This window comes from Aricia agestis, chromosome 14, assembly GCF_905147365.1.
Source record: "Aricia agestis chromosome 14, ilAriAges1.1, whole genome shotgun sequence".
NCBI classification, from domain to species: Eukaryota; Metazoa; Arthropoda; class Insecta; order Lepidoptera; family Lycaenidae; genus Aricia; species Aricia agestis.
In genome coordinates this window covers 9,689,828-9,834,006 of record NC_056419.1, presented here as the reverse complement: position 1 = coordinate 9,834,006, position 144,179 = coordinate 9,689,828, and the positions used below count along the sequence as shown (strand labels likewise).

At 35.6% G+C, this 144,179-nt stretch overlaps 1 protein-coding gene and 1 long non-coding RNA gene across 3 annotated transcripts; one reads left to right on the top strand and one right to left on the bottom strand.

Annotated features, from left to right (window-relative positions):
• Positions 1-58,187: 58,187 nt before the first annotated feature.
• Positions 58,188-82,402, bottom strand: LOC121733630. Of its 2 annotated transcripts, none has more exons than XM_042123945.1 (6): positions 82,253-82,402; positions 66,964-67,121; positions 66,102-66,197; positions 60,213-60,371; positions 58,994-59,167; positions 58,188-58,525 (listed from the first exon to the last, which is right to left on the bottom strand). In XM_042123945.1, exons 1-6 carry the CDS (start codon positions 82,287-82,289, stop codon positions 58,352-58,354), a joined length of 798 nt encoding a protein of 265 aa, XP_041979879.1. In that variant the 5' UTR covers positions 82,290-82,402; the 3' UTR covers positions 58,188-58,351. The 2 variants fall into 2 exon arrangements, with proteins under 2 accessions (XP_041979879.1, XP_041979878.1); XM_042123944.1 differs by lacking the exon at positions 82,253-82,402 and adding an exon at positions 72,422-72,726.
• On the top strand, positions 78,497-99,018 carry LOC121733632. Its single transcript, XR_006036586.1, has 3 exons — positions 78,497-78,508; positions 84,220-84,221; positions 98,967-99,018. It is a non-coding gene; the product is annotated as an uncharacterized LOC121733632 (long non-coding RNA).
• The last annotated feature ends 45,161 nt before the right edge of the window (positions 99,019-144,179 follow it).

Genomic DNA, 144,179 nt, shown 5'->3' with positions numbered 1-144,179 from the left:
CATTTTAGCCCCGCTGTTCACAGAGCGATGTAACGACTCACGAGGCGTTGTGGTGAAATTTTTAAATGAGGCATTTAAACTTGGAATAAGCAGTAACAGTAAATGAAGTTGAGTTTTTAATAGTTATTTAAAACTCATCTCATCTAATCGCAGCCTCTCGATGCAATGTAGCTGACCCTTAATATGTAGCCTCTCCACGTTTTGTCCTTAATGACTTGACATAACCCGACAAAGTAACGTAGGTTCTTCATCAGCCTAAGAATCGATTTCTTACTACATTGTTTGGCTACCACCCTGTATGTGAGTCTTACTTTATTGTTCATAAATGTCAATATTGAGTATCATAATGAGGTACACGGCGTATAATTAATAATATTAACATAATAATTACCAAGTCACTGTGTCAATCTAATAAAATTATTATTAACAAGCAATTATCATTTAAGTGTCCTACATTAAAATTAATGCTAATTAGTACTGAAATTAATATGGAATACATTATTTATTTAGTAGTATATTAAGTATGGTCAAAATTGATGTTTTATGTTATTTCTTGTCGTATAATTAAGAATAAGATCATTTATTTGCAAATATATCTGTCTATTCTGTTATGGTCGTTCCAATAAGATGGTACATTGTGGAATAACTCTCATGTTTAGCTACATTATATTTTCACAGGTGTTTGACAAGTCAATGTACCATCGAGGAAATTGATTCCTAGGCAGTCGACATACCAATGTTATTTGGTCGGATCATGTCAATTCAATGTAAATTGTGATCTGTCGGCTGGGTTTGACGTAACGCGACCAAACTACGAAGGTCCCCCATCGGCCTAGGAATCAACTTCTCTAATAGTGCAAAGCCGTGATATACTGCCGGCTACGCGGCTAAGCTTGAACCGACTAAATAATGCAGACCAGCCATCTTGCCTATTGATTAATTTCTTCGATAATACCTACTACCTACGTCACGTCAGGCCACAGAGAGGAGAAAAAAACGTCAAGCTTTTTAACCGACTTCCAAAAAGGAGGAGGTTATATGTTCGGCTGTGGATATTTTTTATTTTTATTTTTATTTGTGTATGTTCAACGATTACTCCGCCGTTTGTGAACCGATTTTCGAAATTTTTGTGTTGTTGTATTAGGTTTTACTCTAATTTGGTACCATGTTCACAAAAGTGGTGACCTGATGATGGGATCCATGAGTAATCGAGGGAACTCTTCGAAATTTATATGAAAACATATGGTGATTTTGGTTTTATAAGAAGAATCTCAAGCATATGCTACTAAAACGTAAGATTTTGCACCGAGGTATACTATGGTTCCGAAGATACTAAGAGAACTCCGGATTCCTTATAAATACAAGTTTGGGGGCTTAGGCGCTGTTTTAAGAACTGAAAGCATAAGCTAATTATACAAATTACATTCATCATCATCATCATTATTACCACGTCAGGGTCACCAATGTCACCAAAATTGAACATAACAAATTCAACCTTAACTCCAGAGCGTAAGGCACACATTTGACTTTACTTCTGAGAAGTAAGCTGCTTCGATAATACAAGTAACATTAAGAGGAGTCCACACCGCCCTTTTTTCTATACAAACGTTGTCCCCTGTTTCCTCCCTGGATAATGCTAGCAGAGTTATATTTTTTTTTCCTGAATATCTACGGCTACTAATACAATGTCCCTATATTTTCTTTTTTTTCATAATTTAATTATTAAATAAGATATGAACGTTCAAAAACTCAAAAAAATGGCCAGATTTTCCGCTGTGTTCAAACGTCCAGAAAACAGATTTGGCTAGATTATACAAAATAAAGCAAAACATAGGAACACAGCTCAAGCCCTTTTTTAATCTTTAATGAAAAAAGTACTTAAATCGGTTAAGTTTTAGAGAAGAAATCAGGGGACAACGAATCGTTGATTTTCTGGATTTTCTGCAGTTGTCTCTATCGCGTTCTGCGGTATAGGCTTGAGGTAAGGGAGACAGCTATAGATATTACACGTTCTTTTTTTTCATTTCTCTAGCCCCTGGTGTATCCTCTTAATTAAATAATGAGATGAGATTTCTTACTGACAAATTCCGATTCGTTGCTGCCCACAGCACGTAACCGCTCATTCATTAATTTTTACCGCTCATTTAATTATTTTACTGTTCAATAATGTTTTCAATGATCCATTTCATTATTTTTTACAACTCATATTTGTTTACTTTACTGCTTAGTTTTAACTGATAAACTAGTTATTACACGTGCCATTCATAATTTTTAACTTACCAAAACTGCAATTTACAACTGCCCCTTTAAATAAGTGCCTTATAATATTAATATTTAATACAATAAATAAGTACATCTTCTTACCTTCATAAATTAATTAAAATTCTCGTGTCACAATGTTAGTTACCTTACTCCTCCGAAACGGTTTTACTGATATACTCCTATTAATCCTTCGATCGTGGATGCTTGGAAATCTATTGTTATTCTATTGTGTCTCGCTCACCGGTGAGCTTGTAATAAAATACGTAGAATAATATACAGGTGTATTAATTATTCTACGTATAGAACGCGATAGTTTACTAGGTAACTAAAAAGAGTGAAATTATTATTTTTAACAAAAAATTAAAACCGACTTCCAAGGTAAAAACAAATATAACATCCTTATAATATGAACTAAAAAGAATTAAATAATTTTTCCTATCTAATAGTGCTTTTTTTCCGTATTCGGCTAAAACTCAACTAGGTATTTCTGTACTCAATCTTCATAATTTTGAAGTCGGTGCCAGTTACAAAAGTTTCAAATATTCTGGCAGACTAAAGATTCAGCTATAACTGGTACCGACTTCAAAATGATGAAGATTGAGTACAGAAATAGTTGAGTTTTAGCCGATTACGGAAAAGGCACTATTAGATATAAAAAAATATTTAATTATTTTTAGTTCATATTATAAGGATGTTATATTTGTTTTTACCTTGGAAGTCGGTTTTAATTTTTTGTTAAAAATAATAATTGGACCTAATTATCGCAAAATTACGACCCTCGCGTCGCTGTATAATTATTTTTTTTCTTAAATAATTAATTCGCTTCATAATTAATTTTTAAGATAATTAATTAGCTTTAATTAATATTTGACTTGTAACTGTTGAGCGAAATCACAGAGAATATAAAAGGTTTGGTAGAAAATTTGGGTAAATTGAGTACAATCGCGTGAGAAAAATTACACGCAAAAAAGTAAAAGTAGTGTCCGTACGAGACGCGGCGCGGGGAACGAAATTGAGACGCGATTATCGCAGAGTTGCTTCGGCAACTACACCAGACGTTGATAGTGTGAAATTATTTATTCGTATACGCGCCGAACACATATAATATTATATTATAATCCTTGGATAACAACATGTAGGTACTTCCCTAGAAACCTTCGGAACAGTACGCTGTTCTTCATAAAGGTTTTGAAATACTTTTACATCAAACAAATTTCATCAAAATTGGTTCAATGGCATAAGAAAAAGATAGGCATCACGTCGTGTCTCTGCCCGTCAACCAATCGTATGCGCGGTCCGTGGATGCAAATAAGAAAAAAATGGCCGCCTGAAGCGTTCCACGTGTGTTCGTCCCTGAAATAATAATTTTAAACTATAAACTTTATTAGATGTGTAGTGACCGAATTGTTCTCAATAGGTGTAATAATAAATAGTGGTAAAAGTTTAAGTGCCAACAAGGTGTACAATTTAAAGTGCCTGATAGACGTACGAACTTATAAAGCACGCGGGTTTTAACTTCTCGAACTTACTCGGCTCGCGTCGGTGATAGACGTACGAACTTTAAGCACGCGGATTTTAAGTTCGCGAACATACTCGGCTTGACGTTGGTGACACACGAGAATGGCTCACACTGGAGTACCATGTCCCCAGGCTCGCGGCTCGCGGCATACGGCTCGCGGCTACAGTCTTGCCAGACGTACGAGCCGAGACGAGCTACGAGTAAAATTCCAAGACGGCGAACTTGCGCGGCAATCTTGAAGTACGCGAACTGTAGCTGTTACACACATACGATTAAGATCGTCGAGCCATAAGTCCGCGTACTTACTCGCACGTCTGTCACCCCTTATGAGTTTTGTTAGCCGGCCGGCGAAGACCCGAAAGCCAAGAAACGTAGCATAAAGTAGATCATAATATTATGCAGTTACATTTCAAAACTTCTCATTTGTATCATTATGAGTAATTTACATTTAATTTCATTTTGTTTATTATTAAAACTGTCACCCAAAAGCAATCTTCAAAAAAAGGATTTGCAAAAGATCAACAACTGTGTCGTTAACATCGGTTATTTCTTTTCGAGAGGCTTGAAATTTAAGATAGCATGTTGAAAATTTTCGATTAGCATTAGTTATGCAACGCTAACGGTACTGAGCAATATGTAAATCAATTTTGTTTGCAATTATGTCAATGTTCATTTATTTTATCCTTATTTTCAACAATTTATTGTGCACATATGACTTATGACATTACAAATGACATGGACACGTGCCTCGGCAATCCCAGCATCCGCTGCATGACCGATGTCATTAAAAAAAACTGACTAATATTAATTATTTTTAGCCAAAAGTACCAGAAGGAGGACTATTTTTTCGAGAGCATTGCATGAACGTGCATACGTATGTATTTATGTTTGCATATTTACTTTAGAGGCGTTTTTACTGTGAAAGTAATACTTAATAATAGTTACATATAGATACAAAACAAAAGATAGATACAGTGTGTTACAATAATAAGGTGCGCAACCCCTACACTAAGTCTTGTGCTGTAGGGGTTGACTAAATTGAATGTACATAATAATTGGATATTATAAAGATGAGAGAGAGAGGGCTTATTGGTATTTACTATATAATTTTAATATTTGTATTTTGTGTGTGTGTGTGTGTGTGTTATATTATTAAAAACATTCTTACTTGTTCCAAAAGTGATGATCACAGTAAAACAATCGACACACGATTGTTATCGGTGCAAATGTCATCTTCCACCCCAATACATCACGGACAATACGGTCGCATGCGTCACGTTCACCGTTGGCTGTAATTAACGGTACCGGTAACGGGCGCAGGGCGACATGATTAAGGACGATGTTTCTCAAATTTTTGACATCGTTTATGACATCATTATTTAGGGACTGCACACATTAATGGTCAAAGCACACATCAACTCGGAAACGAATTTTCAATTGAAAAAAAAAGGAAACTGAAAATCGATTTTCTTGGTTTCATAATATATAAGTCATAGCCGACTGAAAAAGGGTTCATAATATCGATTTATGTATGTCCTACAAATACTATAAAACATGTTTTTGTCTAATCTTTTTCAAGTCAAGAATTTTGAACAATATTAACTTTTCACTTTTTTATGGACGCGGGATTGGGATTTTCTTTTTGAAATAATTCAAAAACTATTCAAGCGAGATACCTAGGTATTCTACTCGGGGATTTGTAATTAAATACTCATTCGAATTAAACAACAAAAAGACGATGTCCGTTTTTTGGATCGAAAAAAAACACTGTGCGTTCTCAACCAGGTGTCAACCTAATGTGCACTTGGCTACGGCTAGGTGACACCGCGCTTAAAATATTATGAGGACCACATTGATGCCTGATTGACGACGAGAATAAGACGTCGATCCGTTTACAAGCTAAGGTGTGTTCGCTGGTTTTGAGACTTCAGCCGTAGGGGCTCCTTTATGCGGAAATCCATCCGGCCGAACTGATCACAGGCCGACCTGGACGAACTCCTTCCTACGTCAGTCCAAATGGCTAATCGATATTTAATTGCGACAAGTAGCAACAGGTGTTTGACAGCAGATAAAGCACAATGTCTACTATCTGTCCGAAATGTTCTATACGAAATTTTTTACTCGATTGCTGTGTTACATCTTGCGCCGACATTAGTTTTGAGCAGGAACTGTAATTTTTTTCGCAACAAAAGCTATCTCAAAGTAATTACTAATTATCTTCATAGCAAATTGGTACGAAGATGTAACATACAGATACACTTTCGCATTTATAATATTAGTAAACTGTATATTATGAATCTACCAAAGGCATTTCCTTCTCAAACTCGAAATATTCTGTTCAAAATAGCATCTTAGCAGCATTTGCACGAGTGTTCAATGTGGATCAAATTAATCATTTTATTACGTTCTAAAATGAATCGAAATTGTCTGTATGGAATTCATATTGTGATATTCGACTGCAGTTGGGAATAAATACTAATATCCACGCAATTGTGTCTGTCTGTCCTTTGCTTTTCTGTCTGAAAAAAATATAAGTAAGGTTTTCCACAGTAAACCAATTTCGGATTATTGAGTTATACAATTCCTAAGTTGAACTTTTTCATTCAAAACACAACAGCTAAGGATTAAAGACTATCATTATTTTATTATTATGAGAATATTATAAACAATTGCTTGGCATCTACCGTGAACATGTAAATTCGTAGAAAGTTATTCTAGTCGTAGAATTACTTTAATAATAGCTATCGTTGCGTATTTTCAATGCATTTATGATTATTACAAGACGTAATTTATTTCAATATTATTTAATAACGACGCTGCACAAATTGAGGGAACTTTCGAATCGTGCGAATTATGAATTCCGAAGCATTTCTTAGCTTCAGTCATAATTTAAAATAATGCGTCCTAATTATTATAAAAATATTATGCATAGATTTCTCTGAGATGAATTCATATTATGGGATCTGTCATCAAACCTTGTATGGTCTGTTTGAATGTATTTCATTCTGAAACATTTTAAATAGTTAGTTGGAAATTGGGCGAATACATACCACTTTTTTCCATGAAATGTACTCTACATTTAAAAAAAAACAAGTCTTATAGGTATTTAAATGTTAAAGAAGGAGACTATACTTCTATGGCCGACCACTTATTTACGAATCGGTGTTTTTGATGCGGTTTTCTTAAATTTCATTTTAAGGAACTAGTTAATACCAGTTTATTTCCGAAGAATCATTTCGATCGAAGCCACCGAGAATCATTCAATATCAATATTTCTGTCTGATCAGGCACTTTTGCACACTTTTACTTTGATTTGTGAGATATCTAGGGTAAAGATGATGAGGTGACAGGTGTGTCGTCATCCGATTAGTCGGCGATCAACTTTCAAATGACATCACTGTTGTTGAACTATTGATATTGTATAGAAAGCGTATGTTGTGACTTATGAGTTATGACATACCTACTAGCTAAAAGCCGAGATTCGTAAGGGCTCGCGCCGTCATACCGATGATAACACATCTACATATAAAAAACCTTGATGGACTGTTGATAACACATCTACTGATATAAATAAAAATTACTATGTTAAAGCACTAATCAAAGGCGTGATAGTTTTTCAGTGAAGTGTACCACAAAACATTCAGGTTGTGGGATATACTAAGGCTCGCTTCGCTCGCCTTGACAAGAATATACTGACTTTTGTAGCATTTATATTTTCACAGGGAGATGGATGTAGAGCAGTTGAAATGACACTGGCAGCGTAAGATTAATTTCGGTCAGAGACTAAATAATACTCTAATGATGAGGTTGACATAGGTGTGAATGAGATGTAGTAGTCTCCCAAGTGGTATTGTATAATAACATGTTACGTTAGATCTAAATTTGATCAAGCCCCAAAACAGCCCTGTGAGTCGGTAGTCTAAATAATTCATAAAATACTTACCTAATAACAGACATAATAGACAAGGCACATTGAGGCAAAGAACAGTGTTTAAATGAATGGCTACTGGTGAGACTATAACATTGGTGGTTATAGGTGATTTGAAAATTTTTGACATTAAGGGAGAACATTTAAGTATATAGTCACTTATAATACCACAAGAGCTTCAAAATTATCGGATATTTCCCGATAGGTTCGTTGCAAACAAATGAAGGAGTCAAGTTTATTTGTTGACGACTTTATTTGTTTGCAGGGAACCTTGAGGGAAATGCCAGATAATTTTGAAGCTCGTGTGGTATTCGGGGGATTATTTTTCCGTCCCAAATGTCGGCCAATAGAATTAGAATTTGTTTTTTATATATAGCAACTACCAGAGAAAATTTTCAAAAAATTATCAGTATAATACCATGTAGGTTGTACCACGTGACGTCGAATGGTGCAATTCTATTGGTCGATATTTGGGTCGGAAAAATAATCACAGTAATTTTTAGGACTATCACGAAAACTTAACTCAGACTTAAGTCTACTAGGGTTAGTTGGTCGTCACCAATTAATGTTACAGGACAAGACATGTTTATCCTTGTCCATTAATTATTTGATCCCAGCCAAGTCTATCACAAAGGCAATATTTCACAAACGCCCAACAATATAAATTTCGTATTGACACACGTGGCTTAGCGATAAATTTTAGTCGTTTTGTTCGCAGCCAACATTTTTATGCCCGAGAATACTTCCCAAATAACTCCGGCGGAGAATAAATAAAGCGGTGTGGTAGTAAACGTCAATAATATGCAAAATGGATGGTTATCTCTGGATTTGTGGTCGGCCATCAAAGGTTTTGGCGGCTTTTTTGAGAGGTTTGGTTATGGATGGATGGGATTCAAGGTTGAGGTTCACGAGAGGTCGCCTTGGGAGTGTGAGTTAGTCCATAACTTATTGTATGTTTTACTGGGTACAATTGCATACAGTCAGGCATAAAAAATATTGTTCTTGTAGATTATTAATGGACCTAATGGAACCTAACCTAACTCTGGAACGAACTGTCACCTGTAGTATTTCCGGACCTATACGACCTGCAAACCTTCAAGAAGAGAGCGTATTCCCTCTTAAAATGTCGGCAACTCACCTGCAGCTCTTCTGATGTTGCAAGAGTCCATGGGCGAAGGTAGTTGCTTTCTATCAGGTGACCCGTTTGCTCATTTGCCCCCTTAGGGGGGTTAGTAAGTGTACCATTTTTTAATAAAATAAGTTTTATAATAAAAAAAATGGTACACTTACTTTCTTACTTTGCTCTTCCGTTCTAAACTATTTGCAAACAATTTCAAATGGCTTATAGTTACAATTCAGATAAGTTAATTTGTATAGCTGTATGTTTTCTGAAGAAACAAAAATAAATACATTAATCATCAGGGTTGTTACATACAAAAGGCCAAAGGCGCCTTAACATTTTGTATGAAAATGTAGCTTTTCAGCTTTGAGTCGATAAATGTTCGTTATGTATCTAGTAATTACTATGTTACTTTTCTTTCTATACGAATGATAGACGATCTGAAAAAAAAAACAACTCAATACAGTAAAAACATGGCCTCATTTACATACATATTCTCGGAAAATATTATGAAAGCTATAGATAATAATAATTATAGAAGGTGTTGTATTGCCTATCAAAATCTGATGATGATGATGACGATGATGATGTATGTTTTAAATATAGAAAACTTTAATGTTTCATATTATTTTATGCAATCTATATTGGAAATGAATTTCTTAATGAAGATATATAAAAAAATACAAAAAAATTGTTTGTTTACATTAAAACAATGTTTTTGAAGATTACAGTTTAGGTAAATGTCAGGGAATATTTTAACTTTTTTTTTAATATTATGTACTTATGTACTTCACAGGATCGTGAACTTTGGAAAGAGAGAGGGGAGGCCTTTGCCCAGCAGTGGGACACTGTAGGCTGATAATAATAATAATAATAATAATGTACTTATGTAGTAGCATCCATTATAATACATTTGTAAAATCAGTAACCATGATGTTATTTGTTAAGTCGTTATTTGATGAAAATATTGCATGTACTGTGGTCTGTCAGAGAAGTTGATTCTTAAGAGCGCTACTCACACACCTGCCGTAGGGGCAATCTAGGGTGCATGGCGGTTGTGGTGATATCGGGAGTATGTCTACACACTTGCCTGCCGTGCAGTGTTTCCGTGAAGCTGAGCTGAGCACACGTTTTGAGAATGGCACCCGTATTATCGACCAATCAAAAGATTGGAGTAGCCTTGGTGCTTTCTGTGGTGCTACCTCAAAAAAAAGGAAAAGGAGATACTGGGTGAAGAAATGGCTACTGAAAAGAAGTGAGTTACGGCACATGAATATTATAAAAGAACGGGAAGTAGATGACTTCAATAACTTTTGATGGATTTTGACTCTTTTGAAGAGCTTCTTGCAATGGTGGCACCATTTATAGAAAGAAAAAAAAAATACATTGATGCGGAATGCCGTAAGCGCTAGAGAACGATTAATTGCTACGCTCCGGTTTTTGGCCAGTGGACAAACCTACGAGGATTTGAAATTTAGTTGTATCATATCACCACAATTGATGTTAGTAATGATTCCTGAGACTTGTTGAAACTGACTGAGAAATTGCCCCAATTGCGCTACACACGCAGCGACGGCAGGGACGACTTAGGGATCAAGGATGGTCTCGCGCCCCTGCCGCCCTGCCGCAGGGCCAATCCTCTAAATTGCCCCTGCATACCTACACACATCACAATTAAGGATGCAATTAAGGGTCATCCCCACTCCTACACCCTAGATTGCCCCTGCGACAGATGTGTGAGTAGGGCGCTTTAAGGACGCTACTCACACACCTGCCGTAGGGGCAATCTAGGGTGCATGGCGGTTGTGGAGTATCTCTACACACTTGCCTGCCGTGCAGTGTTTCCGAGAAGCTGAGCTGAGCACACGTATTGAGAATGGCACCCGTATTATCGACCAATCAAAAGATTGGAGTAGCCTTGGTGCTTTCTGTGGTGCTACCTCAATAAAGAACTGGAAGTAGATGACTTCAATAACTTTTTACGGATGGATTTTGACTCTTTTGAAGAGCTTCTTGCAATGGTGGCACCATTTATAGAAAAAAAAAATACATTGATGCGGAATGCCGTAAGCGCTAGAGAACGATTAATTGCTACGCTTCGGTTTTTGGCCAGTGGACAAACCTACGAGGATTTGAAATTTAGTTGTATCATATCACCACAATTGATGTCAACAATTGTGGTGATATGATACAACTAAATTTCTGAGACTTGTTGAAACTGACTGAGAAATTGCCCCAATCGCGCTACACACGCAGCGACGGCAGGGACGACTTAGGGATCAAGGATGGTCTCGCGCCCCTGCCGTCCTGCCGCAGGGCCAATCCTCCAAATTGCCCCTGCATACCTACACACATCACAATTAAGGATGCCATTAAGGGTCATCCCCACTCCTACACCCTAGATTGCCCCTGCGGCAGATGTGTGAGTAGGGCGCTTTAGGCACATAGATGGCAGACCTACGTTAATTGGTCGCGTTTTGTCAAATCCAGTTAACAAGTCACAAATTACATTCAATTAACAAAAGCCGACCAAATGACGCGCGTTGGTCTGTCAACTGCCGATGAATCAATTCATCGATGGTATACGATTTTGCTCGATAGTTTTACTCCGAATCGAAGGAAATGACATATTTGACATATTTAATTCCATCGAGCCGGCTGTCATTTTTGCGGTCCACACGGTGGTTATTGCTCGATTTGGAGTAAAACTATCGAGCAAAACCGTATGTGAGTACTTAGCAGTATAATATAATAATATGATGGGACGTATACAATATCTACAAATATTCTACAATAGCGTTCTTCTGTCTAATCTTGATTTACCAATCACGAATCGTTTGAAAGTTGATCGACTAATAGCGTGTCTCTATGCGCCGATTACTCAATTACTCATCACACGACACATCATACCAAGGAGACCAAAAATCAAACATTGCGCCATCCTCTTCTATTTTTTTCGAGCAGTCTTTAAGTTTTGCTCGACCAGCAACATTTTTAACCGACTTCCAAAAAACGAGGAGGTTATATATATTCGGGTCTGCTTACGGCAAAGCCTGTTTAAATTTAAAGAAATTACATACCAAAATTGAATCTGATTATAAAGCAATGACAATAAATTGAAGTTATTTATTGAATGCGCATTTTGGCATGATACGAATCTCACATAATTTAAACAATATATTTTTATAATTATTTCCAGAATTTAGATATAATATGAAATTGAAGATACATTGCAATAATAATATAATGAGAAATAGGTTTTTGGCGTAAGTGCAGTTTGTTCACGAATACGTGTAAGTATGTAAAGAAACATAAGGCAGAAAAAGTTGCTATAAACTATTCACTTCACTTATATTACAGTTTAAGTTGGAATCAAAAGTTGTAAGTTGCGAATCAAAAGTATTTTGTTTGGATTTTATTGCGATTTATAACTTCATGTGTAATGAAAAATCCAAAAATATTTTTTTCCGTCCTCGTGGTCTATGAACAAAAAAAAATCTTTTGATATTTTTTCTAATAAAGAAATTGTCATCGTTATGTTTCTTGTATAACGATGACAATGTCTTTATTAGAAAAAATATACAAAACTACGAGAATATATCGCAAAAACCTCTATTCTTCGCTCGTTGACGCCTACGGCCGACCTAATGACATTGTTTATTATTTTCGTTAAGCTCCGTGCGGTGTGTACTCTGTAATTAATCCTACACACTTTCTATCACCTTCGATCACTGTGAACACGGTCACTGGCTCGTCTGCCTACTTTAAAGGACCTAGTCCTTTAGCCAAGACCTTTTATTTATGGCTTCTTTATAGAATCGCCGATCAAAATGTATGGAATGACATAAGCGTCCGATAAAATGAAGTTGACATTCGACAGTGTTATGTCAATTCCATACATTTTGATCGGCGATTCTATAAAGAAATGATAAAGAAAACGTCTAGGACAGGGTCTCTGGGTACTTAGTTATTACACGCGATAGATTTGACGGTGAAGGCAGACATTTTATTTGTGCGCTTTGACATACATCGCTAAGTAATATGGAGCTTGCAGTATTAACATTTTCGCCACAGTTTGTCCGTTCATATCATCCGATTTTATAGTGTTCCCTCACTGGGAGCATTCGCGTGTAATGTAACATTATAGATTCGACTTTGAGCATTACATTACAATAGGTACCCTGACTGACGAGCATTCGCGTGTAATGTAACATTATAGATTCGACTTTGAGCATTACATTACAATACTACCTCCCTGACTGACGAGCATTCGCGTGTAATGTAACATTATGGATTCGACTTTGAGCATTACATAGCAAGTTGACTTCACTGTCACGTAGCATTGTTGTTACAAGTTGTATCAAGATATAACACATTGTATCGTTACGATATGCGCATTACAATGTGTGCTCGGTTCTCCTCCCTCACTGATGTAACGCTCGACTCTGTAACGTTACTCTACAAGCGAATGCGAAATGTGGGGGCCTTTAGAGAAGAAGGTGTCAAATCATCCGGAAAAAAGGTATGATTGTGCCATTCAATACTTTTGTGCCTTCTACTTTTGTGCCTTTTTAATGGTTTTGAATTAAATGCATAATCGAATACGTGACACTGATCACGTTCGCAAAATGTGTGACATAGGTGTAACATACTTATGACATAATATGAACTTACACTAAGAGGGCGCATAAAGCAAAAAAATTAAACATCGTCCTTCTCTATTTACACTTACGCCCTTTTATTTGACGCAGAATCAGCAACAATTTCTTCTTAATAATTCGATAAATATATAATAATATACAACATTTAAAAAATTTATATTAAGAATTTTATATTATTTATTAAAATATTCACTCTGTTGAATGAACCGTTTAAATTTTTTTAAATATTCGTGAAATTTAGCTCTATCGCGGCAGTTCCCGAGTTCCACACGTATTTATCTCAAAAGGCTCTGAAGCCACACGGACACATAACTTCACAACAACTATGGTACCGTTGTTGATGATTACACAAATAATTTTGTACCTATTAGCTGTCTATCATACCACGTCTTGACCTGCAACTTCACGCGTGCAGAAATTACATTAGTAAAAATTACAAGTACCTATAACCTACATGCCCGATATCACGGAATATAATATAATAATATTAGTAGTACCACCGATACTCAAAGTTTGTTCATAATAAATTTTATTCAAATCGGTTTGTTCTTAAAGAGTCAAGACGCAACACCCCCCCCGCCTTTATAAAATTTGTAAATACGGGTAGCGGAAAGGGAAAAATACAAGTCTTCTTTTCATCACTTCCTGCAGATTCACACATGTAGTATGACATAAGAAATGAAATCAAATATTTCATTAATTGGAAAGGTGCAGTCCGCCCACGTGGCGCAGGACGAGCGCAGTGTGTAATCGCCCTAATTGTCAGCCGTGGGTGTGGACTTAGCATTACAATTGCACTCCATTCTTTTGTCCTGTTGTTTTCAATGAAGATGTCCGCACGTTAATGCAATATTAAAAAGTCCTGCTGAATTTGTTTATCTTTATCCACATTATCAATAAGGGAACAAGACAAGATTAAGTAATTAATAATCCTAAAAAATCAAATAGAGCGTAGCAATTTAGTAAACCACTAATTATATAAAAATTAGAGGCCATTCAGTAAAAAGTTTTAATAGTAGCATTTCAGCAACGCGTTCACTACATCGGAATCGTACTTAACCTTAGCATTTCAAAATCCATCACACAGACATAATTCTTGATCTATTTCTGTGATCCATCAGCATTTTGTGAGTACTGACCAAACGACTCGACTCAGGGCCCTGATTCACGATGCGAAATTCGTCTCTGATTTGGAAAATTCATTGCGCGACATCCAATACAGTCGCCGCGATAGGCATCCACCAATGACCGCACGGTAAAGTTTCCGAATCCGAGTCGAACGGAAATCGTGAATCGCCGTGCAGTGGATATGCAATTTAGGCATAATACATCTCATTTATCTTTATTGTAAATTAATGTTGCAGACAGATTAGAGTTTTTATCAGCGCGATCCGTACCGTGATGCATTTTCATTTCGGCAGCGCTCATTAGCGCGGCATGCGAGGCAATACGACACTTTTAGTGAGATATAAAAAATGTTGTTAGGTACAAATTACTTGAGTGGACACACAGACGTAAATGGAGAAATAATTGATTGTGGTGATGAGGCGCGCTAAGTCATTTTAAACTGCTAATACGTCGCGCGGGTTAATGTATGTATGATGTCACAAAAAATGAGAACAAATAATTTGTCATTTCCAACGTATACTCGTAAACATTTTAATGATGAGAGGCCTGCGCATACTGCATTTGCAGAGGATAATATTATAAGAGTGTGTTTCACAATCGCTTAAGGAGTGAGCACACTGAGACGGGCCGTGCCGGGGCTCAGCGTGCCGGGGCTCATCGCAAAAATCCGCCTCCATACAATTTGTATGGAAGCGGATGCGCGTATCGCACACTGTGTCGAGGTGCAGTGGATTTCCGCTTCCATACAAATTGTATGCAGGCGGATTTTTGCGATGAGCCCCGGCACGCTGAGCCCCGGCACGGCCCGTCTCAGTGTGCTCACTCCTTTATTCAGTAACGAACAGCATAATAAGTTTTACCTCTGTTTCTAGATGTAAGTCACAAAACCTCTGAACACTTGTCAAACAGGCGAGGCCTATGTGTAGGAAATTTGAGATTCCGAAGTTTAAGAAGAGTATTTATAGAGAGTTGTCTTTCTTTTCGGGAATCTCAATTATAAATTAACTCATATCTGAAAGTGTCTGTCTTTTACTTTTTCATGCGACAAAGTTGAAAATTAAGTTGCTCGAATTATCAAGTTTAATAAAACATTTGCAATTAAATTTATGATATCTTTCAGTAAATGCAAACAGAATTGATTCGTTGTTCTCAATGAACGCAAAACCGAAAAATTCCAGAGAATTCTCTCATAATTCCCAAAAGGGTTTTGAGTCGCACGAGAATTCCAATTAGTGTTGATTTATATCGGAGCCCATTCACAGCAGATCGTATCTGCGGTCTACCATAATCCGTTCTTACATGTGTTCATTTTGTCTAACAAAATGTTCATAAAAGTTTTGCCGATTTTGTTAGTCATTTGATTTATGATATGTTCGACAGACTAATCTAGCCTTTGCCGACCCCACAACTTGTCTTGCGGTTGCTTTACATGAATTTTAAAGTCGGCGGGATCTGAAGTTTTATGGGTCTATGTTTTCCTTAAGCCTAAAATTGCCTAATTTGTTGTCTTTCTAAAAATTTGCGGTTGAAATATTTTGTCACAAACATGTTAGTTAATATAAATTAATCTTTTATATCTTGTGTTCTTATCTATACTCTTTCATTATTACTTTGTTTTTGTTTTGTAATTAATTGTTTGTGTGTTTCATTTGATTTGTGTAGTTTCAACACTAGACAAATCAAATGAAACGCACAAAGGGCTAAAGCGCGTCACCCATGGTGAAGATACTATAACATTTTATCTTAAGATGCCCAAATATAAAATATTATAGTATCTTAGGCTATCACAAACGGCTAAGATACGATATAATTAAGATAAAATAATATTATAAAGACACGAAACAATATATATTTCCATATATTTGCGTATCGGATTCTTAAGATACTGAAGATGAAATATATATAATATTAACTTCGTCTTGTGTAATGGTTCATAGGATTTGTATGGTGAGCGATATTCTAAAATACGCTCTAAGATAATATAAGTATATTTTATATTATCTTCACCGTGTGTGACGCCCTTTATTCTTTATACCGTATAAATTATATACTCGTAAGTAAGCGATTATTATGTACAAAAGTCCTACAAAAACTACTTTGTTAGTGATTATTAAAACACAATATATAAAGAAAATGTATGTGTATGCAGATTGCGAACTCGTAGACGCGAAGGTGTATAAATTAGAAGCTTCTACGGCGACCGAACCCGCCGCGCCGAATATCGCTCCGATCTACGCGCTTTTACATCCTGCGATATTCTTATCGTGATATGATTTTCAATGTCGTATGGTTAGGTAACCATACGACTTATCCATCAAGGAAAACTAGCTTTAGGTAAAAGTGACTTAGTCACTTCTCACGCTACGTGTAACTTATTGAATACTTATAAAAATATATTATATTACTATACTATTTGATTACTTTCGTAGCTAAATATCTACACATAGTGTACAACAGTAATTATGTCTGTTGAGAAAATACACATCTTGTAAATTACTAAGAAGATTTGCTTGAAATAATCACATTACGTCGGTGCACTTGCCAAAACCTCTACGTGTATTTAGTCATGTTTTCAGGGGTGACAATAAATTATTTTATTGATGGACTTATCAGTAAATAAAAAAGTCTCAGTTCATATATAATATTTTTTGCCACCATACTGCATTTTTAATTCATTGATAAGTCCATCACTTATTAAATAAAATAGTATATTGTCTTCCCCTGAAAACCTGACTAAAATTTAATACACATAGGGATTTGGCAAGCGCAACGACAATTAGAGAAAACACAACAACTTTTAGAAGTTTTCATATGTTTAAAATAAAGGAATTAATTTAATTAGTAATTTGGTACGTAAAATATAGCTTTTTCGTAGCAGTCTATGCTTCGAAAGCTCTCTTTAAAATAAATTAGACATACTACAACATAAATAATCACTAAAAGTGTTCGATATATCGGAATTTGTTACATTCTTTGAATGCTTAAATCGTAGAGTCGTAAGTAAAAATCGTAGAGTCGTCTCATTTAAATCGTGTGATTTAAAAGCGATCGCATTCACAGACGCCGCCGCAGCAGCCGCTAGGCGCCGCTCGGTAACCAAAACTCCTTGTCGTTTTTCAATCTTTTGGGGGTCTAGAGGCGTCGTTTTTTTAGTAAATCGGTGTTAACCTTCGCGTGGAACGAGTAACAGGGTGCCGATGGGAGATAAACACGCATTTGATTTCTTTTTTAAAAAGTTTAAACGGTCGAAATGACAGGATATTGGCGCTCCTCCGCCCGACGATAGCTATCGCTTTTATGTTCTTATTAAGGATGTTTGAATGGGATTTATCCTTGTATCCTTGTATCGTTTGTCCGTTTATTGTGTTTATTAATGTGTGTTTCATTCACATCTTATGATCGTTCTAATGTAACTTTAGTAGACATTTTTGAGTATAAATGATTAGGGGTTTTTATTTTATCTGGAAAGAAAAGTAGTCGCCTGAGTTATTTGTACTAAAAGCGACTTAATTGGTTGATTTTATGCAGAATGGTGATTCTACTTTTTTGAGGTAAGTACATAATTTAATCGGTACTCGGAAGCGCCAAATGAAATTTTGCTAAATGAAGATGATAGAAGATAATTATGATGATCCAGTGAGATGTTTATTATGTACTTTTATTTTCTATTTGCCAATATTAGATTAATTTATATTCTTAATTCTAATTCCAAAAAAATTTCAGCATTTGTGAATTTATTAAAAACTAGAGATCGCCCAATGGTCAAAATTCGACTTTATTTTCAATGACATTAGGAATTTAGGACTACTACCGCTATTTTGTAAAAAAATATTGACTTCATCATATTTTTTTCAACTCTTGTCTCTGGGACTCAGCTTATTCTCAGACTGGCCGTATAAGCATTGTCTTATAGTATCTAAGATTCAATAAAAAAAACTAATCCATTTTCAATTTGTCACCTTGTTGCCAATGTTGTCAACAGACTTCAACCATAAATAAGAGTATAATTCGTATGCATAGGCTTGTCACTCAAAAATCTGTCATTTTTCCTAGTGTGTGTGTTGTAGTGCGTGTAATGTTTTAATTGTTAAAAAAATGAACTTATGATAAAAGCATAATTTCAAAACAATATTAGCTCGATGCACTCCTTCACCATATAAACTATAACTGTGCAAAATTTCATTTACCTACGATTCCCCATTTTTCGTCAAAAGGGATACAAAGTTTTTGGCTCACGTATTAATATTTAAAAAATAGGTGCGCTAAATAAAATAATAATATTACAAAATACTGTAGCTATATGATAAAATATTACTTATTTACTAACCCAAGAGCCAGCGCCAGCCATATTTTCGTCATATTTTAATAAAAGCTGAAAGTTTTCCTATTACGACTCCTATAAAAGTAAGAACGACCAGAAACTATGAACTTTCAGTTGCGACTGCCAGACACCCCTAAAGATTTTATTAGTCTGCGGTGCTCCGGCAATTGGAGCAACTGGAATAAATGTGCAGTCTCGTGGGAGACGAGATTCCTACAGATATTCTTTGAAAATAAGATATAAAATTGAGCTGTATATTTTATCAAAGGTCAGGTAGACCTTCAGAACTGAATACTTACCTCCTAAACTAACCGCAACTGAAACTTCATAGCTTCTGGACTTTCTTACCTCTATAGAGGTTGTATACAGGAAAACTTTCAGCTTTTATAAATCGACAAAAGTCTGGGTGTCTCTGGATCTTAGTTTATAATAAAAGAATCAAGCTGAGACTGATACCACCTAGCGCCATCTTTTGCTTTATACGAAAATCTCACATAAGAAGAATCAAAATAGCCTACTTTATACCACTCTATTGCTGACTACCTAGTTACATATTGTATCAAGAATCACCAGAGTAAGAATCGTTATACAATTTATTGAAATTATCTTATAATTGCTGATTTTTGTTGATAGAGATTGATTTTGGTTACTCGTTTTGCTACTCATCGCTAGATGGCGTTGTAACATAAAATATTATATTTTAATAATGCACCGTACTGTAAAAGTTAACCTGAGTAAAATAATTATGATATTTTATTTTTGCTTTTAAACAGATAAAGTAATACTGTATTGTATATTACCATAATTACCAATTAAGATAATATTTAAAGCAAAGTCATAACACCAATCTCTATATTGTGACTTTTTACCTCTAGTCTATAGATTTGGCTGTCGACAATAAAAAAGCTTTCAAATTACTTTTTAATTTATCTACTAAAATGTATATTTTTTAACTATTTCAACTTGGCATCAAAAACAATCCTAAACATTTATTTTAAGAGTGTTTTTAATTCCAAGTACAGCTGTTGCTGTAGTTTTTTTTACATAACTATAGCTTGAATCCTCTGTAATATTTACTAAGCAGCAGAAAAACATGATAATGTTTGTCTATTATATAAAACATATTGTGATTTAGGACAGCAATATTGCTAGCACTGACATTGCATAGATTGAAGACAATATGAGTAGATGAAGTGGGTAAGTAACAATTTGAAAACTGTCGTTTTTTGCAATGCTTTGGGACTGAGAAAATGAATTGATTAACCTGATGATGATTTTTTCAAAACCGGTCGTGTAAAACATAATTGTTAATTAATAAAAGTGGAAAAAGTGCATGAAAAGTGTATATTATTACTGTGAAAATGAATTGATTAAAAAAATGAACTCTATGCTAGATATATTATATTAGATAGATAAAAGTAGGTAAGTCACTAGGTTTGTACAAATTATAAGGGGAAAAATGAATAATTACTCTTATATGTTGTAAAATGTTATGTACTTACCTATTTAACCCACTCATGTCTTTAGTCATGAGTTATGACCAAAACCCATAGTACAAAATATACTAAAAAAGATCGGTAATAATACAATTTTTCGACACCTAGCTTTTACTTTTAAAAGAAGCTGCTATATAGTCAAACCTACTTTCATCCTGTTTTTACCCTTTGGGTACGGAACCCTAAAATGAACAACCAATAACAAAAGTATACAGTCCGTATTATCCACGCTCATCCCGCGGCGCCTTTCATCCCGGATTATAAACTACTCGTTAGTCGTCAGCGGATTATTAGTGGCGCCACCGGATGTGGGCGGATTTTATACAAATTGCCCGTTCTTATTTCAAATATTTCCCAGTGTTGCCAACTTGGTGATTATTTTGGTAGTTTTTCACCTTTTTATCAAGATGTTGTTTATGTATAAATGTAATTTAGGTGTTTTATTGTATATTATCTACATGAAAAAAAAAAAAATGTATACATATACTACCTGACTAAACTGACAATAAATATACCTTACTGAATTATTTATAGAAGATAATATTTAATTTTTACATTTCAACCGTATATTTGTAACTTTAAGAAGCAATCTAAACCTAAAAAATAGAAAATTTTGCGTATTTTCCTACTAAGTAATTATTTTAACATTACCACAATTACTCAAATTTTAACTCCTTTATCTGCTTTTAATGGTTTTTATATACAGTTGGCAACATTGGTCCTTTCAGTGTTCCAAGAAGGCTTCATTGATACACCATCGTCAATGGACATTGTAATGAAGATATTTTGACACCAGGAGGTACTTTTAGTTTCGGGATTATGGCACAAAGGGCCCTAGATACTGTTTGTGAATTAGCGACGTTAAGAATGTACTGAAACAGTTTTAACTGTATGTCGGTAGTTACGGTATTAAGCTAAATTGAAATGAACCCAATGGTTATGTTTTTTAAGCTTATTAGGAACCTAGCGAAAAACGTTAGATATATTTTAAAAAGAATATTATGCTTATAGCCAAAAATATCTAACAATATTTCTGAGACATAGCTGAACCCCATTTCCGAATTAACTGACATTATTGCGTAAATTTTCTTCGTGAGCTTTCTTGTATTTTTACGAGAACTATGATCGATACACAAATTAAATCAATCATCAGTTATTTAATTATGATTACAAATGCAGAAATTAATTTAATATTTCTATAAGTTCAAATAAGTTAAATTTTTAAAGAAAGACTGATTCGACAATGATGTTTCATTTTTACAACTGCCTTATCTACATAGGTACAAGCAAAAACGAGCTTCTATATAGCATGAGTGATAAGTCCCTTGTATAGACTTCACTGCGAAAGAGATACGCTGAAAGAGTAACTTTTAAACTTGTATGGGAAAATTCCTGACGCTCGGGCCATGCAAATCACAAAAAAAAATTTTACTCTCTCAGCGCTGCTACTTTCACAGCGAATTCTATACAAGGGACCCATAAACACTCTAAAGTATTATCACTTAGTTTTGTTACACCCTGTATAGACGATAAAAATGACTTTATTTTAGCATTTTCGGTTCCAGGTCCCCACAAATTATTGAATGTAAATTCCGCGGTCATTAAACGCTAATGCCCAATACATTTTAATTACCTAAGGCCATATATATCCCAAATCGTCGGATCTTCACGCAAACATGTGTCACTTAATATGCAGGACCCAAACGCCTACAAGATAAGGACCCTTGTTAACAAATAGCTTCTATACATGGTGTAACAAAACTAAGTGATAATACTTTAGGGTATGTATGAGTACCAGAGAGTAGATTTCACTGTAATAATAGCAGCGCTCAAATATTATTCTTTTTTTACTTTGGTATGGGTGAATTCATGAAGCTGGGCCGCGTGCCCATAAAAATCACCGAAAGTTTTGCTCTGTCGACGCTGCTACTTTCACAGTGAAGCTTATATTATAATGGACACCTACACATTTTTTTTACGGGCGTTGGCCCACTATACATTCCCACCACTGTATCTCGTGTGTCGCCAGGATCGACAGCGGTATCCAACCACGAAAACCCTTACATACACATCCTAAACTATACTTTGATTTGTTACATCCTGTATAAGGAACACATACACACCCTAAATAATTATCACTATGTTTTGTTACACCCCGTATAGCGGCCCATCAAACCGCAGATTGCTGATAAACGTTTGCAAAAACATTGTTTCGATAACATCGCGACTGTACCCGAAAGTGTTGAATGTACATGCGATCACAAAAGCGTTAATCTGTTAAAGTAGCCGACGGCTAATCTCGCCCACAATTGCTCGGACGAGCTATTGTGAGCAATATTCGAGCATTGTGAGCAGTTTTCGAGCATTGTGAGCAATATTCAAGCATTGTGAGAAACAAGCAGCATGCTTTGACGCCTCACAATGTACTCCCTGATGCAAATAATGTATTAATATTTGGTGTCCGGTGGTTTAAATAGTCTTTATGTAACGCCAAATAACGGTACATAGTCTAACGTAGCTGACGTAGCGTGGCTACGTGCTTACGTACTAGCACGTAGACAGCACGTAAACATCTTACCTATTGAGTATTAGCATATTCAATAGGAATGTCTACAAGAAATATCTTGATCAATTTGTAACAATGATACAAAAGACTATTATTTATATTTTTAGTTGTTCTAAAATTTAAAACAGGCTTCTGACTCACTTTATGCTTCTTTAATAAATTAGTGGGCATCTTTTATTTTGTCGAAAAGGGTCACCTGACCTACCGCTGGGTAAAAGTTATCATGCAGAATACATAAAGATGTGCAAGCCAACAATAACGCCAGCATTCCGCACGCAAAGTAACACCATATCCTTGGGAATGTATCGCTCTCCCACCGAAATATTTCAAAAGTCGATCACTATCTCGGCGACTACGCGACTTATTGAATAAGACGTGAAAAATGATGAGCGCGGCGCAAAGGATCGCCGACTGTCTTCTATCCCGCTCGCTCCTACAGCATAACTCTAGTGGAAAGAGACGGCGAATTTGGGTTACCGAAGCCGGTGTGATGTGACATAACCAGAGTCGGTGAGGTCCGCCGCAGCGGGGGGCTACTCTCCGATTTTCGTACCCACTGCGCGATCTCACACGGTTTTGTTGTCACATAATTAAATAATTTATTGCGCATGGCCCAGCAGCGGGGGAGGTACAGAAGGCGGTATATTTACGTGGACTGTGGACTGTGGAGGTCCGTTCTCGAAATTGAGACATTAGCGGCTCTTCAGTGGCCTCTTTATTAGTCACTATGTCAATTTATGGTCGTGACAGCCTGCGTCTGCTCCTTCATTTGTAGCAGGTACCGAATGTCCTGGACGACTGTAACAAGAATTATCAAATCAAAATAATTTATTCACATAGGTCACACAGTAGGTACTTAACACTTATGAACGTCATAAGAAAGTAGTAATATTGGAGTAAGTATACATTAAAAGCATTATTAAGTTTTAAGATTTAAGTTATCAAAAGATTGAGTCAAGACGGATGTCGTTTTGTTGAAGCTATAAGAAAACCAAATGTTTGGAAGTTGACACAAGTTATCGCAAAATGCTTTCAAGTCAACCTATCTCCTGATTTTTGACGATCTAAATTTTGAACGTTGACCACTTTTTTCACAAATGAATCAGCTGAAATGTTAATTATTACCAAAAGTTAGATATTCATTAATCTGCATCAGCAGCAGTGCCTTTAATGAATGAAAGCAAGCAACCAACAGTTTCCTTTCCGGCAAAACATTGAACTCCATAACAACTATTTGCATAAAGTAGGTTACGATTCACGAATATTAATTGCACACACTGTACAATATACATACCATGGCAAAAAGGTGGTACAAAGTTTGACCGAATATACCTATGAATGACCAATGAAATGTGAGACTGAATTATTAAAAATATAAAAATAAGATGTTTTGTACAAGAAATTATTCTTTTTGTACTCCCTGATTAAGAAATAAGGTAATTCTAAGGTTAGGGACAATGAAGAAATCTACATTATGAAAAATATTAATTGACTATAATCACTATGACATCGTACATACAACTATATATACGTGATTAATAAAGATCGTGCAATGCATGCAAAAGCTACCGAAGGTCCTCAATAGTAATTTATCAGCAATCTCATCATCTAATAACTAAAATGTTTTCAAACAGTCGTATAATGTTAACTTAATTTAATGTCAATTTAATAGTCGTAAAATTCACAAGCACCAAAAGTCAAAATTGCACAAAATGTTAATTTAATAATCGTAAAAACCACAAGCGCTTAACGGAGATTCGGCAATTCTAGTTTATTGCTTTGTGAAGATGTGTTGCTCGTAAAACGATTATTTATTCGATATAGAGCCTTTTGCCATACTTTGTTATAGTCTTTGACACGCCGGCTATATAAATCAGATGATTTGGTGGTTTCCCTGATTAAGTGGATAATTAATTCATTATTTCGTAAAGCATTCCAATTTAATAGGATGTTTCCCGCTTTGTTGTACCGTAATTTATTTATCACGCGGTACACAATATTTTTTTGATAATAATTAAGTATAAAAGGAAAAGTCTTCACATTTATTCCTTATGGGAGGCCATTTCTAAAGAAGAAGAAGAAGAAAAAGTCTTCACATAGGTAATATTATGTACCCATTCCACCAAAATTGATTAAGCAGCTGAAACATAAAGAGGTGACAAAAAGAAATATTTATTCTAAACAATAATTACTAGCCATTTCCCTGACAATGTTACTGACTATCTTTAAAAACAGTTATATTTTAAATCGTTCATTTAAATAGCTTTATTGTTACTACAAGTGTATATTCAAAAATATTATTCACCAACTTTTTTCTCGTAAATCTTTAGTGAAGTAGCGAATCGAATTACCTAATACAAAATAAATCTTCACTCGAAATACCCGATAAAAACCCCAAGTATCTGCTAATAAAATTATCCACGGTTACCGTAAATATTGACTCGGAATTGACATGCGTGTAATCTCAAATTAACAAAGGCTCAGGAATGTTGTAGCGCGATGACTATCGCCATGATAGATGGACCGTGTCACGGCTTACCCTCTATTGTCTCAATGAATACTTTTTTATTGTCATAACATGGCTTTGACAAGTGGCGTTAGGGCGTTATGGCTTTGTGGCGTGGCGTTGTGGCGTTAGGGAGCTGTGGCTTGGCGTTAGTCGATTCCTTTTGATCGTAAATTGATTTTGATGCCCCTTTTATGTTCGATAGTAATCGAGTGGACCTTTTTATTGGCGAGGTGTTTTCATATGTTAATATTTAGATTGACTCGCTGATGGATAGCGTAATGTGAACTTGATAATGTTATGGAATATTTTCATCATCATCATCCAAATGGGATTGGAAAAATAAGTAGGTACCTACATTTTGTTTGCTTCTGTTTTTATAATAAGTAGTTTACTCCAAGAAAGTAGTGATTTTTACAAGAAAGATTAATATTTTATGCTTCTTTTTATTGTAAATCATGATATTTAGCTCGAATATTTTTTTTTATTTTTTTATTTTATCTATCGACGCTTCACACCACGTCAGTCTGGCCCCGTGGTAAGTACCTGAAGGACTTGTGTTACAGGTACCAGACAACGGATATATATTTAATACTTTTTATACTATACATATATTTAAGATTTTTTTATTATATGATACACATATTTAATACACATCCATGACCCAGGAACTTTGAAAAACTTTTTGTTCCGTCGGCGGGATTCTAACCCGCGACCCCCGGCTTGAGCTACCAACGCGCTCACCACTAAGCCACAGAGGTCGTCAAAATATTGATCTACTGTTTCAACACATGAAAAAAATCTTGCCATAAAATTATACATCTCGACAGAATATTTTATATGGAGATAAATTTTACAACGTCAAAATAGAATCTAATTTACACTTTCCACGTTGTGCCCGCAGAGCATTAAATGTTTGTTATAATTTATTGGAGACGAATCATGTACGTGATGCGGCGGCAGAAGGTCTTTTGTTCGAGACAAAAAACACCTAAACGACATAATGTTTTTGTAAGGGCCCTTACACGCGGTGCGATAAAGGTAGCGCGACGCGATTTTAGCGCTAGGACATTATGTTGTCCAAAAATTCATTTAATATAATGTTATAGTCGTGCCAACTAATTTAAGAATTGTTTGCATGTGTAGAGTAGGGGTCGCCTCCTATACTGTACCGAAACATCAAATTTGAGGTAAAGAATTATTCATTACGGAATACGGATATTATAAGAGCATAATATTATGTTAAGATAAACCTACTACTAGGCAGAAAGAGGAATTTTTATTGTCGTACCTACTCGAACAATATTATATGGGCGAGTTTGTTTTTATGCAGGAGTCACTCATAGATGAGATGAATATTTCACTTTGAATAGGACATTATGACAATAATTTCTTTGCCTAGACGGATTTTTAAAGAAGTAGATCGTTTGCCCAAAATATTCGCTATTATTTCGTAAATTCTTAAATATTTAAAAAATGTATAAATAATATTAACTGTTTACTTCAAACGTGGCGCCATGGTATTATTTAAACTATATTTTTATCGCATTATATCGCGCCGTTTAAAAATGCCCTAACGCGTCGTGGACGGCAGAATACTAATGTCGGCTGATTGCGCTATATATTACCCTCAAATTGGTTTTATGATAGTAAATATTTAGACGTGGATGTTATCATCTGTAATTTGATACTTTGGGACTTTCGAGCGTTTTACGATTGTTACACTATGTGAAAAGACTGCTAAATTCTACATTAATTTACGGGCTTGATTCAAAACATTAATATTATTATAAAGGTAAGAAATTAAAATCACAAAACTTTTTGAAATAAAGCATTTATTTAAACACTCTAAAATTTATTTAGCATTTGAACTATAAAGTTATAACCTCATTAGTCATTATATTATACAATTTGCATGATAATAAAAGCTTGTCGCAATACCTTTCATTTTATATTTCATTACATATTCATTATTGTTGGACTGCATAGAAAATAACTATTCCGCCATCTTGGATGTTCGGCCATATTGGAGTTAGAGTGATGTCACATACTACATCGTGCATTGTCATCCAAACTAGACGTGTACCTATACAAAAATTCAGCTCAATCCGTTAAATATATCTACTTCAAAATTAATACAGAGCAAGCTTTTAAAAATATATAGATATTAAATATACGAAAGTTTGTCTGCCTGTTATTTCTAAACTTGCTAGACCGATTTAAATTTGGTATAGACATACTTCGAACCACGAAAATAGTATATAGGACAGTATAGGGCAGTTGACGACCTCCGTGGCTCAATGGTAAGAGTGTGTGGCAACTCAAGCGGGGGTCGCGGGTTCGAATCCCGCCGACGGAACAAAAAGTTTTTCAATGTTCCTGGGTCTTACTTTTATATTATACATAGGTATATTTAAGATTTTTAATACACATCCATGGATGTGTATTAAAAATCTTAAATATACCTATGTATAATATAAAAGTATTAAATATATTATTTCCGTTGTCTGGTACCTGTAACACAAGTCCTTCAGGTACTTAGCACGGGGCCAGACTGACGTGGTGTGAAGCGTTGATAGATATTATTATTATTATTATTTTAACTCAAAATAAAGCATGATTCCAAACAGTAGCAGGGAATATCAAAACATTAAAATATTAAATTATATTTTAAACAATATTGTTTAAAATTTATCTGTTTAAATAATTATCTGTTTAAAATAATCTAAATCTCTTATTTTAAAATCAATTATATGCAAACATAACTATAAACCATAAAACACAGTCTGCTTATATAGTCGCTAATTAAATAGATCATTCTTGTCATTATTTGTGCTTATGTAATAAAACATTTATTATACTCTAACTGACGTGGAAAATTATTTAAGCGTTAAAATTGTAATAAATCAATTATTAATTCCTACTGTCTGTATCTACTACAATAATAATTATGTGTAGGACCTTGATTCATGATTGTAGGTGATTCTGTAAAAACAAATAAAATATTATGATAAAAGACAGAGACCCAGCTATACTGCAGTTTGTCTCAATCGGACAGTACAACTTATTCATTGAAACCTAGCGTCCATGAAAAGGCCTATTTCATGTCTTAACTAATCAATCAACGCCTCCGTGGTCCAGTGGTTCAGAGCTCGGCTCTTGACTCGGAGGTCGTGGGTTCGATTCCCACGTTGGAAACATGCTATTTCAAAGTTTGGCTAGGACAATGCAGGATGATCACCTGATTGTCTAACAAGTAAGATGATCCATGCGTCGGATGGGCATGTAAAAATCGGCCCTGCGCCTGATCTCTCGCCAGTCTTGTCAGTCGTCCATCCCATTGAGCTATGGGAGTAAAGGAGTAGAGAGTACTCTTGTGTACTGCGCACACACTTGGGCACTTTAAAATTACTCCTGCGTAACTGGCCTGGTTTCATTTAAAATGGCCACCGTCACCAAATCGGTGTGGGAGTTATTATATTATTATACAAGAATAAGATTAAAGACGGACATATTTCTTTCTTATTTGTGATTTAGTATTGATACAAAAATATGGGAATAGGAGTAAACTATGTGCTACCTCTATAAAATTACCATACTTTTATAAATTACTAGCTGTTGCCCGCGACTTCGTCCGCGTGGACTTCAGTTTATAGCGCGCGATGTCAACAAAATTGGTGTCAAAAGTGTTATAAAAAATCCTGGTACCCCTTAAATCAAAACACCCAAAAACAGCTGTGCAGTGTGCACATAACTTATTTTTTTTTAAATTAAACTTTATTTATGCCAAATTTTAAAGTATATTTAGCCCCCCAATTACACAACTTTACCCATAAACTATTTATTATTAAGATTACGTCACTGTATAGATAAAGTACCGTACTGAGTTATTAAATAACGTTAATAAGAAGTAGCAATCGAAAAAATCGGAAATTCGTCGCAAGTTTATACCACCTCTTATAGAAAGATGTTTGAGCAAGTGTCAGCGCGATGTAGGAGAAGGCACGGCGCCATCTATTATGAATTTTTGGAACTAACCTAATTTGAACAAATTTACGCATTTTCACCATCTTACAACCCCTTTTTCTAGTTAAAAAGTAGCCTATGTCCTTTCTCAGGCTTTAGACTATCTGTGTACAAAATTTCATTACAATCGGTTCAGTAGTTTTGGCGTGAAAGCGAGACAGACAGACAGAGATGCTTTCGCATTTATAATATCGCCCATGACTAACAATGTCGGATGTGCAAAATCGTCATTTTTGTTTTATTTCATAAAATATGTCCTTATAACCAAGGCTATCGTGAGCTGAAAATAAATAATCTATATAATGCGTAGTTTCTGAAATAGCCACATTAAAAATGTCGTATATTACTAAGATAGCCCGCTAACAATGTCGGATAGTCACTACCTACGTTATTAACGGAACGCGGAAGCGAGTAAGAGCGCACGATGTGCCACATCCGACTATGTTAACGGAGGGAATGGACGTCGCGCTGTCACTTGATTTTTTGCTACCGTAGTTATATTTTTTTACTTTTCGACGCCATTTAAATATCTACAAGATCAGCACGGCCAATTAAAACTTGGTACTCAACGAAATTAAGAAAAATATAGTAAAAGGCAAAAAATGCTGATGGTAATATTATGTCCAAAGCTAACGCTAGTGCGGAAAATGGTATTTACTATTCTTTATAATCTTTTTAAATCATTTTTAACAGTATAGCTTATGTTTTATTGCTTTAGAATTGATTATGAGATCAATTCTTAACTTCATCAACATTAATTTATCGTAGGTAACTTAAAATTGTAGGATGTACCACATCCAATATTCTTAACCGGTTTTTCAAATGTGTAAAATGTCGGTAGTACTACATACGACATTTTTAATCGGTTTTATAAATGGTTAAATTGTCGGTAGTGCCACTTCTGACATTATTATGTGGATTTATAAATTGGTAAAATGTCGGTAGTACTAAATCATAATAATTTCATTTACTTTTCTTATTGATTAAATGGCGCTTGTAGTTTGTACCATATCTGTCGTTGCATACCGACTTTTAAGAAATTTCAGAAGATTTTAAAATGGGTAATTTTTGTGCGAAAATTAGGTTTTTGTTGGCACATGTTATACATAATAAATTAATATAATTTTTTATTTATTAATCGTATTTTTCATGGTTTTGCGATTTGGTGACTAGTAGCCGCAATAAAGCCAGACTTTCTTGGCATCTTGCTATTAAGCAGGTAGACAACAAATATAAAGATTTACTCAAATTATGTAAAAGTGACATAATTCCCAAAAATAATATCTAAAATGCTATTTAAAATACCACAATGGATCAGAAAAAATTTCGGATGAAGAAGACTGCTTTTGAATAATTAATCTAATAAATACTAATCTCAATTTTTCATGTAAATAAAAGCTGTGGTGGTACGTAAGTGACCTAAAATGTAGAATTTTTTAAGAACTACTTGACTCCGCGAACTTCGTTTCATGGGCCTGCAAAACAGTCAGTCCTTCGTCAGTACTTTCTGTATTCCCTACACATTTAGGCACTATCATCTCTCCAGCATATTTGGAAGATCTAGATAAGATCGATAGCCGGTCGTTCGACGATAATTAATATATTTTTTTATTTTTTATTTTGTTTAGTTAATTTATGTTATGCTATCAAAAAGTCAACAAAATAGTGTTGGTAATAATTTTTAATTTCAATGTTTTAAGTAAGTTTTCATTTCGGATAAACATTTGATTTTCCGAATTATTTCAATCATAAGAAATGTTTTGTATTTTCATACGTACATTGTTTTTACGTTTTATTTGATAGAAGTCCATAAAACTATTTTTTTTCTTTAAATTGTTGTCGATTTTGTTGGTAATTTCTACATGCGACATATTTTTAAATTAACAGTTATCACTTAACAATGACGTAAATGCCACTTCCGACAAGCAATCATCGATTTTCTACAAGCAACAATGTCGGTTTTGGCACTTACGACAAATCAGCATTACTCGTACCCCGTTAAAAAAGGTCAGAAGTGACTTTTCTCATATTTAGGCATAAAATACGAGATACTCATAATAACATATCAAACATACATAACTTTTACAGTATTACCCTGAAATTTCATGATCCTACTTGAAATAAGTAAAAAGTTATGCACAATTTAGACTTTGAATCGCTCTCCTGTAAAGTTGTCGTTTTTCACATCCGACATTGTTAATAGTCATGGGCGATATTAGTATAGATACCATATCTGACTGCTAAAAGCAGGTGGTATGTGCAGTATGACGTGTGCAGTGGCGGCTGCAGCTGCGGCGCGCGCCACCGACAGGTGGGCCGTGAATCTGCCCCTGATATCATCACAGATTTATCTTAAATTTTGGTGATTTTTGTAAGAAATTTTTAGATGCTATTTGTCATAAAGTACCGTCAGAGATTCATAGGCAGATGGTGAATCTATGTAAATAAGTATAAATAGCCTATAAAAGAAATATATTTGTAATATTTTTGTGGCGTCCTATTAATTACATGAGATACAGGAAACAACAAACTTATTTCCTTACAAAGCAAATTAAACCATCAATAATGTAAATTGCCTATAGCATTATTTACTCAGTACAAAAAATATACAGATGAACATATAACCTCCTCCATTATGGAAGTTGGATAAATTAGCTTCTATCAATGACAAAAATTTTGCGTCTCATACTTGTGCAGTTCAACGCGGCGAGCGTTGATGTCTTTTGTTCGCCGTTCTGTCTTTGTATGCGTCATCGTGTAAGTTTATCTACTTTTTTAACCGACTTCCAAAAAGGAGGAGATTAGTTCGGCGTTATATATTATATTTTTATTGCTACATAAATATTGATAGCTCAATGAAGAAATAAGTTATTTCAAACTTTAGAAGGTTTTAACGAAATAATAACAAAAAAAAATGGCATAAAGTCTGTGCGAAAAATGTGTTTTCTTCTTTTGTCAAGTTGCCACATGTTTCTTTCAATGAATCTTATTTTACATTAGTTAACACTCTGTACTCTCTTCTCTCTACCTAATATTATAAACACAATACGTAATAATGATTGTATATTTTTTCAAAAGCAAACTAATGTGGGCCTAATTAAGAAATAACATAAAAGAACATTATGTACGGTTACATATATAACATTATTAGCAAACATCGTGTAAATAAACGATTAAAACATAATCGAAGTGAGACGAGAGCGAGCATGACGGGACAAGTTTTTGCGTGAAACTTTGAGCTACCAAAACAACAATTAGCATCGAGAAACCGTATTAAAATTGTAAATGCTAATGTGATATTAGAGAAGTTGATTCATAAGCAGACCTACGTAATTTGGTGGCGTGATGTCAAACGCGTAGATGCATTTCTAAATATGTATGGATATGACAAACTTAGAAATTCATCTACGTGCCGCGTTGCGGTATAGTATGACCCTAACATTGAATTATTGACATATCCGGACCGAAAGACGCATAAAGTGCTTTCCAAAAAATAGCGAGTGCTTTCTAAAAGTGCTTCAAGATATCCTCTCTACTTTCTCGGCGGAATAGAGTGCTATGGGGCCCAAGTGCCGACGAGGAAGTAAAGGTTAGATTCAGAGCTAAAGAGGTTGCCTCTATTATTAAAAAAAATGCGTCGAGGCAAGTCTCCGGGACACGATAGTCTCAGTGCCGAGCACTTGAGATATGCTGGGGTGCACTTGCCGCGAATACTTGCTATGCTTTTTAATTTGTGTGTGAGTCATCAATATCTGCCGCAGACGTTGATGTCTACAGTTGTTGTGACTTTTATAAAAAATAAGACGGGGGATGCCTCCGACCTGTCCAATTACAGGCCGATATTACTGGCTACTGTAACTGCCCAGGTACTGGACAGTCTGCTTGACAAAAGGCTGGAACTGCATACAGATATAAACGATTCTCAATTTGGGTTTCAGCCGGGCCTGTCCACTGAAAGTGCTATTTATTGTCTTAAGCAGCCTGTGCAGTACTACACATCTAGAAAAACGCCGGTATACGCTTGCTTCCTGGACCTGTCGAAGGCATTCGATTTAATGTCATACGACAAATTGTGGCAAAAACTTAGCGACGAAACCAATCTGCCCAAGGAACTGATTGGACTCTTTCAGTACTGGTACGGTCATCAGAAAAATAGTGTAAAATGGGCTGGAGTGTTTTCGGAGGTGTACGGGTTGGAGTGTGGACGAGACAGGGGGGGTTAAGCTCGCTCCGCCTCTTTACCCTGTACATGAATCGGCTGATAGGTGAGCTCAACAGTACCTACATAGGATGTCACGTTGACGGCATCTGTATTAATAATATAAGTTATGCGGACGATATGGTGCTGTTGAGCCCATCGATCTTCTCCGTGTCTGTGAAGAGTATGCTGTGGAACATGGGCTCAGGTATAACGCTAATAAAAGCGAATTTATGGTTTTTAATGCAGGCGCTGACAGGAGTCGCAGAAGTGTACCTCCTGTGACTCTTGGCGGTGTGCAGCTGAGAAGAGTCGACCGAGTTAAATATCTGGGTCACTGGGTCACCGCCTCTCTATCAGATACGGAGAACATAGAGAGGGAGCGTAGAGCGCTATGTGTGCGCGGTAATATGCTGGCACGTAGGTTTGCACGATGTAGCAGGGACACAAAAATAACGCTCTTTAAAGCGTATTGTCAGTCGTTCTACACGTGCAGCCTATGGGTCAGATATACGCAGCGCTCATAATATAGTACGCTTAAAGTCAACAACATATTCAGGATGCTGTTTGGTCTGCCGTGTTATTGTAGCGCCTCATCTATGTTCGCTGAGGCACATACAGACTGTTTTAAGACAATTATTAGAAAGAGATGTGCCTCGCTCTGGTCGCGTGTGCAAAACAGTCCAAACAGACTCCTGAATGTGTTGGGTAGCAGGTGGGATTCCATGTTGTTGAAGCATTGGGTGCAGCTCCATGCTCCAATAGCCCGGTTCCCATATATTTAATTTTTAACAACATGTAATGTAGTTTCTTTTATATAATAACTAAAACTAGAATAAGGACCTATTGTTAAAACTAACACTATGGATGAAAATCTGAAATAAATGAATGAATTGAATTGAATTGAATAAAGTTAATATACCTAGCGGAATAGAGCAACAATCTCGAGCTGTCAAACGAAACCGAAATTGGTTTCATCTGTGTGTAAAAATATGTGTACGTATACACTTACACAAGCATGATTGAACATGATTTTTGTGAAATTAAATTGTCAACGTGCGGCACGTGCCGACTGGACGTCAAAAAAAGAGTGCTGCTGTCATGTATCACACGTCTCTTTTTACCACGCAGTGTTACTGACAGTGACATCTCTCTTGCTCAGGCCTTTGTTTCTCTTTTCCGCTAGGTATATTAACTTTATGGAATGACGTAGGTCCGTCAATTGCCTATGAATCAATTTCTTCGACGGTACATTTGTTCCTGATTGTTGTCTTATCTGCTTTGTTATCTTGTCTCTTTTAAATCGCTAAATTTGTACAGTGATACTGAGTCCCTGGGAAGTACCATCATTGAGGAAATTGATTCGGCTTATGTCAATTCAATGTTAGCTGTGATCGGTCGGATGAGTTTCACTTAACGCGATCAAATTACTTAGGTCTCTCTTCAACTTCTCTGATAGTATAAAGGATATATTTTCTAAACTAGAAAATAGTAATACTTCTTTTGGTAAACATATTATTCGGCGTAACGAGGGGTCAAAAGGTTTTTGTGTTAAGATATAATATATTATATGTATTAGTCTAAAATAATTCAATTCAATTCATTTCAGATTTTCATCCATAGTGTTGGTAGCAATAGGTCATTACTCTCGTGTTAGTTAAAATATCTAAGTTCAAATTAGAATTATATTGTATTGTCAATGCTTAGCGTTAGAAGGTGGTCGCTGAAAACGGGCTAGTTCTACATTATTCTGTAAAGTAAATAAAATATGAGACCTACGTTTCTAATCCTTATAACAATTATGGTCTTATAACATAACTTTTCTTGTCAGCAAATATTCCAGCGTATATAAGTGTAATCTCGACTGAAACGATCGTCAGAATGTTAAGTGACACTAATCCAAAGAAGTATAGCGGTGATTACATGAAAACACGTCAGTTCACGCATTGCGGCGCGGCCGGCTACATTACGGCGCAAAAAGCCCGCTACATCAGCGGAAATGCCACCGGCGACTGTGCGCGGGCGCATCAAAGCCGCCGCGAATTCCTTCACACAACAGACCCAGCGAAACCCCGTCAAACTCATAAATAAACCCTGAAACGATCGACGCAAAAACTACCTATTTGACATCTAAATTATTGGCAGTTTCAGCAGCAGATGAGCGGTGACAAAGGGAAACGAATAATGCATTGAATTTTCAAAACAAACTCAAAATACTAAGGCGTTTGACGCGCGCATCCGCCGAAAAAAATGGGCGTGATCGAATGTGGACCTTACCGCAGTATCGTGAGGGGCCACGCCGCCCGCGCTCAATAGCGGTGATTAAAGGCGCCTGCGATTTCGGTTCGATGTTTTTTTTTCTCGCCTTCATCGGCTATACAAAACGGGACACTACTGTAAAAGAATATACAATTATTGGGCTTTGAATGGCTTCAGCGGGGGTGAAGTGGTCATAAATTGTTATTTTTTGGGTACACGTCGAAACCTTTTAAGCGTGGTCCGCATTGTGCGACCCGGAGGTGTGTGGGGGTGTCAGGGGGTGTTCTATTTAATAATTACACGGCTCGGGGCTGCTGTATGGGACGAGTCAGCCATGGAAATCGCTGAACGAGTATGACAGGTTGTTGGTGTAACATAATTATATTCAAAAAGGTTTGTATTTCATTCATAGTTTGGTACTTTAAATCTGTGTTCAATAGTTATACGGATATTATTTAATTTCACAGTATAAAGACCGCAAAGTTCTCTTCTTAATTTACACCGTAGTTCGAAAATAAGATTAGACTGTTATGTTCGCTTTCATATTGAAAACAAGTTGCAAAAAATGGGATTTAAAATTATTAAAGAGGTATCATGTCCGCGTAACTTATTAATTATATAATAAATCGAAATTATTTTCATGAAAATGCTAGTCATAAAATGAAATTGATATTCATGGCAAGTACCAGGCTCGATTTTAACGAGGCTTTTCAGGTTTTTATTTTTAGCCTTCCTTTATTAAATTTATTAGCTTATTAGCACATATTATCATTGTAGGTTGTTACTAGTTGAAACGCATGGTCATTGAGCTTGGACGTGTTAATATCGGTGTGACGGTCGTAAATCCCAGCCAAGGACACGGCCTAACAAAAGGACCAAGTGTCGTAGAATTCCCGAGTCGATTTTACAAGAGGCTGTCTGGCCGCGTGTGGCCGTGTTAGATATGTGTGGATATACCTTTGTTAGTGAATAAATTATCGGTAGTTTATCTATTCAAATTCACAGGGCAAAAACTCACTCAGAAAATATAAAACACTCAAAAATCGATACTACTGATGCAATGTCGATGTGACGTCGATACATAATAATTTAATCTAATAATAATAATATGAGTATGAGAACTTTTGCTCCAACTTTGAGTTGTAACCCCACAACATCAGTAAATTTTTTTTATGTAAGACTTACTCTGAATTGTTCACGTAATATATGATTATTTTTTCAGGAAATAATCTAAGTTTACCTAAGTATTAGACGTATATGGAACTTTTATTTGGGCTCAGTTTCTTTTCGTAATAAACTAATTTTTTAAATTAATATTTTCAGTCAAATATCGCAATTTAGAGTAATTAAATAGGTACACCTCAATGGTCGCAGTCACATTTTCATGTACAACATTAATATTTGTATTGTAGATTATCCACACTAATTTATCCTAAATGATTATTTTCAATAGGTCACCACTGTCCTTATGAATGGGTGGTATCGTCGGGTGCTCTTTACAACGCGCGTTTTGTCCGGAATGTTGTAACAAAAAAGCTTTAGATACACACCATAATGGCTATCGCTATACCGATCTTCACGCATTCAACAACGGTCTTTATTACTTTGAAATAAGAGTGCGTGTTTTGTAGGGATTTGTGCTGTCCGAAGGTATAACAAATAAAACAATTCGTTTATGTTGGGAGCTGGGTGGAGTTTGTTTTAGATTCTTTATTAATCATGTCTAATTAATTGTGAACGGTCGGTCTGATGCGGTCATGTTGCTTATTAATATATGATATGTTCATCAACTTATTTTATATTTTATGATATTAGTAATTGCGATGTGCTGTTTGTGAGACGTGGTGTGTTTTGTATTTAAGATTTTGGTTACTACAGACGAGGAGTGAATTTCAGTTGTAATATGTTACTTCAGTAAATTAATATTCTCATAGCTTATTCCCAATGTCTCCACTAAAACACAAAAATAAGATAGTAAAAAACTTAGCTCATAGGTACTTACACTACGAAACCTCTTACCTCACTTAGGGCGATCGCAGACGGCACACTTTTTGTGTGATCGAGTCTGCGGCGCACATACAGTTTGCATAGTCGCTCCATGCCGACTGTAGCGCCGCAGACTCGATCACACAAAAAGTGTGCCGTCTGCGATCTCCCTGTACTGGATTTCTATGCAAACGCGCAAACGCGCGGTTACGCCGCTACACATAGAGATATTAAACCACCGTTTGTTTCTGATATTCTATGTATGTAATAATTTATCTAAATAGCGGCGCGGTCATACTGTCATATTTTTAAACATTTGCTTGTCATTTCGCGGCGTAGCCACCAAATCGCGCGTTCGGGCGGAACCATAATATAAATCCAGCCTCAAATATACCAGAATTTGCGATAAATTCAATAATTGAACCGGAGGATAAGTAATTGATCAATTAATACAAACTACACAGGTACGGCCCTTTGAAACCGTACACCATGCGCATAGGTCATTAAGTTGTCGCTCACCATTTGGACGCAAAGTGGAGTAAGTATAAAATATCGTTTTACCTTCCGGTACCGCGGCGGATAGTGCAGCAAACCGATTTTTTTCAAAAACTTTAATTTTTTTATTTGTTTATTCTTAGTTTGAAAATTGGATTGTTAGATAATAGGATAATAGTTTGAATAAATATTTGTATAATTTATTTAATTATAATTAACTGTGCCTGCACTCTATATTATGTTACCCGTTCACGCCTAAATTGCCAAACCTAGATATTATTAGTGCATGAACATTTTTTACCAGGGCAAAATAAAATATGGTTTCAAAGGCGATGTAACCATAAAAATGGTGAAAGATAATATAAACGAAAAACTATTTATTGTGTACCAAAAGCCAACAAACACTAAATATAAAAACATTCACAAAAGGCGGGATTACTCGAGATTTCTGCTCGACTGACACATTAAAAGGTCAAATAATATCAAAACCAGTTGCCAACTCACATAATAGGACCACCACGGTTTCGAAATAAAAACATCTCCTAACAAAACATTATGAATCTGTAATTTGTCCCGCGAACTTGGACAAATAGAAGGTGTTTTCTTTAAACATTCACACTTTGACATATTACGAAACAATTAACGCCGAACAAACTTTTGTGTCTGGGAACTTTCGTCTGGTATTTTTACCCGACTTAAAAAAAGTGGTCCTTTGTGTTTGTAGAGCCCTTTTCAGACCGCAAAGGCTGCTACTGATCTGCTACCTTAACCTATAAAAACTTATCTGCTCACTACAAATTGGTAGATAAGATGATTTTCTGGCTAGTTTATTGTTTTGTTTGTTTTTGTCACTGACACTTAATGAATTGGTTTGTAAAGAATACCCATAATCCGTAGATAAGAGGTAGTTTGGTTAACCACAGATTGTAGGCTTGTTTGTTGTGTTGTTCATAACTAATAATAATAATATATCTATGGACGCTTCACACCACGTCAGTCTGGCCCCGTGCTAAGTACCTAAAGGACTTGTGTTACAGGTACCAGACAACGGAAATATATTTAATACTTTTATACTATACATATATTTAAGATTTTTATTATATCATACACATATTTAATACACATCCAGACCCGGGAACTTTGAAAACTCTTTGTTCCGTCGGCGGGATTCGAACCCGCGACCTCCGGCTTGAGCTACCGACGCGCTCACCACTGAGCCACAGAGGTCGTCAAATTGTTTTTTAATGCTTTCGAGTTTTTCTAGTCGAACTTTGGAGGTAACTCAAACATAAAAATTGGGTAATTTTTTAAATTTTATGCTAATATATTTTTGAAAATATATGTACTAATACAATAGTTTTTTTATTAGTGACAAAAACGTTAAAGTTATAAAATTATAATATTATTTTATTTGTTTAGTATCCGCAAGTCTTTGTATAGCAACACGTCTCGCGCAAAAAACGTACCTTTTTCGCATTAAAACTATCCTTTAACTTTCGAGACTAACTTACTCAGAGTTCAGAGACGAATATTAATTACCTGACTGTAATAAAATGAAGATAAGGACATAAGCCCTCATACATTATCTGTCAAAATGTCTAAACTTTAGTGTACAAAAGTGTGTGAATGAAAAACTAAGTATGACTGTTAAACTACCTCTCCATACTGTTATTTAGTATAAATACTTTAATTATTATGTTTATAAAATTAATTTAGAACAGGTCACAGTCAACCTAGCTCGAGAATAACTAACAATTGTTAGTAAACTGAATACTGATTGTTAGCACCGTGGGTCACGCGTAATTGGGAACATTTCGATAGTCTGATATAATCTGTGACAAATTTTGTCGAATCATTATGATTTTATTTGCGAAACAAATATTTTGTGATTAATAAATATTGAATATTATTTCGAAAGTGTGATGAAATCGTTTGCATTTCATTTAACGATATAATGTTATTTTATGAATTGTAATCAACTAATAAAAGTTTACATTATTGTATTGCAGACGAGTTATTGCCTGCAACTTTTGCTGTGTTGGGAAGATGAATCTTCGATCGGCGCAGAATATCTACATACTAAATTTCATCAAAATCGGTATAGGTTTAAGGTTATGTTAAAAGTGGCAGTAGGTATACGTGTAAGTAAAGAACTTTTGCATTTATTACTTTGCACTTATATTTTGCACCACGACGGCTAGTCATGACTGTTCTTAGGCATTAGGCAGCATAAAAAATTCGAGGTAAACATACGAATATGGACCACTCTTTACAGAAGGGTTAATGTCATCATAATGAATCATTGGCGATTCCCATGAATCACGAACGAGTGAATGAATGCAAAAAATGTAATGGAGGTAGATACCATAACATTTTTTACGGTCTTTGCTCACCGACAGAGGAATTTTACGATGGTATCGTTTGATGTAATTAGTATTACTAATTACGATTTTAGGTCAGGTCGTGGCCGATTATGAGTTTATGAACTTACTCATTGCGATTTAGGGCCAGATAAACATAGCATTTGTAGCATATGCTACCGACGCCGTGTTTTGGGAGGTCCAGCCCTAGTAGACAAGTGGCAAGCGATTATCATAAACGCTAAAAAAATGTATGCGATTTGACATAAGTCATCGCCTCGCTAGCGAATACTTATGTCAAATCCCATACATTTTGTGGCGTTGGCGTTGGCGTTGGCGTTTACGATAATCGCTTGCCGCTTGTCTAGACCATCTGCGCTCTTACGGATAGTGCTGCCTCAGGAACGTCTAAATAATAATTTATTTATTTTTATTTAAAACATTATTGCACACACAAAAGTTGCAACACAATGAACATAGAATGACGACGTAAAAGAACTGCTTAAAAAGAAATCTCTTACAGCATTGATATGCTTCATACAAAGGTGAATCAATAATTTAACTACTTTCATTTGTTCTACTTTAGCTACAAGGGGTTATCAAATGTTTTTTTTTTTATAACTTAAACCTTGGTGTTAACTAGAAAATTGTAAAGTTAAGTAGGAGACTCGTTAACATTGCTACGGGCTCCGCGCTAGCTGAATGCGACACTGACATTTCGTTAAATTCATTTTTGTAGATTTTACTGATGCGATTCAAATATCGATATCAAGATTCATATCTTCTACTATAATTTAAAAACTACATATGACTAATATATCTAGCTATACATAAAATCCATATTGTTTTGATTTCAAAATATTTTCCCGGCCCTAGAGGTTTATGCAAAAAACGGCAATATTTTAACCGTAACTTCATGATTCTTCTACTCATGTCTTCAAATGACTTTATAATACGTCGTGTCTTTCACTTTTAAATTAAGGAACCGTAATGAACTTTAAAAATTATATGAATCAGAAGCTCGGTAGCAAGCGGAAGGCACAATCACACTCGCCGATACGTGATGAGTATTGATAATGTGTAATTGACGTGGGAGATCGGACCGTGTAAATGCGAACGATCATCGGTCGTGACGACGATAAAAATAATGGACCAGGGTGCTTAGACTACTGACATTCGAAAATTACAACGGTATCGTTAGAAATCAAAAATGCATTGGCTTAAGTGATGACGCTTACGATACTTTGTCCCAAATCCCATATTTTTTTATAGGTAACTTCGTTTTTGAATTCATCGAATGCAACTGGACTAAGTTCCCCAATAATTATCTATATGGCTCAATACAGAGAGTGGAATAATTTTGGCATTAACGACAAAATGTCGAGCATCAAACGCGGGCCGTTAAAAGCGCCCATCGTCGAAGATTGCGCGCCCATATTTTGAAACTTTGTTGCGATTTGCGTATGATGTAGACATCACCATAATATCTCGTTCTGAATTTGAATATTTTGGGCAGTTTAATTTTTTAAAATTTGTTACACTTAGGACATTAACAATATTCTAATTTGAATATTTCGTGATAAAAAATATAAAACTAAAATTTTTGATCGAAAAAGAACAATATGCATGTTAAATCATTGTCTTTAAAGTAGACATCGTCTTGATATAAATATAAAGATGATGTCTTCTTCTGGACTAAAATTATAGCAACTGTATACTTCGTACTCCTCCTATCTTCTGATTAATTTCGTTGCGGGTCCCAAGAAAGCAAGTTTTTCTCGGGCTCCCTGGGATCATATCAAAGGGTTTTCGTGGTTGGATACCGCTGTCGATCCTGGCGACACAGGAGATACAGTAGTGGAAATGTGTGGTTGGCCAAAGCAAATAAAAAAATATAGCAACTGGTAAGAATTTTTAAAGAGTACGGATAACAAGAAAGTTTGAAATATTTCAAGTAAGTTTTTTGCATACAAAAATGACGTCCTTCTCTTGTTCACTATTTATCATTATCACCCTTTCGATTGTCAATGAATTTTTCTAATTGATTAAAATATGTCAGATGATTTAACAACCGTAATTTATGATACACATCATATTATGTGGCACTTAAACATAGCAATATTTCTATTTACTATCGGCGTATATTTTATTACTACTGTAATAATTGTCCATCTTAACGCCATCTTTAATTTATCGCAACCTTTAACCGCCTGTCATTCGCGTCGCAGACTTTGTCTCATCGTCATTGGTAATGATTATTGACACTCTAGGCCATCAGCTGTTCTCAAAATTTGCTCTGCAGAGGCCTGGGGTTCCGCAAAGGCCTTGTAGGCCGCAAGCTGTCTAATGTGTGCAATAAATTGCTATTAGAAAATATGTCATTAGACACCAGCATAGAGACAATTTTATTCTTTTTTTTTTGGGTTTCGCCATCAAAAAAATTGAGAACCGCCGCTCTATGAATACAGCATATTTCATCTTCCGTAGTAGTATCAATTTGTATAATATAATAATGATAATTATTATCCACGTAACTAAGTATAATAATGTTACAGTAGTAGATTGGAAATTTTGATAATACTATACTCAAACTATACCACTTCGTGCAGTTTTAGTTTTAGGTATAATAGAGGTAATATCATATATGTTACTTAGTCTATAAGAATATATTTTTAATATGGGCCATCGAAGCCCGCAATAAATAATATTAGGTACACTGAAATTAGGTGTGGAGATACTTTGAGTCCCGGGAAAGGACATAGGATACTTTTTATCCCGGAAAACTGAAAAATGTACGGTTCCCGCGCGATAAACGAATTTTAGCGCAACGGAGTTGCGGGCGTCATCTAGTATATTAATAAACAAAAATATTAACATTTAATCACAAGTTTTGTGCCTCCCGGTTTCAAACAGATTAACATATTTGAGTAAAATTGTGTGGTTATGTCAAGTTGTGTGAATCATAGGTCACTTGACGCCGTGAGAAAGAAAGCCTTATCTGCGTACTCTCTAAAGAATGCTCTGGACGTATCCGGAGCGGGATCTTAATGAATAAACATTTTATTGAGGCCAAGCATCAAACATTTAGGTCCAACGTTTTTGTCTTTAGGGTCGTTCATGAATTACGAAAGATGCTTTTGGGGAATTTTAAGTCCGTCGGGTATATATGTAAGATTCGCCTTGAGGCAAAGATTACGCGTAAGATATTTTAAACTTATCCAAATGTTTACTGTAAATGTCTTTATATATTTTAATTAAATTATTTTATAGAAAATCACTTTTGGTCATCCTAGTATTACAACCATTTGTATTTTAGGTTATATCAACAACAGCGATGTAAGAAACGCACAAAGCCATTTTCCAATTTTTAATACAACCAATTGTTTTAAATTCCATGACACGAATATACTTGAGACCCTTTCTTTCAAGACTTAGAATTGGTGAGCTTGACCCCCTTGCTACGTATGTCTCGCGTAATTTATGGACGCCTCCTTATTAGTAACTTTCAAAATGAGTAACCAACGGAGACTTCCTCAGATGTTTTGAGCGTTACTAAGACATCCGAATTTCATTGTCGATTGTTACCGGAACTAGCCTTGGTGATTCGCTCGACATACATTTTAGAGATCAAGGCTACGAATAATAAAAACTAAGGAATCGTAACTCCCATACTATTCTATTAATACCGTTTTAAATTCGGTTCCTTTTGATCTGTATGTAACGTCAGCCTAGTACCGCTCAAGGCCACCATAATATTGCAAATGTATTGAAATGTGTACCTAAGGCACAACATTCTGTCTACTCTGCCTAAGGTACACTTTTTTGACAAGTATTGTGAAGCATGTTTTTTGACGGAGTTACTTCTCCTTAGTTTTTATTATTCGTAGGATCAAGGTTTTAAACATTATGTAAATTTTTGTTTTATAATCGCACTAGATGACGTCTGCAACTCCGTTACATCATATTTGAGATTTTTCCCCGAAATTCCCAGTATCTCCATACCTTTCATCACAAGCGGTTTGAGCGTGAAGAGGTAAATAACACTTTCGCATAATTTTTAATATACATTTTATTTATTTATTATAAAATTGGGGCCGTCTATGGACTGTTCACACGTATCCTTTTTTTTGTTATTTTATTATTTAGAGTTTTCGCACCAAGGATAATTGAAATAATATTATAAATTTTATTTAATTGTAGTCTAAAGTGATAGCAACTGTATTCTTCGTACTCCTCCTATCTTCTGATTAATTTCGTTGCGCATGTTCCCCGGGCTCCCTAAGATCATATCAAAGGGTTTTCGAGGTTGGATACCGCTATCAATTCTGGCGACTGGCGAGGAGATACAGTAGTGGGTATAATTTTTAATATTAGTATGGTCTATGGATAATATTTTGTGGAGCTTATCCGAAAGTTTTGTCTCTATCAACAACACAACAAGCTATTCGACTGGCGTTTATTGTAACAAGCTCTTTACTGAATTAAAGTATTGTTTTTTTCTTGTGATAAATAAATACAGATAATATTCAAATGAATGAGTATAATTAATGAGTTAACACTTTAAATTTTCACAATTATGATTTTTATATTTATAATAGGCATTTATCTCCTTTTTACGTAGGTACCTGTCCTTAAAAGGTATCTAGTAAAGAGAAAAAGTCCTGACAAGAAGCAATTAATGATGTTTTATCTCAACTTATATGATCACGTCTAGGTCGATCTGTGGTCTGTTCAGCGTAATTCCCAAGATCCTTTCGTACCTAGGACCTAGGTCATACACGTCAGGTTAACCTTTTAATACCTCGAAACGCTAGAAAATATTGTTTTTGTGTACTAACATTGAAAGGTTTTAGATAATAATGGCACCAACCGGAACATATTGGCAGGGATAACCAACTATTATTGCGGTCAATTTAAAATTTCGAAGAATACTTATTGCAGCAGGCAGAGAGAGGAAGACTGGGATTGATATGCTACTGCCTATAAATCTAATTATCTGATAGTACAGGGATATTTTTATTAGATACTTTCAAAAGTATAATCTGTAAAAATAGCATAAATCTGTAAAACCAAAGTCATAGAAAACGTTTAACGAATGGATACAAATACAACAACTGCAATAAGTTGCTTAAAACTTTGAAGAAGTATCTTAACTTACAGACAGATGAAAAACAACCTGTGTATCAAAGAATTTTTCTTTATCTAATGATTTATTCATTTCATATGGATTTCATGCCTTTTACAAAAAAGAAAATCATACTTTTAACATGTTTTTTTCATAATATTGTATCTGTGTCTAATACAATTACTATTCTATATACATTATACGCGTTGCCTTTCCTCACTTAAGAATAATATTATAGTTTGTGCGTTTTAAGATGATATGGGTGACAGTTTTCATATTCCTTGCTACGGGTTTTTTTACAAGAAAAAAAAATCAAAATGTAATAAATTATATTCCATCTACAAAAACAAATTTTTCCTATAATTGTAAATGAATAAACATGAAAAGTTGCCAAATGCTAACTTATTAATATAAAATTATAAATATTTACTGTGAAATAGGAGTATAAAATTAATGTTAAGAAAACATTTAAGAAAAATGTTAGATGCATGAAACGGAACTTATGTCAATAGAGATTGACTCTGTTGAATCGAAATAAAATCGATAAAAAAGGGCGGCCATCTTAACTCGCCGGCACCATTGAAATGTCAATACGAAATCGATAATTTCGATTGCAATTCCTTTACGAAGTGATTCATTTTTTTTAATAATCGATTAATTTTTGTTAGGTAACTTACCTAGTTTTGTTAATTATAATGTGTCACGCATATCATCATAAAACGCACAAACTATAATAATGACATTTCTCATAAACAAACAAGCTTCATAAATTATTCAATTTGTTACCGAATTTCATAAAAAGTTTTTATTGACCCGAGCTACCAGTTATCGACCTCTGGAGATTGGCACGCGCCGCGCTTCCGTTCGTAGTTTCGTCATCAGCTGTTCAATAAACGACGTATGTCTCTACGTAGACGACGTCACTTACGACCTTTTTGTGGCGACAGCACTTACGACCTTTTGGCACATCGCACACAAGGACACTTTTGAGATCGTGTGACCTCAGTAGACGGTAATTATCGCAATTTCAATTGAGTCTGGCTTTTAGATTAATTTGACTTTATGATATTTTGGTTGGTACTGCATCCGGAGCATGAGCAATGAACATTGGGAATAAGTTTAATTGCTTGATTTCAGTATATTTTTATAATTTAGGGCTGGCCGCTGGGGTCTCCAAACATATTTTGTTTACTTTGAGAACAAAAAATTTTGGCGCCCCCTTTGTTTCACCTACTTTTAAAGCCTCTACACAACGCCCCCGTTTTTTTTATGGGTGCCACACCGCCCCCCTTTAGGTCTTCAGCGCCCACAAGGGGGCGTTATCGTCCACTTTGGGATAATGCGTGAGCAGCGTATGGTAGTTAGCTAGAGGCAAAATCACTAAGGAGACCTAGAAGGAAACAAGTGCGTGTCGGGCCACGCGCAATATTCGTTCCGTAGTACCGCGTTTTTGATAATATTTTTGTATGGTAGCTGAATGTACATTTATAACGTGTTTAACACTACTAACAACATCAAAAGGCTTACAAAAAGGCTTATTCTTTGTTGTGGTCGCTAATGACCCTGATGTTAAAGCGACCTTAAATAAATAAATAAATAAAAATAAATAAACATCACCTCAGTTACTTTCAAAGGAATTTGAACGAACTATTTCTTTATACTTCGCCGAATACATTTTTTTAGTTGATCGACTGTTACTCAATAACTTATAAAGTATTCTTAGCCGGGATAGTTTTCCTTTTTAATTTAGAATATTTCCTACTCCCGTGATTTTTTCACATTTCCAGAAGCAACCGTTCAGCTGGTAGGAGTGTCCCCCCCCCCACTGAACTCTAACGATTTTTTCCACTTTAAACTTAATTTTTTACAAACAGATCCTTAAATCGGAAAATAATCTATTAATACTCATAATATTTTTAAAAAACCTATCCAACAACATCCTACAGGATAAGGATTGGGGTGGACTCGAAAAAAAAATTCATTCCCGCTTGATGTGTAGGGAAGGTACCATAAAAATATATTATATTTTTAAGATTTCATGTACTATTTTGTCGGCATAATTAACATTGTATAGTGCATTCATGCCACAGCTTTGTATAGTCTCTGAGCAAAACCGTGAATAGACAGACAGACAGATGGACGGACAGACCGAAACTATAAGGGTTCCTTATTGAATACGGAACCCTGAAAAAAGAGTATTTACAGGCGTTACGTATTCAATTTCGTAGCTTTACTAAAGGGCAAAGTACTAAGTAGTGGCCGCGCGTTAAAGTACTCGCTCAAAGTGATATAATAATATCCAATGGAGGTAAACGCCATTACTTCATAAAAGGCTGAAATAAAACTACGATGAGTTCATCAAGAGTTCCTGTATCATAATTACTCACAGTACCAACCAGAAACAGTATCTAATAGCTATAATTTCTCAACCATTTTTACAGCCAGGAAAGTACGGTTCGGCTTTGTAACATACCGCTGTGGAGACACCAGATAACATCTCCTTATGGGGCGCGATTCTAATCCCTCGAATGTCGCTTCAATCTCCAGCAAAAGAGTAATGGACTGCCGATCAACTCGATCTCAGTAGGATTTGGTATTCCCGACATATACGATTCGAGTTAGTCGAATCTTAATCAAAGCAACATCGTATCACATTTTCATAATCAAATCAATTTCAAGAGTAGTTCTTTATATTTTGTTTTATGAGTGAACCTCGCATACAAAGTTATTTTCGAAGAAAGAGAATTGGCGCCAGCATTGCCGGCGTTCCCTCCTAATGGCCTAGCGACTCTCACTTCATTTAGTTTTACTTTATAATTGCCTGGTGCCTAGTGAGCTGTTTTTTCTAAGGCCAATTAGACGGTAGTCGTGTCATCTCGCCTGCGCTTTTTGCGCCCATTCCGCGCTGTCATTGGCAGAAAATTCATGTGACATGTAAGTACAGTTTCTATGTTCTCACGTAATAGATGCTCGCATTCCGCCAGTCAATAATTGTTTCATTCTTCAGCTACCATCATCAATGTATCATTTTTGATGTCAATTAATGATTGATAGTGTGAACGTGATAACACAATTCTGCTAAATAATCCATTTTCGTTAAATTTTTAATGCAAAGGTGGAAAAAAAATGGAATCTGCAAAGTACCAAAAGCTATAAGGTTCATCGTAAGTGATCTACTTAGATTTTAAGTTAGGACTTAGGTGCTTTAAGTATTTGATTTGGATGATGTCTTAACCTTATACTTGAAGATAAATTGAAACTTGCAACTATAAAAATATATTTATTATACTGTTATTAATAATATTTAATTAACGGACATAAAAACGTTCGCTTTGCAATTTTTATTATTAGTATTCAGTTTTATAACCTTAGTGCATTAATCATAATTCATAACACAATGGAGTGGTAAAAATATAAAAAATATATAAATATAAATTTAATAATTTTAAACGTGGGAGAGCCATGCTTCGGCACGAATGGGCCGGCTCGACCTGAGAAATACCACGTTCTCACAGAAAACCGGCGTGAAACAGCGCTTGCGCTGTGTTTCGCCGAGTGAGTGAGTTTACCGGAGGCCCAATCCCCTACCCTATTCCCTTCCCTACCCTCCCCTATTCCCTTCCCTTCCCTATCCTCCCCTGTTACCCTATTCCCTCTTAAAAGGCTTGCAGCTCTTCTGATGCTGCGAGTGTCCATGGGCGACGGAAGTTGCTTTCCATCAGGTGACCCGTTTGCTCGTTTGCCCCCTTATTTCATTAAAAATAATAATAATAATAAGCTTTAATCCTTATATTTAAGAAGCAAATACTCGCACTCTGACCCATTTAATGATGACTATTAAGAGGATTCCACACCGCCATTTTTCCCATACAAACGCTGTCCCCTGTTTCCTCCCTGGATAATGCTAGTAGAGTTATAATTTTTTTCCTGAATATCTACGGCCACTAATACAATGTCCCTATGTTTTCCTTTTTTTCATAATTTAATTATATTAAATTATGAAAAAAAGGAAGGAATAATTTAATAATAAGATATGAACGTTCAAAAACCCAAAAAAATGGCCAGATTTTCCACTGTGTTCAAACGTCCAGAAAACAGATTTGGATAGATTATACAAAAAAAGCAAAACATAGGAACACAGCTCAAGCCTTTTTTTAATCTTTAATGAAAAAAGTACTTAAATCGGTTAAGTTTTGAAGAAGGAATCAGGGGACAACGAATCGTTGATTTTCTGGATTTTCTGCAGTTGTCTCTATCGCGTTCTGCGGTATAGGCTTGAGGTAAGGGAGACAGCTATAGACATTACACGTACTTTTTTTTCATTTCTCTAGCTGCTGTGGTATCCTCTTAAACTTCAATTTAATAAAGAATTAGACAGATAATGAATGGGGCTTATTTTCTAATCTTCATTTAATTACAGTTAAGTAATTAATATTCGTCTCTGAATGCGGCAGTTAGTCAAATTGCTTTCCAAGTTTCAACAGTTTGCTGTTGAAGCTGTGGTTAGAAATAAAAAAAATGTAGTTATGGAATTTTTACATAACGCATCGCTAAATGACATGGCGCTTGCAACGTGATTGAATGATCTTCAATACTAATATTATATAAGCGAAACTGTGTCTGTCTGTCTCTGTTACGTCTTCGAATAAGCTAAAACACCTAAAATACAATCTATACTGTACTCGGCGAAACATGGCGGTAGCGGTCATTGACTCCCTGTAAAAAACCTTGTCATTTTCTATACAAAGCCGCGATTCACAACATCTGACACTTCATTGTCAATCGCTGTTTATATAGAAAATGACAAGTTTTTGACAGGAAGTAAATGACCGCTACCGCCATGTTTCGCCGAGTACAGTATAGCAATAAAATCTCTCTCTTATTATACTTAAATTTTTTGCAATGTATTGTTGCAATGTTTTCACGCTAGGGGCAGCACCAGCATAGACAAAAAATTTTGTTTGACAACGTTTCTGTCAATATTCTGACGTGTGCAACATGTCGGATTTTGGTCGGATTATTTACTGTACCTATGTGCTAATAGTCCGTCTGCTCCGATCTTTGCCTAATATTCGAAATTCGAAATATTGAGAGGAACAAACAGTACTTATTGGTTGCACATAGATTAAGATAGATACCGCATGTGTATGCTACGCCTACTTCGCGTGCAATATCGCGTTTCCAAATGACGAGCAATGCTCGTCTTTCGGAAGTCTGTTCTTTAGTCTGCGCTTCACTGTTCGGAATCGGACGTCAATCGGAATTTTAAAAATGCCTAATTGTGCCGTATTGAGCCGAAGAAATTCGAATAGAAACGTTGGCCTAGATAATGAACATGTTTCTTATCATCGGTACGTCACAATAGGTAGGATAAAAGTGGCACGCTCGTTATCATACAAATGGAGGAACATGCGGTATCTATCTTGATCTATATCTGTGGTCGGTTGTCAAAGGTTTGTGTTTGCACTCGGTCATAATACGCAGGTCAAGTACGAGCGCAATTTGTTTACACTTTTTAAGTGCAAGTGATGTTTTAAATAATATATGTATTATTATATTGATCCCTGTCCTTGCATATCAAAGATACTTTAAAAATAAAAGCTTTTAATTAATCACCCCTTCCATTTATCCTGAGCAATCTATAAGTGTGGGCCTATAATAAAGATTACGTGGGAGAGCCATGCTTCGGCACGAATGGGCCGGCTCGACCGGAGAAATACCACGTCCTCACAGAAAACCGGCGTGAAACAGCGCTTGCGCTGTGTTTCGCCGAGTGAGTGAGTTTACCGGAGGCCCAATCCCCTACCCTATTCCCTTTCCTACCCTCCCCTATTCCCTTCCCTTCCCTACCCTCCCCTATTACCCTATTCCCTCTTAAAAAGCCGGCAACGCACATGCAGCTCTTCTGATCCTGCGAGTGTCCATGGGCGACGGAAGTTGCTTTCATTCATCAGGTGACCCGTTTGCTCGCTTGCCCCCTTATTTCATAAAAAAAAAGATATTATAATGCAAAATATGTTCCACTAATCTAATAAGAAATAAGTATTCACCAGTTAAGTTATTAACATGAATTTAAGTACATATACCAAACTCGCGAAAACGGCTACCAAAAACCAGTTTAGTTTTCTACACAAAAGTTAATTTCTTAGCTTTGCAATAACTTAATTCTTTTTAGGTCAACCCGATACTACAAGCAATTAAACTCAGCTAATAAGATAACAATTTACTGACGAATTGATACAAAATATAAAATCTATTTCTGTAAGGTCACGGCCTTAATAACAAGTACATATATTTAATTAACAAGTATAGAGGTATATACTTTTATGTCCCGTCCCCAGTGTTCTAATCACTCGTTACTTTACATCCATAAACATTAAATTAATAAGTCTTCGCGCGATAATTGTTTTATGCGACCCAAGGCCCCTGGGATCGTTTACAAGTGCTTACAATCTCCATGTACAGTTCAGAAACTCTGATAGTTAATTTATATATTATAAATTATAATATTATGATAAATATCGTATTTTGTTTGTTTTTCAGGCTATATATTATACTAGCTGTTGCCCGCGACTTCGTCCGTGTTAGCATAGTAGATCGCATCCCAAGTATTATTTATTGTACAAAAATATTCAATATACAGAATTGACTTTTCTACGATTTTATTATATATAGCTAGATGTTCCGCTCGGCTTCGCTTGCATAATTTAGGAATTTATATTATATATTTTACATAGGTACTATAGGGACTACGAATGTAATTTTTTTACTCTATAAATCATAAAATAAAATCTTTTTTAACCTACTTAAAAAAAGGAGGTTATCAATTCAACACGTATGTTATATGTATGTAACGTGGGAGAGCCATGCTTCGGCACGAATGGGCCGGCTCGACCGGATAAATACCACGTTCTCACAGAAAACCGGCGTGAAACAGCGCTTGCGCTGTGTTTCGCCGAGTGAGTGAGTTTACCGGAGGCCCAATCCCCTACCCTATTCCCTTTCCTACCCTCCCCTATTCCCTTCCCTTCCCTACCCTACCCTATTACCCTATTCCCTCTTAAAAGGCCGGCAACGCACATGCAGCTCTTCTGATGCTGCGAGTGTCCATGGGCGACGGAAGTTGCTTTCCATCAGGTGACCCGTTTGCTCGTTTGCCCCCTTATTTCATTAATAAAAAAATATATATATTTCCAGAACTGTCCAGTTCTTGAATATGTTAATCTATAGCAGCTTCTGAACAAATGTGCCAAATTTCAAAAGTGTATGTAAAATGTATGTTTTTATGTTTGTGCACGCATATCTCCGGAACTACAAGTGCGATTTAATTGATTCTTTTTAATTTGTTGTACTAGGTATTGTTGAACTTAGGGAATACTGCACGTTTCATCAAAATCGGTTCAGTAGTTTTTGAGATAGGGAATTTTAATACTTAATTACGTACAATTTGAAGTCGGTTTTATCTTTTTAAAATACTATAGTTTGTCAACAAAACACGAGCTTTTGTTCATTACTTATCAACCACAACATTTTATTTACTTTTCACATGCATCACGTGCTTTTTCGACGATCGCTTTGTTGCTAACATCGTATGGTCCTCTTACCTTCATCTTTTCAGGAAGTAAAACTAATTACTGGAGCGAAGCGCAAAAAAAAAGATCACGTGCGGGCGTCGCATTAACATACCCCCTTTCGTCCACATTCGTGACACATCGTGTGTGTGCCGCTGTAAATAATAAATCTTTCTAATAAATAAAACAAGGGAACGTGAGGCAGATAAAGAGAGCATGCGCGGCCGGTCCGCCCAAACGTCATTGTGGCGCGCCGACAGATCGTTAAGCGTAAATGTGAAAACATTCTGACCCATAAGGGGGTCGTAAAAGATCCGTGTAAGAATTGTAGCGAGGAACTTTTTTGGGGTCCAAATATTAGACGTCATTTAAATGATGCAGACGCCTCCGTGGTTTAGAGAAAAGCGACTCGGATCCGATCGGCCCTAGTAAACAAGTGGCAAGTGATTATCGTAAACGGCAACAAAATATATATTACTAGATGTCCCGCGCGGCTTCGCCCGCGTAAATTTGGAATTTTACAGAAACCGTACATTTTCCCATAAAAAAAAAAAATAAATAAATAAATATATATATATATATATATATATATATATATATATATATATATATATATATATATATATATAGATTGCAATCAAATGCTACTGAGCGCTATTTAATATTATAATATGCTACGAGTATAATATACATCGATGCAAATGACTGCAATAATGTCGACTCGAACGTTATAAAACTTAGGAGACATAAACGCACCTGCAGCTCTTCTGATGTCGCGAGTGTCCAGTTGCTTTCCATCAGGTGTCTCGTTTGCTCGTTTCCCCCTTATTTTGTAAAAAAATACTAATAAATAAGATATACATTAAAATATCCTTTACGCTCAAAATATCATCAATGATTAAAAAAAAAACGTATATTTCTGTAACCAATAAAATAATCGCTGACCAGTTACCGATGGAATTAAAACCGATAATATTAAGTGAAGAATTATAATAAACCAAAATCGAACCAATTAATTTTACAAGTATCTAAGCACAAACTTTATTCTAAAATTTAAATACATTACCGTGACTACCGACATGAAGGGGTGAATACATACAGAACAGGCGCCGCCCCTCGGTAAACAGGTGGTTGTTTTTTGTTGTTCTTATTACCATAGCAATAAGTATCAAATTCTTCAGTCTCTTCTTGTAGAGAACCTCAAAGATGTGTATTATATAAATATGCATAATGATAACACATTTAATAAACACTAGTAGCTGCGAATTGAGATGTGTGCACATAATAGGTATAAAAGGCAAGACTCCGCCCGCGTATAAACATAGTTAAGAGTTAGAAAAGTTTATTTTAAACTTCCTAGTGATCTACTTTATGTCTTTGCCAAATTGCATCAAAAACGACACAGTAGTTATCTACCCTTTTGAAAATTAACAAACTCTTCTCTTTATAATAAGTCTATTTAAACTAATTGTAGAGATATGATGGCTACGGTATTCGACGTACACTTAGAATTTCCATTATATCTTAAAAAAAGAATAGTAATGAACACGTTAGGCTACTGCGGTATGCGTTAGGCTATGTGATAAATCCAGTTTTTTAAGATTCAAGATCGTTTACGTCCACCGCGAGGTAGGGGGTCAATTTAAAAAAGTTATTTTGATTTAAACTAACACACTGAACAAATTTTACACCCGGACTCCCGGCGACATCCCGCTACTGCTAATCGCTGAACAAACTGGCGGTGACTTTTTTGATAGCCACGATTCGATTTCAAACGATTTTAAATTTCAACCGACCGTGTTAGAGGAGGTCGACATGTTTTTAGGGTTCGGTACCCAAAGGGAAAAACGGGACCCTTTTAATACTAACCTAATATTACTTCGTTGTCTGTCAACACCTTGGTGGTCTGAGGGCCTAGACAAGCGGCAAGCGATTATCGTAAACGCCAACGCCAACGTCACAAAATGTATGGGATTTGACATTTAAAGTATTCGCTAGCGAAGCGATAACTTACGTCAAATCGCATACATTTTGTTAGCGTTTACGATAATCGCTTGCCACTTGTCTACTAGGGCTGCTGTATCTCCGGAACCGCGATAGACAGACAGTTGAAATCACACATTATTTTTTACTAGATGACACCCGCAATTCCTTTGCACCGAAATCTATTTATCGCTCGGAAACCGTACATTTTTCCACGTTAAAAACTATCCTATGTATTTTCCTGGGACTAAGTTGTAATGGAGTAGTAATAAGTTATGTAGGTATCTGTATAGTGTAAACCAAACATTAAAATTGGTTTAGCAGCTTAACTGTGAAGCATAACAGACAGACAGACACACTTTCAAATTTATAATATCTGTATGGATAATTGTTGCTGTAACAAATATTAAAAACCAAATAAAATAAATATTTAATTGGGCTCTATTACAACAAACGTGATTTTTCTTCTCGAAATCGGCTCAGCTTATGTGGTCATGACTCACGACAGGCATATTTTTATGGTACGGAACCCTTCGTGCGCGAAACCGACTCGCACTTGGCCGATATTTTTTCACCGCCTTGACAGCACTAATTCGTGAGGGCGACGCAGGAACGCAAATATTGCGGCGTGAATGGCTTGTGTCAAGAGTAAAAACATGAGATTATTTCCCGTTGCCGTGCCTGGGAATATCTCTTTGCTTTGTCGATTTTATGAGAGCTCACCCGGGACTTGAGACAGATTGTTTTATGTAAACAAGTCTATATTACAACTGTAACTCGATAGTTTATAATATAATTTATTTCAATTGTATTATAAACAACTATGAACGAATCATCTTAGTTTGCAGGGTGTAAAAAAAACCAAAGTGACTTTAGGATGTGAATGTTCCTTACCTATATAGAGTTCTCTGTGAAAGTAGCAGTGCTAAAAGAGCTACTTTTAACTTCTATGTTTCCATGAGAAAGTAAAGAACACTATTTTTGTTACACTGTGTTAAAGTTTCCCTATCTTCATGTGTTTTGTGTTACAACTTACAATTATAGGTAGTCTCTTTTCAGGCGAAAAGTCCCAAAATAAAATCAATTTGTTATGCTCTTAATCATTTTCAATGGATGTGTGAGGAGGATAATCGTGCAGTCGAGTGATACTTCTATCTAATGAGTTTTTTTAAATAGATCAAAATATTATTTTTTAATTAAATGGTGGGACAAATAATTATATTTTGTCACTAACAATATCCAAATATTGGTTCATTTCATAGTTATTTTTCGTTACTTAGTTGAAGAAAACCTACGTTGCGATCGGCGTTTTTGTAAGTGTTTACTAGATGGCGCCGAGTTAAATGTTGTATTAATTGTACAATAGTATATAAGATGACGTCACGCCGGTTCTTCTCGCCGGGTTAGTTCCGGACCGGTGGTAGGCATCATGTAGACTTTCAGATAACATTTGCAAAAATTTATTGTGAATAAAAAAAAATTGAGTTTGAGTTTGAGTGTTTCATGACCTTTTTCAGACATTGGCCTCTGCCTTCTAGGAAATCAAAGACAGTTTTTACGGGCCCCTGTACTAAAATAAACCGCAAAAAATCGGGTTACATCTAGTGCAGAGATGACACCGCGGACGTAGCGTATAACTTTTAGTTATTCACAATAATTATGTTAACTTTATTTTTTTTTATTTTTAGGTTAACTCAGTAGTTGCCTTGACCATTTTGTACCTACGCATGTCTATTTGGATTTTGGAGATTTTGGATATATTATTTTTTATTTCAACCTTTTTTAACCCCCATTTAAAGCAGGGAGCTTGTAGATTTTTAAACTTATTTTTAGTTCGGCAAATAATAGTTTTTCGTAATAAGGCATGTTAGATTAATGGGGCGTAAAATCAACGTAAAATAATGAAAAGACAATAATAAATTATAATAATTTAATTTCACTAACAGCAATGTTTGCGTTGTCATACACTATTTGAACTATACAAATAATGATTAATTCATAAATACACTGGCTCTGTACTCTACCAGTACCGTCGGTGTTGCACCGACAGCTCAATTAAAGCTCATCTTTTATCATACAACAGCAATATAAATAGTTAACAAATAATTGAATTCTATGTTAAAATTTACAAATAAAATTATTCAATGCAGCCTCACTCACTCGCTCGGACATTCGCTAAATAATTTACTAGCCTATTCAAACTATTTTCATTCAGTTTGGTGGAATGAGAGTAATACTAGAAAGTACATTTACAAAAATCATACTAATCTCAGAAATAAGAATCTCTATACATGCGATATCGTCGAAATACAAGTCGTTAGGATTAACTAACCCCCTTTCTAATAAAAATATCTACACAGCCTAAATCTATTCAAGTTCTGTTGTCTTTGTCTATCATATGAGGTTTTCAATACAGAAGACAAAGACAAGTTGATATTGTATAGTTTGCTACCTGTGTAAATAATTTTATTAAGATGGGGTCAAATAGATTGAGCGCTAAAATGATTTGAAACTTTAATATTCCTTTGAAATGCATCCAAACATTACATTTAGCGCCAAATCTATTTAGACTCGTCGTCAGACATCGCAGCGTGTTTAAATAATTAAATTAAGACCTTGACTAGGGCATAAATAATTTTGAATACCAACTGCTGTACCATAAATATAAATTCATAACTATTTACAAAATATATATTTATAAAAGGAACTAATTCATTATAACCAAAAATGGCAATATGATGGCAATACTATGTAACAGCCGAAGGTGCAAGATTCCAATGTCGTCGAATCTTGTACCCAAAATCACCGGACGTTGAACAGCCATAACGAAGGATGTCGCACTTAGGCTTGTTCCATATCGTTCATCTTCTGGAAAACTTGCGCGAGGTACTCCAAGTAGTTGAGGGTGTCCCGGTAGACGAGCAGAGAGTATCTCAACTTCTCCTCCTTGCTGATGTCTTGGACTTCGGAGTCTAGCAGCGGCGGTATTTCCAAGTTGCGAGATTTCATGACGTCCTACAACAAAACACTGAGATTAGGTTATTTGAATATTTATGATTCATAGTCGTGGGCGTTTAGACAAAAGAGCTTAGCGGACTTTCCGGTGGACTTTGAAATCGATCAGGTGCTGCTAATTATTCAAAAGTCGACTCAAATAGACTACCGATTACTGTGACTGGCTTTCTAACAAACATTTTCTATTAGTAAGTTACCAACAACTAAGTAAAAATACAGAAAATCTGTAGTGCAATATTTAATAGATGCAAACATTATGCGCCACCTTTTATAGTTTAACTATATTTTAAGTATGTTTTACAACAAGATTGGCAATATTATTATATTGCATTTGTAATTTTAGCCCCATCTTCATTTTGGCACAAAGTAAGTATAGGAGAAGAAGAAAGAAAATGCAATAATACTTTGTGCCACATTTGGTACAATAATAGGAGAAGAAGAAATAAAGGAAATGGCAAAAATACTTACAAAGAACACGCACAGCACTGCCCTAACGTCTTGCACACTCTGCGCGATGTTCTGTTTCATGCTGACATCCGTGAAAATGTCCTCGTTCAGGCCCTCCTGGCTGATAGAGTTGAGGCCGGCGACTATCATCTTTAGACCCTTGTACATCACCGGGAGAACTTCGTCGATGTGATTCTATAAACAAAAGATAGAGATTTAAAATATTATAGATATTTGTAATAGAGAAGTTGTAACACTAAATATTCCAGAGATAGTAATTAGGGTAGAAAATTCTAAACACATCAGGGTATGTGCCTATGTGGTCAGCTATTATCTAATAGTTGACTGTGAATACAGAAATCAAAAATGTATGGGATTTGACGTAAGGCATCGCAAGCGCTATGTTACTTATGTCCATTTTTTTCACATCCTTTTCATGATACATTCTCGATAGACGAATTTATTATCAGATTAAGTACTATAGTAGCTATTTATGGGCACTTATAATGTTTAACGAGCCGTAAATAACATTTAAAATCTAAACATACTCAGCAATTTTCTTTCAAAATGCTAATTTTAACTCTACATATTATACGTAACTCTGATTTAACATCCCAAATAATGATGATATCTCGAGATCACCAAACCCATATCAGTGCGATTGCGATTAACGTCCACATTGCGAAAGCATTGTGTTCTCACGTAAATGACAATCGGCGGTCGGCACACAACAATGGCAGCCACCGTCGAAGTCGTTTCTTTGAAATCGATTGAAAAACGTCTACGGATGCACGTTTTTGGCATCAGCGAATTCGGCGCCCATCGCTTTAGAACAATCAAGAGACGGTTAAGTAACAATCATTATCTACACGTATGCGATAAGATGCCACTTTTTTGGCCAACATTCGGTGCCCTTAGTCAATTTGTTTCAACAATTTGAGCAGCGAAGTTAAAATAATTTTTTTTGGCTAGATGGTGCTCGCGAAGTCTCTTATTAAATCCCATACTTTTGTTTATTTCCAATTTGCTTAGGAATTTTCGAATACAACTTGACTAATGATCCAGATTATTTTATTCTGTTCAGCTCCATTTAAATCTTAACGTAAAAGAGATTAAATTCAACCACATATAGATGTGTCACTGTAACAGTATACTTATCATCATTACTCATTAGATTTCTATTTATCTTTACGTAAAGATTGTTTTGGATCTGAACAGAGTATAGGAGAAGTATACTCACCATCAGTTCATCGAGATACTGCGGCGGCATTTCGCCATTGATGACCTTCTCCTTAGGAAGCACCTCCTCTCTGAACCACGTGAAGTTTCTGAGCCAGTCGTACCCGCTCCACACTGGGAGTAACTTCTCAAAGTTTGAGTAACTGTGCAATTTTGACGCCTGAAACAAAATTAAGAGTATGTCAATAAAATGTGAGTACTGTAAGACTAGAAGAATTAGAGTACCCAAAATTTGATTTACAAACTAAAATTTATACAGTTTTTAATTGAGTTCGGATATCTGAAATATTATCAAAATACCATTTAGCAGTTTTAATATACCGACTGCATCGTAACGACATCAAAAAGTCTTAAAATTGAATTGTACTGATAAAAGAAAATGAACGCTAACCATTGCTTTTCTATAAAACAAAAACTATCAGATAGAAGATATATCATACCGCAATCGTATGTATATTAGAAAATGACGCACTCGCACCGTCTCAGAAAATTTAAACAGACATGAAATGATTCATCATTTAACTACTGGGGACGATTTCTCTGAACGATAGAAATAGGACTAATGGACCCTTGATTGACTTTCATGGAAAAAGAAGATTGGCCTGGATGATTTCCTGCTGAGGACGGTATATATACGGGATCTGGAGACACTTTCTCAGTCCACTTTTTGGCACTGTGCCATTTCATGCAAGTGATTTTTGGGTACGTATTTCTTTACACTTGACTTTAGACTGTTGGCCCAATCTGAGGCAACCTTAACCCTCGGTTAAGAATTAAAATAGAGTGGTGTTTATTTGATACGAACGTATTCTTAACCCAGGCTAGCGCAAGTTGGCCTAAATATGTAAATAAACGTTAACCCATATTATGTGATATGCAATCGGCTTATAAAAATTCCTAGTGCAGTACAAGGAAGTTATAACGTGGCGGGCGATCAGCTTTTAATGTGGCAGCCAAGGTCGAGGGAAAGATGAACCCGACATGACCCATAACATGGCGGTTTCTGCATTACAACTCGACACTTTGCCCATAACCTACGTGACCGGGAGCGGCAGACGAAAATGAAACGTAATCGTTACGCAATAAAGTTGCTAAACGCGTACCCGCGGCGGCAGATGCAACATTGATTTGATAAAAATGAAGTGTCCCCAAACACGTGTCCATTCTGCGGAGGCAATATGTTACGGTAACAATACTGCTAATTAAATATTTCCGATTCGTGACAAATATCCAAAAATCGTTGTGTTGTACAATGGCTATCGTTAATGTGATGTAAGGCTGATTTTAAAGTACTGGACACCCGTATAAATCGAGGGTAGATAAGTCAATTGTTTTGTGTTAGTATGGCTTATTCAATTATCGTTATACACACCTAGCAATGCGTGGGTTGGCAAATTTATGTTTTATTAACAATCTGTATTTGATTACTCTTAACTTTTGAAGGCAGGAACAGTGGCAATTATTAAGATAAGAAACGCTTCATAATAATATTATATGTTGTGATATACAAAGTGTTTATATGACAAATGACGATGTTAATGACCGCAGGTGTTCATCCGGTAGTCCACATTCGACAATGTTCTAATTGAAATGTATGTAATTGTATAACTACTAATAAAAGAAAGAAATGTTTTTATTTTTGTATGTTTCCTGCATCTGATTTTGGTTTTAAAACACTATAGAATGCTATCATAATCTCATTAGATAAAGTTAATGTTCAATCATTCTCAGCAATAACAAGAAAAGAGACTTATAGTTTCATAATATTAATATTATCTTCCTTTGAAATTTAAACATAATTAAAATTAAGCTACATTGTTCCAAATGTTTCGTTGTTTAATATAATAATTATATTGCCTCTCTAAGTAACAACTTGTTCATTATCCCTATTACATGAATTTTAAAAACCGCAAAAAAGACTGAATCTTTTTGAGTCATATTTATTTTCGCTCTTTGTTTAACGCGGCAGTTGAAACACCGTATCAAACTACACGAGCGAACTCTAAAATTTATAATATGAAAGCCTCTGCGACTTATTATTTGTCGTATTTTTTAAGACAACGCTTTATGGTAAAGTATACTAGGTATATTATTTTTAATCTCAAATAAGTATTTTTAAACTGTTACTGCGGTTATTATGGGACTCATATATTTTGATGGTCTTATGACAGTTATGTTGTTTGAATTAAACCGTAATTTAAGGTTCATTTGGACCCGGTAGGAGCAAAAATCCCTTAACTTTAAAATGTTTAAATCAAAAAAGATTCTTGTATTCAATAAAAACCTAAACAATTACATCACTATAGCTCATCAAAAGTATTCCAAAACATTGACACATGCGATGCAATCTGCAATACTTTGTCATGGCATTCTACCGTGGGTGGGCGGTGAGAAATTCGACTACATAGCATCCGGATAGCTCACTCGAATCACAATGTAAACATACAGTAGACTAAATTAACTATGGTTTAAAAAAGTCAGCTCGAGAAAGGCAGATTTAAGTTTTACGTACCCGGGACGCGATACACTACTATTTTGCTATTTGAAGTTATCTCAAATCACGTTCATGTATGCGTGCGTGATATTAACGGACTAGTATGTTATAATCTACTGTATATTACTTGCATTATGTTTCAACCATCGGAAGCTTATCAAATATACACCCACACACACAAACGTCGCGCCAGACAGCCTGTCGCCGTGAGAACTGCACTATCGCATGTATTATATATATATTACCTTGTATATTATACATATTGTATAATATACAGGGTGATGTGTGGTGTTGTTGCTCGCGATTCGTTTATCACGTGGAAACTGTACCTTTTTCCGCAACAAAAACCATCCTATGTTCTTTCCCATCTCTAAAAGTATCTGTTTTAGATTTTTGGTATGGAGAGCCGTTTAAGTGAGAATATTGCAGAGGTAATGAACAGACAGACACACTTTGAATGTATAATTTCAGTAAGTCTATATATATAAAACTCAAAGGTGACTGACTGACTGATTGACATAGTGATCTATCAACGCACAGCCCAAACCACTGGACGGATCGGGCTGAAATTTGGCAAGCAGGTAGACGTAGGCATCCGCTAAGAAACGATTTTGATCAATTCTACCCCCAAGGGGTTAAACCGAAGCCGCGGGCAATAGCTCGTATATTATAAAGCATCTGTCTCCATGCGCTGCAAGCACAGAGAGCATAGCACCGTTTTTAACGCTATATTTTTATCTAGCTCACATTTGTTTAACTACGAGACAAAAGCATTTAAACTACTTAAATCCACACTCTGAGCTTATCCGTTAGTTTTGTGACGAATAAAACCACGTATAAATCGCGTTTCTCGTCCGAAGAATGTCACATCTGGCCGCGGTGCCATTGTAGAGTCAAATTATTATTAATACCGGTACAGCCGAAATGAATTCACACGGTGGCCGGTGTCGACCCGGTAGAGTTCGTTGAATTTGTTATTACGTTCTCAGTAGCGCAGCCAGTTATTTGTGACGAATGTCCACGAGTAAAATAATATCATGTACCGAGTTAGCTCTATTAAAACGCTGGACAAAGATACTATCATTTGTCTTTTACATTCAAAAATGTGAGAGTACCCATATAACGCTCGTTTTTGAAAAACTGACAGAACTGACTGAAACAGACGTGGGAGAGCCATGCTTCAGCACGAATGGGCCGGCTCGACCGGAGAAATACCACGCTCTCACAGAAAACTAGCGAGAAACAGCGCTTGCGCTGTGTTTCGCCGAGTGAGTGAGTTTACCGGAGGTTCAATCCCCTACCCTATTCCCTTTCCTACCCTCCCCTATTCCCTTCCCTTCCCATCCCTACCATCCCCTATTACCCTATTCCCTCTTAAAAGGCAGGTGACCCGCTTGCTCGATTGCCCCCTTATTTTATAAAAAAATAAAATTTTTGTGCAGGATAAAGAGGCTTTAAAGGATCTTTGAAAAAAAATACTTAAAAGTGAAGAGAGTTTTTTTTAGGACTTCAATTACAAAATTAAACATATTTTACGTTCCTTTTTATTACAAAAGTATATAAATCAGAACGTAAAGGCTTTAAACTTTAAAGAGACTCCAAAAATTTTTACTGAACACGTAAAATACTTTTGATCATAGCGTTCCAAAATATACATTTGTCTCTACTTTCCGGAATATTGCTCTACTTAAAATTTCAATTAGGTCTGACGCACAATGATTTATCTAGCATTGTGTATCACAATTATGATTTAATACTCGTGAATGACCGACATTAGGAGAGGCGAAAAAAATGAGCAGGTGCGGCGCGCAATACTAATGTGCAATCAGTATGCCGAGCGCTCCACCATCGTCCTGTACTCCGTTCCGGCTACTGTGTCGATATTGTCATTTTACGATGGGGAGGTAGCATTGGACAGGACGTAGTCTAACGACTGTCGAGCCTTACGAATACCTCATGCTACCGTCCGTCGTCCATCGAGCGTTTATACTCCGTAACGCACCGATGCTACGCAGCGAAACAGAAATGTATCGTCTGCTACCCGATTATATCACGTAACTCCGTGGCATAGTACGAGATCATCCATAAAAGATTCGTGACGCGACGACAACACATTATTGCTAGTTGATCGGGTACCATACTTCCGATTCGGAACTATTCTCGGGAATCGAGTTGATCGGTTATGACTTACGATCGTCTAGTTCCTTTCACAATAATTATACACTGAGCCGTCCACAGGATATTGTTTTATACTCGGTTCTTAGCGACTTATCGCGAAAGTGCAAATTGTTTTATATGGATGGTTTTTGTAGCAGTTATAGATACAAGAACTTTTGAAGCCGTTAATTCGAGCAACTTTTTGCTGGAAGCAAGTAACTATTTCTTTGGCCAATAATGACACAACCGAACTATAATAATAATAACTATTATTAACTAATAAATTATTAAATAATTATTATTAATGACGAGGAAGCTTGGCCGGATGAGGCCACAGTAGGCGCCAGCGATACTATCTCCCTGCGTGCCACGTGAGAAAATAGGACTAAATTCGTGCGCCCGCGCATCGAATACAAAATAACGAGTCAGGAAATATCGTATGATGTATCGAACTCATAATATCGATTGATTATAACAGTTATTTCGAGTAATACGTTCTCGTTTCGCGGGAAACTCGCTCATTTTCCGAGAAGTTACAGGATTATTCACGTAATATCGATTACGAATTCTCGGTAAAGTACTATAGACGATTCATTCATAAACTGATAAAATCGCATTAAGCTCTATGGTATGCAGCGTCCTCAGTTTTATTGGTATTGGTCGGTGGTGCGCGTCCGTTCATTTGTACGACGCGGCGGGCATAACGATTAGTGCCAATACTACGATCGACTTACTCGACTCGATTCATTGATGAATCGATTGCATAAAAATATTTATATTCCAGTCAATGGGAAGGGCTCTATCAGACGCGTACTACCAGTACGATCATGTTATGAAATTCAGATTTTGAATAATTAATCGCTTCATGCGTTTTAAAAACTAGAATTTGCTAAAATTGCTTCTTTAAATTATTAACTTACGAATGTGGGCAAAATATATAGCGAGGTACTGTTATTCTACTTAATATTTCCTGCGTTTTGAAAACGTAAAGTTGTCCAAAAAATGTAAGTTACAGTACAGTGCAGTAAGTTACTTCTTTTAAGAATAAGAATGGATTTATTTTTAGCATCACACAATACATCATAATATAAGTATACAGTTCGACTATAATATTATTATAAAATTAACTACTACAATGCTGTGTGACACCAAAAACTTTATTGTAGACAAAAATAGAGCTATTTCTGACTTCCATTAAATGTCGTTTTAAAAGTATAAATTGTATGAAAATCAACTTACGAATTCATCTTTGTATGACGACGTTGATTTGTATGCACTTCTCGCCTGATTCGCAACCCGAGACGCGAGTTTTGCTGAGTATTTTGTCGCTTTGACCTGTAAATAAATAAACACTAAAATACAAGCTGCGAACAACAACAAAAATATGCAGCAAGATTGAGTTATACAGCTTGTGTTACAGTTAAGTAGCTGTGTGGTGTTATTCGTTACCCAAGCTCTTTTGCTGGTTTGGGCTACGCGCAAATTGTGACACAGCGGGGTGGGCCGAATTCTTCACACAACTTTCATTTTCAGGTATGAAAAATGCGGCCCCCTGCGACACAATGTGCGCAAAGCTTTATTACATCACATACAAGCTCACGGCTTAGGACTCACACCAAATAGGGGCAGGCAGAAGCCACAGAATCTTCGCAGGCCAGCTAGCACGCGCGAATCTTGCGGTGGCTGTCAAAATTTACTAAACTGTATACCAATACCAACCCCCTTATAGGCAAGGTAACTTAATATGAAGGGAAATTGATTATGGGGCTATTCTGAAAAGTCGCAGAAGTTCCGCACCATTATAACTACAGCAAAATGCGTTCCGCATTCTACTGTAGCGCTTACTAGTGTAGCTGTGATGCCACAGCTGCTCCTACGGCTTATATATTACATTTGGAATAGCCTCATAGATCCTTTTCATATTAAGTGTTTTTTGTGCTAGTTTTAATTTCAACTTCATGGCAGCAATATGCATTTAGCATGTACCACATCTCACCAAACTATCATGTTACTTGTGTTCTGCATCTTTTTGTTTTGTAAAACTGCCTACTGATCTTCCTTGTATAAAGCTTATCTATACAGTAGTGTAACATCAACTTACATTAGCCCCGTAGTCACACGGATTCCCCCATAGGCTGTTCTCCTCCGTGGATCGTCTGTCTCTCGACATGGTGCGGCGGCGCGGCGCTGCCGACGACAACGGCAGGATGTCACCAACGAGCAACACGAGACAGACCGCCGCGCAGACGTTGACGTATTCTGTAAAGAATATTAAAGTTGAATTTTCTGTAAACTTGAAAATTTTCTGCAAACTTGAAGAAAATGTTTTTGGAAAAGGAAAAGTTTTTCTGCATACTTGAAGAAAGTTTTTATGCAAACATTTTAAAACAGTTTTTCTGCATGCTGATACTCTAAAAACTTTTACGCACTGTTTTGATTACTTGAAAATTATAATGAGATTTATTTTCACTATTCTCTCATTAATTGTACTATCAGTTTAGATAGGAGAGTTATTATTAAAACACTTTGCAACAAGTTTACAGAAAAAACATAAAGTTTATTTTAGATTATTATGTAGAGTTTAAACCTAAGTCAGAAAAGTCGATGCTTGGCAAAGTTTAGGTGCTTCCTAATTAGAGTGGCGTTTAAGTGTCCGTTTAATCGAGCTTCTTGCATCTCTATGTTCCGTATGCGGCGCGCGCGATGTTATCGATTATGGTAATCGCTGGACATCCGATGAATACAATAAGACGAGGTGGACAGCCTTTGCTAATTGTATGAACTGTGAATCATTAGCCACTTAACGGCAAACTCCCGAAAAAAAAGATTTTCTCTTCAATTTGCATAATATTACGATATCGCAAGTATATGCAAATCTTGAGTAATATTGTAGTCAATGATGATATTCGTTCAAGAGTTTTTTTTTTAATCTATTGACATTCTTTCATTCACTCATTCAATTACGGTGTGAAAATGAATGTTTGTATCGGGCTGATGCTGATTGTTGGCCTTCACCAATTAGATAATCGGCACGCTTTTCGCTGTTACTCACTGATGGCTTCTTATTTACTCTTACAGTATGGCATGAATCATAAAATGTTATGTCTCCCCGTGACTAACGTCACAAAAACTTACGTTACCGTTCGGTGTCGTTTTCACAAAAATATTTGAAAGTCATTTTCGCAGTAATTATTTGTAGACCACAAAATAATATTTTGAATAAAACTGACTTAAATGAAACCAGGAAATTACATTCATTGAAATATCTAAAATATTAAATACATTCTGTACAACTAAAACGCAAATGTACCAAAAATGGCACAATTCTTGCTCAAGAAATATTATTATTGAAAATTGTAGTCGTCCATGTGAAGTTGCGTTTTTTATGAGTTCGTCTCGTTAGCGGGTTTCGTGGCGATTTGCTCCGTAGCCCGCGGCGAGCGGCGCGCGGCGGTCAAATAAAACCAAATTATAGATCGCCGCGCCGCTTATTATTTAACTAAGCCCTGCGAACGGCCCTCGACCATCACACGCCCCCGACTCCTCGTTTATGCCCGGGCTCCCATCGTATTCCGATCGATAAACGGGCGTTAACTAGATGCAAATTAGTTTAGGATTTAATTGATACCGGCGAGACGGAGCCGCCCGCGGGGGCGGGGTCGCCGGAACTATCATGTCAAAAGGCTCGACGCAACACGCGTTAAACACACGATCATAACATTTTATTAGCGGCGGTCAAAAGCGGGCAGCCGCTCGGACTAAAGTTCAACCGAAACAAAAAGAAAAACGGGTCAGCTCGTAAAAGACGTGGAGCCGCGATGTTACAACAATGGCCGACGGTTTTAAAAATTAAAATATTTAAAATATTAATAATTCGAGTGCTAACGCCCGAGAGTAATCAGGACGTAACGCGACGTCATCGATTACATTAACATAATACGTGCGATGTTCCGTCCGATAACAGAATTTAATAGGCGTCGTGTTCGAATTGCCCCCTCTGTACTGATCGTTTAAGGATACGTAATTAAGAACTATAAAAAAACTTTTAATGGACAAAGAGGAGACTCGATCGAATTCCTTAGCCCATTGAAGACTGACCGGGCGACCATAAAAACCGTAGATACCTACACGTAGGTAATACACAGGTTATAAGGGGGCATAAAAAAGTAGGGACGGCGTCGGAGGTCGGTTCGACTACCCGAGAAACAAAGAATTCGTTTATTTTTTAACAGCTCGCTCGTACACAAAAGGAGGCTTCGCGGCACGAAAAACGACCCAAACGACGCGCGGCTTGTTAACGTTTTTAAAAAGAAATCGCGCGCCCGCTAACTAGAATTTCGGTTCGAAAACCGAGAAGAGTTCGCGCCGTTTTGTCGAGTGGACGCCATCGGCGCCACCGCGGTTATCATTATGTAAATTTACATTCAAGTCAAAAATTTCAGATGCGAACACATGCGTCGGTCCCGTACTTCTCAATTACTGACGATTTAAAACCGATCGCAGCCGCCGATACCGAACCTCGGAGGTGTGGAGTCGATTACAAACAAATATTTTTGGATGATCCACTCATTCATAAGCAATCGTCAAACACGATAATAAACTTCATGTCCAAAAAAAGGGTCGCCTAATCTTTATTCGACAATTTTTATTTTATAAATATTCCATTTGCATTTTTATACTTTTCCAAAGTTGTATAAATATGATATTTTAACTTTTAACTGATCGCTAATATTATGTAGAGTAGGTAGAGCCAGTGCGCAAGCGATTAAAGTAACCTGTAATGTAAGTGACACCGATTATTGTTACATAATAATTATTATTTTGTATACTTTCCCGTTACATAATAAATTCCACACTAATTACCACCCTGGTGCAATAAATAAGGAAACCCTTCGAACAAACCTAAAATTTTCATCGAATAAAAATTTACATCTTAACACCTTTTTTCGGTGTAATTGGCGCCATATTTTTTACGAGTAGTTCTCGTTGGGTTTTTATATCCTGTGGTATCTCGAAATGGGTGACAGCGTAATCACAATTATGATCCTCTTGTAACTGTTCACATAATTACGTCGGTCGCGACGCGTAAATGCCGTGTTTAACATTGTTAATGAGAGAAAAGATCGCGGGGCTAATGAAAAGCGGAGTCCCGTGTCATTACACCCGGGATTCCTCGGTAGGTATTCGCCATTGCAACATTTTTCTCATGATCCCCTAGTATTTCGATATTGTTCAAACTTTTGTCCCATTGCTGGGTCACCGACGACCAACATGGCACTTGACGTGTTAATGAACATCGATTAAAGGTAACATAATGCGTTGCTCTATAAATTGTTTTTAATAAGGATATCGATAAAAAGTTTTTCCTTACAACTGACTGTTTTTTTAATACGTACATTGTGGTGTACTATCACATAGACACAATGGGCAAGAAATTTTATGTTGCAGAAATTTTAAGGTTATGCACTCAATTGTTCATACAAGGAAAAGTAAAATTCACTCATCACATCTTAGCATTATTAATTAGATTTATTAGAACAATAATTATATGGCTTATTTATGTGTTATTAACCTTTACATTGTAAACTCGTTAAGCCCTACATGCTGAATAGATTACTGACTAATTATGACGAATAAAATAAATCAAAACACTATTTCTCAATGCGGGACAAAACCTAGCCTAGTTTTATTTTAATTACGGACGTAGTCTGGGTTTTTTAGATGTCAATAAGTGGTTTATTAGAGCAATTTAAATAAGCAAATTACATACGTTACAAAACCAATTAAGATAACTTTTTCGATGCGATACGCAATGCAGAGTAAAAGGGTTTTTCCTTTTTTCTACAGAATACAAGTAAGTTAGTAAGTGTAGAATCTATTCTATGTGATTGGAATATATCCATACTAATATTATAAATGCGAAAGTGTATCTGTCTGTCTGTCTGTCCGTCTGTTACATCTTCACGCCCAAACGCCTGAACCGATTGGGCTGAAATTTGGTACAGAGATACTTTGAGTCCCGGGAAAGGACATAGGATACTTTTTATCCCGGAAAAATGTACGGTTCCCACGCGATAAACTAAGTTTGGCGCAACGGAGTTGCGGGCGTCATCTAGTTATCTAGAATGCAGAAAGATTTATTTTGGAAAAAAATGCCAAATTAATTTACTTTACTAAACTCTAACATAAAATATATATTTTTACAATAACATAGAATATCATTGTATTTTTAGGTCACTATTATTTATTAACAATACAAATATTTTTATCACGCTTAAGAACATTAGTTTTCTGTATTAATACAATTATATCTGAGGAAAACTTGTGCGTGGGCGAATTTAACGAGTGTCCCGATAGGAAGCTCGGAAATATTACATCCTTATTTAGTAGCTTCATATTTATTTCAAAATAGTTTTCCTTCTGACTTACAAAATCTACAAATCTTATCTAATATTACCATGTTACCATGTAGGTGACATGGTAAATATAAACAATGACAATATATTTCAGCGGACAAAAAAATGTCCGCTGAAATATATTGTCATTGTTTATTTTATAACATTATATAACATTTCATTTAATAGAAATTAAAAAAAAATCTTTTAAATGAAATGTTACATAATATTCCTTTTTTGAAATACTCTATCAGTAACTTTACTTTTAGGGAAAACAGCGTAACAACTCATTTTATAAAAAAAAAATTGAAGATTGGACCTTCAATTTAATTTTTATAAATTAATGATAATATGATATAATGATAGTTTTACCTTTTTGCATTGATTTTAGACAATTCTTAAAAAGATGATTCTTTAAATATATAAGAAATAAACTGCATTTCAACTTTTGTCATGTGCAATGCTTATTAATATTAAATGTAGGGAAAAAATTATTTGCATTTTTGATGATTCTATCAAAATGATCACAGAAATATTTAAATTATTTCACCTCCTACGTCAATCGCGGGTAACGTAATACGACCGTAATGTTTTATTATTAATCATTAATCAAGAAAAATGTGTAATTTAAATGTTGCAACTTAAAAACTCGGTACCGCAGCAATGTTAGGCACTTTGCATAAAACACGCAACTATCTTTTTGTACAACAGTTAAATTATATCGGGTCCCTATATAGTAAGGCCGTCGGTACTAATTGCGAAACCGCCCCTCCGACTGGACATAACTGTACTACTCTTAAAGGATAGAAACATTTAGTCAGATATGTCATTCCGGTAACAGTACACTAGTTTAATTACCGCCGACTAGTTAGTGAGTTCTGATCTAATGTTTAACATTGTACGAGCGAGCGAGCCTCGTTTTTGTCCGAGACGTAAGCTCTACGTCGCAGGGCTCGCACCGGATGCATAGTTTACTTTATAAATAATACAATCTAGGTACACGATGATAACACGAGGGGAATACCCTGCTCCGAATCATCACCTTTAACGAACGATTTAATCCTAATCGCATCTCGGCAATTATCTCTTACATTAGTTGTTTACAAACTCCGCGTAGAGCTACCTACGAGTACGTTTATGAATGAAAGTATGAAAAAAGCTTACTGCTTCTCGCCGAGCTCGCTCTATACTGTCGTCCCGTCACTTTTTCACTATCACAGTTACTGAAATTTGTCGATCTAGTCCTGAAGCATTTTTCACAGGTGAGAGGCCCGGCGGGTCGGTAGGGCGGGCAGGCCCTCGACCTACACTCGGGGCACTCCATCTTCACTCGTATTATCACAGTGCCGGTCTGCCTGAACGTCGCGAAAAACGGGATCCTACTGCACTCCATAGTCAATCGCGATTGACATGTCACGAGTGATGGCGCGCGCGTCGGGCCAGGTGAGCGACTAAATGAGTCGCTGGGACGGCGCCGGCTTAAAAGTAAAGGCTAGTGCACGGAGCACGTGTCGCCGGTCGCAGTGGGGCGAGGAGCGGCGAATAGCCGGCAGGACTAACCATTTTGGACCGGCGGCGGCCAATGGTGGGCGGCGGCCGGGGGGGCGGGTCCCAGTCCCACCCAGCGCCGGTGGCCCATTCTGGCCCCGATCGCGGCGTAGGGGTTGGAAATTTTTGACCCGCGGCGGAATATTTTGACACGTTTCGGGGTATTACTGAATACCCATGACGCATTTACTTATTTTATACATTATAGATACATTTTCAGATTAGTCATGTAACCTTCATGTACTGCATTTCTGAACATAATATAATATATTTTGTAAAAGGTGTATACAAAATACTTTTTTAAGAAAAGCAGAAATATAATATTAAAAAAAAGAATCATATTATATTATGTAACTTATTCCTTATAATTGTATTTAATATAAGGACGTTGAACTGAGAGGAAATTACTTAATACAAATTTTAACAACAATCACACGATTTTCCACTAGTGTACCTATTCGTATTATAATTCACCTACATTTTTTTCGACAATGAATCTATTAAAATTTTATTCTTATAATGTATGAGAATTAAAGGTGAATGACTTGAACATAATTAGATAATCTTAGTTTTTACGATTAAGAATTCAGAAAAATATTATTATTATGGTGACTTATTTCTGGTATCTATAAACAAGTTTTCCGGGTCATCTATTAAAAAAATACTAAATAATTATGTGGGTCAAATTGGGACGGCCGCAATGGTAGTGTCAAATCAATTTTAAATCCCACAAAATTATGTAAGCATTTTAAATCATAGATATTATATTATATCAGTATATTCGGCGGTTAACTTTATAGTTATCTCACTATTATATATGCATTACTGACTCATTTATTAGTCATTAGAGACTTCAGCTGAATCAGAGTACAAATATTTTACATAGTCTGAAATAAAAACCCGATATTTTCCAGTGCCAATGGAAATAGTATCAAAGAAATATTATAATTAAATCTTCCGGTATCTATAAATAATCTGAATTAATTATACGCGCGTTATACTTTACCGATAAGTCGGGTAAACGTCAACTATTTATGCACGCGGTTTTTATGTCAACGATCGGTTTTTTCGTAGCGTGGTAAATACCGGTGAATGAATGAACGATGAATGAAATAGTGACCTTCGTACGTAAGAGCTCATGTCGATGGCATTGACGAAGTAAACGAATAAGATTATAATATATCTTCGTATGTATATTAATTATTAAGTCATTAATCATAAACCGTCACGGTGGTCTGTGTGAATTAATCACTTTCTTCTTTAACATTTTTTAATATGTCTCGACGTGTTTAGTGTTTATTTAGCTTTGAAAATCACAAACAACACGTTACCTACTTCGTAACTGCAAATTCCACTGGATTGTTAATTTTACCACTATAAATAGTAGCATATTATTATGTATCGCATTTTCTATGTTTTCACCAAAATCAGTCGCTTATTTCCGAAGCGCATACAATGTAAATAAAAAAAATCCTCATTAAGGAGACGCCTTGATAATTCGGCTGTAGCGATATCGATTTTTCTCAGCAATGACCAAAAGCTAATAAATTAAAGTCCATTGTCAGTATTCATCATGTCTTTGTCTTTAAAATCACCCATAGCATAACACGATCAATCAAAAAGGCCTCTGATAAAAAAGTGATTCCTATTTTGCCAACAGAGGAGAGTGATTTAAGCTTCCAAAATTTGCACATAAATTGGTTCAAGCATACATTTTAATTTGCCCATAGCTTACATGAAATATATTTATGGTTTTAAATAACGCGACAAAAACCATTTTGTCGCTTACGCCCTTTCCATTTTTTGCTATTCCATTGCTTGTTTTCTATTAGCCCGGCCTCTCATAGAAAACAAGCAATCTAAAACATATCCAACACGGTTTTTTACTTTAACGCGGCGTCACCTTAAATAACAGAGTAATATAGGTGAGTCGTTGTAACATCCGATTAATTTCTCTGAACACCTGAGGTGTTTCCTGTTGATAAGGCGTTCTCAATGAAACAGCAGACTGCTCGGCGACTACACGAAAATACTACTCATCAAATTCCAAACTTATCTGTACGATTCGTAACATGTAGACTAGGTGACATCACTATATTAACGCTCATCAAAAATAAAAAATAAAAAAATATCCACAGCCGAACATATAACTTCCTCCTTTTTGGAAGTCGGTTAAAAACTAGATGATGCCCGCTAATTCGTTACACCTACTGTCTAAATACACTATGCCGAATTTCCGCGGCGGAAATTCCGCATGATTACGTCAGCAATGTCAAACGCATACAATATAACGCGACGGAATTTCAGCATGGTATCGGTAATTTAAAATACACTGCAGGCGGAACCAAGCCGAACTTCCACCACGGAAATTCGTCATAATATGTTTAGACACTTGAATTCGATAATTGCGAAAAACCGTACGTTTTTACAGGATAAAAACTATCGTATGTAAAGGACATATACGATGCCCCAAAGAGGCTCTACATACAATTTTCTTTAAATCGCTTATTTCATTAAAATCACTTTTGCGGATAAAGCATGAAGTTAATGATACTTTCGTATTTATAATATTAGTCCGTGTAGCAAATAGTTCAGGCTGAATCATTCATTTTCAAATGTCCAAATAGATCTTCACCAGTATGTCGTGTCATAAAAAAATAGTTCTCGCGATATGACTTCATAGCTTATCTCTGTCGTCATCGAGTTTTCCACAGGTCTCCAAACAGCCGCACTTCCTTCGTACTATTGACTTTAACTTAAAAGGTATAAATATCTAATGATTCCGTTATCTAAAATTACGTTGATGCTATTTATAACTCGGAAAACACATCAGAAATAGGTGATACCGAGAAATGTGTCTAAAGGCAAAGGACGTAAAAAGGTCAAACTGATGCACGAGTAACCTCTATTGGAGTCCAAAAAGCGCATAATATCTTTTACTTAGATAATTTTAGATGTCGCTTTATGAGACTTGTATTATACTAACTATAGTAAGTTCAAACGATGAGCTTTACAATAAAATAATGTAAAAGTTTTATGAAATTAGTACCTATATCGTGGCTTGGACGATACGTGCACTTTTAATATATATTTAAAGCACAAATATTACACTTAAAGATTCTGATAACTGTAAACCTCAAACATGTTCACCACTTTAAACCTCAACAACAACAAAATAAACGTACCTTAAATTGGTATCGAAGATTTCGTCCTTAGATTCAAATTCACGGACCATTAAGAAAATATTTTCTGATTGGTATGAAAGCACTAAAACTCTAGAGCACAAAACGCTATTAAATAGAGTGCACAATGTTTTCATACGCTTGATGCTAGAGGTTTGTAGCCTAAGTTATCAAGAGATCTTTTCATACTAGGTACTCTCAATGAAACAGTGAAAAACCCGCGCTATTTAGCGTATCCATGATAACTGATTGCTGAGTAACGACATATTTTAGCATAGTTTATGAATACAATAAAATTATATACTTTATTTAACGATATAAGGATTTAGATGTGATAGAGAGGTATATGATTAATTAAAGAAAAATCGGCCAAGTGCGAGTCGGACTCGCGCACGAAGGGTTCCTTACCATTATAGAGCAAAAATAGGCCAAAATAATTGTGTTTTTTGTATGGGACCCCCCCTTAAATATTTATTTTATTTTAATTATTATAATTACAAGTATTATTTAAAAATAACATTATTATAATTACAAGTAAAGTATACGTATAATTTAGGATCATGACGTGATTTCAAGTGCCTACCTGTAATTGCCATTATTGATGTCGTGCAAAAAATACCTAGAAAATCTTGTTTCTTGTATGGCATTTTTTGTATGCAGCCTGGGGGTTGCTACCATTTAAGGGATTAAATATTAATTTTATTTTGTTTTAATACACAATCTGTGAAAATTTCAGAAGTCTAGCTATAGCGGTTACAGCCTGGAGACAGACGGACAGACATGGAAGTTTCAGTAATAGGGTCCCGTTTTTATCTTTGGATAGGTACGGAACCCTAAAAAAGAAATAAAAATCTAATAAAAATACTGATATTTTCAAAACTTATTTAAAACTAATTTGGAAACAGAGAAGAAAAAAAATATATATCCACAGCCGAATATATAACCTCCTCGTTTTTTGGAAGTCGGTTAATAAGATCACGGCCTTAAAAGTTTTTTTTTTCATAATGTTGATTCCGAAGCTTAATATTTTCCATATTTTTTTTGCGAAAAAAAATGCATCGAATACCTACTTGCATTTAATTGAAATAACGTTTAGAAAATAATTTGATGCCATCCTACGAATAATAAAAACATCAGATAAAAAAATAAACAGAACTTATGAATGGGTGAATACGTCGACGCACAGAAATAGTAATCAGGTTCATGACGAATTTTAACCACAGCTGATAATAATTACAAAGTCCGATAAAAATTCAATGTAAATGACGCTTGAAAACTGGAATACATACAATAATTCACAGAAAGAGTGTCCATTCCCAAGCATTGACGTGATGAAGCGACCTTTGGTACTAAGTAGGCGCCATACGGTGACTCTGCTACTTATCAATTTTGAGTAACGCGGCTATATTATATTTCTGAATTATGTTACTAGTGCTATGCTACTTGAAAACCGTTAAAAAGTATCTATCATATTAAGTTTATAATATGAAATTATTAGAGCCTGTTTCACCACTTCCTGATAAGTGCCGGATAGTCTATCCACAACTTATCTGACGGGTAGAGTAAGATGTATCTGTCAGATAAGTTATGGATAGCCTATCTGATACCGATCAGGAAGAGTTGAACAGCCCTTTAATTGCTTTAAATGTTAAGAATGCGATAGTGTATTTGTCCATCACCTCTTTGCGCTTTAACTGCTTCCGCTGTTTCCGCGCGATAAACGATTGTCGACGCAATGAAATTGTGGGCAAATCGTGAAAGTTCTACTAAAATCCAACAAGACTGAAGCAAAGTAATTTTATAATTGCTAATATCATATTAACTCAATATAAACTAACAACTTTAATTAAAAATGTAATCAAAATTAAAACTAAACCGGTTCCTATTCGAACACAAAATTCGGTAATTGTTTTACGTCATATATTTTGCATCGCAATTATGTGTATAAGTTAGTTAGCAAGTAGGTTGAGGTTTTTGCGCTAACCCGGGTTTTTACCCGGATCATGGTGTAATTTGATTGTTTCGTGATGTAGATAATATGACTTGCACTATAAAAAATCAACCGGATTGAAATTCTGACGACTAATGACTATGTCATAATGAGTTACGTAGCGCGTTAGCTCATACGAGCTATACCGTGGTTTGTTGTTATATTTAAAAAAAAATTGAAACTAGTTGCTATATTTAGGCCTCCTCGGTGTCAGAATTTGGATTATCTAACTTACTTATTACGATGGACTTAGCTGAAATTAAAAATATATTCAGTCACATAAAACTTACAACAAGTTTAGTTTTTTTAATTAATAAAGATCTTTATTTTGTAGTTCTTGAAATAAATGGCGTGCTAAGCCCAATTTTTTCTTATTCGTCCTTATAGTAATAATGTTATGTGGGAAGTATCTTTTAAGCCCGAATTGTCAAATACTAATCCCACAAGTTATGTACTTAAAGAAAGAATATTACTAAAATAATTAAAGAGGTTCAAAAAGGGTTAAAAATTAAAACAAGGAAAAATCTAGAAGTAGCGAAAACCCTTAACGCTAGTTAACCGCTAGGTTGACATGGACTGTTCCAGCTACCTGTATCATACTGCATAACTTAAATCAGTAAGTGCAATAAAACCACAAATATTTACCGTCTAATCCCTAATCCCAAAACCCAAGTAAATGTTTAATACCAACAAAGTCACCGATCTTTTCTAATTTAATCCCTCTATTGTGATGATATCCCGTTACATATATTAATACACTCAAGTTAAAACACGTTGATCACCTGCTGGTTGATAAACAATAGGAATTAAGCAGAGGAAGAGCCTGAGTACCAAATTACTTCTAATCAGCTTATAAGCCGGACCATTAGGGTAATCCTTGCTCTTTCTTTGCATGGCCTACGAGACAGTCTTTGTTTTAAAAAGTTGACAAAATGTTTAGTGCCTTAAGTAACGAGCTTACAATTGTGTTGTTAGGTATACGTTTTATATTTTATAAAATAAAAAGAAATACTTCTTTAATACTTTAACATGGACTAAAATTCTTCAAACTATTGCAAGATGAAACTGTATCTACCTAGTGGACTAAAACGCGTCATGTTTTAATGCAGAAGGCACAGATTTATTCCAGAAGACACGATTTTATTCCAGACGACACAAGTCCAATTTTGTTGGAAACGTCATAATTTACGAGGTCTCATTTAATTGTGCAAAGGGCATCTTTGGGAGCGGCACGTCACCTAGTTGGGACACCGTTAACACATGAGGACAATCGTTAAACTTTCACTGTTTGTATTTTGTGCCCACTGCGACCATAAACTGGTGCATTGTCACCAAATACGACCATTTATGACTCCATTTTGTTTATTGTTTATGTTTTAACGGTAGTGCCTCGGACCGCACCGATCTCACAAAGATGCTGCAGAAAAAAGCGTAAAATTCGACAATACGACGCTTTTGTTGTCCTGTGTCATACACAAAACGCCCTGCACAATTTGAATGTCTCACAAGTGGACACCGTGAAATTTGGCTTAAGAATGTTGTCAGAGATTCGATAAATAGGATTTTTTGATAAATTGTTGCAACACAATGCGCGCGTTACAGTGGTGTGCCAAAGGGAGTTTGTATTGACTTCCTCGGCTAATATCCGCCAATGTAAATCATTGCCTTGTTAGATATTTTAAAAGTTTTTGCTGACAATATTGTCTGTGTGAGTCACCGTTGCCGACTGTTATTATGAGAGTGTATAGTATTTAATACAAAAAATTTGTTGCTATTTTTAATTATTTTAGACAAATTTCATATAAGTACCTACATAATTTATAAAAGAAGACAATTCAGTTTGAAAAAACTAGACATATCGCAAAATTGTACTGTTTTTCCAACTTTTAGATAATATGTCCAATTGATGTCCTAAATTGTTCAGTAATTACAAGTCTAACCAATTAATGTAAATGTGAATGTATGAAAACCGTATCAATAGAGTTTGGTATGAATAAGACAATACTAAAACATTCCATTTAACAGCATAATTTCGTTTGATTTGACATGCCGAAACAATTTAATCATTATCCCTGTCGGAAAATAAATCGACACATCTGCGTAACAAAACTGCATCTAATCTTTAGTGATAGAAGATTGAGAATTGCCTGCATCATTGTGGGACATACGCCGTGTCGGAGAGGGAAAGTTACGGCAATGGAATCGGTGGTATTCGCCAACGACCGCGTCGGAGCGGCATTACAACTTGTATCCAGCCGGCCCACCCAGCCAACGGCTTTCCTCTCTTTTTGTGATCCCTTTTCGAATTTCAAATTTTTAAATTTTGCAAAACCGATGTTCGATATCACGCTTAGCGCTAAACTCACGCGATAGATTTAGACACGCGATTTGAGAATAGTTCCTAATCCATTTTTTTTTTTTTAATTTATATCGATTCCTAAGACGTAAAATAGTATAAGTTGGAATCAAGTTATTGAAAAGATTTATTGAAATTAATATATAATAATGGAAAATAAGTAATAATTACTTACATACTATTCTAATTTCAAAACTCTACATTTGGACTGATCCGACTGCAATCGCAATTTGCAATTGCAATTTTACTCGCATGGACTGTAATATTAAAAGACTTAGATTTATCCAATGTCTCCAAAAATATGTTGAATAAATAGATAGATATTATATCGAAGTAAAAAGCTCGACTTTGGGGCTCTTTCAAGTTTTTAATAACGCAGACATGTTTCTATTAAATAATTTTTAGTAAAATGAACGTCGTAGCCTATCCTGAATTTCGAAATCATCGAACGTCTTCGATAGCTTATCGAAACCGTCGAAACAAGAAAGCACAAAGACGGGTAATTAAAACATTACTGTCCGGTACGAGTATGCTGTAATTAGCCGGGGCCATCAACATCGGAGATTATTGTCCCCACAAAAACTCAAATGGGAAGTGACGGACTTCTTGTTTGGACCCAAATATCCCGGCCGGGTCACACACACCAAAATCTGGGGTCTACTCCGAAGTGCTTTCAATGTTTCCGTTGAATGAACGGGGCGTTCCCTAGAGGTCGTTCGAAAGTACCGGGCCTGGCTGACCGTTGTTGTCACGTGACTACGATAGATGGTAGGAGGCCCGATGTAACTTCGGAGTAAGGTCATTTCTAAACTTCGATCGACTTTCAGTAGAACCCGAAGATTTGAATGCGCCGTTTCTGAGTAGGCCTCCTGGATATTCGAATTAACAACATTTTTTATGCTGCACCCGACGAATATTTTCTGTCTGAGAATAAGGGTCTATTCGCACTGGGACGATTTAGAAGCACTTTGATTAAGTTTTCTATAAATTACATCAACTGAAAACGAACAAAGGGGTCACCTACAGTAATTGAAAAGCAAAAATTTATTTGTCTGACTGTACTCTACTGGCTCTTCACTGGTTTACGCTTAAAACGATTCAGATGTGTTTTTAGTGGGAATAGTTTATTGAGTCCCGGAAAATGAAACTTGAGCATTGTGGATGCTGTGAGTCAATTTTGTAGAAATAAAATAACATTTTAAGCTTTAATTTTCCAGCGTGAATCGCCCCTTAAATATAATATTACGGCACAACACTAACATTCATATTTAAATTATATCGATATCGACTTTCGATCGATCGATATTCGATATACAATTAACCCTTCAATTATATTTTTATTTTCTTGGGCAATTTGTATAATTTGTTTAGATGTTTGTGCATTATCCTTTTGCAATTTGCCTGCAATATAATTTTTTACAGATTTCCAAATGTGTTTATAAAGTAAGTAACTAATTCGAGAATAATAATGATAAAACAAACCTATACTAATATTATAAAGCTGAAGAGTTTGTTTGTTTGAACGCGCTAATCTCAGGAGCTACTGGTCCGATTTGAAAAATTATTTCAGAGGAAGGCTATATTATCATGCTAAGACTAATTTATAGGACCGAAGATACAATACACAGGAAAATGTGGAAAAGTATTTGAAAGTGCTTCTCTCACGAGCTATCGGAGCAATTTTTATCTTTTTTGGCACAGATTTAGAGACGACCACGTGAAAGCACATAGACTCATTTTTTGCTTAAAAACTGTACGGTTTCCGTCAAATTCCTAATTTATGCTGGCGAATCATGTGTGGAACGTCTAGTAAAGAAATATAATCAGAAAACTGCACAAGTTTACCTACAGTCTAATGTTTAAACAAGTCTACAGCCATAGTTCCAAGCCTATAAAATATAGTCATGAGCCTAAAATACCTGTAAAATATTTGAGTTTCTTTCTCTTTGCGAACATTCGTTCAACATATTGACAGACGAATAAGTTCCTTCAGAAGTCTCTCAAAACTAGTTCTGTACCACTGGAATTTACTACCATAGTAGTCGATCACCACACAATATATAAATAATTTATTCAAAAATATATTTGACCAAAAAATAATATCAAAAAGCAATATCGAAATTTCACCAACATGTGAAACCACTGACGTTGCCTGTCAGTTGCGCATAGACTACAACATCTAGTCGGCAATCAAACATATAAAAACTCTTTTTATCCGACTACGTCGAAGCCAAAAAAGGATTTTTAACACGCTTTTATTAGCTCACTTGGGCTGTATGTATGTAACGGAGTCTTTGAGCACGATTTTTACCTATCTTCAGCGATCTAATTAATTAATAATAATAAAAACATTGCATACGTTTTAAAAGCCAAAGTTACAATGCAATCATTTGTAAATTTTTTTGGAAAACAATATTTAAAAGCTGTTTTTTTTTTTACTTTATATTATTTATTAACCCTTAGAGGAGCTACTACGGTGTTTTTACACCCGGTCACGAAATATTTTGAGTTTTGGCTATAGTTTTTTTATGCGCAAACCCATCGCTCCGTGATTTCGCATAGTCTTCTAACGGCCGTTCCCAATATTTGATCTATCTCTGGTTTTGCCCTACTAGAGATAGGAATAGCTCACAATTGACATAAAATATATGTCTCTAATGTCTAATGTGAGCTATTCCTATCTCTAGTAAAGCAAAACCAGAGATAGGTCAAATATTGGGAATGGCAGTTAAAGGTAAGTAGCCCCCGAATGCGTAAAGGAAAGACAGTGATCAGCTCACGCATATTTTGATTGTGGGCAGTAAAATATTTATTTTAATGCCTAGTTTCGTTATTAACTCATTATTTAAAAATTATTCGATCTTATAATATTCTTTTACATTTTAGATCATAGGCTCTCTCAAAAACTGCCTCGGACATCGACAAGTCTGATAAATTGCACCACATGGAAAAAGTAAGTGATGCATATTATAGCATTGTCGGCAAAAACGGCTGTCAAGCTGAACTTTCTAAGCTTATTTCGATTTCGTTTACAATTGTATTTTTTTGCCCGGATAAGACACTTTGTGACATATCAAATTTTTACCACACAAATTCTATAGAAACAATTACAAAAAGAAGATATAATATTTTTTTAGTTCCTAAATATTTTTTTGCGTCTTATTATTGTCTGTACTATGATTATAAAAAATAATAAGACTTATCAGTAAATTAAAACACTTGTTTATACAATAGAGCAGATTTTCATACAAGTAGTTTCTTCAGTTTTCAGGATTCTGCTTAAATGTTATGGTAGAAGGAAGGACCGGAAAGTACACGATATTATAGCTATAATTCCATACTGCTAATTAGGGATTTCCAATCAGAAGTATGGAATTATAGCTCTATGGCGCACTTGCCGGGTAGGCGCACTTTACCACACTCACTATATTATTATACCTTTAATATAAAAAATATTATCTTACCTTATATACGCTTTCTTTGTCACACTACGCCACTAGGCAGTATCCTTACTACCTCCCAGTAAGTCAGTATCTGAAAAAGATAAGCATTTATGACATATATTTCAAGAATATATATAAGGTAGTTACTTGTTAATTCTTTGATCGATAATAATTATGCTCTTTTACCAAAGCCTCGATGACAAGTGCAAAAAATAATTTAATTTGAAGAAAAAAAAGACGGGAAATCGTCTTTAAATCTTCAAAGTCTGCAGGCTGCAGTCAACATAATTTTGTGCCTTTGAAAGTTAACGCAACCGATTATTATTAGCCTAAATTTGATAATTTAGTATTTATGGATGGTTAGGCCCGGGGCAGTGCAATGATATCCGTGGCCTAGATTTAGGCATTACCATATCAATTAGGGTACCTAAGTCCTGTCGAAGGAGTTTTGGAAAATTTGCTGGTGTTACCATACGATTAGGGACGTAATTTGGTTGTTGTAAGCCAGGGGTCGCAAAAAACCCGTCGGTATTGCAAATTACAACCTGTCATATCGCTGACGAGACCATGGCCATATAATAATGACACAGTATAAGTTATACACAGTACTCTACATACTAGACCGCCAGAATCGAGCGCACGCACGCATACGCATGATTTCAGATAGCTTTAGATAGCAGAATGATGCCGCGCTCTTGTGAAACTTAAATATATAAATTAGATGTCTAGAAAAAATATTATATACGGCGAATAAAGAACGCGGTTGAGCTATGCTACTGTTTCATGTTTATACTGTGAAAATAATAACCCTGCTCTGAAATCGACACAACTTAGGTAGAGCTCCAAATTGAGCCTGTTTTTAACGGCAAAAAACCAAATTTTCCATATTATTTTACTGCAGAGTAAATGCCCAGTAGATTTAAGCTATGTTCTAATATGCGTCATGAATATTATTTTATGCGCCGCGTTCGACGGACGAATAATACATATAGTATATCCAGCCTAAGGGCCAGGCCACAATATTGCGTTGCGGCGTCGTATCGCAAAAACAACATCGCACAGAAATGCGATGCGATGTCGGAGCGCAAAATTTCATTGGAAATATCACTGTCGCATCGGAAATTTCCACGATGCATTCTTCGACGTCGCAGAACGCATCGTGGAAATTCGCGATGCGTCAGCGACATTTCCGATGAAATTTTTGCGCTGTAACAACAGCAGTGTTGTGGCCTAGCCCTAAGCCAATCAAAACTGCTAGTGACAAATTCCTAACATAGATCGAAGCTAAAATTGTTTCTACAAAAACTGAATTTCCTTCAGAAATATCACATGTAAGCCGTCCCATTGTCCCATAAGTTTCTATTCTAGTATTTCATTCAGTTATATATTTGAGCCCACGCTATTTGAACTCCGATCGGGATATGAACCAGGATGTCCGTCACCCACCTGTTTCTATATTGACAATGAGAGCGAGCCACTAAGGCGTGAAATCGGGATTGTTCCTTCTAATGATGTAGACAAAAAATCGTGAGGCGTAATGAATTAGAAGTGATAACGTCAGAGTACACGGAACTACCAAAAGAGATGTAGCCTTAATTTCATTTTGTTTTTTGAAGGTACGTTGTTTTGTAAATTGTTAAATATATCAAGAATCTCTTATACTTTAATGTCTTTCACTTAGAAGACAATAATTTCTTCGGCAACAGCTGGTATTTATGGGAAAATTTGTCGAGAGCTTGGGAGAGAAACGTGACCAATCTCGGTCTTATCTTTTGCCAAAGCCTTTAGAGTTACTTTTTTTCTTCTTGTGAGTAAAAAGTCATACCGCATGTGTAATTTGAAAAGATAACTCTAAAGACTTATTAAAGATTTAAAGCACTGCCTCATAAGTAGCAGCCATTTTGCATGATTCGACATACGAAATACGGAATACTGTTATGCAAGCTCCTATCGCATGCATAATATTTAGCATTTTTTATGAAATAAACGAGCAAACGGGTCGCCTGATGGAAAGCAACTACCGTCGCCCATGGACACTCGCAACGTCAGAAGAGCTGCAGGTGCGTTGCCGGCCTTTTAAGAGGGAATACGCTCTTTTCTTGAAGGTTTGCAGGTCGTATAGGTCCGGAAATACTGCTGGTGATAGTTCGTTCCAGAGTTTTACAGTGCGCGGCAGAAAGTTTAGCATAATAAAGCACAGTTTTTAAATAAGTGTAACTTGTTGCTTATACGCAGACATATTGCCACAGTATAAGCGTTCACTGCACACAATCACAAATTCACGATACCTACAGGATCGCTCAAAACGGGAGAATCATTTTGAGAAGAATACAGGTTTCGGCCCACTTTTTAGCTCGGCCCAGCTTCTCGCGGACTTGCCAATACTTTTGAACCCTACTGCTATTGTAATAAGGTCGAAATGTACACCGGGTTTGTCGACCGCCATTCTCCGGCGCTTCCTATTCCGGCTATTGTGGCGCGTCCTGTCGCACGCGCATACCAAACAGGACACGCGACATCGCGTCTTTATCTTAGGGTCTATACAGAAGGACCGCATTTCAACTGCAATCCAACCGCAAATTGCAGTTCAAGTGCAGTTTGAATGCAGTTGACACCACTGCAATAGAACTGCAAACCAAACGCGTAGTCGGATTGCAGTTCAGTTGCAGTTGGCGTGCAGTCGTATCAACTGCATACCGACTGTATCTAAACTGCACCATCCCGTGCGCTCACTCTAACCTTGTTTTTGCTACTGATTCCATGCGCGGGAATACAATTTTAAGATCGTCTGGGGAAACTAGTAGGGGAATTCAGAACACAAAGGTAGAGCAGGAGAGCGCACACGCACTTGGTAGATCAAATGAGTCGTTATTGATGTATCGCGATCGCTAACACGTTTTTGATATTATTGTATTTCCCAACCAAAATTATTATCGCTGAGTCCCTATTCCTGTCAATCCTCGACTATGCTGACGCTTGTTTGACGAATATGACCGATGATCAAATAAATAGGCTAGAGAGACTTCAAAACCTTGCGATCAGATTTATATTCGGGCTAAAAAAATTCGACCACGTGTCTGAATTTCGTACGAGTTTGAAGTGGCTGCCCATACGCTTTCGACGAGATGCTCGTATACTATCACTCGTTTACAATATCATAAATGATCCTACGACACCTATTTACTTAAAAGAAAAATTTGTATTTCGTCAAGCTACTGTTAAGGAGCTGAATCAGCAACTAGAAATGCCCGTGCATCAAACAAAATTTTACGGTTCCTCCTTCGCTGTTACTGGTATAAGGCTCTGGAATTCGTTGCCAAAGCATATCAGACTTGCAAAAACATTGAATGCTTTCAAAAGTCTCGTCAAGTCGCATTATTTAGCTATCTGTAAAAATAATACTTAATCATAATCCATGCATTTGTTGTGAGTTAAATTACACTTTAAATTATTAATTACTATCCGTGTCTGCTATAATTATTATATCTATTAGTAATTTAAGTATAGTATCATTCTTTTATATTTATAATATATATGTATAGTATTATTGTATATTTTTATTATGCATGTTGTGTTTTTTTTTTTTTTGTATTCTTTTGTTTGCACATGCACGTTTCTCTTCTTTACTGCAATCTCACCTTTGCCCGTGGTGGTTGCCTGGAAGAGATTACTACCTAGTAATAAGGCCGCCATTGTGACACCTGAATATTTTGTCCTTTTTCTTGTACTCCTTAATTTGTATCTTTATAAGTGTGCACAATAAAGAATATTTCATTCATTCATTCATTTCATTATTTAATATGCATTAGCCTATTACCACCTCCAGTTTTGCTGAGCTTTCTTAAAGCCTACCCAGGACCTTCACCAAATTAAAATTAAATATTTTTCAAAATATCCTGTTATATACTCTTTTTTTCAATACAGTTTGATTTTTAAACAATGTAATGTATTAGTGAATTTCTTTACCGTGCAGGTAATATGCGATTTCTAGATTAGTAGTTCAATAACACTTAGGTTACTGCAGTTATTAACGAAAAAATTCCTGACAGTCATCATTAAAATTTTGTTATACCGATTTTGTGTCAAGACACAAATCAAGCTGTCTTTTGTTCATGAGCAAGATGTAAAAACAACCTCTTTATGTCAGGTTGTGAGAATCAGGACATCTTGAATGTTACAATTTGCATGAGATTATAATGTTAAATATTATAACATGGCGGATCAACTAAATTATTGACGACACAACATACATAGTAACCCCCATGATGAAATAGCATCAAATCCGCCTTGGCGTTATGACACCACGTATGACGTATCCCAAAGAATTTTGCATATTTAGATCAAATAGACATTAATATGGCGAATCAATTACATTTTGACGACAGAATATACCTAATAACCACATACGTCTTGTATAACGCATCTCATCAAATTCGCGTTTGTGTAAATACGCAACGAAAAATATGCACATTTTAATCAAATATGCATAGCTCATCAAATCAATACAAAACGTCAAAAATAAAAATAATAAATATTTCGATCAAACATGCTTAATTATGTTGCGCGTGGTTACGCAACCCATCGCCACACCAAATCCGCAACCATTGAACACGTAACCAGCGCAACAGGCAACCTGTAGTACGCAACAATCAATGAACACTCGTATCAATGAGAGACCTTGGACGAGGTTGTTCTTGGCTCTAGTCGCGGGCAACGAACTCCGAGAAACTATTATGAAACTAGCCGAAGTTTGTTGCTAATTAGTACAGATTGTGCAATATTTAGCATGGGCTTTTTAAATCATTGCTAAGTAGTTAAAAATGTAATTATTGTGCTATCTAAAGCTCTGTTTAATACTTAAATTAAATAACCTATAGGTGAAAATAATATTGAAGTATGTAGATTCTAGGACGTACCAGCTTTTGTAATAATGTTTAATATACGTTATATTTTATAGAAAGTAAAGAATATTTTCACGTTTTCTTTGGCATATTATATAAAAAAATATGCACATATTATTCTTAACACCTCTATCGTAAGTATCGCAGATTTTCAATTGTGCGGCAGCCGGTTGCCACTTGGGGATTAATGGGTTAAACGCCAAACAAAATATTTATATTTAGCTTGATTGCTCTGAAATAATTTACGCATCTTAGGTATGTGCAATGCAAGCTTTGATCAATAGTTGTGTATTTATAATCTGTAGACGCCTGCATATGCACTGTGTTTCGACAATAAGCAATATTAGCACCGCGGGCACGTAATGTCTTCCATCGGAAATGACGCAAATGCTACCAGATTCCGTCCTCACATGCAAATCCGCATGTTCGGACTTTCGCTATTAGCTAAGCCATACCAGTACCTGTCGAACCAGCATAGAATATAGGGTTATAGACATGGCAAGCGATTTGCGAGCTCAATCCTCGCGATTCACATCTTGAGTCTGACTTGAAAGACTTGAGATGGGTTTCAATTGCGCAAGTGTCACAGCGTAAGCGTAAAGCTTGATTTTCATTTACACTTCATTCTCACGATTCAATTTCTCGAGTCTTGAGTTCGGCTTGAAACACTTGAAATGGGCTTATTTGCAACAGTGGAAGAGTTTGAGCGATTTGCAAGCTCGATTTTACATCTTAACTTCGGCTTGAGAATCTTGAGATCGGCTTCGATCGATAAGGAGTGAGGGAGAAAGCATGAGATCGATTATATATCGAAGCGATATTCGAGAAAAAATCGGGGGGAAAACATATCTTCTCCTAAGAGCGAGTGTCTAGTCTATGTTTGTCTCTCCTTAACATAAACCATACTTATTTATAATTCTTTACATAATATATCATATACCTACACATAACGCTAAATATTCTTACGCCTTTTTAAAATTATACTACCATTCTAAAATCATCATCATTTTAAAGGTACTTCGCTAAGAGAAGAATATGATGTAAGTATAGCATTTCTATTATCATATCATCTTCGAAGTTCTCTGGTCCTCTCCATAATAGTACTGCGGTCGCATTAGTGCACTGAGACAGTTAACGCCATTTCTGGACGAGCAATAAAATCTAATTAGGAATTTACTAATTTCAATAATTTATAAACACTATAATGTTATAATATTATACTATAAAAGTACATTTAAACGCTGTCTAGCCCAGATTTAAACATAAAATTATGAAAACGCTAATTCGCACCCATAACAATCAAAACTATTATAATATTATAGAGATAGAACTAATGATTAATTAACTAATTTTATTAGGACCTGTTTCACTTCTTCCTGATAAGTGACGAATAGGCTATCCGCCAATTAACTTGACAGATCAAGTATGGAGAATCAGTCAAACAAGTTGTGAATAGCCTATTCGGCATTTTATCAGAAAGTGTTGAAACAGGCCCTTAATATTTTTAAAGTTCATTTGACGATGGAATTTTGGCTCTACAAATTACGGAAAACTTTTAGTGAGGGCTTAAGAAACGGGTTTGAAAGTTTTCTTTTTACAACTGACTAAATGAAAACACATTCCACAGATAACCTTGCACACAACGATAACCTTGCACACAACAAAAGACCAAGCGAATAACGCATCGCAATAAGATTCATTTTAGCTTAGCATAAAACTGTAACAACAAGGGCGGATCTTCCCTATTTTTCATGTTTTTTTTTAAATATCTTTGGAAATAAATATTAAGAAACAAAATTGTTCGGTTAAAGACATTTTAATATACATTTACTAACAATTTATTCAAATAAAATGTTTAATTATCCTAGTTAATACTTATATTTCGATAAAATAGAGTTTTTTCGAAGGTGAGTTTGTAAACTAATTACAGCCAAAGTATTACGTTTTATTAAAATGTTTACGGTTTAAGGTATTTTAAATATTGTGCTTTATATCTCATATTTTTTAACACTTCGTTATTATATTGGAACTAGGTAAACCGGGAGTCACGGAATAACAAATTGGGGTTTATCCTCGCCTTAAATATCTTTCACGACACAAATATTATGAATCAATTCCCGAGTTCTTGAAACATAGCCAAGATATTTGGAATTTCCAAAATTTCTTATTCTGACTCTTCCGTAGGAACTCGGCTTGTTGACGGAATTCATATTAGTCAACACTCAACGGTTCATCGTGCTATGCATAATATTCAAATAAGAATTTGTAAATTTTACTATAGATTCATTTGGCGCCAACACTTAGTCACTGATTATATTTTCAGATATATATAATCATCCTACAGTTACGAAACACTAGATGACGCTTGCATCTCCGTTGCGCCAAAATTTACACAAAAACCCTAAGACCCTATTCCGTCTTAAAAGGCCGGCAACGCGCTTGCAGCTCTTCTGATGCTACGAGTGTCCATGGGCGTGTTGCTTTCCATCAGACGACCCGTTTGCTCGTTTGCCCCCTTATTTTATTTAAAAAAAAACAGTACATTTTCGGGATAACCTACACAGTTACTTTTCCGGGACTCAAAGTATCTCCATAGCAAATTTTAGCAAAATCGGTTTCAGGGTATGGGCGTGAAAAGGTAACAGATAGAAAGACAGACACAATTTTGCATTTACATAATATTATTATGGATGCTTTAAATAACTAGTAATACTTTGGTGTCCTACCACGGGTGTAGCCAGGGGGAGGGGGGGTTTTGGTTTGGGTTCAAACCCCCCCCCCCCTCCGAAAAGTTAAGATATTAACATTAATCTTCTATACATATAATAAAATCATAGGAAAGTCAATTCTGTACATTGAAAATTTTTGAAAAATAATCCAGTACTTTCTTAGTTAATCCGGACATACATACAGACAAACAGACAAAAATTCTAAAAACTATATTTTTGGCTTCTATATCGATTGTAGATACGTTTGTCTGTATGTATGTCCGGGATAAACTCAGAAAGTACTGGATGGATTTACTTCAAATTTTGCACGGATATTACTTAGAGGTTGGGTCAACACTGCTATATATTATTACGAAATCGCCTGGGGTGGGGGGGAGGAGCTCAAGTTTCATTATTTTTAGTTTTTTTATCATTTCGCTAAAACGGTGCGTTGTAGAGAAAAAAAGTGCCGTACGCAATGAAAGCTCATAAAATTTCCTACAAACTCCTTTACACTTTGTATCTATCTCCACTTCTTTTCTTGCTATTAGCTTTTATCTCTCTTATGTATACAGATTTCGAGTGTCGTTTGATTTATATGCAGGGGGCTGAGCCCCCCCCCCCAACCAACCAACAAAATTTTATTTTCTTAAGCCCCCCCGATACTAAAACCTGGCTACGCCAGTGTGTCCTACCTTGTGATGTTTTCGACGACGTCGCAAAACTACGTAAAATTCTCAGTTTTTTAATAGTCATATTTATTGTAATTATTTTTCACAAATTTTACATATAAGATAGCCGACACCAAACATGGTCCATGACACATATTTTCACAATTTCTGTAACCTATACGGCGTATACTTTAGATGAAAGATATCGGCGAGTCACGAAGCGAGGTTAAAAATTTGGTCCAACTATCCAAATCACATCCGTTCTAGGGTTTCCACGGAACAGATAGAGATCAAGCGAAATATCTGCTCCGTTCGAAGGAAAATGTGAAACTCATATTTCGTAGGCGGTAGGGCACTTAACCACAAAATAAAATTTAACGAAACATTAGAATCGTGACCCATTGAACTTGCTTATCAGAGAGTTCATTTAATAAAGTTAATAATAATTTAGATAGGGAACTTTACCAAGATATTTGAAATTAGTATACAAGTATTACATAATAGAGTTTTGATGTTTACTCGATAGTGTTTATAGTTCATACTGCAAACCAGTATAAATGTATTACATCAAATCATCATAAAAATGCTTTGGATCGGAATAAGTCTATGAAATCAAGACGATCCACTTGAAAAAAAAACTGAAGGTTAAATACGAGAATTCGGATTCTGATTAAAGTCTAATTGCTATGGTGTATTATGTAATATTAAAAAAAGGTGGTTGATTCACAAAACTGATGATTCGTCATAAATAACTGACAGTCATGGTGATCATATTAAGTTTGACAGTAGCTTGTACCATTGCAAAGAACTGCTTTAATTGCTCAAAAACTAATTTCAACATACTGGTAAGTGGTAAATCACGCATTGATACTGAAGTCTGAACTGAGTAAAGGGGGAAAATATAATAATATTATTATTATAATCAACTAGATGACGAAAGACGAAGAAAATTAGTTAATCGAATGGGAACCGTACATTTTTCCGGGATAAAAAGTATCCTATGTCCTTTCCCGGGACTCAATCTATTTCCATAACAAATTTCATTGTATTCGGTTCAGCGTGAAGATGTAACAGACTGACCCACTTTCGCATTTATAAAATTAGTATAGAAGTATTAGTATTTAGTATAGAAGTGGATTTCTAACATTACCGCGGAAACTAACGAATGTCATTTGACTAAGTCCCTAGGGTGGTACCATTGAAATGAATCCAGATGTAAGAAAGAAAATAATTTCATTATTTTTGCCAATTACATGCTGTTAAGTCACACAGCAAAAAATTGTGAATCATCTATTATTGCCAGTGATAAAATTTAAAGATTGTGAAACTTGTTCCCAATCTTTCACCTACTTTCAATGTCACAAATTCAAAACTACGTCTGCCTCATTTTAGTTAAGAGTTATTGTTGATGCATACGTGGGAGAGCCATGCTTCGGCACGAATGGACCGGCTCGACCGGCTAAATACCACGTTCTCACAGAAAACTGGCGTGAAACAGCGCTTGCGCTGTGTTTCGCCGAGTGAGTGAGTTTACCGGAGGCCCAATCCCCTAACCCCTACCCTATGCCCTTCCCTACCCTCCCGTATTACCCTATTCCCTCATAAAAGGCCGGCAACGCACTTGCAGCTCTTCTGATGCTGCGAGTGTCCATGGGCGACGGAAGTTGCTTTCCATCAGGTAACCCGTTTGCTCGTTTGCCCCCTTATTTCATAAAAAAAAAATACAAAAATTCAAAAGAAATTTACGTCTCAACTTTAAGCAGCGGGGTTTATAAAACTTCAACCCTTTTCAGCTTTCTTGTCAGCTGTCGCTGGGCAAAGATCACCACAGAATGGGTACCAGACGATGGACGACGCCCGCGCTGCCTTGGATGGCCTCGAATCTCGATAAATATGGCGCCATGAGATAGACAAAAATCGGCCAAGTGCGAGTCGGACTCCCGCATGAAGGGTTCCGTATCATTTAAGAGCGAAAATAGACAAAAAATTTTATTTTTTGTATGAAAGCCCCCTTAAATATTTATTTATTTAATTTAATTTTTTTATTAATTATTGAAGTGCTAATACTAATGTTAAGTATTTTGTGAATATTTCAATTATTTCAATTGCCTACGTGTAGCCATTATTGATAAAGACCGTTTGTTGTAATTATGGGAGCCCCCTTAAATATTTATTTTATTTTATTTTTAGCATTTGTAGTTATACCGGCAACAGAAATAGGTACACAATCTGTGAATTTTTCAGAAGTCTACCAATAGCGGTTTTTGAGATACAGTCTGGAGACGACAGACAAACAGACAAACAGACGGACAGGCAGACGGACAGACAGACGGACAGACATCGAAGTCTCAGTAATAGGGTCCCGTTTTTACCGTTTGGGTACGGAGCCCTAAAAACGAGCCAGGCTGGCCAACTGGATCCAGAGGAATGAAAAGTTTTGGGCCTTTTCCTAGCAGTGGGACAGCATAGGCTCGACAGCGGATAGACAGCGTATTACGACTTCCCAACGTAAAGTAATACAAGCAGGCTTCCATTCAGACAGCACATTTTTCACTTACATATTATTTTTCAATTTCGGCTAGCCGTTTGGTTAAAACGACGTACCATCAATACCTTCAAATCTAAGCATTTAATAAAGTTTTGGTCGATGCAATGTTATGAAATTCGGTGATTGATATAACTGGTTATGAAATAATAGCAAATATTTCGATAATGTCTGAGTCATGGTCACTTGTGCTCACGATCGTGAAGGTCACTTTCTCGTTGACTCACGGAGATAGGTTATGATATTTCTCACTCACTACCACAGTAAAATATCATACAGTACTCTATTACGAAGAAATTAGAGTGAGATGATTATAAATTGTCTTTGATGAACTTGTTTGTTTTTGTAAACAGATGGCAGACCTATACTTGGCAGGTTATGTAAGCCGTGATCTGTCATTCGGGCATGACATAATTATGTACGCTTTTATAATTTTAAACGTGGCGGTAATATCGTGAACGTTCACGGTGAAACGATAACATAGGGAAGTAAAAGATATGAAAATATATATCTATGGACGCTTCACACCACGTCAGTCTGGCCCCGTGGTAAGTACCTGAAGGACTTGTGTTACAGGTACCAGACAACGGAAATATATTTAATACTTTTATGCTATGCATAATATATTTAAGATTTTTATTACATGATACACATATTTAATACACACCCAGGAACTTTGAAAACTTTTTGTTCCGTCGGCGGGATTCGAACCCGCGATATATGAAGACGCTTTCCCGTCAACGATAACTTTTTAACGTGCACGTTAGAGGACATCGCGACGTCTACACTCTTCTGAAACGCACAAAACGTCCGCGGTGCGTAAAATCAAAAGGGCATAACGTACCCAACGTTTTACTGTGGAAGTCGGCGTCCACGATAACGTGACGTTCGGAATTATAAAAGCCCACAATCTGACCAATTTGTATTACAGGATAAAATTCAATATTATCATACTCAGTCATGGCTTTGAAATGAAACTCGATCAGCACATTTAACACACTTCATTCATTGCTTTGCACGCCCGTTTCAGGCGGCCCAGTTAATAGATTATTATTATTTTAAATGATCTACTGTATTTAATTTATATTGTGCTACTGGTCACTAAGTTCCGTTACGGAAAGCACAAAAATCGGTTTTACCAATGTGGCACAAAAGTCACCTTGATTCACGCATTTTTTGTTATAACTTTCTGCGGGATAAAAAGTAAAAGTTATTAAACACCAAATATGATTCAAAACATCGTCATTACATACTTTGTAGTAATACTAGCCCAGTAGGGTCAGTTCAGCCTTGTATAGAAGCTGAAATTAATTATAGTCAAAAATTTTTTGCACCAGTGTTTATTCCGATCACAAATAGCTTATATTCAAAAACTCGAGCAAATCCGACGTGTGCGTACGCCATATTGGTTTGAAGGTCTAATCTTTTTTTAGCTATATCTCCTTTATTTTATTTTTTACGAAAATGAATGATTTAAAAAAAAAACTCTACTGGGGTACAACCATCCCTACTAATATTATTCTATCCTCTTTTTGACAGGTTGCTTTTTCGCAAAAATATGCACTTCTTGCGGCTGTTCTCTTTTACTTTGGCAAACTGGCATGAAAGTGCACGTATTAGTGTCTACTACACGTACACGTCTACGTCGTATTTAATTATGTCTAGTATTATATAGAACGTCTAGTATTTTATAGAACGAGATGACGACCAAATCTCGGTACACTGAAATTCGAGTATTCGAACCGTACATTTTCTGCAAAAAAACTATCGTGTGTGCGGAAACGGAAAACCGTTTTTTAATGTAGATACTTAAAAAAATATGTATATACTCATATGTATATACAGACGAACATATAACCTCCTCCTTTTTGGCAGTCGGTTAAAAAACGGAAACTATAATAAATATTTTCATCTAAATCAGCCGTTTAAGCGTGAAGAAGTACCTAACAGACAGATACACTTTTGTATTTTAACATTAGTAATATTAAACAATCCATATCCATACTAATATTATAAATGCGAAAGTGTGTCTGTCTGTCTATTATCTCTTAATGGCCAAACCGCTGAACCAATTTTTCTGAAATTCAGTATGGAGATACTTTGAGACCCGAGAAAGGACGTAGAATACTTTTTATCCCGGAAAAAAATACGGTTCCCGCGTGATAAATTAATTTTGGCGCAACGGAGTTGCGGGCGTCATCTAGTTTCATCTAAATCAGCCGTTTAAGGTACCTTGATGATTTGGCTGTAGCGATATCAATTTTTCTGAGCAATGACTAAAGCTAAGAAAATAAAGTTCATTGTGAGTATTCATCGTGTCTTTGTCTTTGAATTACCCATAGCATAACACGATTGGTCAACTTTTATAACACAGAATAATAATCAATCAAAAAGACCTCTGTAAAAAAGGGATTCCTATTTTGCCAACTGAGGAGAGTGATTTAAGCTTCCAAAGTACATAGATTGGTTCAAGCATATACTTTAATTTTCCCATAGCTTATGTGAAATGTATTTATGGTTTTTAAATTACGCGACAAAAACCAGTCTACCTAAGACATATCCAACACGGTTTTTTACTTTAACGCAGCGTCACCTTAAGAGTGACGAGGTCTGAGACACACATACACTTTTTTTTATAACAGTAGTAATAATGTATAATAGTGGTTATATATGAATGTATATTATATACCCCGTATATTGGGTAGCAATAGCCTGCGACCTAAAATCATTGCTTGGCCGTCAGCCGTCGTCAGCCCGTATGCCGAGCCGACCTTTGGCATACCTCGCGCATGTACCACATAGATAAAGCCTCCTAGTTGCACCTTCATTTGCATTGACCGCAAATCTAATAAAAGAATGACATAAATTACTATTCTATTTTTAAATCGTACTGCATTTTTTAAATTATTTTTGTAATCTATTACACCCGCAACATCGCGCAGAAAATTAATGGCGTACATTCCTTTTGCCGCAATAATGAAGTCATTATATTAATAATTTATCTATGGATGCTTTACACACGTCAGTCTAAGGCCCATGCTAAGTACCTGAAGGACTTGTGTTACGGATACGGGATACCAGACAACGGAAATATGTTTAATACTTTTATACTAACTACACATATATTTAAGATTTTTATTATACGACACACATATATTTTAATACACATCCATGACCCAGGGACTTTGAAAACTTTTTGTTCCGTCGGCGGGATTCGAACCCGACACCTTGAGCTACCAACAGCCTACCAACTAAGCCACAGAGGTCGTCAGATTTATAGTCGTATAATTATATTATATTATAGTCCTAGTATGTACTTTCTCGGCTCTAAGAATTTAGATGGATACATGCTACGAGTCTCGGGAAAGGATTCTTTTTATTCTTCTATTTCTGCCATTATAGGTTATTTAGAAAATTAAACACATCTCCTTATTGCCTACATAAATAATATTTAGGTTAGTTTGTAGGCTTGACATAGACTTGTATCTTCTTTAACATCTTACACACCCCACTCTAGCTTGCGTGACCCCTCTACACCGAGCATATATCTCACCATCTAAAGATATCGAGTGGCTGGGTCTATTTGAAGGTACTGGAAAGTGTCAGGTTTGCACACTAATACTCGTAGATGGTTAGTTCATTTATAGACAAAAAGTCAATTGATTAACTAATTATCCTATAGTTTACTATTAGCTATCATGATGACTAGAGGAAACCTGGCTCGTCAGACTGAGGAGTAACTCCGTCTGACGCTTCAGGAACTCAAGGAGTGCAAAAATCAAAATGAAATATTGCTTTCTGAACGCGAAGATCATGAAAAAGAAATTAAAAAAAGATTATTAAAAAAAATAGTGACCTTAAAATTGAACTGAACAAGTTAAATATAAATTATGAGGAATTGTGTCATAAAAACATTCAACTACAAGGCATTGTGGACAGCTTCGACCAGTGTAGGGATGAGTACGAGGAGGCCCTGAGCAATACTACCATGTGGAAGCAGAAACTCGATGAAGCCCATACATAGATCAAGTCGCTTGAAAATGAAATTCTTGAACACAAATCCTCACAAACACAAAACTTGATCCAGGAAATGTTTGGGAGGGATCCTAGTATTATTGAAAAAAATGTCACAAGCAATAATACTTTATTACCAAGAATAAATTTGGCATGTGACGATAGCATACCTTCCCACTCATTTCAAAGCAAAAATAAACTAAAAAAATATATCAAACTTAATAAATACATTAAAAAAACCCGAAAATTATTATTAAAAAATAAGAAAAATGTTTTAAAACTATCAAAAGCTGCAAAAAATAAAATCATTATAGAAAACAAATATTTAACTTGTATCAAGGAATTGGAAAGTACAATATGTTCATATGAGGCAGAGGTATGCAGTCTCCAGTCAGAAATTACAGATTTACATGCTTTCCTCCAATCAGTTACCAAAAAATATGAACTGGCACAACTAGAAATATCCAGTCATATATCAGCGTTGAACACTTTACTTGAGGAGTTCCATTATAATGAAGAAAGACTTAAGTCACTATTAATAAACTCTTCTTGCCAATGTAAAGTAAACTGTTCATCGGATATCATTAATTTCACTATGGATGTGGAGACTCATTCCAAACCCTCTAATATAGAAAACTTAGATGCATCATTGGCCTCAAGACCGGGCTCAATCAGTATTTACAGCGATGAGCTGGGTCGTGGTGTCGGGATGCAACTGAGTAAGTTGTACGAGGGACAGTCAGTATGCAATACCTGTATGCCGGGTGCTACATTTGATCAAATAACAAATAAAGTTTTAAGCATTACTCACTGCCCGAATACTACAATAATAATATTGTCAGGGAGACGGGGAAATGTCAATAAAGATCAATTGGAAAAAATATAGATTCACTAAGTTTACTTCAAAATGTAAGTGAAATTATCTTATTTACATTTCCATATATAAAACGGTTGCCATGGAAAAACAAATTAAGATATAAACTTAATAGCCAATTGTATAAGGCTGTTAATAATAATTGTATATTATTGAATGAATCTGATAATAAGATAAGCATTATTGACATTAATAATATTCTTAACTATAAATGTAAGTTGACATTAGATAGATATTTTCTATCATTTTATTTTACACGACTTATAGCAAGTACGCTATTTAATTTTTTATCTTTAAATTCAGCCAAGAACTTGGCTAGTAGGACGACAGCTGCTTCTATTGAGCAGTTTAGTCATAATGATACGAGTATGACATCTAATGACAGTTTGGAATATGTTCCAAATAAAAATAAATTTAAATTAGACTATAAGACAACAGAGGAAGTCTCTAGCACTGTAGCAGAGTAGACAGAATTATAGAGTATGCCGACTTAGAACTGATGTTGAAATTTTTAAATTTGACGAATTATGACGAAAATCGTCGCTAGGGTTGTTAACTTGTTACCTACGAATTTAAAACTATTACATATTCGCTGGACGTGTTCCTCTTTGGTCGTATTGTGGTTTGTGTTTTGGCACATTCGATTAAAATTGTCAGAATCCAATTTTGAAATCTTTATTTTAAATATTTAAAAATAAATTATATCAGCCAGCACGAGGCACATTCCGTTCATAATCCTAGTGAAACCCGACGAATTTGACAGATATTGAAACCTGTCCGTTTCTTTGCAGTCGAACTACTGGTAGTTATGTCTATTGTGACTGTAGATTTAATTCAAAATAAACTTAGTTCACTTACGCTAGTGCATCAAAATATACAAGGAATGTCAAATAAGGAACTAGAAATTGATTTATTTTAAATAACAATAATGTAGATATTTTATGTATTACTGAACATTGGTTCAAAAAAAAATGAAATAATGTTTAATTTTAGTATGCACCAGCTGGCTAGTTCTTTCTGCAGAGAAAACCATAAGAGGTGGTTCACTCATACTAATCAACAAGAATTTAAAATATAAGGAACGTAAAGACATAGTGAGCCTCTCTACAGAACGAACAACAGAAATAGCCTGCATAGAGGTGGGAAACTTTATTATTATATGCGTATACAGGCCTCCATTAGGGTTATATGATATATTTGAAAAGGACATGGAGATTTTATTAACAAAAATAAGTGCATCTAACAAACAAATTTTACTTTGTGGTGATTTTAATATAAATATTTTAGACAATAATTCGACCACTGTTAGATTTACTTCTTTGTTAAAATCATATAATTTGACATACTTGTTTTTTTAACCCACAAGGATCAGTGGCAACTCTGCTACATGCATTGATAATATTTTTACCAATTTAGACCCCTTAAATAAAGAAGTGATAAACATACTAAGCTCTGATCACTGTGGACAGCGAGCTATTTTCCCCACAGATATGACATTTGGTAAACTTTTAAAATTAATTAAAAACAATTTTGATACCACCTTCACCTCTAAAACAGTTGGCAAAAATAATAAGAGTAAATTTAGTGAATGGGCTACACCAGGTATTATGAAAAGCAGATTAAAATTGTATGATCTTTATAATGAAAGAACTGTAAATCAAAGTGAACACTTTAAAAACTATGTAAGATTATATTCTAAAATATTTAAGCAAGTTTGTAGGGCTGCAAAATCTATTCAAATTAGAAATAAAATTAAGAATTCAAAAAATAAAGTAAAGACAACATGGCAAATAATAGCAAGTGAAACTGGAAGACTCGCCAGTCACAACTCAGATTTTAAATTAAATATAGATAACAAAAATATAACTTCCGACAATGATGTTGCGACTGCTTTTGAGAAATTTTTTGCTGACATTCCAGTTTCGATTACAAGAAACTTAAAGGACTCACCTGATGATGCTCTATTGTTACTTAAAGAAAATGTAAATGAATGTGATATCGATTTTAGATTTAAAGAAGTAGGTCCTCAAGACATTATAAAAACTTTTAATTTATTAAAATATATTAAGAACACTACCGACTTGTGGGGCCTATCAATGAAAGTTATTAAATCTATAATCGATGTTATCGTGCCCTACTTAGCGACTATTTTTAATGATTGTATAAAAAGTGGCATATTTCCTGATCTAATGAAACACAGTAAAGTTTTACCTCTTTTTAAATCTGGTAGTAAGTCGGACCCATCTAATTTCCGACCTATATCTATCTTACCCACATTCAGTAAAATTTATGAAAAGATAATACTGAATCAATTAATAACGCGCTTTAATATAAATAATATTTCACATAATAAACAATTTGGATTTACAAAGGGACGGTCTACTACAGACGCAGGCGTTGAATTGATCAGTAGTATTTTTAATGCCTGGGAGACGTCGCAGGATGCTCTAGGAGTTTTTTAGCGATCTCTCAAAGGCTTTTGACTGCGTGCAACACAAAACATTGGTCAGGAAACTCTGTCACTATGGCATAAAAGGCACAGCACTCGCCCTCCTAAAATCATACTTGTCAAACAGACCTCAGAGGGTTGAGATAAATGGTAAAAAATCTGCTGGTGCTAAAATTGAAATGAGGGTCCCACAGGGGTCTATTTTAGGACCCTTCCTATTTCTTATTTATATAAATGACCTGCCATTCTTAATCAAAGATAAACATGGGATAGTATTATTTGCTGATGATACATCGCTTACATTCAATATTAAACGGCTTAATGCGTGTTATGACGAAGTAAATAATGCTCTCTCAAAGATTGTACATTGGTTCAGCGTTAATAATCTTTCACTCAATAGTAAAAAAAACCAAATGTATTAAATTCACACTGCCCAATGTAAGGCAAACGGAAACCAATGTGCTTTTAAATGGTGATACTATGGAACTAGTGGATACAGCTGTATTTTTAGGTATAACACTAGATTCCAAGCTTCAGTGGGGCCCTCATATTGCTGGGTTGGCCGACAGACTCAGTTCAGCAGCATATGCAGTAAGTAAGATAAGACAATTTTCTGATGAAACAACAGCACGTCTAGTGTATTTTAGTTACTTTCATAGTATTATGTCCTACGGCATTTTGCTGTGGGGCAATGCAGATATAAATACAATTTTTGTGCTGCAGAAGCGAGCTGTTCGGGCAATCTATAAGCTAGCCCGTAATACTTCACTTAGAGAAAAATTTAAGGAAACTGAAATCTTAACTGTTGCTTCTCAATATGTCCTATCAAATGTATTATATGTTAAAAATAATATATATGAATTCAAGAAAAAATGTGATACCCATCATGGGAGAAATACTCGTAAGAAACATAAGCTTGAAATTCCGGTTACTAGACTTACTAAAGTCAAAAATTCTTTTAAAGGTCAATGCATACGCCTTTATAATAAAATCCCAGAAAACGTTCAAAATCTGTCAATTAATAAATTTAAAAAAGTTGTTAAAGAACGTTTGTGTACCAAAGCATACTATAAGGTTACTGATTTCATGAATGATAGAACACCGTGGGAATAAGGTCACCCCCTGCAGAGTTGTTTCTGTATATTATTTTATTGTAATATTGTACACTGGTTGTATTTAGTTTTTTTATTTCTTATTTAGTCATAATGACATTGTAATTTTCCATCTTTTTGGTAAAAGATGGCCCCGTGCGAGTTTCTTACGCCGGTTCTTCTCGCCGGGTTAGTTCCCGAACCGGTGGTAGGCCCCAGTAGCAACAACGTTCGGAAAACGTTTGAAAAAACTTATTCTGAATAAAAATTTTTGACTTCGACTTTGACTATCCCGAAAAAATGTATGGTTCCGGCACTATAAGCTAATTTTGGTGTAACGAAGTTGCGAGTTCGATTAATAAGGATTACTATATGGATAGTGGATACTTTATACCGTATCGCTACTACAGCGGCATCGAATGAGCAAAAAGTTGGCTTCCAAGCGCCTAATTACCTCTAAACTTTGTCTTACCTTGAGCGCTGTCAAAACATCTGAGCAGGCTGTATAAGGCTTCAAATTGTATTGTCTGACCTCGGAAATACCGGGGCTTACTCATTTTGAAGAAATGTTTGTCACTTATGATTTCATTTTGTCGATGAAAAATTGTTTCGATAAGGCTATAGTAACTGCTTGTGCAAAAGTAGGTCGAATAATCTTACAATAATACAATTTAGATTGTACCTATCGATACGAAATAAATCTACAAAATTGTACTTAAAAAACAAACAATCATTAAATTCTCTCTGATCATTGAAAACTTCATAAAATAATAATTAAAATAAAATAAAACACTCAGATTAAAAACGATTACTTACTTTAAAATTCTATTTAATGTTGCTTACACTTTTGTTGCTCCGAAGGCTATTATTACGCGGGGAACCGTTCGAGATTAAAACTTTCTGTTATATTGTGTTAAGTTAAGAATTAGGTTACAAATCTTATTACATTATTATACCACAGACAATTTTTACACTGTGTAGTACACCAACTGTTAGAGTTTGGGAGATTAAAAAAATCTTCCTGATGAACTTTCTAGAAAACTGAACCTATAACTTTTTATAGCGTCTGACGTAGAAGCACGTCATTTCAGGATCTTCTTAAACCGTAAAAATCGCAATTTAAGAGGATTCCACACCGCCCTTTTTTCCATACAAACGTTGTCCCCCGTTTCCTCCCTAGATAATGCTAGTAGAGTTATAATTTTTTTCCTGAATATCTACGGCCACTAATACAATGTCCCTATGTTTTCTTTTTTTTCATAACTTAATTATTAAATAAGATATGAACGTTCCAAAAACCCAAAAAAATGGCCAGATTTTCCACTGTGTTCAAACGTCCAGAAAACAGATTTGGCTAAATTATACAAAAAAAGCAAAACATAGGAACACAGCTCAAGCCTTTTTTTAATCTTTAATGAAAAAAGTACTTAAATCGGTTAAGTTTTGGAGAAGGAATCAGGGGACAACGAATCGTTGATTTTCTGGATTTTCTGCAGTTGTCTCTATCGCGTTCTGCGGTATAGGCTTGAGGTAAGGGAGACAGCTACAGATATTACACGTACTTTTTTTTCATTTCTCTAGCCCCTGTTGTATCCTCTTAACTAAGACATTCATCGCAAATTTCATTTAAGTACTCTATCTAAATATAGACAATAGATGCATTGTCTAGTAAATTAATTAAAAAAAAATTTCGTAGACGATAAAAGGTGGCCGTGAAATCGAAATTTGAACGGTTCCATTCGGAGGGATGAATGAGTCAATGATCTGAGTCACCGGTCACGGATCTCGTTCGTTTGGTCTGCGCGGGCGCAAGCGGAAAATCCTAAAGTAATCGTTCCTGAAAACGCGCCTAAAGCAAACAGGAACAGAGTTCCCCTATTTGCTTGTATGATTCGGAATTTATAAAACATACACTATATAAAAAATCTAGAAAGACCTAGTGTGAAGATTGGTCTTTTTAACCGACTTCCAAAAAGGAGGAGGTTATATATTCGGCTGCGGATATATATTTTTTTACTATGAGGATCTTACACTAGCGCTTTATATTAAAGTGCATATTGTCTGAAAAAAACTATAGTGTGCGCCCGGAGTGTATTTTTTGCACTCATATTTCACATTTCACATCAGTTTAAATACCACTACACTTTGCTACTAGGAGCTCTGTTTCGATACCATAGAATTATAGCTTATATCCTTACTAGCTCTTAAGTTCTCTAAGCGAAATTGCAGAGCATGGAAACAAAATCTTGAACTACGTTATTTGATTAGAACTTTTGCAACAATCGACTATTTAAATGAGGCTCTTAAAACTCATAAGATTAACTCACAATGAATGTACTCGTTAATAAATTCTGAACGACTACATTTATATTTTATTATCTTCTACTTATTTTATTTGAAATTAATTCCGAAAATCCGTAATTCTGAATTAAATTCCGGTGGCTGTGTTTTAAGGAGGATCAGGAGAAAGTAAGTGTGGACAGCGACTGATTAGTGCAAGTGCAGTCCTTTATTTTCTCCTAATCTCTAATCACCTGTACTCTCAATAATCAAAGTGAATACAGGCCTTAAGGCTCTTAAAAGTTACTCACAATGAATGAACTCATTAATAAAATCTTCTGAATGACTACATTAATTACTTATTTTATTACCAATTATTTCCGAATATCCGTGATTCCAAATTAAATTCCGGTGACTGTCCTTAACGTAACAGGGGTAAGTACTTTACCGGACCTGTCGCCTTTTTTCTTTTTTTACATTGGGAAATGTCCATCCTTATTCTTGGGGATCTGAGACTAAGACTATGGATGTGTATTGTGTACTGTACTTTAACATACCAATATGGTAGTGGCTAGTGGCCGCAGCCCTTTTTTGCATGGAGAATCCTCAGCGGATTAGAAACATTAGAGTGATCACAGCACTACCCGCTAAAACTCTGCCATAGCCTAGCCGGTACTCCATCAGGGTGTAACCTTGCCAAAGGGGAGGGAATATCAAACCATCAACAACCTGTTGCCTATAGAGCTGATCAATGATCATCCAGCGAGATGCGTATGTATCGTGCCTTAGCGGGACCCCGTGTAAAAAATTGTTAGGGTGCCCTTAGGAAAGGTTGCCTTTTTTATTCTTCTTAGATTGTGTAAAATAAAAAGAAATTGATAGTTTTAAGTAATTTATGCTAGAGCATTTTGGGGGCCTCCAATGACGGTAGCTATGCTTCTACATCTAGCCCTTATTATATTCTGAATGTTGAGTCATAAGGTATAAAAGTTATTACCGGATTTGACGACAGTACAGATACAAAGTTCATGTATGCCATGGATCATATAAAACGTCACTAAACCATATCCCCATATACATTGTACATTATCATTACTTCCATGAACCATGCATCATACTATGACAATCACCATCACATTTAACTAGACGTCATAAGAAACTGTTTTGATTAAATTATGGGATCCCATCTCTCCATGTAAATATTAAAATATTTATTCCGGGAGTAACAAAACAAAATGATAAATGATAATACTATAGGTGTGTTACATATTGTGTCTCTTAAATATAGAGTTCACTGTAAAAGTAGCGGCGCCGAAAGAGCAAAATTTTTTGTGATTTCTATCTATGGACAAGCGACTTGGCGCAGCTTTAAAAAAAGTTACTCTTTCAGCGCTGCTATTTTCACAGTGAACTCTCAGAGGACTTTTTGAATGTCCATCAAATTGGGTTGATGCGTGGTCATAAAGGGATCATAGTCCATGCATGCAGATTTCCACGTAAATTAACCATGCATCACAACCTTCACCTTATAACCTACTGAATCCAAATGAGTGATGAGTATTTCATCTGAAAGACCAAGATTTCCACTTGGAACAACCATGCATCATCCTTTACCATCCATTGGTGATGCATTCACCACATAATTGAAGCCGTAAGTAGATAAAGTGGGTAACTAACAATTTGAATTTTTTTGTTTTTTTGCATGAATAAAAGATGTGGTTTTTATGTATTATTGAAGTAGGTAAGTCACAAGGCTTGTTTAAATTATGAAGAAAAAAATGAGTAATTGCTCTTATATTATAAAATATTAGTTATGTGGTTCTTCCACTAACGTCTTCAATTTAGAACTCTGACGAGTATTTGATGTGCTGGGATCATAGTTCCCATCACCCATGTACATTTCCATTTGGATGAGCCATGCATGCGGATGCAGTTACATGAGTAACTGCATCCGCATGGAAAAGCGTCCAGGGAAAACCGTGCACTAAAACCTCCACATTTTTATAGACAATTGTAATTGTTATGGAAAATTAAATTTGTGATTTCCGTTGAGCCGCATCCGCCCAACTAGAATCGATGTCGTCATAATCATTATCAGGGTCAGTTGTTGCAACGTAAAGCCATTGATGCATTTTTAATGAGCTGTTCAATACTGAACTTTATCTACTGCATTAAAAGATTCAAATTAATTGATAGACTTACTTTTCGTAGTATGAAGCGAATGTTCCAAAGAATAGCTTATCCAAAAATACATCGCGACTCCTCACGACGATGCAATGTGAATTGACCCTAAGACTGTAATATCGATAAAACAGTACCCTTATCAATATGATCGCTATAAAAATTTAAATCCCCTCTAGTCAGCAAAATTTTATTAAAATATTATTACGACAGCGAAAAACTTGTATCCTTTTTTAGGAAAAATGCGGAAACGTATGAGCATGAAATTTTGCACAGTTGTTTATATGGAGAAGGAGCTAATATTATTTTGAAATTTTGCTTTTAACATACATTTTTTAACAAATAAAACATTACACACACTACAATGTGCACACTACCATCTTTTTGAATGACAAGCCTATACATTATGAATTATGCTCTTTTGTTTTTGGTTGAAGTCTGTTGTCAAATAAAAAATGGATTGTTGTTATTTTTATTATAGAAGAAGATAATTAAATTTAGGGTCAAATTTCGACCATTGGGCTCTAGTAAATTTTCTTAAACTCACAAAGTCGCAATAATAAAAATATATTTTCAGTTACGATAAAAAATAAAAACTAGGACAGTAGGATGAGAACTAAAATATTCATTACTAAAATTCTAATGTAAATTCAACGTCAATTTGTTACCAAGTAATAATTTTGATAGTATAAAAATTCATAATTGTAAATAAAAAAATGTAAGTGAATAAAACAACGTAGAGGAAAACTCATTTTCCTTCTACTATACAGGGTGTAACAAAAATAAGTGATAATACTTTAGGGTGTGTACGTTATCGCGCGGGAACCGTACATTTTTCTACTATAAAAAGTAGTCTATGTCATTTCCCGGGACTATCGTCACTTTAGACCAAATTTCATCAAAATCAGTGTGAAGACGTAACAGATAGACACACCATCGCATTTATAATATTAGTACATAGATCAATAGAGGATGATTAAAATAAACACGTAATTATTACTAAGATGGAGGAGACAGGAAATAATAAAGGAAATGCTTCGATCCATTCATACGAGAGTCTCGTGCGTTACGTACACGGGTCGACAAACTGACACGTTGTTCACATTCATTTTGATCTTAAGAGGATACACCAAGGGAGAGAGAAATTGAAAATAGGTATTTGAAAATGTATTGCTGTCTCACCAATCTCAAGTCTCCCACCGCAGAGCGCGATGGAGACAACACGACAAAAGTTCTAATAAAAGAACAGAAAATCTTCGATTCGTTGTCCGCTGATTCCTTCTCCAAAACTTAGCCGATTTAAGTACTTTTTCATTAAGAATTAAAACAAGGCTTGAGCTGTGTTCCTATGTTTTATTTTCTTTGTATATTTTAGCCAATTTTGTTTTCTGGGTGTTTAAACACAGAGGAAAATCTGGCCATTTTTTTGGGTTTTTGGACATTCATGTCCTTTTGTTTAATAATAAAATTATGAAAAAAAAGAAAACATGGGGACATGCTAATAGTGGCCATATTCAGTAAAAAAATCATAACTCTACCGGCATTATCCAGGGAGGAAGCAACGGAAAACGTTTGTATGGAAAACGGCGGTGTGGACTCCTTTTAACGTAAACAAACGGTATAGATTGGAATACTATAGTCTGGTCCCTGGGTAGAGAGAAATAGGGAAATTGAGCGGTTGTTTTATTTATTTAATTCGCACAATAAAATGTTGCTAAATAACTCATTTATCGCGTGATGAAAAAAATATATAAGTAAGTGAACGTCAAGTTAAAATTTTTAGTTTTCCAAATACGGTACTAGCATTTATTTTGAGTAATACTACTACTACTACTGCTTAAAACGCCTCCGTGGTCTAGTGGTATAGAGGCTCTTGACTCGGAGGTCGTGGGTTCGATTCCCGCGTTGGAAACATGTTATTTCCAAGTTTGGTTAGGACAATGCAGGCTGATCACCTGATTGTCTGACAAGTAAGATGCTCCATGCGTCGGATGGGCATGTAAAAAGTCGGTCCTGCGCCTGATCTCTCGCCAGTCGTGTCGGTCGTCCGTCCCACTGGGTTATGAGAGTAAAGGAATAGAGAGTGCTCTTGTGTACTGCGCACACACTAGGGCACTATAGAATTATTCCTGCGTAGCTGGCCTGTTTTCAATGAAACCGGCCACCGTCACCGAAACCGGTGTTGGGAGCTATTATTATTACTACTGCTTACTATCTATTAACTTGATTATAATTTTATATTTTACTGTATGAACATAATATTTAAAAAGAATTCTTATTTTCTGTTTCAAAGAAAAACTGTTCGGACTCCCGAAATATCGTTCTAAGAATTTCATTCCCTCAATTAACGAGATATTTTTCCCCTATCACTTTCACGTTTTCGTCTTCATAATAATATGACATACAGGTATCATAATATTATAATTATCTCCGCACGAGCTCCGTATGACTAATTGATTGATTGTTACGGCAATTAAACATGTTGAGATAAATAATTACAATAATATTCGTATTATCGATGTCAATATTGCCTGTATCAAGTGCAGTTCGGATGTATTATTTTGATTATAATGATAATTATTATCATAGTGTGATAATAATTATCACCATAATTATAACCATATTTAGTGTGATATTTAATAAAAATATCATATTGTTTTCAATAAATATGTCCATTTTAAGTAACATTGATAAAGACAAAATTTAGAGCCTACATTTTTGTGTTGTCCTACCCGACCCGAATCTCTTTCGTGAAGAAATTCCGATGTTTATTTTTCTCAAAACTGTGCTAAATTTTTAAAAGAATTCAAACTATTTATGTATACCGAAGACAGATGTACAGGACACAGTTTTGCTTTAAATATTAGATTTGTAGGGCCTAGGATGTTTGACATGGTATTTAGCGAAATAATTTTTTTCCGAGTACAAAATTCTCCATTGCGTCCCAATAATGACGACATTTTTCACCATAACCCAGATAAGTATCGTAAAATCCACATCCGACGAATCTAAGAATCGCGCCAACGTCATAGACAACTGGTGATGTCACTGATTGCGTACGAACCGGTAAAGTTCCGGGATTGGACACTTCGGATTCATAATCCATACAAATATTATAAATTCGAAAGTGTGTCTGTCTGTTACCTCTTCACGCCAAAACAACTGAACCGATTTTTCTGCAATTTGGTTTGATACTTACTAGATACTTTGAGTCTCGGGGTACTTTTTATTCCGGAAAAACGTGTAATGTGTGAGGCGTCATTTAGTACTCTAAGGGCTTGTTTCACCACTTCCTGATAAGGCTATCCATCAATTAACTTGACAGATCAAGTATGGAGAATCTGTCAAAAAAGTTGTGAATAGCCTATTAGGCACTTTATCAGAAAGTGGTGAAACAGGCCCTTAGGGTCTGTTTCACCACTTCCTGATAAGTGCCAGATAGGCTATCCACAACTTATCTGACAGATAGAGTATGGAGTATCTGTCAGATAAGTTTTGGATAGCCTTTCCGGCATTTATCAGTACCTAATTGGTAAAACAAGCCCTAATTCTTTTCCGGTCGAAAAGGTGTTATGTATTCGAGCTAATGTCACAACTAGTGACACCGCTCGCGTGTTGACCTTGTGTGACGCGGCGCTACGTCACGCGGCTCATCACCTCCAATCATCATCAGCAACTGCGACGAATTTGTTATACTTGTTTTGGAATATCCACATTATTGACGATCTAATAGCGTGATCGTAAAAATGCCTTGTGACCTATATTTCAGAATACTTTACCTTTACTGAAATACACTGTGTATCATTATGATCACTATCATCTTTATGCTTATTATAATGACCCCTTTCCTATCTTTTCTGCTTTACTATCCTTCACCGAAAAACTAGCAAAAAAGTAACTTGCAATACAAGGACAAAACACAGTCATGTGGACACAGTGTGTTTTTTATTTTATTACAGTTTTTAATATACTTGAGTATATTAAAAACTGTAATTTCTAACTAAAACCTTCTAATAAAAAAATAGTGATGTCCTTATTTCATATCTCATAAATTAATTTATACGTCACTGTTTATCGACGCGCGATGACGTAGCGTCGCGCCGCGCCCACAACATGACGACACGAGCGCGGGCCGCGGGATTGTCTATCTCGAATCTCGACATCGCTTGCGTCAATATCGATACTCAGAATCGACAGAATATACTCCGGATAGGAAAGGAATTGAATCATGAAAAATTCCCACTTTCCGCCCGTGTCATGGTGTTTAAAAAATTCTCTATGATGTAAAGTTCCGCATAATAAACGTGACAAAGTGTAGTTTTTAAGTATATAATAATAATAATAATTATGTATCTTAGTCCTTAAGGTATTTATTATAATATGAATAATATGTGTGTTAGTCTGTAAGGTATTTGTATTAAAGGCCTAGATGCCTGAAATAAATGGTAAAATAAAATAAAAATAAAACATAATTATTATAATATAAGGTCAATTTGATTGCTATTTGAAAACTTTAATTAAAATGTACAAATAAAATAAATTATTATTATTTATGAACTAGTTTTACTGTGTGGCGAACAGTTTAAAAACAAAACAATAATAACCGAAAGACATGATCAAATTTTGCGATATTATGAAGAAATCATAGTCAAAATTCAAAATTTAACATTGAATGACGATAAGAGTATAACTATCCGGTACCTAATTCATTTAAGTAGTCTGCAATATTCGGTTAAAAATTGGTATCAAAGCCATGCCATGCCGTACAATAATAATTATTATAAACAGCGCTCGTTGTAGAGTTCTCCAACGATATAGAAACGGTAGCGCCATCTATTGTTGTACTTTAGAAACCTAATTATGCTAAAACGCCTAAGCAGCGACATCTAGTATCGAAAAGATATGACCTCGTAACTTGGTACGCAATTTGTTTACCAAGTTACGAGGTCATCTTGCAACATCGTGCTATTTTATTTTTTATGATGTTATTTTCTATTTTTAAAAAACAATATTTTGGAACTTTAATATTCTTAAATTCATTCGTCTTATTTTTCTCAGTTGAGTTACATGAATTTAATAAAATTTAATCTAATTTCGTATTAGAGCGACACCTGTGTCACCAAATTAAAACACTTTAACACTGATAGAAATTAGCTCCTAGACTACCGTCATAGTTTTAAAATTATTAATTTAAAGACCAACATTTATAAGAATTATTCAGAACATGATTTGTCGCTAATAATATAATTATAATACTTGTTAAACTATCCCATGAACCACAGTCCACAATACATTATTATTATTAGTCTTGGATCCTGGAATTATTCGGGGATCCAAGACTGAGTAAAATTGAAAATATCTGGACAACTTTGTTTACAAAATGAAAACCTTTGAAATATATAATTTTTATTAAGTAAACCAGAGGCTGCGGGCAATGTACCCAAGAGGCTGGCAGCATTACCTCGCTGTATCGCAAGGCTGATACGTTGGCCGAGGTAAGCGCCAGCTCTGGGATCGTTAGTTTTCTCAACCAGTCTTTGGGATAACTCTCTGAACATTTGTTTGGCACCAGGGCCCCACGGACACGGAAAGGTACAAAAAAGTAATCATTCCCCAGTGCTTCATATTTTAGATTTAGTTTTTTAAATATAGTCTTTGTTTTATATTTTAGCATTATTTATAGCAATTATTACCTACTTATTATTATAATTATCAGTTATAATTAATAATAATATTAAGTAAACAACATTTTTTTATATTTTTTTCATAATTGAGAAAAAAAGGAGAGCCAAGTGCCTAAATTTGCTTGTCGAGTTGGAGTTTGATACGTTTGTAAGATAAGACAGCAAATTAATCTAATGAAAATGAATAGCTAAATGTGTTGCCAAGCGGTATGCTGGAGAACAAGTGAATCAATTTCGTTTATTATTTTTTTGGTAGCTATTTGCTAATGTCGGAGGACGGTTCTTGTGCAAGAAAACAATTATTAATAAAATGACGCTTAAAATTAGACTTTTTTTTCAAATGCCGTAACATTTCCGCTTTACTTTAAATAAACTTCATATCGATAAAAAGTCATCCACCGGCCAGATTGTCCATACTAATATTATGAATGCGAAAGTGTGTCTGTCTGTTACCTCTTGGCGCCCAAACTACTGAATCGATTTTGATGAAATGGTATGGAGATAGTTTGAGTCCCGGTAAATGACATAGGATACTTTTAAATGTACAGTTCCCACGCAATAAACGAATTTTGGCGCAACGGAGTTGCGATCGTCATGTAGTAATTAATAAAAATAATAAAACTAGTAGATTATTTGTTTATTTTCATCCTTAATCTACCGGCGGGCGTGGTGTATACAATATTTTAGTAATTACCTGATATCTACAATTACACTGTCACGCGATAGTGCATTGCCAGATTTCCTTTGTGGATTGCATTTAATAATAATTGATAAGAAGTTATCAGGCACGCCCTGAATCGGTTTCATAACAAATTGTTAACAATTCAATTATAAATAGAAATCAAATATTATATTTTATAATTAAAGACGTTTGATTGTGGCTGTCAGAAAAAAATTGGAGCTGTTACTCCTAGGCTTACAAAACAGACAAGAAATTTATACGTGGGAGAGCCATGCTTTGGCACGAATGGGCCGGCTCGACCGGAGAAATACCACGTTCTCACAGAAAACAGGCCAGCGCTTGCGCTGTGTTTCGCCGAGTGAGTGAGTTTACCGGAGGCCCAATTCCCTTCCCTTCCCATCCCTACCCTCCCCTATTACCCTATTCCCTCTTAAAAGGCCGGCAACGCACCTGCAGCTCTTCTGATGCTGCGAGTGTCCATGGGCGACGGAAGTTGCTTTCCATCAGGTGACCCGTTTGCTCGTTTGCCCCCTTCTTTCATTAAAAAAAATCAGTAAAAACAGTTTGATTTTATAGGTTGAATATTCGCTCATAAGCGTAATTATTATTTTAATGAAAAAAATGGGAAGGCTTGTCGACTGTCGTTTGACTGTCGTAGTCTAGTGCCCGGTTTCTGAGGATTTTTGACAGTTTTTGACAGACAGACATTTTATCTTTTCACTGTCGATATAATCATTGGTCAACTTTTAGACGTTAGCCAATCAAAATCGATAGTGATTAGATAAAATCATCTTGCAAAATAAACCAGAAACTTTATTTTTAAACATAATAATTTTGGAGTAGTGATTAAATACTAATATCTATTTAAAAATATTTTATACATGCATCGCCATCTAACGGCGAGTAGACGAAACTCTTCACTACCCACACAGCCCACTTCCTACGGCTGAATAATGGGAAATTTATTCATAGGCATAAGGCGGATTTATTTGGTCGGGTTATGTCATACGCAGCTGATAGATCAATATGACCATCATAGACTTGACACAACGCTACCAAATTACATAGGTCATCGGTCTATGAAGTATTTTTCTGATGGTAGCCCTGAGTCATTCGGCGCTAATAGGTTTTGCACACGTTGGAAGTTATGCTACATTCGGCCTTGGCTGAGGTGTTTGTAAATTGTGACATTGTCCATGTATCTGACTTTAAGGTTAGTTAAAGAGATACAAAAAAGATACAAAATTAACTTTTAAGATCGATTTTAGTGCGTCAAAAAAAATTAAAAAAATCCACAGCCAAACACAATATAACCTCCTCGTTTTTTGGAAGTCGGTTAAAAAGGAGAGTTAGGTTGTAAGCATGTATGTATTTTCTTTGCTTAAAGATAAGAGCGTCTTAAAGGCTTAACGGATTAGAGTTTAAGAGAGTTATCTTTAGATTTGCCCTTCGTCCTTTCGTTAGATTAGACATAGCCGTTGGAATAGTCAGCATAATATTATTAAATGGTCGGCAAGTCTGTCAATTCAATGTGTTTTTTTTATGTCGCAAGTATCGCGAGTTTCGTATGTCAAATTTCATTTAATTCATCAAGCCCCATACGATTCCGGTGACCGAGACACAATAGAAACTCTATTGTGTCTCGTTTTTCCACGATCGACGGGTTAAAATCAATCGCGTTCTTTACACAAGCTCATTAAATATTTGATAACAGGTAACAAACTAGTTCTAATTATACAAAACCACTCCTTGTGCTACCATTGCTCTTTGGCCTTAAACTTTAGACCTTGGAATTCTAAACAAGTTTTTGTTTGGTCATCCATGCTTAAATTTGAAGCAGAAGTGTAATCTGTTACTTCCAATACACATGATTAAGCTATATTTTTGTAATTTTCCACCTTTTTGGTAAAAGGAGGATCCGTGCGAGTTTCTTAGCCGGTTCTTCTCGCCGCGCCGGGTTAGTTACCGAACCGGTGGTAAGCCTCATGTAGACGCGACGTTCTAAAAGTGTTAACTTTGTTAACCTATTTGGAAATAAATATTTTGATTTTGATTTCATAGGCAGACAACTTACGAATTTATATTCTTAGTTTTAGCTTTTGATAAATAGCTGAATCGATTAAGATGGGAACGAAGATACTAAATATGTAGTTAGTAACGTTCAAAAGATGTCTGTCTGTCTATTCTAATTCTATTTTACTGTCGTATGTACTAAGTGTAAGGAACACTTCTAAATAAATTTTTAAGAAATGATAGTTTCATCCCGGAAAAAGTGTCGGATCCTGCGTAATAAATGAACATTACCCGCAACTCCACATGTTTTCCGCAAAGAGGAAGCGGATAGCAGCGAGCAATATTTTTATTAAGAACGCACCTGACCCTAACTTGACTACATACTTAAACCTAGATCTTAAAATCTGTAAGGTCTAGAAAACTGATTTTTTGACACAAGTAACTTCAGTTCATGAAGATTAAAATATGTTCAAGACGAAAACGCGATTACTGAAAAAATGCTCGATAGTTTCTTTTTTACAAAAAAACTAGTTTTAGACACATTCTTTGCTTGGATCTTCGAAGTTTGCTTCGAAGTCTTTTCTTTAATATTTTTTAATATCTAAAAAGGCATTGATAAAACCTAAATTTGCTCAAAACACTTTTTTCATAATCATTATAGTTCGTCTTTTATTCAAGTAAAACTAACTTCGCGATGATTCCTCATTCGTCGTCGTCGTCCTTTTTCACCTGGCAAATGAAAGACGGGCGTGAGTGTGAAGAGAGAAGGAAGATGTTTGATTTTTTGAGTCAGGTGACGCCGCCTCAAAGTAAAACCGTGTTGTATATTATGTTTTAGATTGCTTGTTTTCTATGAGAGGCCGGACCGGCCTCTCATAAAAAACAAGCAATGGAACAGCAAAAAATGGAAAGGGCGTAAGCGACAAAATGGTTTTTGTCGCGTAATTTAAAAACCATAAATACATTTCATATAAGCTATGGGCAAATTATAGTGTATGCTTGAACCAATTTATGTACCTACCTACAAATTTTGGAAGCTTAAATCACTCTCCTCTGTTGGCAAAATAGGAATCCCTTTTTTTACAGAGGTCTTTTTGATTGATTATTCTGTGTTATAAAAGTTGACCAATCGCGTTATGCTATGGGTAATTCAAAGACAAAGACATGATGAATACTGACAATCAACTTTAATTTGTTAGCTTTAGTCATTGCTGAAAAAAAATCGATATCACTACAGCCAAATTATCAAAGCATCGCCTTAAGCCAGTGAATTATATATTGAGAGATGTTTATTATAATATTGAGCAGTGTACTATCATTAGCATTTCCATAAGGGAGACAACATAATAAATCTTATTTGCTTTAAAAAAAGCGTAGGTGGTGTTGAAAGGTCAAACTCTATATTATAATTTATATCTATGAGTAAGCGTAGAAGCTAGGATATAAATGGAAGCATTTATACGAAAAGTACTGGTTTGGTTTTGATTAAATAATGTAACACAAAATTAATATGTATACGAAAACGGAAAATACAAACTTGTCTCGGCAGATCCCCCATTTCCTTTCGAGCGTACATAGTCGCAAGCAAGCTTATATACTTTCCTGGGACTCAAAGTTTCCTTATATCAAATTTAAGCAAAATCGGTTCAGAGAATTGGGTGTGAAGAGGTAAGCGCTCTTACAGACGAACGGCACGTGTCGGCGGCATGTGTCGGTGGCAGTCGACTGCAGTCGGCGGCACGTGTCGGCGGCAGTCGACGGCAGTCGACGGCAGCCGTTGACAATTTATGACGCTTGCAGGGGACCTACCACGACCTTTCCTAAAACGATCATGTTTCCAGAAAGCTTTGTTGTAAGATTACAATAACATTACCGTACTCACTTTTCAAATATAATTTTACTAAAAAACAGTAAAAAATGCAAAATATCGTTAAATCCGCTGTGAAATATCAACTTTTTTAGATCGCTAGCTTAACGTTAAAGTAATTATTGCTTATCTGTCAAACGGTGTCGTTAATAGAGGTGGTGGTAGGCCCCCAGTTGCGACGTACCGCCTAAAGGTAAGCGGCCACAGGTCGGTATCATACGCAACGGACGTCTCGCATCAAACGGATATTTTTTTCACATTGCTTCCGCTGAATCGGCAGCGTACGGATTATCGAATAGCCTAGTAAATAAATGCACAAAAGGGGGGTGTAAATGGAATAGTCGAAAGCAGAAATTTTGACTTAGAAACTTTGTTTGGACTAATTTGAAGATAAACATACTGTCTAGTCGGTAATCCGCACGCTGCCGATACAGTGGACGTACTGTAAAAAAATATCCGTTTGATGCGAGACGTCCGTTGCGTACGATACCGACCTGTGGACCTTTACCTTTACGCGCTACGTCACAACTGCAAGGTTGACGGCTGCCGTCGACTGCCGCCGACACGTGCCGCCGACACGTGCCGTTCGTCTGTAAGCGCTCTAACGGACAGACAGTCGGACAGACAGAAACACCTTCACATTTATAATATTAAGTATATCTCTTGCGCATAGTACAATTATACAGTGTGTTTGTGTAAACACCGTTATCCTAGAAACCATCAAATGAGCCCGTCAAAATGAACAACTTTTACTATGAGAACAATGCTGGGAACTCAAAAATATTTGTCTTCATACCCATACAAATTGCCGATCCGGGCATCCGTATGGGTATGAAGACGGCATTTTTTTGAGTTCCCAGCATTGTTCTCATAGAAAAAGTTGTTCATTTTGACGGGCTCATTTGATGGTTTCAAGGATAACGGTGTTTACACAAACACACTGTATAAAACGCAAAACACTTTCTCAGCTTTCCATATTATATTTATCGGTAAAATACTAACAGAGTGTTCCGTACTTATCTATTGGTGGTATAGCGACTATAATATACAGCATACACGTAAAACAATGTGTGTAATCAATATTGTGGCATTGAGCGTACACGACCGCGTCGTAAAACGCTCAAACTCGTGCCGTCAATGAGTTATGACTTATGATGGATTACAACTGCATTTGCGTATGGACATTCAAATACTTTATGTTATTATTACAAAATATGAACTTCCGGTGCATAATAGGTATTATTACGTAAAGGATAGAGCAGAGGACGCTACTAACACTAAGGCTGGTATAAATAGTCAGTACTCAAGATCCATCTCGGTCTCAAGACACGGTTCAGGCTCTGTGATTGGTTGGGTGTCAGGACCAATCACAGAGCCGAACCGCGTCTTGAGACCGGGTCGCATCTTAAGTACTGACTATTTATACCAGCCATACAGTCAATAATCCGAACAAAATCCGACATGTTGCGCACGTTGTATCAGAGATCAGAATATTGACAGAAACGTTGTCCAACGTCGAACAGAGCTTTTGGTTTTCTGTCAATGCTGGTGCTGCCTCTAGCGCGAGCACATTGCAGTTATAAAGTCAAAAATCGAAATACTTTATTTCCACCTGACATGGAGGATTTTGATGACCTCTGTGGCTCAGTTGGTGGGCTGTTGGTAGCTGAAGCCGGGGGTCGCGGGTTCGAATCCCGCCAACGGAACAAAACGTTTTTGAAAAGTTCTTGGGTCTTGGTGTATTAAATATGTGTATCATAATATAATAAAAATCTTAAGTATATTATGTATAGTATAAAAGTATTCAATATATTTCAGATGTCTGGTACCTGTAACACAAGTCCTTTAGGTACTTACCACGGGGCCAGACTAACGTGGTGTGAAGCGTCCATAGATATTATTATTATATTATTATAGATGTTACAAAATACCAAATGCCAAGATGATACTATTAGAGTATATCTAAAAATTGAGGCTAAAATTGAACATTAACGATAAAGTTTATTTACAGAACTGTCTGGTGACTGGCAAGGGGCAGCATACCTGTTTCGAGAAGATGGTCGGTCTGGTATATTTAAACAAAAATATATAAAACATTGACTTTTATTAATCTGACTGAAAATATATTTTGTATCCAACACTTCATTTTGAGTAGGTAACACAGCAGGTTTTTTATTCTCACTTGCCAGGAAAATTGACGTTTATTTTATTTTCCCAGCTTAAGCTGCCCCACCCCTCTGCCCCTACCTGGGTACTCCCATGTGCAGAGACATTTTTCTATTATAGCTCACGATTAACGACAATTATTATCCATACTATAGACAGCTTCCCAATCATGGTCACCATTATTGGTCGTCCAGCGATGAACACATGCTACATGATCCAGCGAAAAAAAGAGCGCCATTCCTACTAATATTATAGATGCAAAAGTGTGTCTGTCTGTAAATCGATTTTGATGAAATTTCGTAAAGAGATACTTTGAATCCCGACTCCCGGGGAATCCCATGTGAAAAGTATCCTAGATGATACTTTTTATTCTAGATAAACTAGTAGGATTCTGGATTATACATGTGTTACTATAGTTTGTGCGTTTTATGATGATATGCGTGACACATTATAATTGACAATAATAGGGAAGTTACCTAACAAAAATTAATCGATAATTTAAAAACATCGAATCACTTCGTAAAGGAATTGCAATCGAAATTATCGATTTCGTACTGACATTTCAGTGGTGCCGGCGATTTAAGATGGCCGCCCTTTTTTATCGATTTGATTTCGATTCAACAGAGTCAATCTCTATTGACATAAGTTCCGTTTCATGCATCTGAAATTTTTCAAATGTTTTCGTAACAATAATTTTTCACAGTTAATATTTATAATTTTATATTAATAAGTTAGCATTTAGCAACTTTTAGTTTTTATTCATTTACAATTATAGGAAACATTTGTTTTTGTAGATGGAATATAATTTATTACATTTAGATTTTTTTTGTTTTCTTGTAAAAAAACCCGTAGCAAGGAATATGAAAACTGTCACCCATATCATCTTAAAACGCACAAACTATAATAGCACAGTCTGACAAATTGTGCCGTTTTTTTTACCTACGGCCAAAAAAAACAATCTATGACCTCGACTTCCATCAGACGAAATTGAAAGGTTGATTAAAGCACCATTACATAACAAACTGGTTCCCATTGAGTAAGACAGCGGCTAGACTGTCAAGGTTAAGGTCGTTATTAAATGATTATAAAGTAACTATATTGTGTATCACGCATGTCTTAATATACCATCGAATCAGGCGTAATTTTGGAGACTTATTAGGGTCAAATCAGACCGCAACGCGGCGAGGCGAGGCGCGGCGCGTAATAAATTTGTATGGATTTGACAGATTTCAATTCGAATCTGTCAAATCCATATTAGAAATGCATCTACGCGTCGCTTTGCGGTCTGAATCATAAAGTTAATATACCTAGCGTAATAGAGAAACAAAGGCCTGAGCAAGAGAGATGTCACTATCAGTAACACTGCGTGGTAAAAAGAGACGTGTGATACTTGACAGCAGCACTCTTTTTTTGACGTCCAGTCTGCACGTGCCGCACGTTGACAATTTGATCTCCAAGAAATCATGTTCAATCATACTTGTGTAAGTGTATACGTACACATATTTTACACACAGATGAAACCAATTTCGGTTTCGCTTGACAGCTCGATATTGTTGCTCTATTCCGCTAGGTATATTAACTTTATGGTCTGAGTCAATCCTTGAATAGACATGACGCTCTCAACTCCGTTACACCACAACTCGCTTATTGCGCAAAAACCGTACATTTTAGCGGGATAAAAAGTATTGGTCTCTTACACACTGCGACCTCAGCGATGCAGTCGCGCGTTTTTGAAACGTGCGACTGCATCGCGACACCATCAATTTTTGTGTCGATGCTGTCGCGCGTTAGTATCGATACAGTTGCGCGTTAAATAATAATAAAAATAAATAAAAAATGTTTTATTTCTGAGTAAATTTGAATCAAATTTTTTCAGAATGTCTACCTGATGCCTACCACCGGTTCGGGAACTACCCCGGCGAGAAGAACCGGCGTAAGAAACTCGCACGGGTTCCACTTTTTACCAAAAAAGTGAGAGAAAAGCTATTCTTTTAAAATAAAGTTTACAATTTTGTAACTTAATATTATATACAATGTCAACATACATAATTGTGAGTCATAATATAATAATGTAGAAGTAGCCTTGCAAGAAGCCATCCTACTCCCAAGATGTGCCATCTTCTATGAAATCATTGACATTGTTAGCATTGTTAGCATTGATACACACGCGCGACACCATAGATTTCTGCATTGATTTTGCTTCTATATCTATGTATTATGCTATTGTATCGCGACTGTATAGATGATGAAAGTAGCACAAATTTGTAAAGGTGGACCATTTGCGACTGCATCGATGCTGCATAGCGACAGCATCGCGACTGCATCGCTGATAAAAGTCGCAGTGTATAAGGGGCCAAATTATACGTCCTCTCCTGGAACTCAAAGTATCTGCATACAAAATAACAGGCAGCACACTTTCGCAGGGCTCGGAAGAAGATGATGATGATGCTTATACGGATTTCGGATAGGCTTATTACTTCACTGTAGACATCTAAGAATCTTCACTGTAGACACAAGGTGCGTCAGCTGTGCTGAATATTATTTTCTGCAGTCGAAAATTGTTTCTTAGGTACTTAAAATTGCAAAACAAAAAAATGTAGAGAACTCTATAGTACTTAATAATTTTCAGGTTCTTTTAATATTATATAATTTAAATATTATATTATATAACATATAATTTAAAAACACAATCAATCAGAATTTTTATAGACTCAGTATCATTTTGGTATTTAAGGTTAAAACGCTAAGGAGATGCCGTAATTTACGGTTTTTAGAGTCTTCTATAATTTGAAAGCTACAAAATTATAATAAAAATACAGTAATAATCTTCAGCATATTATGAACATTCCTTTCCCCGTTATTAATTTCCTATTTTTGTTTATTATAATCAGCTTCCAAAGTAATACCAATTTATTTAAATTCAAGCATACGTCATTCAGTATCTCCCTAGTATTTACAAATTACGTTTATTTGAAACACACGCCAATAGATCGACAATTTCATTAACTACTTATATTTTGCCGTTTGATTTTTTTGGCGATGGCCTTAAGTAAATAGTTTTTTTTTATTTTATTTTATTGGACGCTTTACTCCATGTCAGTCTGGCCTCGTGGTAAGTACCTGAAGGACTTGTGTTACGGGTACCAGACAACGGAAATAATTATTTAATACTATTATACTATAATACATATATTAAAGATTTTTATTATATGATACATATATTTAATACAAATCCATGACCCAGGGACTTTGAAAACTTTTTGTTCCGTCAGCGGGATTCAAACCCGCGACCCCCGGCTTGAGCTACCAATAGCCCACCAACTGAGCCACAGAGGTCATTTGTGGTGATACGATTGAGAATTCTCGTATAATTAACTTTGGACTTTTAAACTATGAATTATAAACGAATGGTTTTGGTTTGACGTCATTTATTGATTTTAATTACTTTTATAACATCATAGGCCACCTTTTAACGCTAAAATTATTTATAGTTCAATATCTAGACAGCCCCTGTTGGCAGGGGCAGTTGGCGAAAAAGGGGCAGACCCAAGAAAAGGTGGCTCGACGAGCTAGACGCTGCAGACAAAGAGTGGCCAAATACAGCGAAGAATAGAGACCCGTGGAAAGAGGCCTTTGCCCAGCAGTGGGACACTAACGGCTGTTAATAATAATAATCTAGAGAGCGTCTAAATTCTAAACTCAGCAGAATAATCCAGCTACAGATCTGAAGTACTGGCCAACAACATTATTAAAACACTAGCCAGACGCGAAGGTTATGAAATAGTCATTTAGTAGCGTATGGAAAAATATGACCTTGATTTTAGGCGTTCCGACTTCCGAGTATGGCTTGTACTATGTGTAGGAGACTGTGTTTTAGGCAAACAGATTATTAAATTTACATACAATCGACTATGTAGAGTTTTAAAATAGTTTTAACTCCAGTTACATTACAGCCATGGGCGTACCGAGGGGGGGAGCAGGGGGAGGCAGCTGCCCCCCCTGGATCATGTTGACGTCCCTACTAAGTATATTATCTAGTACTTTCATCTATAAAAATAACGATTGTTTGCCTTTTGTTTGCAATACAACTAAAAATTATTAATTTTTTATTCTTTATAAACACCTAGCTTATAAAAAATCTGATTTGCCCCCCCCTGGCCCAGAACCTGGGTACGCCCATGATAACAGGATAAGAATCATAATTATTTTTCATAACATAATATATTTTTCGCGAAACCATCCAACTAAGTATATATTATTTCGGTATAGGAAGTAGCTTTAAGTTAGCTCTATGTCTCTGCAAGTTTCATCAAAATCGGTTCAATAATTTTGGAGCTTATTTCTGTCGATCTGTATGTTGGTATGTCTGTAACCTATACACGCTTAAGCTACTAAACCCGTTTTGATAAAATTTGATATTATCCGGGGAAAGGACATTGGATACTTTTTATCGTAAAAAAAGTACGATCCCCACGCGATAAACGCATTTTGTATCTCTAGTATTTTATATCTCTTTTACTGTCAGGTATATAATTCTACCTGAAATAGGCCTCATACTAATCGGAGATATAGCGTGTTGACCACACCTATGGACTATCTGGCTCTACCCACGCTACGTTCACATTTATTAGCCTCTGGTAGAACCCTTGTGTCGACGGCATAAGGATCACTCTCAGGAACAAAGAGGTAATTTAAATCCGAATTATATTATTGAAGAGGCGAACCGGCACGTTGCATGTTAAGTAGGCAAATCGGACGTGGCACATATTTATATATATTCAGATATTATATAGCTTTAAAAATAATTATTAGAGCTAGAGATGACGCCCGCAACTCCGTTGCGCCAAAATTCGTTTACCGCGCCGGGAACCGTACATTTTTCCGGGATAAAAACTATCCTATGTCCTTTCCCGGGACTCGAGGTCTCTCCATGCCAAATTTCAGCAAAACCGGTTTAGCGGTTTGAGCGTGAAGAGGTAACAGACAGACAGACAGATGGACAGACAGACAGACACACTTTCGCATTTATAATGTTATATTAGTATGGAAGTATGGATTACAGCGGGTTCATACTAGTCCAAAATAAATGCAGCTCTACCTATTTTCTTTAGATCGTCTCTTGCTATACTAATAAGGAAAAGAGTAACATAACTAAAACCAAAAATAAGTATAATATTGTATTGTAGTTGCTTTAGGTAATCCTATTATACTATTGAAAAACCAATGTAATATTAAGTAGGTTATAATAGAACCGGTATATTATATTATTATGTAATTAATAGTCATATTGGCGATTAATAAAATAATAAAATCAATTATTGATATCAATAATTAAATGTAATAAAGTAATAAATCCGAAGTAGGTACTTCAATCTTAAGACTTGCTTGAAATTGAAATGCCAGTTTGCCATATTTTAATCAAAGTAACTTTATATTAAAATACGAAGGCATCTATAAATTACAACAATAAAAACATGACTCTAACGAATACAACATGATCAAAGATCGTCTACGAAAAACTAAATAAAATTATAAAACAATAAATGAGGAGAAACGTGCAAACAATATTGTTATTTTTAACAAACAAAACATAATCACAGACTATGGAAAACAAATGAAGATCATCACAGATCATCTACGAAAAACATAAAACTGTAGCATAATAAATGAGGAGGAAACTACAAAGAATATTAACATTTCCAAGTAACATAGTCAAAGACATTAAAAAAAAAGAAGTGAGAACATACCACTCCGCTTTCACTTGTTATCACGTGTTATCACTACACTTGACACAGCAACGAGACAGCACACGTCTCGCGCGGCGCGTTATCGCGGTATCACTAATCCGCGAATCGCCGAAACCACGAGTATCAAGATTGTGTAACGCGGTAGAACCGCTCGATTTATTTTCGTCGGCCCGACTATATTGTTTCTAGTAACCCATAAGTGCGCTACCGGGACACGTCGCTCTTGATACTAGTAGACGACGTATAATTTATTTTTGTCATACTGACTGTAGTAACTAGTATTATGTTTGTAGTATAGTAACGTCACTAATACACCGTGACGCGACTATCTTGATACTAGTATTTCCAGTAATTTATTTTTGTACGCTAGTCGCTACTACACCGCCTACTGTGACACGGCGTTCTTGATTGCAGTTGTAGTAGACATGGTGTAATTTATTTTTGTCGTATTAACCTATTCTTTTTATACGCTAGTTCACCTACGGCGACACGGCGATCTTGATACTATAGTAGACGACGGTATTGTTATACCGACTGTAATATTGTTTGTAGTTACGTCACTAATACCATGACACTAAGGTCTTGACACCGCCTACCATAACTGTCTTGATACTAGTTAAAATGTATCGGTAGCAGACCTTTCAATTTCGTCGTATTATGTCTACTAACCTATACGCTAGTAATGCGTCCACTGTGACGCAGCGCTCTTGATACTAGTTAATTCATATAGCTATATGGTACAGGCTGATAATGATCTGTATAGTCTTGGAAATGACTAACACTATTCACATTTCGTTACGGTATTTCGCATGTAAACACTAAACATTTGATAGTACATATAACAGTAAAGTAACAACTTCTAGGTACTTACAGTCTCAACAATATTTTAAATATAATAGCGCGGTAAAAAAATCTACGTGTCATTGGGAGTAAACTCTGACTACAGAATATTAAAATTATTTTAAAACATGATTTGTCAACGTTCTTTATATGGATAGTATTTAAGGACCATTTAACAACCATCAACTCGAATTTAATTTGCATTATATGTTAATCATTAGCTATAAATAAGTGATGAGATAATTTTTGTGATATTCAATTTAGTTATGTAAAGCATTTCCTTAAAAGTGCATTTCCTTAAAAATATTAGAGTGAAATAAAATAGACTAGAAATAATATTTTTAAGGAAATACACTTAAATGCTTTTGGGACACTTAAACATAAGGAAATACACTTGAATACAGATTCAGTATTAAAATTTATGTATTTTAACAATTCAAGAAAAAGAAACTAGGTACAATAATTAATGTACATTATCAATTATGTACGTACGTAAATCAAACCAGAGACTTAAAAAGATAACGTAATATTCAGAATTTATTTATTATACTATTGTAATGAATATTTTTCTTTGCAACCCTTTATCACTAAATAATTTACGTTCACAAATTATACTGACACCTTTTAAAATAATTGAGGAAGAACACTTTTGCGTGACTATGTCTCATTAATACAATCTCTTAAAATATGTTAGTTTCAAATTTCTGATACAAAATTTTACACATCCGCAATGCAACGAATTCTTAAAACTGGAGAGGCGCACTACATGGCCGCTTGCCAATGATTGGCTGGAAATAATCTATAATTTTGGATGGATTAATATAATTAAACTGGTTTCAAAGAATTTTATTTGTGGCTTGGACGTGGGCAGCGGCACTAGACATGTTTCTAAACTTCTGGGTTTACCGTTCAGATTTTGAATAGCATTACATACTTATATTTTTTGCCTTAAAATATTATAAGATACAATATGAAAAACAAATATAACACAAAATGATTTAATATTTTTAAGTATCGCGACGAGTAAGTCCGAATATCTATACTAATATTATAATTGGGAGAGTTTGTTTGTTTGTTTGTTTGTTTGAACGCGCTATAATCTCAGGAACTACTGGTCCGATTTGGAAAGTTCTTTCAGTGTTAGATAGCCTATTTATTGAGGAAGGACACAACCTATGTTTTATTGCGCTAAAACTAATAGAAACGAAGAAATAGAGGCAAATGTGGAAAAAACGGGAGAAATTATTTGAAATGGCTTATTTGAACGCGCTAATCCCAGGAACTACTGGTCCGGTTTAAAAAATTATTTCAGTGTTAGATAGTCCATTTATTGAAAAAAGCTATAGGCTATATTTTATCACGCTAAGACTAATGGGAGCGAAGAAATAGAGGAAAATGTGGAAAAAAATGGGGGAAATTATTTGAAGGGGCTTATTTGAACGCGCTAATCTCAGGAACTACTGGTCCGGTTTAAAAAATTATTTCAGTGTTAGATTCCTATTTATCGAGGAAGGTTAATAGCTATATTTTAGGTTTAGGTTTAAAGATATTTATTCTCATTAAGACTTACAATATGTCACTTACATGAGAGCAAAAAAAATTATAACAATGAAATATGTTGCGTTCGTCAGTTAGCAACTAAATAATATTCACTCGGTGTTTAATTTAATATTTATAATTGATAAAATAAGAGAGCTCTATTCTACCCTTTCTAAACACTGAATTATTTGGTAAAGGCAATTTCTTGCCTTTACCAAACAAGTCAGTGTACTCTGATCTATATGATATTTTCGATTATATGATTTTGGAGCCGGATTTTAAAAACATTGAGTGAATTTACATTTCGTATGTTAGAAGGTATTTTATTATACAACTGTGCTCCTTCAAATGTAATATTTTTTTTCCCATAATTTGTGCGTGTTTTTGGTAGCACTAGAAGACTGGCACGTCGGTTACTACGTTTGCTTACATCTCTACGGTAAGTAAAATTAAGATCCGTCTGTACTTTTTTATTGAGACATTTCCATATAAAAATACAAGTTGTAAATGTATATAATTGTCGAATGTTCATTATTTTTGTGTCACTGTAGATTTTTTTAGTAGCAGTAAGTCGTGGTAGTGAAAATAACATTTTAATGATTTTATTTTGCAGGATCTGAATGTCTGACAGTTTTGTTCTGGACGAGCTTCCCCATATTTCGATTAAATGCAATTTTAGAAATACAGGAAAATGTGGAAAGAAAGGGGGAAATTATTTGAAAGGGTTCATCTCACGAACTACTGGAGCAATTTTTCTGTTATTTGAGACAGATAAAAAGAAGACCACGTGAAGGATCATATGCTATTTTTTGTGGACTAATTTGTCTGTGAAATATCCAATTACGCGAGCAAAGCTGCGCGGAACGTTATATTTCGCGTGGTCACGACATCACGCGTAAACGGCTGGACCTATTTTGCTGAAATTTGGTATAAAGATACTTTGAGTCCCGAAAAAGAACATAGGATATATTATTTAGTCTAGAAAAAATGTACGGTTACTAAACAGTATACTTTTATGATTTGCGCATAAACTATTCAATCTATTTTGATGAAATTTGGTATGGCAATACTTTCAATCTCGGGAAAGGACAAGGGATACTTTTTATCCCTGAAAATATACGGTTCCCGCACAATAAACTTTTATGATTCTCGCCTAAACTATTTAATCTATTTTAATGAAATGGAGATTGGAGATACTTATTTGAATCTGGGACAAGAAAAGTTTTTTGTCCCGGAAAATGTGCGGTTCCCACACAATATACTTTTCTGATTTGCACGAAAACTCAATCGATATACGGGAACAACTATAAACTAAAGTCCACGCGGACGAAGTCGCGGGCAACAGCTAGTATAGTAATAAATAGTAATTGGCTGATAACACTAACCCAATTAAATAATAAATGATTGAACAATCGGTTACGTCACAGTTCATAGATAAAAAAAACGCAAGTATCAAACGACAATAGTCGTTGTACAGCTGTCAGAGACAAAACAGAGACCATACAAGGCTACACGCAAGGCTGAAATTACTGCAGCTAAAAACAGCGCCTAATTTTATCTGGTGGCCATTATGCCTGTTTTTTAATAAGGGGCAAATGAGCAAATCTATCACCTGCAGGCTTAGCATAACAACAGTAGATACTGACAGATTTACCGACAAAATGGCGGATTTCCATTGTCTATCACTTTGTATATTCTTCCGTAGAAAGAAACCGTTTCTATAGTGACTAGTATGATAAGCCTGCCGATGAAAAGAATAAGTGCAGTAGGCCTCATGCTGTGAGTGTACATCAGTGAGGAGAATTTAAAGAGGGAAATGATTTATCATTATATTATGACATTAGAAATATCACTTTGGCAAATAACACTCTACCCTCTGAAAATCAGCTCTAAAAACATAGAGTTTGTAGACTCAGAATAATTGATGTAGTAGGTAAGTAATTAGTACTAATATTTTGTAGAGTCACGGTTTGATTTAACTTTTTACTATTATCTTTGATATTTGCCAATATTATGCTTAGGTTATCGACTGAAACTATTGATAAAATACAAAAATTTGTAGGTTACAGTTATACCACAGTGCAAATGTTTAAATAATACTGTATAGACTTTTGTTATCAACGTTTAAGTACAAAGCTGTATTACAATAAATTTTTGTAATATTAATATAATTACGTTTTTGGGAATTATAACTTGTCATATGAAAGTTACTATATATCCACTTTTAAAATCCTAATCTTAATTATGAAAATATTTAGGAAACAATCATTTTTCTAAGGGAATTTAATAAAATCAATATTGGTTAATATGCATTATGTAAAGAGACGTACGATATACATTATACAATATACATACTTGTGGTTCTATGTCTAGCATAGAACAATCATGGGATTGTATAATCTCATTCATTGCATAACATTACGCAAGATATTATGTTTTTGTCTAGTACATCTAGTACTCAGATTGTTATTAACATAACCTATCTCACTAACTATTTACATAATCTAAAGACTTTAACGGTCTTACTACAAAAGATTTAAACACCCGTTGAAAAGTTGATTAGAGAAAATTTCAGTACAAAATGGTATCAAAACAACTATTCAACAGATGTTTAATCTTTTGTGGTAAGACCACAGAGTAGATAATAGTACAAGTACAAGTACAATCTTTATTTTTAGGCTCTAGTGTCTAAGTTAGTCGGCACCAAGGAAAAGTGTCTAACGGCCGTTCCCAATATTTGATCTATCTCTGGTTTTGCCCTACTAGAGATAGGAATAGCTCACATTAGACATTAGAGGCATATATTTTATGTGATATGTCAATTCAATGTTAGCTGTGATCGTTTGTATGTCAAACCAGAGATAGATTGAATATTGGGAACGGCCGTAAGTTAGTAAGATTTTATATTATGATCTCTCCTTCCTCAAGTTAAGAATTAGAGAGTTTGCAACTTCGCTTTTTTCAATGTTGTACCAGAGCATCTAATAATTACATACTTGTATCATAACATAACTATAATGGAAAGTAGTATCCAACGTCAAATTAAAGTTTCGACCTGAAATCAATATAATATCTGAAGACACCTACGAATAATAGGAAGACACATTTATACAGCCTCAGCACTCTAGGTTAAATCCTCTTGCTCGAGTTTTACCTCATAGATTGATCATTCTATTCTATGCGTTTTAAGTTTAAACTACACTAGGCCACGGACGTTTATGTGACACAGTAAAATGTACAATTATGCGGTTACAGGTTTTCAGGTCAGATTAGTATCGCTAATTTGCAACACGAATAACCATGGCTTTTTTGTACGTTAACCTGAGTAGGCACAAATATAATGGAGGATACTGAATGTAGTAAGTAAATAATTATTAAAAATTGCCCGAGTGTGGGACTCGCGCACGTAGGGTTCCGTACCGTTATATAGCTAAAATAGGCCAAAATTTGTATTTCTCGTATGGGAGCCCTTAAAATTTAAGGGCTCCCATACGAGAAATACAAATATATTAAATGACTAGATGTCCCGCGCGGCTTCGCCCGCGTAAATTAGGAATTTTACAGAAACCGTACATTTTCCCATAAAAAATATTTCCCCCGTTTTTCCCCCGTTTTTCCCACATTTTTCTAAGTTTCTTCGGTCGTATTAGTCTTAGCGTGATAATATAATATAGCCTATAGTCTTATTCGATAAATGATTTATCTAACACTGAGATAAGTTTTTAAATCGGACCTGTAGTTCCTGAGATTGACGCGTTCAAGCAAACATACTCTTCAGGTTTATAATATTAGGTAGGTATAGATTTTTTTTAATTATCGCTTGACAAACTCGAGTCTCGATCTAAAAGACTATGAAATGGTATAATATGGTAGTGATGATGATGATGATGATGATGATAAATGTAATTTGCATAGTAGCATATGCTTTCTGTTCTTAAAACAACGCCGAAACTCCCAAACTTGTATCTATAAAGAATCAGGAGTTCTCTCAGCACCTTCCGAACCACGGTAGGTATACCAGGTATACCTCGGTGCAAAATCTTACTTGTTGGTAGCATATGCTTAGAATACTTCTCACAAAACCGAAGTTACCACATGTTTCCTTATAAATTTTGAGGAGTTCCATCGATTACTTATGGGTCCTTCATCAGATCACCACTTTTGTGAATATAATACCAAATTGGGATGATACCCTATATACCAAAAGAAAAATTTTGAAAATCGGTTTACAAACGGCGGAGTAATCGTTGAATATAAGAAAACGAACATAACACCTCCCCCATTTTGAAAGTCGGTTAAAATTGTAGCCTATGTGTTATTCTGATGTATAATCTATATTATTGTAAAGTTTCATTAAAATCCGTTCAGTAATTTTTGCGTGAAAAAGTAACAAACATCCATACATCCACACATCCACACATCCATACATCCATACATCCATACATCCAAACAAACTTTCGCCTTTATAATATTAGTAGGATAGGATTTAGTTTTTACATTTGTTGTTCTAACGGCAACATAAATACACAATTAGTATGAAAATCACTCTAGCATATCAGGCTCTTAAGAGGATTCCACACCGCCCTTTTTTCCATACAAACGTTGTCCCCTGTTTCCTCCCTGGATAATGCTAGTAGAGTTATAATTTTTTTCCTAAATATCTACGGCCACTAATACAATGTCCCAATGTTTTCTTTTTTTTTCATAATTTAATTATTAAATAAGATATGAACGTTCATAAACCCAAAAAAATGGCCAGATTTTCCGCTGTGTTCAAACGTCCAGAAAACAGATTTGGCTAGATTATACAAAAAAAGCAAAACATAGGAACACAGCTCAAGCCTTTTTTTAATCTTTAATGAAAGAAGTACTTAAATCGGTTAAGTTTTGGAGAAGGAATCAGGGGACAACAAATCGTTGATTTTCTGGATTTTCTGCAGTTGTCTCTATCGCGTTCTGCGGTATAAGGCTTGAGGTAAGGAAGACAGCTATAGATATTACACGTACTTTTTTTTCATTTCTCTAGCCCCTGTTGTATCCTCTTAAGATACAGCTGAGAGACAGACAGACCGACAGACAGCGAAGTCTTGTTAATTAGTGTGTAATGAAACAAAGTAAGACCACCCATACAAATCACAATAGTATTTTAAAAAGATAAAACCGACTTCAAATTGTACGTAATTAAGAATTAAAATTCCCTATCTCAAAAACTACTGAACCGATTTTGATGAAACTTGCAGTATTCCCTAAGTTGTCTTAGGGAATACTGCAAGTTTCATTAAAAACTAAGTTTCCGGAGATATGCGTTCACAAACATAAAAACATACATGCATACACACACTTTTGAAATTTGGTGCATTTATTCAGAAGCTGCTATAGATTAACTTAAACAAAAACTGGACAGTTCTGGAAATATTACATATATACGCGTCGAATTGATAACCTCCTTTTTTTGAAGTCGGTTAAAAAATGTGCTTTCAGTGCAGCTCACTTTAACAGCGAACATTTTTTTTTATGAAATAAGAGGGCAAACTAGCAAACGGGTCACCTGATGGAAAGCAACTTCCGTCGCCCATGGACACTCGCAGCATCAGAAGAGCTGCAGGTTGCGTTGCCGGCCTTTTAAAAGGGAATAGGGTAATAGGGTAGGGTATGGAAGGGAAAAGGGTAGAGGATTGGGCCTCCGGTAAACTCACTCACTCGGCGAAACACAGCGCAAGCGCCGTGTCACGCCGGTTGTTCTGTGAGAACGTGGTATTTCTCCGGTCGAGCCGGCCCATTCGTGCCGAAGCATGGCTCTCCCACGTTTATACATAATATAAGGGAGACACAACCTAATTACATTATCACTTTGTTTTTTTACACCTTGGATATTAATTTACAAGATAGTTTGAGCCACATATAGAAGCAGCTACTATGAGTATGCGTTTTTTGTTGACTCTGCTACAAGTTACAAGTTACAACACAAACAAAACGCATAGTCAATTAATATGGACATTTCTTGGTACTGCGGGCGCCGCGCCGTCTGTATTGTCAGTGAAAGTGGTTCTAACAGACCAAGGTCACGTATAGGTGATAGACAGCTGACGTCATTACAAACACGTTACAAATTAAAAGGAATATAATAGGGAACGTACAGGAAGTAAAATAATATGTCAAAAACGTTATACGGATGTTTTTTAAAATACTAAAGCAGTTTCACACAAATATGCTAAGGAGCTTACTGCTAAGACATTTTTATATGGCACAGCTATTTTTTTAATTCAACTTAAATACTAAAAGTTGTTTATTTTGGTTGGTATATTCACTCCTAAATTTTAAATATACTGTTAAAAAATATCATGTCCAGCACACGTTTCGGTGGGATGCCACCAAAAACATATAATATTATGTTTGTGAATTAAATAGTTTTTTTTATGAAATAAGGGGGTAAACGAGCAAAAGGGGCACCTGATGGAAAGCAACTTCCGTCGCCCATGGACACTCGCAGCTACAGAACAGCTGCAAGTGCGTTGCCGGCCGGTTTAAGAGGGAATAGGGTAATAGGGGAGGGTAATGAAGGGAAGGGAATAGGGGAGGGGAGGGAAGGGAAGGGAAGGGAATAGGGGAGGGGAGGGAAGAGAAGGGAAAGGAAGGGAATAGGGGAGGGTAGGGAAGGAAATAGGGTAGGGGATTGCGCCTCCGGTAAACTCACTCACTCGGCGAAACACAGCGCAAGCGCTGTTTCACGCCGGTTTTCTGTGAGAACGTGGTATTTCTCAGGTCGAGCCCACCCATTCGTGCCGAAGCATGGCTCTCCCACGTATATAGTTAATAGAAACAAAGTTTAGAATTAGTTACTAGTCGTGTCTTTGCGCACGTTACCTATACCTTCGTTAAACCTTAGGGTGGGTTGCACCAGAGGCGTGGTTAAAGTTAAAGTTTTGGTCAAATTTATGGTTATAGCTAAGGCTAATTTAACTGTAACCTTAACTTTTACCACAGAATTTGACAGAAGACGTTGCTGGTCCGACAAGGCTGTAAAGTTTAAATGAACGTGGGCGCTGCAGGTAAAGGAGAACTGTCAAAAACGGCGTTTTTGTATGATGACAGCGTTAGTTCCTTTTTTCGCCACGTGCATTTAAAGCCTTGTCGAGCCCTATGGTTATGGTTAAATATGGCGTCCATTTTTTACTTTAACCAAGTATTTGACATTTTGCATTGTAGTTAAAGTTATAGTTAAAGTAAGTTGGTGCAACCCACCCTTAGAGTTAGTCAACTTCTAGAGGTAAATCGTTAAAAAATCAATTTATCGTTAATTAATCACTCGTGTACGTGACTCTCTTTTAAAAGAACTACTACTCATTTTGACGTCATTGTCATAGTTTTTGAGTCATTGTCATAGTGACGTCACGTATAGGGTGATTAATTGAGGGTAAATTGATTTTTTAAACGACTTGGAGGTTGACGAACTTTGCGGTGCTCCACCTGGTCAATGGGGAATGCTCCTGTTAGAATTTAGAATATACCAATTATGTTCTTTAATTATTAATGTTAACGTGTTGTGTGGTTTTAAGCGTAAATAGACAAAGAGATATACCCATTTATAATATTTTATTATAATAAGCATGGATTTCGAGAATTAATAGTGAGATGAATGAGATACGAATCTGAAATGGACTACTTTGACTAATATATACCATCCACATGCAAAAACGTATGCGAAAGTGTGTGTTTCTGTCTCTCTATCTGTTCTTCACGCCTAAACCGCTGAACCGATTTTGTTACAATTTTTCTATGGAATTAGGTACTATGAGTCCTGGAAAAGGACATAATATGATACTTTTTATTATGAAAATGTACGGCTCCCGCACAATAAGCCAATTTCTGTGCAAAATCAACTAGTTTGTAATACGTGCATCTAAAGAGTTATACTCGACTGACCTTCTTAATATTATGAATATCTTATTAATTTTATGAATATGAATATCTTATATACTTACCTTAGTTATTCAGGTGCAAAAATATAATAATCCGCCACACCATGGCCACACGGCACACCTGTACCTATACATTTTCATCTGTCTTAAGTATTTCTGTTTTGTTTAATTCTGAACTTATTTTGAACACTATAAGTAGATAAAAATGCAGCAGCTGAATTGAGGCACAAAATTATCTGTAGTAATTCTATAAATAAAATAAAATATAAGTAAATTGATTAAATGAATATCTGGACGTTGATCATATGCAACCATAGAAACCATGCGAACAGGTTAGGCCTTTTAAACATATTAATGTTTTGTAATCGCTTGGATTGGCTATAATATCTTAAGACACGAGATGGAGACGCCTTGTTACTACGAGACTGATATTATTTCTCAAACTCAATTGCTATGAGTCGTTTAAATACTTTATAATACGTACATACATATACACGAAAAACATAAGCTTTCCCCGGGAAAGAAATTAAATGCAAATAAAAAATACACCTACCGAAATCTATTTAAATTAAATTATTGCAGCGAGTGTTAAAAAATTATGTTCAAATGCTTTTTCTGTTCACCATTCTGCATTGAGTCATTGCAGGATCAAAATATGTCATTTGCCGTCGCTGATGCGTAAACGCTATTAATATTTACGTTAACTTACTGAAAACTTGAATTTTCCAGTATCATGAAATTATTACCACAACTAACAATTTCGATGATTGGAATTTGGAAATAAAACCTCTCGCATTCTTCTCATATCATTACTCAGTAAAAACCGTTAAAAAAATTTTAATCCTGCGGACTTAGCACGAACTATACAACAACGCATTCGTAACGTTATAGAATGGAAATTTTATAAGTATTATCAATATCCTCTATACATCCTATGAACAATCCTTTTCGACAAAGCTACAAATACGTTGCTACCCCCAAAGAGTAAAGAGCGACCGAGCGGCATTCTGATGCTGCGTGATCCAAACAATTATACCTACGTCTGTAATGAGCCGGCCAATTTACAAAATGACATTCCGACCGATACGTGTCATTTTCGTGTCATTTGTATCATTTGACAAATTACAAGCTCGAGGCGGCGATAGGTACTTATGGGCCTTCTAGTACCTCCCATACCATAGTAAGTTGCCGTAATTACTGTTTATTAAGTCAATAATAAAGCAAACAGATACATACCTAAGTTTTAATGTAAATAGCTATGTAGAGTAACAGTAAGTAACAGTAACAAAACAGTATAAAATAGCTTGTGCTACAATACTGCTTATAATGCTACTATTTAATTAAAACAGATAATTGAAAAACAATTTGATAAAAATGTGCCGATTAACCTATGTAAATATATCTATTAACTTTAGACATATTCCAGTTTCTTAAGAATTAACAGAAAGTCCATTTTCTAGAGAAAGTATGTACCTTGTAGGTACTTAATAATCTAAAAACTTAAAACAATCATGTTTACAAAATAACTGCAGTCTACATGTCTTATCGTTGGCGTTTTACCGGCGCTGACATATTATTTAATAATAATAATATTATCTAATGCTAAGGTTAAGGCCAAGATTAGATTCAAAATGTTGTATGTATTTGTGGTTACACAATGTTTTTTTTTCTGTCAATCCACTTATTTAATGTCAAGCCGACGTATCGTATATAATATAATAAAACTTATATACAAACTTCATACACTCGCATGACAGTGAGGGGTAATTTTCTCGGTGTAATTTCGTGCCATTATATTTGCGTACGCGCATTGGTGTAGTGCGAGCGGGGCGGGCCCGCATGGCGACTCTCTAATGACAGGCGCATCTAATGACACGTCTGTTACACGACATACTCTTTGGTGTTCGTTGCAACTTGCAAATAAAAAGTACGGTAAACATAATACAAAAAATACTCGTAACCATAGCCGAACACACAACCTCTTCCTCATTTGAAATTCGGTGAAAAACAAAATAAAATGCATAATTATTTCTGTTCTTTTATTATGATTGTTTATGTGAATTTTTGTAATGTTTTATGTACACATAACTCAGGCAAATATTTCATAATATAGGAAACCAAAAGATCTATCAATCGATGTTAAACATTGCGGCTTTAATGATACTGTGAGTGCGTTCTGCGTAGATCGAAACACAAACAAATATTATAATTGAGATTTTTTTTTATTATACTTTTTGCACACATAATGGTACAGAGGCGGGCTTAATGCCTTTAGGCATTTTCTTCCAGCCAACCTTTGGGTGATGTTGAGACAAGATGTGGTAGATGCAAAGTATAATTTTATCAACAGTAATAAATACATACTATAATAATTACTATTACATACTATATTTCAAGCAAACTAATAAATAATATAATTATATACATAATAAATATCATAATATTATATAATATACACTAATAATAATTAAAAGAAACTTCATTTATTCTGTTCTAAATTTCTTATCTGCCTGAGACTTAAACAATAATAATTCATGAACTCTGCGTTTGAATACTTTTTTTGACTTAGCCAATCTCACTTCCACTGGCAGTGCATTCCAGAGGAGGATAACTTGGATATGAAAGGAGGAATGGACGAGTGATGTTTTATGGGGTGGACAATGAAGGAGCATGTTATTTGTGGACCGGAGATTTTTGTCGTGATTACTACATCTACGTTTAAAATGGGCAGCCAGATAGTCAGGTGCAGAGGGAGAGTGGAGCAGGGAAAAGAGAGTACACAATGCCCTTAGCGATCGTCGTTCACGTATCGGCAGCCACTGCAACTTGGCCCGGAAATGGAGATGTGGTCGTACTTACGGAGGCCAAAAATAAATCTAATAGAATTATTGAGAAGCCGGTCGAGTTTATTGAGGAGATCTGCATTTAGGTCGAAGTAGCAAGTGTCACAATAATCCAGTACTGGGAGTATCAGAGCTTGTACTAGTAATATTTTTATACTGGAAGGCAAGAAATATTTCATGCGATAGAGAGATCGCTGGCAATTAGTAACACTTTTACTAACACGAGCCACCTGAGTACGCCAATCAAGATTAGCATCAATATACAAACCGAGATTCTTTACACTAGGGCTGAAAGGAATAACGTTTCCGTCGAAACTTACAGGTGGGAGAGTTCTCGTGTCGACTTTTCTCAGTATTCTCGGACTTCCTATTAAAATCGCTTGACATTTAGCGGTATTCACAAACAACCCAAACTTGGTGGACCATGTGTTAACAGCATTCAGATCTCGATTCATATTATCGATGGCATTGGATAGATTCTCCACTGTTTCCTGATCGTACACCTGCAAGTCATCAGCGTACAGATGATGCGCACTGCGAATTACAAAGGAGACAAAATTTATGAATAATGAAAATAAAATGGGAGGGAGGACTCCGCCTTGTGGGACGCCAGCCTCGAGAGTCCGCCAATCAGAAAAAGACTGATCTACGCGCACACGCTGCTGACGGCTCCGAAGATAAGAACAAAACCATTTTAGAGCTTCGGGCGACATCATAATATGAGAGAGGATTGCTAGAAGAATGTCATGATTGACATTGTTAAAGGCATTTGAAAAGTCAATCAGCACCAAAATAGTAATTTTTGAATCCTCCATACCAGTTCTTATATCATTTGTAATTTTCAAAAGAGCTGTAGTGGTACTGTGTCCCGTGCCCGTCCCGTCTGAATCCTGATTGTAGTGTAGAGAGATAGTTATGTTTGAATACAAACCGGGACAACTGCTTGTTAACATGCCTCGATCACTTTGGAAAGGAAGGGGAGGATGGAAACTGGTCTGAAATGAGAGGGTTTAGTAGGATTTTGTACTTTTGGCAAAGGGCGGACATAAGCCTTACGCCATAAGTCGGGAAATGTGGAGGACTCGAACGAAAAGTTAATTATATGAGTAATGGCTGGAAGAAGATGTTCAAGGATGGGAGTGATCATTTGACGGCTAATGGCCACAACCCACAGCTCTGGAACTTAAAGACATAATGACTGCTTTAACCTCGCCTGTAGTAACTGGTGTTAACTCAAAATTATCTATATTTGCTCGTGGTAATCCGATTAAATAGTCTATTGTTTCAGATTTAGTAGATGTGTCCATGCTAGGAGAAGTAGCGAAGTGGGAATTAATGTTATCCAGACTAACTGTGTTTGGCAACTCTAGATGACGCGATTTACCGAAGCCCATAGTACCAAGAAATTTCCACAGGTTAGCACCTGAAGAGGAATTATTAATTATTTTACTGGAGATGTGTCGGCGTTTGGCGTTGGGCACCATCTGATTACACTTGTTCCTTGCCTTCTTAAACTTCTCCCACTTAATGTCGGATCGGTCAGCCCTGTATTTGCGAAAAGCGCGATCGCGTCGTCGCATTGCCTCCTTTATCTCAGACGACATCCAGGGTGCCGGAGGATGTTTTATTCTAATTCGTTTAACTGGTGCATGAACATCATAAAGGGCAAGAATAGAATTATTAAAGACCTGCACTTTATCATTAACGTTGGTGGTGGTTAGTAGTTGATCCCAGTTGACTAGAGCTGCATCCGTCTTAAGTTAACTGATGTTCATGCGTGAAAAGCTGCGCGCAAATATTATTTTAGATTGTTTCTTAAGAGGTTTCATGACATACCTAATGAAAAGTAGATCATGAAGCGAGAAGCCGGGCGCAGGATACTGACCATGCGAGTGAACTAGTAGTGGATTAGACGTTAATATCAAGTCTAGCCAAGTGTCTTCTCCATGAACATTATGATGTGTGGCTTGAAGAGCCAAATTATGTAAGCTAGTTGATTCTAAAATGTGTAGTAGTTTACAAGAACGATGGGAGTTAATATCCAAGAGGTTGGTATTGAAGTCACCCATAATGATGTGATGACTATAGTCAGTTACTAAAGACTCGAGTACTGTTTCAATCTGAGTAAAATAGTCAATTGAAGGAGGACAATATACCACACCAAGCGCTAGCTTCGTACCCTTAACAGAGACCTCGAGGGAAAGAAACTCGGCAGTTGCTGAATGATTTGGAGGAGAACTAGCTACTACTAGCAACTATTTTATAAGGCATATCACTCCGCAAGTAAATAGCCATCCCCCCCCCCCCCTTTATAACTTTAACTTTAACTACAATGCAAAATGTCAAATCTTTGGTTAAAGTCAAAAATGGACGCCATATTTAACCATAACCATAGAGCTCGACAAGGCTTTAAATGCACGTGGTGAAAAAAGGAACAAACGCTCTCATCATACAAAAACGCCATTTTTGACAGTTCTCCCTTACCAGCAGCGCCTCCGCCCACGTTCATTTCAAGCCTTGTCGAACCAGCAACGCCTGTGTCAAATTCTGTGTTTAAAGTTAAGGTTAAAGTTAAAGTTAGCCTTAACTATAACTATGACTTTGACCATAACTTTAACTTTAACTACGCCTCTGGTAGGTTGCACCAACTAACTTTAACTATAGTTAAAGTTTACAGTTATAACTTTAACTATAACTACAGTGCGAAATGTCAAATCTCTGGTTAAGGACGCCATATTTAACTTCAACCATAACCGCTCATACCTACTTAAATCTACATTTTTTCGTGAAAATTTACTGTGTTGTTTAAGAAATGTTTTTCCTGTCGATTTTCACGGATAATGAAATTTTTTATACTCTCAATCCCGTTACCTGTAGCTTGAATAAGAAAAAAACGCAACAGACATCTGTCAATTTCTCCGGTCAAAGTTAAGGTTAAAGTTAAATTTAGCCTTAACTATAATAACCATAACTTTAACCTTAACTTTAACTTTAACCACGCCTCTGGTGCAACCCACCCTAAGAAATAAATTATGGCTTATGGGACATCTGTAGGTGAATAGCGGGAACCTGAAAATCGAGAACTTAAAGTTCGGTGAGCTTTTTAAATATTTAAATTATACTACGAGAATAATGGTTTATTAATATAAGTACCTCTATAATTTAAAACGAAGTTAATTTTGAATATTATTAATTAGGGTTCCATACGGCATACCCAAAGGTTAAAAATGGGATCCTATTACTAAAGACTTCATTGTCTGTCCATCTGTTGGTCTCCAGGCTCTAACTCGAGAACGGTAATAGCTATAGAGTTGAAAATTGTGCATATCTGTTGCCGCTATAACAACAATGACAACATCAAACAAAACAAAATTAATATTTAAGGAGTGCTTCCAAACAACAAACGTGATTTTTTGGCCTTTTTTGCTCTATATCAATAATGGCAACAGGTACTTGAATTTTTCACAAATTTCTTAGTTATATTATGTGTACTTTAATATTTATTATATATAAAATAAATAAAATAAAAAAATTATGGGGGGTACCATACAAAAAACACAATTTTTGGCTTAATTTTGCTCTATAATGGTACGGTACACTTCGTGCGCGAGTCCGACTCGCACTTGGCCAATTATTTTTAAAAAGATATTCGAAATAAGCTAACGTTTTAAATATTGGATAATTGGATAATATACACAGATGAAGTAAATATAAATAATACGCTTATTATTATTAGCGATATATTATTATAATAATGCGTCTTTATTTATAAACGATAGGATTATTCTGAATATCTTATTAAAATAAGCAATATTCAAAATTAACATCGTTTTATAATAAATAATAATTAAAATGATTCCCTTCTCAAGGCTGTCTGACGTTAGTGCCATCTATTGTGCAGTAGATCTAAGTATAAAGCGCTATCTAGTTAAAAGATATTGTACTACGTGCCTTGTCGTACTTTTTAAAGCTTTTTTAGAACGTCGATAGATGTCACTTTTAATTACTTTAAAAATATCCTGGATAGCTGAGTGCCTGAATCATGTTCTATTTCATTCTATTATTACAATAACATTTTCAATTCTGTATCTATATATATAAAACTCAAAGGTGACTGACTGGCATGGTGATCTATCAGCGCACAGCCCAAACCACTATTTGAAGCGGAATCAGCTCCCCCATTATTAGGGATAGGAACTAAATTTGACGTAAAAATGACGTTTGAAAGTCGCCATCATGTCGCCATATTGGCGCTGATAGCAGTAGTGGGAGTATTTGGAACTAATACTAGTGATGTTCAACTGTCTTTTCTATTATCGATTAAATGTTTCCAGATTCAGATAATGTCGACCATTAGGACAAAAATACTAAATTGAATAATACAAACGCTGCATATTTGTATTAAAGATTACAGACTTCCTCTCCGTAATTTAGATAGGCGTAATAAATTAACAACGATTTCATACGTAGATAACGTGAAGTAGCAGTACCTATCTATAATTCATTTATTTTTACCAGTTAGCACTACGAAAAACTAAAACCAAAACTGAAGATAAGCTTCTAACGAAAACTATGTTGTATTGTATTTTCTAATTTCATTTCTAATATTATCAAAGTAGTGCTACAGTGTATCGTATTAAAGCTGAACAAAGCTGAATAAGTGTTCTGTGTGATTAGACCCTAACTAATCTCATCATAACCATACTAATTATATTATAAAGCGGAAGAGTTTAATTGCTCCAAAATCGCAATTTCGTATCACGTATCTGATGACTGACACCAGATTGTTTGTGACATTCATGACATTTAGCAATCGGTCGCGCGATTATTGCTAGTGGATTGTTGATTGCTATTTTTACGTGATAGCCCTGCGGGCTTCCTACTCCCTTTTTTTAAACATTTTTTGCTACCTTACAAAGTAAAATTTTACCCTTGTTTTTAAGTATCCTGTACTTACCCTATAATTAACTTACAAGCACATTGTATGGCTCTTGTATTTAAACTCTAAAGGCTACTGAGAAGAATAACTACTCCTTTACAATTCAATCTATGTAGATGCGGTACATCTTTGGTTAGCATTTGGTTTACGTGAGCCCTTCCCTTTCAGTGTTTATGTAAATGAAGTCCAACAGTAAATATGTCTAGCTTGTGCAGTTCTATAGTGTTTATTGCAACTTATTAGCATCGATTCTACATTAATAAAATAGGTATTCTTAGGACTTGCTACTATACACTATACAGAATGTAACAAAACTAAGTGACAATACTTTAGGATGTACTAGCTATTTGACCGAGCTATGCTCGGTATTCTATAAAATACGAATTAAATGACATTTTCTAAAAATAATTCCTAGCAAGATCGATTTATCGCCCCCGAAACCCCCTTTAA

Coding starts and splice junctions, on each gene's coding strand:
- LOC121733630 (XM_042123944.1), bottom strand. CDS start 72,650: ATGGAGTGCAGTAGGATCCCGTTTTTCGCGACGTTCAGGCAGACCGGC. Junction 67,122..72,421: donor AGCGAGCTCGGCGAGAAGCA/GTAAGCTTTTTT, acceptor TATTCTTTACAG/AATACGTCAACGTCTGCGCG. Junction 58,526..58,993: donor CAGTGCTGTGCGTGTTCTTT/GTAAGTATTTTT, acceptor GTTTTGTTGTAG/GACGTCATGAAATCTCGCAA.